Source organism: Eleutherodactylus coqui, chromosome 4 (genome assembly GCF_035609145.1).
Source record: "Eleutherodactylus coqui strain aEleCoq1 chromosome 4, aEleCoq1.hap1, whole genome shotgun sequence".
Classification (NCBI taxonomy): domain Eukaryota; kingdom Metazoa; phylum Chordata; class Amphibia; order Anura; family Eleutherodactylidae; genus Eleutherodactylus; species Eleutherodactylus coqui.
This window is the reverse complement of record NC_089840.1, coordinates 9,249,900-9,394,078: the sequence shown is the minus strand read 5'-3', so window position 1 is coordinate 9,394,078 and position 144,179 is coordinate 9,249,900. Positions and strand designations below refer to the sequence as shown.

Genomic DNA, 144,179 nt, shown 5'->3' with positions numbered 1-144,179 from the left:
GCGCGAAATCTCGCGTGGCAAACAAATTGCGGCATGTTCTGATTTTCTGCGGGGCACGCACTCACCCGGCCGCCGGCTCCGGTCTGCGCATGCGCAATTCTCGCTGCCGGATCCGACCCGCTCGTCTGCAGGCGGCCTATCTCATATCTATCTATCTATCTATCTCATATCTATCTATCTATCTATCTATCTATCTCATATCTATCTATCTCATATCTATCTATCTATCTATCTATCTATCTCATATCTATCTATCTATCTATCTATCCATCTCATATCTATCTATCTATCTATCCATCTCATATCTATCTATCTATCTATCTATCTACCTATCTATGTCATATGTTTCCATCTATCTCATATCTATCTATCTATCTATCTCATATCTATCTATCTATCTATCTATCTATCTATCTATCTATCTATCTATCTATCTATCTATCTATCTATCTATCTATCTATCTATCTATCTCCTATCTATCTCATATCTACCTATCTATCTATCTCCTATCTATTTATCTATTTCCTATCTATCTATCTATCTATCTATCTCATATCTATCTATCTATCTATCTATCTATCTCATATCTATCTATCTATCTCATATCTATCTATCTCATATCTATCCATCTCATATCTATCTATCTATCTATCTATCTATCTATCTATCTATCTATCTATCTATCTATCTATCTCCTATCTATCTATCTATCTATCTATCTATCTCATATCTATCTATCTATCTATCTATCTATCTATCTATCTATCTCTCTCTCTCATATCTATCTATCTTTCTTTCTGTCTATCTATCTATCTATCTATCTATCTATCTATCTATCTATCTATCTCATATCTATCTATCTATCTATCTATCTATCTCATATCTATCTATCTCATATCTATCTATCTATCTATCTATCTATCTCATATCTATCTATCTATCTATCTATCTATCTATCTCATATCTGTCTATCTATCTATCTCATATCTATCTATCTATCTATCTCATATCTATCTATCTATTTATCTATCTATCTCATATCTATCTATCTATCTCATATCTATCTATCTGTCTATCTCATATCTATCTATCTATCTATCTATCTATCTATCTATCTATCTATCTATCTATCTATCATCTATCTATCTATCTATCTATCTATCTATCTATCTATCTAGCTATCTGTCTATCTCATATCTACCTATCTATCTATCTATCTATCTATCTATCTGTCTATCTCATATCTACCTATCTATCTATCTATCTATCTATCTATCTATCTATCTATCTATCTATCTATCTATCTGTCTGTCTGTCTGTCTATCACCTAGTTGATCTTGTACACCATTCAGATCGTCTACAGTCGACAACCCTCACATAACGCCATGGATAATAAGAAATAATAATGGTAGTGCTGATAATTACTATTATCATCGTCTCCGCACATTCCTATAAGCCGGGGCTACATGTTGTGGTGACACCATTCCAAGATGGTTATGTCTTTCCCTCTGTATCACCCGTCTCATAACCCCTGATGAAAGCTTGTTATGGGGAGCGAGACGGCGTCTGACAATGTGTCACATAGGGGATGACAGGGGACGGCACAATGTTACAATGTTGCCGGGTGACATACTGACAAATAAAGAATTTACAGCACTTTATCCCTTTACAATTTGAACAAGTGGAGCAGTTCAGGTAATTGTACAATATTGCTGCGCAGACGTCTCATTAGCCGGGGTGTCTCATCGGAGGAAATGCGGGCAAATATCTGACTTTATAGGGTTATATAAATGAGAAATTAAGATGAGGAATGGTGAGTAACGTCACTGAAGCTGCGTGGTGTCCGAATGCCGAGGCTCCACCGGCTTGATCCAGTTGTCTAGCTGAGGTTTGCATTATATATGGATACAGCACACGCATATGGTTTTCATGGTGTTTGTATTTTCTGATGATGTCACAAGTGTTCCATTATATACAGTACAAATAATGCAAGTTCCATAGACCTCGTTACATGGTAATTAGGGCTGTAGATGGCATTACATATGGAGATATGTGTCATGACCAGGGCTAGATTAAGGCTGCACACAGTACAGAGCAGTCAGTTATAATTGCCCCCCCCCCCCCCCCCATGGCCAAGGCCTGCTCCCCACCGTAACAATGGGCAGTGCAATAATCTTGTCATGTGCCCGCATGCCCCAACAAATGTTTAGGCCATGCCCCTTTTACGTTAGCCCACACCCTTTGTATCCGCTCCCAGCAATACTGCTCACTACTGTGTTTCCCCGAAAATAAGACAGTGTCTTATATTGATTTTTGTTCAAAAAGGTTTAACTTTTTTACATGTATAGCAGCCTGGACACTATTTAAATTGACTTTTTTAAATTAACTGTTAGCAGGGCTTAATTTTGGAGTAGGGCTTATATTTCAAGCATCTCAAAAAGCCTGAAAAATCATTTTGCATCCTCAAAAATTCTGGAAAATCATGCTATGTCTTATTTTCAGGGTATGTCTTATTTTCAGGGAAACAGGGTAGTGACCCCACAATACCACCACGCCATCACAGCGTCAGAACTGTAGCGCGCGTCAACCCTAAGCCTTCTCAACCCTAATGCATATGCAACTATGTAGGAAACATTTCAGTCATTTTGCCTCTAATCCTTGTTTGTACAGTATATCGCATGGTGAAGAGAGTGACATCAACTAATATCTGGGTTGGGGATTAAGCAGCGTGTGATTTTGATTGATTCATGCAAACATTCCAGGTATGAGGCAGACTGCGCCGAGCGCCGCACCCAGCGAGGAAGAAGTCATCCACTAATGACTATTTATACTTGTGCCTCCATCGTGAAAACATTTAGTGCAGCCCATTAATGAGGAATATTCGAGTTCATAAAGAGTATCAGGCAGATATTTGCACTGGTTTGGACTGAATATGGAAAATCTGGAGTATTTTCTGCACTTCTCACCACTTTTGAATGCAGATTCTGATTTACGCTCCATTACTAGCGAAAATGACAAACATTCTGCTAGTTGCTAGCTTCTATACACGGTGTTACAGCATGACTAAATTAATACTGACATTGGCACATTGCTAGTCAATTTAGGGGTACCCCAAGCCTTTATGCTGCCTGAGCGAAGGGTGAAACGGCGCCCCCCTCCGAGACACACAGTGGGTGTTCTTTTGTGTTTTACTGCAAATTTTCTGTTAAATTCCGCACTTTTTACAACCGTTTCCGAGGAAGGATCTGCATCTCCGAAACGCGTTAATATTGACTGTTTTTAATTATTTAATATTCAAGAACCGGTTTAATCATTCATTGTAATATGCTCTATTAATTATAGGAGTTGCGCCAGGTTTTTTAATATTTTTCTTCAGTCCAGTATTAATAGTTACCCTAATAGTGGGTCAGTAGTAATAGTAAGCTCCATAGTGGCCCCAGTAGTAACATTGCCCTCCATTGTGGCCCAAGTAGTCATAGTGACCCACATAGTGGACCAAGTATTAATTATGACCCCCAGTAGTAGTGCCCTCCCCAGAGTGGCCATAGTAGTAGTAGTGACTCCATAGTGGCCCCAGTACTAACATTGTCTCCCATAGTGGCCTTTGTAGTAACAGTAACTCCCAAAGTGGCCCCAGTAGTAATAGTGATCCTCATGATGACCTGAGTAGTATTTGTGCCCCCCACTGTGCCCCTAGAAGTAATAATCACCCCGATAGTGGTTCCAGTATTAATAGTGACCCCATGCTAGCCCAAGTAGTAAGAGTGTCCCCCATAGTGGCCCCAGTAGTAATAATGACTCCCAAAGTGGTCTAAGTGGTAATAGTGACCCCAGTAGTGACAGTGCCCACCATAATCACCCCATTATGGTTATATTGTCTCCCATACTAGCTCTAGCAGTATTAGTGACCCCTATAATAGCCCTACTAGTAATAGTGGCCCCCGTAGTGGCTCCAAAAGTAATCGTGACCCTCCATAGTGGCCCCAGTATTAACCCGTTCCAATCCAATTTGTATTCTGGTTTTCCTAGGGGGCTTACTCTTTTTCTGCCGTTATACAACGGCGCTATATGCTGGCTAAAGCCAGTACTGCATGAGGTGACACATTGGATAGGCTCCGACAGCAGAGAGGCTGGCAATATACAGTAAGAGAACCCCGATGGATGTCTTCCAACATCGGAGCTGTACAGCCTTAAATCCTAATGTCTTCAGAGGTCAGACAGTGGATTGGAAAGGGTTAATAGTGACCTCTATAATGGCTCCAATAGTAACAGTGACCCTACTACTGGACCTTCAGCTGAGCAGCAACCGCACAAGCAGTGCACCCAGACTGTCTGCAGCACCGGTCGGGTAGCTGCCGCAATGTCATCAGAGGATGTGACCCCTGATATTTCTCTGTAGTGTCTGCCCTGCGTACTGTCCGTCATTTGTTTGCAGGTATGTAGACGCTGGGGGGAGGGTTCAGGGGTCATAGCCTCTGATGTCAGCGCGGCAATCACCCAACCGGAGCTGCGGGCAGAGTGAGTGTACAACTTGTGGGGTTCTAACTCCCAGCTGGCAATTATTTTTTACTGGACATCAATATGGTTGGTAAATAATAAATACCGTCCGGGTGTCAACCCGCTGCTTCTCTGAGACTCTGCAGGAAGGGGCGCCGCTTAGTCAATTATACCCCACTTACAATGAAGAATAAGTATCTTCTATATGGAATTTGCATGGTTTTATATTAGAAAGGTAACTTTGTGCTACAAACCTATGATTTATCCCCTGGAAGTATCGTCAGGTCATTATGTTACTCTTGTTTGATGCATCTGACAAACCACATGGAGAAAACGTGAAGCCTTTTATTTTAGGTTTCAAAATAGCATCATAACACACTGAACATCTGACTCTTACTTGTAACTCCAAGTAGGATTTCCTAAATGGGTCACGCCCGAGCTTGACATGTTATGACGCAGACCTACTGCTACACGTGACCTGATTTATAAAACCGGCCTGCAGAGCTTGCTTAGAATCATTTAAAAGTTCGGAATCAACTAGTGCAGAAGTTGAAATCCATCACAAAGCGTCCAAGAAAACTATCATTTTGAAGAACTCAAAGTCTACTTTGACGCTGCAAGCAACACGTTGTGCTTTGAAGGATCTCTGAGGCTTATCCAAGCATCTGAAGAACAATGGCATACTACATCGTCCAGCTGATTGCAATCATTCTAGGTGCCATTGGCATGATACTCACCATAGTTGTCACAGCAATGATCCAGTGGAGAGCATCATACATGATTGAAGGAAACGTTGGCAACTGTGATAAACGTATAGACGGACAGTGGTTAAGCCGATGGGATGGCTTATGGCTAACCTGCCTGACGAAGAATGAAAACAACATGAACTGCCACCCTTACGACTCTCTAGTGATCATCACCACCGACCTTAAAGTTGGCAGAGTCCTTATGTCTTTTGCAGTTGTGCTTGCCATTATTTCTTTCATCACAGCCGTGGTTTCCTTGGTATGCATGGGATGCTGTAAACTGGCACGAGAAGGCAGATATTGCATGCTCTTAATGGCTGGAATCGGTTTCATTATAGCCGGAATCCTTGTCTTAATCCCAATCGTCTGGACCACCGTCAGCATCATCCGAGAGAACAACAACCCAATGTGCAGAAGTATGCAAAAAATTGAAGTCGGTGAGGCTGTATTCTTAGGTTGGCCTACTATGTTCTTCCTCATGATTTCAGGGGCTATCTTCTGCTGGTTTCGACCCTGTGAGGAAGAAGAATGCGAAGAAGACAACTGCAAGACTGTCTATGCTTCACAAACATCCCTGCCAAGGCAAGTCTATGTCCCCTGCCAAACCCAGGAGAAATCACGGCAAACTATGTATTCCAGAAGCCAATACATCTGACAACATGCATCTGAACCACGAGACAGAATGACTGCACTTTAATTGTATCGTCAAGACCATCCATGATCATAAAGACCAAGAGAAGTCAAGAAGAAACCCAACTTTGAGCTCCTTGGGTGGGAAATAGGATCTTAGCAAGAGTTGGCTTCCAATCTGGAAATCCAAGACTCCGTCTATGGTTGTGTGTACGTTCTTGACTATTGACTCTGAGATCAGGTATACATTATTTGTATATATAGGCAAGACCATTCATATAAGACAAATGTGAATTCTTGTGAAATCAGTTTCTATATTGACGTATGTGAAATTGAATTTCAGTGGACAATTAAGAACTTGGTAACCTCCTTGCCTACAGGTTAGCTTGCATCTTAACCGGCTCTTACAGATCAAGAGGTCTAGTGTTTTTTGTTAACTATTTTTGAAATTTTATACTAAAAAGCACTGAAGTTTTAAGTTTTGTTGCAGTTTTTGTACATACAATTCCTTTAACTATTCTCTTTCAGCGAGTCAGAATTTAAGACACTAGGTAAAAGGATCCAAGAGCAAGCACAGCATATTTTGCATTAGGCCAGCAGGCAAGGTCAGGTGCTATATGGAGCATACAATTATCTGTTACCCAATACAAAGCGTGCAGTGGGACTTGTGCCAGGTATGTGCTAATTGCCTGTGATCAAGAGCTAAGCTTCGCTCACTATGCAAATCTTTTCCATATATCTGGATAGAAACCACTGATATATTTTCCCAGTGACCTCGCGGTATGTGTGGACTTGTTCAATTAACCTGAATGACACACTCATTTTACTTACAGTTCCGCATTCCTAAATCTGTAGATATAGTCTGATGAGGAACGGAAAAACACAGCAAGTCGTACTGCACGTAGAAGGCTAGAAGCCTAGGTGGATACATGACCATATGAGCCTACCTTAAAGGGGCTGCCTGCTTTGAGAAGCACCAGTTTGTTGGGAAGATCCTAAGTGTTCAGCAACGATTAGCTGGAATCAACGTGGTAGGAAGGGTTTGGTTTCCTTGCAGCGCCACCTCTGAGGAAATAGAGCATTGCACAAATCCTATTTAAATTAATAGACTGTCTGTGTAATGAATGGATGTATTGGGTCCTCCAAAGTAAGAGACGCTCTTCGTAGCTGCTCCCCACTATGGCTAATATGCCCGAGTGGAGGATACCCCTAAATTAACTTCTAATAGGGTATTTAAAGATGGGTTTTCTAAGCAGATATCCCCTTTAACGTTTTACTCAGTAGCAGGATATGCAATTTAGTGGGTATAGATCTGCTTTCATTGCCTTTAGAAATCATTCATAGACGTCCGCCTGCAACTTTCACTAAACGCACTGCTTTATCTTCTGTGCAACCTTTTTGCATTCTCCCCATGTACACAGTGGTGCTCAGGTTTGCCCTCTTGGTTGCAGACTTACGGGTCTCTTGTAAGTCAACGGGTGCAAAGCAAAATGTGTTGAGTTACTGACATTTTTGAAGACAATGCTAGCTATTATGCGATCGATTGCCATGGAAGCTGCCCGCTCCTCATTTGTGCTACTTTTTATACATGAGACCATGTGACCCTTCCGCCACCACTGTGCACATCAGAACTGTCTTTTATCTATCTACTTTTTCTGATGGGCCTATGACTATGGGCCTAACGCAGTATTGTTGTATGACTGTTGGAAAGCACCAGTTATTTTTGTTTCTTAAGGGTAATGTCACATGGCCTGTATAACCAATGAGGTTAAATATAGAAAAAGGGGTCCATTACATGACCGACATGCATGCAGGAACAGGTTGAGTCTACAAAATGTTGTATTCAATAGGACCATGAACTGCACTTCTTCGAGGACGCACTCAACTATCAAGAAAAAGCAATAGTAAAAATGTAATGTGAGTGCTAAAGTTGTATGAAGGTGGAATGTCAAAGACATGTATCTCTCTTGTATTGGACATGGCACATCCCAAATCAATGTGTAACCAAGGCCTTAGTAATTGCATTTCTCTCACATTATAACTTTAAGGGGTTGTACCAAGATTTCAGGTTGTCCTCTTTCCATAGGACAGTCATAGGACAGGCATCTTCTAAGCTATGGATAGGGGATGACTTCCAATCTTGGTACACCCACTTTAACGGTTGTCTCCAGCTTTATGCGGGCCATTGGTTGAAGGAAGTTCCATTGACCCTATAATCTAACCTTAGCGTTGGTGTAACAGTGTTACCCCATATCACCATGGGTCTCCCAAGCCCCGTGGGCCCTGACATCTGCCCAGTTTTGCCTGGTGCTGACATCGACCTGGAATTTGATATTGTAACCCATGTGACCAGACAGAACAGAATTACCGACTCTAGAGCCAAGGAAACCCTGATTCTACAGGACCGAATAGCATTGAGTGTTATTGTCCAGACGGTTCCTTCTGTTCTTCATCAATGTGCTGCCCCATCGTGCGGGATTGCTCATGAATTAGGAGTGTAGTTATAAGTTGGATTTATTATTGTATTTATTGAATTTGTTTGGATTTCTTGTAATAAAGCGTTTTAAGTAGATCCGGCTTGGAGACTCTTTTTGCAGTTGGTTAAAGGTCTTCTAATAAACATATCATGTGGGACACCAGAGCATCGAATGTAATTTATCAGCCATTACTCAGCTCGTATTTTAATGTAGCAGCAACATAATGTGCGACCTTTCACTGAAGCATCCTTCACACTTTAGAATTAAATTACACAATGTGGCACGAAGGGATCATTTACCCAGTAGATAAGCCGGGTGGAATATCGGAGCTTCCATCTAGCGGGAGCTTCCATTTCAGTTCTATCAAGTACAAAATACAGGACAGATATCAGCAGTTTCCCCCACATCAGGCCTGTCCAGCGTCTTGGCATCTCTGGCCCACATTGGAAGAAGAAGAGTTTTCTTGGGCCGCACATTAAAGATACAAATAGTTTAACAAAAGCCGCAGGGCATCACAAATCCCATATCCGGGGTAGATAATATCTATTTCATACAACCCATATATATAACAAAAAGTCCCTTCTACAATATATATCGAACAGAAGAAAAGCAAACTGGGGAGCAGGACTTATAAAAATATACATATTTATTACATATAGAAAAGTCATTCAAAGAAACAACACAGAAATACAGACAAGCAGAAAAACACATTAGGGCCTCATTCACACAAGCGTGTTCGTCCATAACCGCGCATCTATTAGAACCATCGGTTCCCTATGGTGTGTTCACATGTCCGTGTTTTACAGGCATGCAAAAACACGTATCTGCAAAACATACAACACGCGTGAACCATAGGTCCATGGTGTGCGTCAATATTCCCTGCAGGGAGTCCCCTCATCACTGAACACTGTGACAGCACTATTAGTGTTCAGTGACAAGGGGACTCCCCGCGGGGAGTAAAGAATCCCCTGCCACAGCTGTCACAGCTGCGACAGAGGATCGCAATGTTTTGCCATTGCTCTTCAATGGGGCCGCGGCTGCTGCTGGCGGACCCCATTAAAAGCAATGGGTTGCCAGCAACCCCTGCAGTGATTTAAAAGGAAGGGCTTCAAATATAAGTCCTTCCCTGAAAATCATCCCTGATTTGTGTAAAAAATAAAAAAAAACATATACTCACCTCTCTCCACCGCTGTCGGGGCTCAGGCGCGTCTCGCCGCTTGGGTCCCTGGCAGTGCAGTGAAGTTCTTCCAGCAGGCAGGGATTTAAAATCCCCGCCTGCTGAAAGGGCTGTATCTGATTGGCTGAGCGCTCAGTCAATCACAGGCAGCGCTCAGCCATTCATTCAATGACAGTTAAAAGCTGTCTGTGATTGGTCACAGTGCTCAGCTAATCCCAGGCAGCGCTTGTCCCCCTTGTTGCTGGACGCTGCATCGAGGCGCGAATGGAGAGGCTGCTGAGATTACAAAAACAGCCGAGTTGACTGCGTTATGTGATTTCTGTAACTCATATATAAGTGAATAGAAGTTTAGATGTTACAGAGGGTTACAAATATACAATGACTGACCCCTTTATTAGTGTCCCAAGCCCTTTATTAAAGCTTCCCACGATTGGCACTTCACTATGTTGAAATTCTCCCTGTGACCCCAGAGTCCAGCATAAGATCCCGTGACAAGTTTTCCGTGGATCAGTTTCAGTGTAAATCCAAAGTAGATGGGAAAATCCAGCGATCGGAGAGACCGGTCATCGGTGCTGGACTAGCCGGGGTCTCACCTCCAACTGCGGGGGAATTTCCAATGTAACTATGTGGATAGTATACCGAGAATGGTGCGATTGAGGAAAACATCCAGTGAAAGGGGGTCCTATGGATGGAAACAACTTGTCACCAATAGGGGTCGGAGGAGGATGTCAGGAATCGTTCTGACCGACAGTTCGCACACACTTGATTTGCGTTAATAAAATGCATCCTAGTATCACTCTTGCTCCTCCGGCTCCATCTTCTTCTCACCTGAAAACAGTAACGTCGGAAACCACCACAGAGAAACTTCTGTTTTTCCTTCTTTCTATTAAATTTCTCACCTCCTTTACAGGTCAGCCGTTCCTGTTCTTCCGGTTTCCTAGATCCTTGCATCCCATGTGATTACTTCCTTAAGAATTCCACCTTAAATATACAAACTCTATATTGTTTAACCCCTTAGTGACACTTTTTTTGGCCATAAAAAAGCCAACTTTGGGGGGACTTTCATGTCCACTTTTCAAAATCCATAGTTTTTTTTTATTTTTCCGCCGTCACGGCCGTATGAGGGCTTGTTTTTTTCGTGACGAGCTGTAGTTTTTATTGGGTACTTATAATGTATTCTATAACTTTTATTCAATTTTTCGGAAAGGGAAGGGAGAAAAAACACATCAATCCTGCCATTTTTAAAAGTGTTACTGTGTTTCCCCGAAATTAAGACCTAGCCCTGTTTTGGGGGGGGGGGGGTACTCACATGGCCCGCGGTGTCTGAGTCCCTCGCGATGGTTCCTGGCGCTGCGGCAGGCAGCTGTGTCCTCTGCGCTGAGAAATTGTTTTCTTTCTGGTGACGGGGCTTTGAATACCCCGCCACCAGGAAAGCAAGCACTGTGATTGGATCGAGCGCCAGCCAATCAGAGCCCGGCTGTGATTGGCTGGAGGTATATTTTCACAAGTATCAGCGTATATTACTGTACGTTTTGCGCACATAGGACCAGGTCACACACACGTGACACACCCTTTCGGTGAATTTAATGGCTACTTAAAGCCTAGTGAACTCCAAATGGGATTTTCCCCCGTGTTTGGCGCAGTGTCACATCCTTCGCCTTGCATATTTGTTTACCGCCTATAGACTTCCATGGGACTTTTGCTGCACAAAATGCAGAATGATAGAGTATGTCCTACTTTATACCGCGCTTGAAATGCACACGCAAAACGCGCTCATGTGAACGTACTCATTGGAGTCAGTGGCTTCTATTCTCTGTGTTTAGCATGAAATTATTTTCCGTGTGAAAAAAAAGCGCAGACACGGTCATGTGACGAAGCCCTAACCCGCAGTTTTGCTGCAGATCCGCTGCAGTTCTGCTTCCTGTGAACTTACTCTGAAGAGTTTATGAAAACAAGAGCAATGCAAATGCAAAAATGACGAGAAATGCGGCAAAAAGAAAGTTAGGTTGCGCCAGAAACCACACAGAGTCGCCAAAATGGCTCTAGAGATAGAGGCTGTAGGTGGTCTTTTTGCAGGGCTGGGCCCCGGCAGGAACAGCAGACCACCTCTCTACTTCCTCCATGTCTCCAGTCTCTACTCTTTCTTTCCAGTTCCAACTTCTCCGACTGACTATCACATGACCACACTGTTATACCACAGGCAGGACAAAACTATACATTTTTCAGACATCCTCAGACATGACCAGACATTAACCCATTCATGCCTGCAAACATCCAATACACATAAATCTGACTCATTCTACATACAAGACGTACATATAACATACCCTCTAAAGTGATGGAGGGGCCCCTAACTCTGGGCCACTACATATTCTTATATGATAGGGGGGCCTCTCGGCCCACTAAGGCTCCAGGCCATGGAAAAAAGAAGGAAAACAGTGACCTAAGAGTGTTATGCAGGGCTTCATGGCTCTTCGGGCCCCTTCACACCAGCACATGTGTTTATACGTTCGCCCTTGCGCACCATATTCACGGGGCTCTTCACACGAGGCACTGCTGCGTGAATGTAAAAAAAACTTGTTGAAGTGATGGAAACCATCAAACGCTCTAAAATGCTGGGAATGACAATTAATGCCTAATTACGGCGAGCGGTCTTATTCTCCCAGTGTTGTACGCCGGATAACTCCCTCCCCTCCCTTTATTCCAGCTGCCATAGAAGTCTATGGGAGTTTGTTGCGTAACACGGCGAAAGAAAGGGCAAGAGCGATCTGCTCACGCTCCGTATAGAAATATATACAGCTAAAAAGATCCAGCAGGTCCTGTTTTTTCTTGTGTGAAACTTTTGCGCTCGTCTGAATGAAGCAATTGAAATCCAATGCATAGTGCGGTCGCGTTATAGGTGCGACTTTTTAATGTGGGGAAATGCCTGCGCAAATACGTCACAGTAAGTAGGCCACTTTCACACAGACGGTTTTTTCTGTGTCAATCACTACCATTGATTCCAATGGCGCTTCTCAGACCAGCGTTAAAACGCAGCGTTATTCCAGCATACAAATGGGGTGTTTTCGGTGGAATGTGGTTACCGCATTCTTTACTGTGTTTTCGGCTCCATTTTTTTAGTTCTGGCAGATCAGCTTGCTTGGCTGAGTTTCTAACTGTGCTGAAAACGCAGAAAACGCAGCGTCTTTACAAGCGCATGTGTGAGAGTGGCGCTGTGCACGAGGTTTAGGAGTATTGGGGAAGTTTAGGTTCAGTTTGGACTAAGTTCTACTTTTCTGAACTTTTTGCCAAAATTCATCCAAGCGACTGAGCCAAACTGTTCACAAGTTTACCCGTCACCCATCATTTCCTTTATGTTTGATTGCAGATGCACTGGGACGGTAAACATATCGGTTTTATAGATGGACGATTCCTTTAAGGTCAGATTCACATTGCCATCAATGGTTTCCATTGTTTCGCTCCATCCTCGGAGCCGAACAACAGAATATCCTAATGTGACAGATTTGACGTATGCTGGACCTAAACCACCCCAAACAGACCCCATTGACTATAAAAGGGTCTACTCAGCTTCTGGCATGCCCACCGCCCAAAGTGTTTTCCCAGATGAAATAGCACAGCATGCTTTGCCACTTTGTCCAGGATGTCTTACCAGATCAGTACTGGAGCCTCCAATGTACATGTGATCCTAGGCTAAGAGGACCTCTAACATCGTAAAGTCAGTAGGCTGACGATATTACCGCTTTTTTTCTTATACTCACTTCCATTCGCCCATACCAGCTCTTCTTAGATTTGGTTTCCTGCACTGTGAAACTGTTTGGTGGGCAATTCTCACTGGTAATGGGTAACATTGGACTGACAATTGAGTATGACTGGGAGGTGTTGAGGACCACCTAATGCAGAGAGCCTGGCCACCCTCTACTACTGGACTGCCCATCAGACCTCTATAACCTCATTTACATGTAAGGGGGGTGAGCGGTGCCTCTTACAGAATACAACACCTCAGCTGCTATGAGATGCAGCCAATGGCCTCAACTTGTAGTCCTACTCACTCCGGTCTGAGACTTAGCTGGTAAGGGAAGTGGGTAGATTATAGACCAGCTGAGTGTTGGGTGAAGTTCCCTCCGTTGGCCTTGAATACAGACAGGAATGAGAGCACTAATAAGTGCTAAAGTTGGGTGAATGCAGCTCCGGTTCAAGCCCCCAGCCTTCTGCCAGGCCAGTGGCAGGAATCGACATAGCGGCGCAAGGCGCCATTTTGGTGTGGCCTTAGGTGAGGCTGCAGACAGGGGCTCGGCCCCTATAGTGATGCAGCTAGCATGTTACCGCTCAGAAGACCTGGCTCCCCACTATACCAGCATGTGAGCACCCAGTGGTTGCAGAGGTCTCCCTGGTCAAAAGGGATATACCCAGTGGTGTAACTATACGGGATGCAGGAGATGCGGTTGCACCCGGGCCCCAGAGCCTTAGGGGGCCCATAAGGCCTCTCTTCTCCATATAGGGAGCCCAGTACTATGGATAAAGCATTAGAGTTGGGTCCCTGTTACAGATTTTGCATTGGGGCCCAGGAGCTTCAAGTTACGCCTCTGGATATACCCCAAACTCAACCTCAGTCCACCCCTTCTTACATATGGCTGATTTGGTGGCATCTAATACAGGATGAGCAGCGGAGATGGTTTGTGTTCCCCATGGGAGCATCCTTGCTGCGTTACTGCTGTGGGGATGCTTACAAATCCTCTAAGCCACCAGGACCAGCGATCAGAGATACAAGGGGTGACCTTCCTCATAGAGTGTGCTCAGCATGTTTGATTGCAGCACTGAAGGTGTTAATTGTGTGAGTTCTCTTCTTGTAAACCGCTGATATGTTTAAATGGAAAGCAATTATCTAAACAATCAAAACACAGACATGATTTATTATCCATTGTGTGACAAAGAGCGGCCATAAATGTATGCAGAACAATGTAGAGGTTATATATACAGTAAATACATAAACAGACAACAATGGGATCCGCCCCCGGCATAAACACCAATTGTTAATTCTAATACATTAATTGGTTAACGTCTGCAGCAGTCTGACCCATTTACCTAGTGATCTGTGGAGCTTCAATGCTAGACAGAAATTGGAGTACTGCGCTATATACAACACATAATAGGATAAAGGGCTGCAATGAGATTAGCATGAGCTGTGCCTGGGGAAACCAACACCAATATATATATACAACCAGTATACACAAGGATTCTACTATATACCTCTATACAGCGTTGGGATGGGGTTCCTTGTGCCCAGCGGAGGAAAAGATTCACAGGGTCCACCTCCATACGTCATAGACTCATTGTCAAAAACACTCCAGCCCCCCCAGAAGAAGTTGTCATTTTCCTGAAAAACTCGACATGCAGTTCCATTCCAAGCAGACATGTAAATGACGAGTTATTAGTATCATTTATAGTACCAGTGTTTCTGGTGGCGCAATGCGCCACTTGCTAATGTAATATATAGTGAAAGGATTGGAGTTGGTCAAAATATTTCCCTGCAAATAGTTCAGCAGCTCGCTGAGGAGACATGTTGGCTCGTTGCTTTCGCATATGAGCTGCACGAGATTTACAAACTTCAGCTGCTCGCAGAGGTAACATTGTTGCTTGTCGCTGTGTCATGTAAGCTGCATTATCTTCACGGTGGCGTTGAACCCTCTGTGGTGACATGTTTGCACGACAACTATGGTTTGTTTCAACACCGGACAACGGTTCACGATTAAATGGTGGGGAAGGACTATGCCTCAATGTTGTTGGTCAGTATGCACCGCCAGCTATGTATGTGGACATTTGTGAGGTGTCATTTACTGGAGTCTCCACACAGGTGTCCAGCTGTCTCACAACCAGCTACAAACTGCCAGACTGAGTACTCCTGTTTCCATAGTAATGTAATGTCCCGCAGCAGCCAAAACACAATGCCCACACTGAGGAGCTGCCGGGGTAGAGATGGTACTTGTCACGGTGGCTCCATCAGACTCCTTCCAGGAGGAGCGCATGTAACCTCGGCCCAAGTACCGCTAGGACTCTTCTAGGCAATGCTGGGACAGCGGTTACCAGTATAGGGTTGTGTAGTGGACCTTAGAAGTTGTCACTCATGACGCCACCGTTCCTTTATACTGTTGATTCTCTGGTGGTAGAAATAATTAAGTCCACACACTGTTATGCTTAAATACCTCAATCACTGGGAACGGGTCGTGACTGGAACTTTACTTCTTGTAATACAAGTATTCACACGCCAATGCAGGAATGACAGTTAGGCAAGGTCAGGGAGGAGAACTCAGGATGACACTGGACCTTCAGGCCAAGTTATCTGTAAGGTTCTGCTCCTGTAAAGGGAACACTCGTGAGGAGGACGAGAGAAGGGAACACTCCACTGACACTCACTTGTACTCTGTAGCATGAACACCGCACGGCGGACTCCTTTCTTATCTCTCACTCCTTACAGACGGTTCCTGGAATTGGGGACCTCAGGATAACTCTCCTCAGCTTCCATTTTTTCACACATGAAGGTTGAAGGTACCCCCATGTGGCCGGCACTCTCACTCCTCTCACAACCATTGAAGCAGATAGAAGACCACACCTAACTCTCAATCACTCATATTTATAGCATTCAATCATCACGTGACTAGACAAACATGTTACATTTTCCAGACATATCTCAGCCACTTGCAGACATTAACTTCTCACATGCTGCAGCTGTGCAATACACATAACAGAAAACAAGACACTTTGCACAATGTATCCACACTGAAGACATGACATGTATGACAATTATGGAGGGGCCAAATATATAGACTTCAGGCCACAACAACAACTGAGGCAAGGGGTGTTTCCTGTCCAGCTCTGCAGGTTTTTAATAGCATGAAAGACATGTGATGACGTCAACGTCATGTGATCAGGGGGCGGAGCTCAGGGACCATGTGACTGATCACATGACGGTGACATTATCACAGGTCCTCTCCAAAAATTTGTTTTAGTCAGCAGCACTCACCACACATCCAGTTATGGGAAAGCGATCTCCAATACACGCCCGGTATGGGATCTGACCCAAATCCAAACTATCAGAATAGGAATGAAAGTGGGGCAGCAATGTATGATGCTGTGTTTTATATATATTTTAGGACCTAAAGCACTCACAAACACACTCACGGACAAGTAGTCATTAGCACTTTGATGAGAGTTGTGGTGATTAGATGAACGGTCTTGTCACCGGAGGCCCTAAAAGTGGTTCCCCCCTTGGCCTATAAGAGGCTCTCGGAGGCTCCTTGTGTGTAGTGGCCTCTTCTTCTGCTTGTGTAGAGCTTGTTGGCCACTAGACGCCTCTACGACGCAGAGAAGAGATTTCACCTCATTACCAGAGTCTGAGAGAGGTGCATTATTGGGATGTGAGAAGCTGGGTGGTCGTATCGATGAATTGCCCCCAACTGGGCCGTTCTGACCAGACTTATCATATCTTGTATCTAAGCTAAAGGTTGTCCAACAAAGTCCTAGAGTCTCCATACCCACATGTACCACATCTTGTATCCAAGCTAGAAGTGGTACAACAGGGTACTAGAGCCTCCATGCCTGCCTGTATCAAAAATTGTATCCAGGCTAGAGGTGGTACCATGGGGTACTAGAGCCTCCAATTGCCCCTGTATGCCCCGTCAGTAATAATAGCCCCGTGTGCCTCTCAGTAAAAGTGGTCCCCCCCCCCCCCCCCCCCTTGGCCTATAAGAGGCTCTCGGAGGCCCCTTGTGTGTAGTGACCTCTTCTTCCGATTGTGTACAGCTTGTTGGCCACTAGACGCCTCTACGACGGAAAGAAGAGATTTCAACCTGTTACGAGTCTGAGAGGGGGCGCATTATTGCCCCTCAGTTATAATACCCACCTTAGTAATAATGGCCCTGCATGTCCCCATTCAATAGTGCCCTCTTTTAGGCAGTAAAATAAAAAGACTAACCTCCTTTGTTCCCCCCGCCCCTCTGATCCACGTTGCTCCAGTTCCCCACTCATGTCCAGGTAGTGCAACCACAAGATTGCTGCAGCCAATCCAAGAGCTCAGAGTTGGTACAGCTCAGGCCGCTTGATGCTACCCAGAAATGTGCAGGGAACTAGAGTCCTGTGAACCAAAGCAGCAAGGAAGGGAAAGGGGTGAGTATAGACTGTTTTTAATTTTACTCCATTCCTGGCTACCCCTGCGGTGATGTCTCCAGTGAGGCAGCCCCCAATATTCAGGACAATCCCTCTGAATCTAGGACTGTTGGGAGTCATAAAGTGTCAGTTACGGAAGAGTCATGGAGCTCCAAGATAGTCTTGAAATAAGGTACAAGAGACAAAGAAAGTCCCTTCAACTTTTTACTGGACACAACAAACGGCCAACACTGGAAATAGAGTCAGCTGCCTGATTTGGTCACTTAGGGGCAGTCAGTCCCAACATTGCAGCAATATATAAAGTTACAGAGGATCAGTTTCTCCAGTAGGAGAGGTGCAGTACTTGTGGGACAACAAGATGGTGAAGGCAGAGGTTCTCAGGGTGCTGGCCATGTCTGGTACTGCAGCTCAGCACCATGCACTGGAGTGCTCTGTGATCCGCTTAGCTGCAACTACAGCAGCCCACCGGACTCCTAGAACTGGGGACCAAAGGATTGAGGAACTTGATGGCCAATTAAAACCCTTTACACTTTGGGAAACTTTGCACTTTGGACTACCCGACCTCCAGGGGCGCCTTCAGGTGTCAGTCTGTGGGACCTCACAGTAGAGGTGCTAGGGTTGCCATATTAATGGTCGGTATAAAATAATTGCTAGCTGCACGTCAACCAAGCAGCAACCTCAAGCATTGTACTCACTCTATCCGCAGCTCCGGTAGGGCGACCGCCATGGTGTAATCAGCCTGTAAGCGTTGACCCTGGCACCTGCGATCCTGCATACAGGCACCAGATGGGAAGGGTCTTACTAGACTGATAACAGCGAGCCATGGAAAGAGTGAGTGCAATGCTTGTGGGGATGCTGCCTGGCTGGAGGTCCAATATTGATACTAGGGCCACTATGGAAGTCACTATTAATACTGTGGCCACTATTGGGGACACTATTATTTATGGGACTACTATGGAGGTCACTAATACTACTGCGGTCACTATGAGGGCCACTATTACTACTGGGCCACACTGGGGGTGTTATTACTACTGACGCCACTGTTGACACTATTAATATTGGATCCACTATAGAGGACACTATTAATACTGGGGCCACTATGGGAGCCACTATTCATACCAGGCCTCTATGAAGGACATGATTATTATTGGGACTACTATGTAAGTTGCTTTTACTACTGGAGCCACTATGGGGGTCATTATTACTTCTGGGGCCATTAAGGGGGTCACTGTTACTACTGGGACAACTAAAGGGGTCACTTATTATTTGGGCTACTACTGAGGGCATGATTACTCTGTTATTTCAGACAAGTTTAAATGCTTCAAACACGTGTTGAGTATCTTTTGTCTTGGCGTTTTCCATCCCTGTAAAATGAGTGGGGTTTTTTCGGGGAAGGGGGCTGAGCGCCATTTCCCCCTTCGCCTTAGGCAGAAACAAGGCTTGGGGCACCCCTGCCAACCTCATGACATTAGATGGACACCACCTTCACATGATTAGTTTTGACTTTCGGTATATTCTGGCAAGTTGCATGAAGCCATGTGCCCGGATTAATTACAGTCTCTTCTGGCAGCAGCAGCACATTCTTGCTGGATGATCGGTGTGTGCAGAGACTACAGTAATGGCTGCAGAATGTCTCCTGCAGCACTGGATGCCATCGCTGTGAGTGACTCGACTTATTTGCTTATTTGTGCTAATGTATGTTAAAAAGAACAATGTTTGGTACCCTGTTAGCCAGTAGATTTGGGTCATCCTTAAAGGGGTTGTCTCGAGGAAGCAGTGAAATTTTTTTTTTGCCCAGTCCCCCTTATTAAGCATACATTACTAAGCCCCCCTGTAAATGACTTTTCTAGCTGGTTTGTACTTAGTTCCAGCGTTTCAGCAACTTATAAAAAGTTTCCCGAAGATGGCCGCCGGCTCTTTTCCCGTCGCTTGCTGTAGCCCGACGTGCACGCTCCCGAGACGCTACCAGCTGTGTCTCCCTGACAACCAGACGCCCCGCAGCCGCCGACCGGATCCCGGGATTGAACGCGGCCGACCAGTCACCCACCGCCAGGCAGCAGGTAACCGGCGCTAGGCCCCGGCTCCCCCGCGCTATCCCCCGGCTCCCCCGCGCTAGCCCCGGCTTCCCCGCGCTAGCCCCGGCTCCCCAGCGCTACGCCCCGGTTCCCCAGCGCTACGCCCCGGCTCCCCAGCGGTAGGCCCCGGGGCCCAGCGGTAGGCTCCGGGGCCCAGCGGTAGGCTCCGGGGCCACAGCAGTAGGCTCCGGGGCCACAGCGGCAGTCAGTCACGCGTCACCCCCGTCAGTCCGTCACCCATCACTCACCTGGGCGGCTGGGCTGGGCTGGGCGGCTCTGCTGGGCGGCTCTGCACCTTCCTCTAAGAGAGGATGGTAGCAGAATGGCCGCTCCAGCGCGCTCCCGAGAAGATACAGCTCGTCTGCGCATGCGCAGACGAGCTGTAGCGGCGAGCACACTGAAGCGGCTCGTGTTCAGAGCAGAAGACCGGACTGCGCAAGCGAGTCTAAAAAAGCAAGCCGCCGGCAAATTTAGACGGAACCATGGAGACGGGGACGCTAGCAACGGAGCAGGTAAGTGAATAACTTCTGTATGGCTCATAATTAATGCACAATGTACATTACAAAGTGCATTAATATGGCCATACCGAAGTGTATAACCCCACTTGATTTCGCGAGACAACCCCTTTAAGGAGAGCACCTAGAAGGTGTGAAGAGACTTACAAGGCCATCCATGCTCCTCTGGGAAATATGCAAATAAGGAAGATGGAACAATACCTCTGCAGCGCCACCTGGCGGAAGGCAGCAATCCTGCACATCAATGTCAGACTCTTTACACAAGTCTTACTGTCTGTGCATGGTATTCTGGCTTGGTTTTCAATTGCCAGTCAGTGTTATAAGGCTTGTATAAAGAGTCTGACATTGACCTGCAAGAATGCTGACTTCCAATGGGTGGCGCTGCAGAGGTATTGTTCCATCTTACTTATAGCCAGTAGAGAAAAATGTGATTGCTCTCAGTAACACAGTAATATAGCATGTTAGGCTGAAAAATGACAAAGTTCTATCCAGTTCAGCCTGTTTACACCACCTTGTTGATCCAGAGAAAGGCAAAGAAAAAGCCCTATGAGGCAGAAGTGGGAGGATAATGTTCTCGTCCCTCGCTCCTATGCCTCTTTTAATGCACCCCAAGACTTTATTAGCCTTTGCCGCAGCTGACTGGCATTGGTTACTCCAGTTTAGTCTACAATCCACTAGTACCCCCAGGTCTTTTTCCACATCCCTTTTCCCTAGCAGTACCCCATTCAGTGTATATTGGTGACATCCGTTTCTCCTGCCCATGTGCAGAACCTTACATTTATCAATATTGAACTTTATTTGCCATTCCCCCCCCCCCCCCAAGCCCCCAGCTTATCTTGGTCCGTTTGTAGCCGCACATTGTCCTCCGTTGTATTAATTACAGTAAGAGGAACCAAGTAATCTTGTGCTCTTAAACCTGATCCTGTGTACTAAATTGTTCTGTTGTATGTTGGAGAAATTGGATAAAAGCTAAAAGTGAGGATGAGATCTCACCGCCCGACAATCAAAGAAAGAAAGACCAAATTCCCTGCGGCGGAGCATTGTTCTAGTCACGGACACAACATATGCAAGTTACTATATTAAAAGGCAACATCAGATCTCAACGTCACAGAAGAATTTGGGAGGACAGGTTTATAACCATCTTTGACGCTCTCAAGACTAGAATCAACATCTCAAGAGGCTTCATGCATCGCTGGAGAATATGAGAAATCTACAGCGGAAATAACTCTCTGGCCTGGTGACCCTCTAACAGCAATTTAGGGACCAAAAAACCTGTCACATCCCCGATGAGTGGACTAATTATTTACTCCTCTACTCATCCTGTTCTGCTATTGTTTTAAGTGCACATTAATCCCATCCATGTCCGTGCCTTTTCATATGTATGTGTATATATATATATGTATGCTTCTTCAGATCTATTCCATTAGGGCCGATCTCATACGACCGGATTTCCATTGTTGAATCCGCGTTCAGTGCCTACACAGAGAATCTGCAGCGAATGGCATGCATTGAAGGGTATGTACTTTCACTTTTTCCTTCACTCTCACCGAAAAGCATTGTGATTTCCGAAAGCGCAGGAAAAAATCAAACCAAGCTCTAATTGACATTGCGGACCGGCCAGGGTACCCATGTCATCGCCTAGCAATGGCGCGGGAAATACAAATGTTTGATAAAAAATATCTCCTGCGAGCGCCCCTGGTCATCCTGAGTAAAGAAGGTACAGGTATGCAGGGTCACCAACCACGGTCAGAGACGGATTCAGCTGCAGGCCCGCCGCATGTGTAATCTGGATCAACCATGTGAGACCGGCCTAAGCCTAAAGAAAGACCCTGAGTAGGATGGAAAGCTCGCTGTAACATCATGTATTTCTGTTAGCCATTAAAAGGTCTCATATCTACAAGAGCAATCACACAATGAATATTAAAAACTTTTGCAGGTTTTTTTTCTAAGTTACAACTTCTTGCTGCCGCTCTGCCTGCTTCAGAGAGTTAATATGCAGTAAAAGTATCCTTATTAGTGATGAGCGAGCCCCCAAATACTCGGGTCCGCGTTATTCGAGTCGAGCTTTTCGGAAAATTTGAGAGCTCTACTCCAGTAACGAACCCCATTGACTACAATGGGAGACTCAAGCATTTTTGCATGGGTGCCGAGCTTTTATGGTTCGTGTTTCTCAGGCACGTCACAGCGGGGATGAGCCAAAAGCTGGGGCGGGGTCGAACACGATTTGATGCTCGTTTGAGTAAAAAGCTTAAAAAAAAAAACAACGATTTTTAAAAAAATTTCAAGGTAATTTTAAAATCAGTATATTTGCAATAAAATAAAGTACAGAATCGGGTTCTTCATTTTGATATATATTTTTTTGTGTATTTTTGAATTGCATACGGCGGCGGCTTTGGTTGGGGTCGGCGGGGGGTCATTTTGTTTTGTATATATATTTTTTTTATTTTATTCTGTCATTTTTAAACTTTTTTTGTAACTATTTTCTTACCCTCTCCGCCCCCTGTGACGTCATATAAGACCTCTGGGGGACATTCGCATTATTATTTTAAATTTTTTTTTTAATTAACACTTTTCCGCTGTAGCTGGGGCGTCCATAGGACACACAACGCCCATTGCGCTAATATACCCCGCGAATGCACACATAAATGCGCTGGCGCCCGCGTGATGCTGGGTTTTTATAGCAAAAATCTACGCCAACTCATAAACAGGAGTAAAATTACGTACATTCAGAGACCTGCACCTCCCTGCAAAAGGCGCCATATTACCGCCGGCCGGGTAACCCTTTAACCTTTGCATGTATTGTTCACCATGACTAATCTTCCATTGTTACTGAGACTCTTGAACATCCGTAATTACAGCACAGACAGGCGCAATATGTCCGACGAGCGCGGAAAACAATAGAAAGGAAAGTTCTTGCAAACTCTTTACATGGAGGAACAAGCGCTGCGGGCGCATTCCCCAGCGATGCGCTGTCCGTGCGCGAAGACTGAACGCATTACTGTCCTAGAAGAAGCCCTCATCCCTTAACGCAGAGCGCCGGAGGATGAGATTGGCGCTAGCTGGGCTCTCAGCCGGGTAGGAGCCTCACATTGGACGCCGTGGGGAAGCACCTGCTTGTCGGCTCCACATGGAAGCCTCACGTTTTGAGCTGCTCATCATCTAGTTCTACGTGATTCCTCAGCCATGGCTTCACGCGTCGTCACCGCCGCACCCAACGCTGGAGCAGGCCTGTTCTAACTAATCGCATCTTCTGAGACGCTCCGGAGACGTGCGGCGGATTTAATGAGTTGTTATTCATCTGATGCGTCAAGAAGAGCGAAGGACGTATTTACACAGACGGAGAGAATGACAGGAAGATAAACCTGCTTTGTTGCCCGAAGCAGCCAATCATCGCGCAGCTTTCATATCTTAACCCCTTAGTGGCCTGTTGTAGACCTAAGGAAAAGATGATTTTTGGGGATTTTCATCTCCACTTTTCAAAAGCCCTAACTATTTTATTTCTCCATCGGCACGGCCGGATGAGGACTCGTTTTTTGCGCGGCGAGCTGTAGTTTTTATTGGCACCATTTTTGGGTGCATATAATGTTTTGTAGAACTCTTATTAATTTTATTTGGAGGGCAGAGAGGAAAAACATCAATTCTGCCATTTTTTTTTTACAGTGTTAGCGCTTGTTCACACGGATGTATTTGCGCGTGTAATACGCAGTGACTAGAGCCCATTGGTATTAACCCCTTCACGCTCCAGTTTGTGCATTTATATCATGTTGGTTCAGGGTTTGTATGGAGGGCGATCAGAGGTCAATCCCGCTCCATACAATGTGGGAGCCAACTGTTTCTTACCCTAACGCACCCACCGTCGCTGATCTGAGCTGTTAACCATTTAAATGTCCCTTAACTCTTTTATTTTTCCATCGCTGGAGCGTGGCGAGGTCTCGTTTTTTGCATGCATCCAGAATGTAAACTTATGTCCTATACCGGGAAGGGGTTAAACTGTGCTGGTAAAGTGAAAGCTCTGCTGCCATTGGTTGCTATGGGCAACACTGACAGTTTTTTGTTAAGTCTGCATTTACGTGGGCGATTATCCTGGGCGTGTATTGTGCATCGCATGGCACACAAAACTGCCAAGGAAATAGAACCCTTTGTTTTCAATGGGCCTATTGAGGTGCGCAACTTTTTATTCACTGCAATGCTGCGGGATAGAAAAATTGCAACATGTTCAACTTTTTTGCGATTCAACAGAAAACTCCTTCATTATTTCCTATGTACGAGTTAAAGAGCGCCTCACACTGGCATGTGCATGCAATATTCATGCCAGTGAGATACTTTAAAAAAATTGTATTGAAAAAACATGCAATTTTCACACCTGTTCAGCAATACAATACGATTTTCTCGTAACTCGCATCGCACTTGCGTAGAAAATCGCAATTTTCCAAGAGCAATATCAGTCTGAGTTTCCCGTATTTGCACGCTGTCTGCTTCCGGCAACACCAAGCATCTCCATACATTATAACACCGGCTCTGGCCATCAGCTATTGCTCATGGATCCTGATGATGGGTCATCAGTTGTAGAAGTGGGACAACTCCTTTAATGGACATATACGAGGGGTGCTGCTCTACTGATTTTGCCAATTATTTCTTGATTTTGTGGAGTTTGTCAACCAGACTGATAAGTTAGTGTCTGTTACTGTAAGATGGGGAGGAGCGCAGCAAGCTGATCTCTGAGCAGGGACAGAAAGTGTGTGTGAGCGAGGGGGAAGGAGTGCAGCAACACTGCTGGTCCTAGAGCAGGGGATACTCCCTGCAGCAGTCCTACATGGAAGACATAAAGCTTATGGAGGAGGAGGGAGCACAGCAGCGCTGCAAGTCCTGGAGCAGGGGATACTCCCCGCAGCAGTCCTGTGTGGATGGCTACAGCCCTACGGGCATAGAGCTCCTGGGAAAGAAGCTAAGTCATCAATGATCACTGCAGAAGGCGCAGAGAGGAAAGTACGGTCATGCAGAGACCTGTTTTGCTGCACTTTCCTCCCTCCATCAAGCCTATCAAATACTTTCCTCGGCAGAGGAAACCGCAGTGCTGTCGACCAAAGAAGCGGGGAGCGAGAAAGAGACTTACTAACAAATAACTCCCGGAAACTGAAATATCCATCGACTCACTGTTTGCCCAGTTGGCCTAATTGCATCCCCGTGAATAGGAAGGTCTTTGTTTTACATGCTTTGGGACTCAAGTTGTTTGTTTGATAACCCCCAAGAACAGGGACTGTAGGACATAAACTTTAAGAATCCTGATATACAGAAGACATTACCGAACCAATTCGGCCTTGTTTCTTCACACCATTATCTGATGAATAAAGTTACACAAGCGGCCGATGTCCGGTGATGAGACTCTTCCTAGACGACTGCGGTGGGCTTGAGTGCCTGCAGGGGACGTGGGAATACTCCAGCTTTCACCCCCGTCCGTCCCTTTAGATACACTAAGGACTGTAACAGGAATCCAACCAAGAGAGACCAGTAGTTCTAGGGTGAAGGATGGGGAGATTTGGTTTACCTAGCATGTAACCAATTGTGGTTTAGGATCTGCTTCCTGGTGAGAACCGTAACCTACATAGCCGAAGATCAGACTGCAATGGCGATAACATTTTACTTTTAGTCTTATTGGGTTGTAATTTCAGTCATTCGTTACTTTGTAGGGTCGGAGAAAGAACCGCATGTCAGTCAGTCACCGTGCCGCTGCTCACAATAGCAATTTCTTTGCCGATGTGATGAGTCTTGTATTTTAGCCCAGTCATAGTAGATTTCAATTGGGTGCTTATCTCTGCCAGATGAACGGAATTCAATGTCTGACAGCGGGACAAGAAAAACATAATCAGGCAGATGATTCAATTTATTCTGACATTCTACCAGAGGGACGCCTCATTTCTTCTTACGGCACTTAAGATCTTCCCAGGTAGCGCACTGCGAAGGCATTATTCTTCTTTATTATAATTTACCTTTGTTGATCTTGACAGTTAATAGCATTTCTTCTGTTACTTGAGAGTTCTGTGAATCATGAGAATAAAAGAATGACTTCATGCAACATTATTATAGCCAAAGAACCGAATCATTCATGAGACACTCAAAGATCTAAAATTTAAAGGGGTCTGTCAAAAAAAAATACATTTATGGTTTATCTACAGGAGTGATTGCTAGAGGTCCGACCGGTGGAACCCACGGTGATCCTGAGAACAGCGCTGCCTAATGTAAAGGGAGCGGCAGAGCACATGCTCATGCCGGAGCCGAGTCAGTATAGCCAGATTTGAAGCCTTTATAATGGGGGTATAATTTGTAAATGCTGTATTTCATGTGTCTTTCTCTTTAGGGGATTTGGGGAGGGCTAGAGTCTACTAATGCTTGGACAGATCAGTGGCAAAAGAAGACCTGGCCGCCAAAGAACACCATGACTGAAACTGTCAGAGCGGATACTGGCATGGATATCACACAACTGAAAGAAGTAGTGCAAAATCGAAAAACATGGAGGGAGCTCGACTTTAGGGTCGCCGAGGGCCGTAAACGACTAAACGCTAAGAACAACAGCAGACTCTAACATGTCTCCACTGCTCCAGTATCCAGGCGTAGCAGAGTGTTTGGTATTCTAGAGCAGTAAGCAGCAGGGTGAGAATAGGTGGAAGAAACATCAACAATCTCCGTTATGCGGATGACACAACTCTGCTGGCAGAAACAGAAGCCGGTCTGAAGCAGCTGATATGGAAGATTAAAACTGAAAGTGAATAAATGGGCCTCTACCTGAATGTAAAGAAGACTAAAACTAAGACAACTGTAAAAAATGGCCAAATTCGAATCAAAATCGACAACTAGGCCGTAGAATACATGCGAAGCATCATCTTCCTTGGCTCAACAATTGACCTGGCTGGAGAATCTATACCAGAGATAAAACGTAGGATAGCATTGGGGCGAAGCGCGATGCTAAACATGGACAAAATCTGGAAATGTTGGGATATCGGTATAGCAGCTAAACGCAGGAGAGTTCAAACCATCGTTTTTCCCATAGCCATGTATGGATGTGAGAGCTGGACTGCGAGGGAAGCTGATAGGAGGATTGATGCAATGGAGTTGCTGGCGAAAGCTGCTGCGTATACCCTGGACGGCGAGAATAGCAAACAGTCCTGAATCGTATAAGACCCGATATATCATTGGGAGGGCAGGATGACCCGGGCTCAGACTCATGGAGGACAAGATGACCCAGGCTCAGACTCATGGAGGACAAGATGACCGGACTCCGACTCACGTATTTTGGCCATGTAATGCAAGGAGAGTCGCTAAAAAATCTTTAATGCTTGGACAGATCATTGGCAAGAGACGACCCGGCCACCAAAGGACACGGTGGCTGAAATTGTGAGAGCTGATACTGGCAGGGTGATCACACAACTGAAAGAAGCAAAACCAAAAAACATAGAGGGAGCCTGCTTTCAGGGTTGCCGAGGGTCAACTAAAGGGTCGACTAAACGGCTACAACAACAAGCAGCGACTGATTGTGGTCCTACGGACAGCCAAAGAATGAGCGAGGTAGAAGACATGCTCTGTGCAAACACCAGGTTCTGCTGCCTTCACAAATTCTTCCCGCTGCACCAACCCCTAATCGGTCACCGGTGTGTAACCATAGACTATGGTAGGCCTGATTGTAAAGAACGCAGTTCCTGAGCAAAGCATATCAGTGAATCTTGTTGACTCGGGTTGCCAGACGTGTTAAATATTTTGGACTTGTTTGCTTTCGACCTGGCTTCCGGGAATTCCTGTTTTGCTCTGTGGCCCCATTACGACCTGTTGCCATGAGTTGTATTTATTATTGTGGTTCTGAGCATGACACCGATATTGGATCTGGCTCTGGTGCAAAATGAACAGTCCATGTCACATGCTAAGACACAGCGTCCTGTCTCACCGGCCTGGTGCCCTCCGGTAGACACCCAGCCTTTCCCTGGGTCCATTCCTAAAACCTTACCACTGATCCAAACTTCTGATCATCCAAAAGGGTCATCAAAAGCTGTTGGACCACATTTGTGGTGTTTTTTCTTCTGCTCACTTCAGACACATGGTGACCCTTTAAAATCTTGCATTTTATCCCTGCTGCCTGTTTTTTTTCTCTCATACACCCACCACTTTGGTTGACTGCTCTTCTCTTGATCTCCCGAGCTCCAGGTTCAGCAAGTCCCACCCAGTCCACCTCTGAGGCACGGGATGGAGAAGGCCACTCTCAGTGGGTCCAGTGTGTGGACTCTTTGTCTGGATTGTTTATCACTATGGCACCCAGACAAGAGTATGGCAGTCAGCAACTGACTTGCTGTGCCCTGTGCATGGGTACACCGGAGGAACTGGAGGAGAGGAAGGGGAGATGTGACAGGTTTCCTATAAATAATACCATCACAAAGAGACCAAGTAACAACTCAATGCATAAATGAATGTATTATCACTGCTGGAGACCTTCAAAACCATCTATTCACAAGTAATATTCCCATTGGGGCAGAAGCACCCTGTGCGACCATACAGGTGGAGCACTCCTAAAACTGGTATGGGAGAGTTGTGGTTGTCGTGGGATCACATATGGTCCCACCAGCATGGAATGACATCTTGACTAATTAATTTGGATCTAATTAACCACAGCTAGATCCCATAATTAGGTTTTCCTTCAGATCACTCTAAGGCCTCTTTTACACGGGCATTGTGATATTCGGCCGCCCCCATCGCAGTTGAAAATCACATGAACGAGAGAAAGCCGCATTTTCTCACCCATTCAAACGAATTCCGTCGGCCGGGGAGAGAGAGTTTAGCGGGCAAAACCTACCCTTTCCAGCCGTGCGTAAAAGCAGTCGTCTGGAATCCGCAGCCTGTGTGCTATCCTTTCCGGGCCGGATGATTTTATGCGCCGATCTGAACAAATTGCCCATCTGAACGAATGCTTTGGAATCCAATTCAGAGGGCCGTGATTTTTGACCGACTTTTTATCGCAGCAAAATAGCCGCAATAAAACGTTTGTGTGACTAAGGCCTTAGACCGGAATCACACTGTCATATTTGTGCAGCGTATTATGGTGTGCGCAATACACAGTAAAGGCACATGAAAAGATCGGGAGCTGTGTGCGTGTTATCCAGCTCCCATAGGAGTCTATGGAAACTCCAGTGTAGCTCGCACCAAAGATGGGTCAAGTCCAACCTTCTCACGCAGCACAGACCTTAGATGTGTGTACTGCAGTCACATGTCCTATCTTTGGAAGGTGCGAGTTTTTTGCGTGTCTAAAATACCTTCAGCTGAACGTTTTTACAGGAAACCATTGGTTCTATTACATGCGATCTTTTCACCTATACTGCGCTAAAACCACGCTCGTGTGAACGAGGTCTCAGGTAAATGTACACTTACTAGAGTTCATGTACGGAGCTGATAGACAGTAGAATGCTGATGTTTATTAAGGGGATTGCTATAATCATTGCTGTTTGTTCCATAGCTAATGGGGTTTAGAGTGCAAAGCTAGTGTGTATTGGGCAACTGATTGATGTAACAGACTCTGTTGTGGCCCTTGTGGACATTGTGTGAGTGTTCTCAAAGGTTTGCATAAAGCTAGGACACAAAGCGGCATGAGGCATGCAAGTGGAGTCCGTGGCCACAATGGTGAAGTGCACAAATAAGTATGTGAGGATGGAGCAAGGCTGGGTACATCCTGAGAGGAGAGCTGCAAGAGAAGCTTGGATGCAGCCTTAGTGAGTACTGGTGCATTATGTCTCCACCGGAAGTATGGGTGGAGACATGGGTGTAACCGGGTTGAGATAGAAGGGATGGATAGGTGACGTCCACAGGTGCTGATTGGCTGATGCACACTGTCCCCATCTCCGCTCCGGAACCCAGCCGCTGTCAGTGTCTCATCTCCTCTCCCGACCCTGCAGCTGTCAGTGTCTCATCTGCGGTGGCCTTCCAGCTCCCAACTGTGACTCTCCCCGCCATCAGCAGCAGCCTTCCAGCTCTGCTGTCACTCTCGTCCCTGCTAGGCTCCCATATCGGCTTCCGGCCCCACTGTCACAGTCCCTGGCACCCTGCCATGTATCCACTCACAGCCCCGCGGTCAGTCTCGCCGCCAGCCTCCCTTTCTCTGTGCTCCCGGCTTTGCTGTCACTCTCCTCCCCACCGGCCGATTGATGGATGGCTAGCTCAAACCTCTGTCCCCTGCTGGGTCTCAGCCACTGTCTTCTGCTGTTGCGATAGCCACTGTGTTTAGCCACGCCGGCAAGGTGGAGTCAGCCGCTGTCTTCTGCCACTGGATGCACCATGATACCTCCGTCGCCATGCCGGGTGTCGGCCGGCCGGCAAGTAACAGTGGGGATGGGACAGCGGAAATCAGGAGCCAATTGGCAGCTGCGGTCGTGATTGGGGTGTTACCTCCCACTAAGGCCAGTCAACCCCTAGCTTCCGGTGTCAACATATTGCACCACTACCGCCTGAGTGTGCGCTGCAGGAGAAGCCCTGGAGCTTCTTGATTGGAACTGAGAGTGTCTGATCAATCGAACATTTGGATGTGTGGGAGCTCCAATTGTGGACTTGCTGTACTGCTGAGAGAAAGGAAGTCCATCATAAAGAGACTACGAGGGCTTACCATTGTGAACTGTCCACAGAGCCAGGCCAGAACTGCTCAGTATTGAAAGAAACTATGACTTGATACTGCAAGGCCTAACAAGCTGAGACAATGTTACAAGGTTGGGAAAGTTACCAAGTATCCAAACTATGTTGCAACATTCTGAAAGTGTGTGAAGTTAAAGTGATTGTACTGCTGACTCCGGTGTGCCAAATTAAAGAGACTACACCGCAAATCAAGCTAAAAGTAAAGACCGTTATTGTTTACCACAACGTGTGCTCCATTTGGTCGGTGGGGTTCTTACTACTATTAGCCTCCCACAGACTTTGGGCTTCAACCACATTGAGCACCTAAGCTACCTCTAATGCCCGTCCTCCCTGATGTCTAATTCTCTCAAGCTTAGAAGATGTAGAAAGATGGAGACACACGTGTAACTCTCTCTTTTGAACTCTAGCAGAGTCACTAGCATGGGTTTTCAATATAACCCTGATAGACTTCACTAGACAGGCAGGTGAAGCCACCATTCCTATATGTAGCTATGATAGAGGGTCAAGTGCGATCCGGATCCCAGAGGGATACTCTCGAGCTGCATCAGCTTGCAGTAGGATGATAATACGCTCCCAACTTTGCTCTTGTACAATTTTCAAGTCGGTGGTGAGTCTAACAAAAATGATTGCATCTAAATATCCTGAAGTGCTGTCTCTACTCCTTCGAGGACCAGCAGCAAAAAGCTCCTATGTGGTATGGACCAATAGATCAATCAGGTATGCTGCCATCCAACACCTGGAGTTTTGGGTCCTAGTGGTGGGATGGGCTTCCATCAATCTTAATCTAAGCATTATTAACATGAGCCAGGGATATAGCTGGAGAAGTTGGGGCTAGCGGGGCATGTGCCCTAGTTGGTTAAAGGAGTAGAGCTCCACGCTGGCCAGATGGTCTGCATCAAGGAAGGAAAGCCGACCAGCCATGGGGTGAGATGAGGGTATCTGTACTCCCATCTTTTGCCTCAAGCAGCAGAACAACTAAAATCTGGGGAAAATTGGTCATGGGGACATCAAACGGAGTTGCATTAGTTGTGCCAAATTGCATATCTGCTTCGGGTGAAGGAATGCTGGGCTGGGACATCTTCTGACCAGCAGGGGATGACATCATAAATGTGACTAACATTGATATTTATTACATATTAATAACTTCCACATATATGAGAAGATTACTCGTTAATCGGGGTGTGCTGCCAAGTTTCATCCTGGCATTGCGGTCCTAATGCTGCCAACCACGTGCCACGATACGCTGTATACCTTAAGATTATAGGAGTTATGGAGACACATGATCTGCTACAGTTTGCTTTCCTTAAGTTCTTATGTTAAGAGACATAATTAGAGATAAGCCTGTAATTAGCGCTGAGTGTATCCTAGACAGCATACTCTGCAAGCCCAGTGATATCACAGTACAGAGGCACGCAGTGCAAGAAAAAGTAAGTGCACCCCTTGGAATTCTCTGGATTTCTGCATTAATTGCTAATAAAATATCTGATTGGATCTCCGTCAAAACTAGAAACAAACACGATCGAACTCAACTAATAGCACAAGGATTTGTACAGTTCATGTCTTTTATTGAGTTACATTCACACTGCTGGGAGAAAAAGTAAGTGAACCTCTGTGTAAATGACAAGAGCTAATTAGCAAAAGATGTACAACAATTCATGTTAAGAGAAATAATCTATTATTAGTAATCAATGCAAAACTACAGGTGACTCCAAAGGGGTAAACCAAACCAGTGGTGAGCCTCCTGCCCACGGAAGGATACACGCTGCGGAATCGGCGGCAGGCGCCCACACCGCGGATCTGCAGCAAGTAGCGCCCATAGTATACTAAGGGGAATCTATTTTTATTCCACACTGAGGGCGCCCACCCACTGGCGATTTTTTTTCCTTTGCGTGTTGCGTTTCTTCTCAAGAGCAATTAGTATAGAATGTGTTCCTGTCCACTGGCGTTTTTTTTTCTCGGTCCGTTGCAATTTTTAACATAGGAACTGTCAGTTGCATATGTGTCCTTATTTTTCTCTTAATGCACCCATGAATGTCAATGGAAATGAACGGAAAAGGCGCGAAAAAGCCGCGAAAATGCCGCGAAAAACGCTGCGTTTTTCACGCACGAAAATCGCAAACGCCAGTTGGTGGGCGCCCTTATGGAAACCAATTACGGTTTCTGCAAGCAGAGGGAAAGCTGCAGCATGCTCCATTTTTCCGCAGATTCCACGCAGACGGCTTCCATTGAAGTCAATGGAAGCCGTCTGACCCACGGCCCTTCCGCAATGTAATTGCGGAAAGGTTGCGGACTTCGCGGGAAAAGCAGGAGTTTAAAAAAAAAATCTGTACTGCGCATGTCCGACGGCGCCATAAGGCCTCATTCACACGAGGTTTTAGCGCAGTATAGGTGCAGGAAAAGATCCCCGCTACACTGTACTAAAAATAGGGTGAACGGGCGATTTCCAGCTATTAAGCCTTAATTAGCAGTTACATTGCCCGTTCACACGATGGGGAGCTGCGTGCTGCGTGTTATCCAGCTCCCATAGGAGTCTATGGAAACTATGGTTCTATCTTCTCTGGCAGCACGGACCTTAGATGCCGGCATTGTAGCCACGCTTGTCCTATCTTTGTTCGGGGGGAATTTTTTGCGCCACTTAAATTTCCTGCATCTGAACGTTTCCATAGGAAACCATTGGTTCTATTAGACACGATCTTTTCACCCGCCTATTCTGCGCTAAAATCACGCTTGTGTTAATCAGGCCTAAATCTCAATACTAAGGCCGGGCTCACACGAGCGTCCTTCATTGCGTATTACGGATGCACAATATGTGGCGCATGGAGTCACCAAAAGTACATTGATTTTCATTGATCCGTTTACCCTTGCGTCTATTCATCGCGCATAATACACGTGTCATAAGTAACGCAGCGTCTTCTGTTTTACCACGTATTGGGTCTTATTCAGGTGAGCAAATGTGAATATGCGTTCGTACACGCTCGTCCTGATTGGAATTGGCGTTTGAAAAGCCATTCACACGCTGAAGTGATGACAAGCAACAATCGGAAGAAATGCTCGGCAATAAAATGCCTAATTAGGACCAGATGCCTTCTTGCCCCAACATTGTCCGCAGGGTAACTGCCTCCCCCTCCCTTTTTTTCAGCTTCCATAGAAGTCTATGGCAGCTTTCTGCATAATACGGAGAAAGAAAGGGTAAGGCCGATCTCTTCACGCTCCGTATAAAATATACAGATGAGAAGGATCGGGCAGGTCCTATTTTGTATCGCACAAATCTGTTGCGCGGAAAATCCTGGTGCGTCTGAATGAAGCTATTGAAGTCTAATGCATGGCTTGGTCGCGTTATATTACGTATGTGCGCCATTTTACATGCATGTTGCAAGGAAACAATTCAAGGAGAGTAAAAAACAGAAGAAAGCAGCCAGCCGGTGCAGGACAGCGTGGGTGAGATACGCTCTTATGCGCAGGCGTACGTGATCACAATCGCGGTGGTACGCAGCTCCACATGCCAGTAAATTGCTTATAATTACTAATTACCGCTTGCGGGGGACAATTGCAGCATGCTCTATTCTGGGCGGAAAAACGCACGAACAGCTTCCATTGCAGTCAATGGAAGCCGCCCGTCCTATGATACTTCTGCAGTGTGAACCCGGCCATGGGCATGAGGCCTTACTATGGATTGTTGTACACCCAGGTCTTCAGTAATCTTTATTGTAACCATTCCTAGCTTCCTGCCTCTCTATATGTGTCTTCACCGCGTATTCCGTGCGGGTTGAACGGCCGCGTGATACACAGTGAAGGGACTTTCATTCTTCCATGCACATCTGCGTATCGATACATAGGAGAAATAGATGGCAGCATGCTGTATTTCTGGGCGTACCACGCAGCGTGAGCCCTATACATTTGTATAGGTTACGTATGAAACGCTCACCATTCGCAATATGTTCCTTATGGGTGGAGTTTTAATGCGCATCCTTGCTCTAAAAGAGACCACGGAATTCAAAAAAAGAGTCACACTGAGCGTGTCCGTGTGATATGTGGCCATGCACAGTGGCCTCGCAGCGATGTGCGCTCTCTGCTGGCAGAGCCAATGTTTGCCAATCGGTAAAACGCTGCAGGGAGACCCGAGCATTTTACACAGAAGCCCCTGGGCATGAGTCCCAAGACGTCTTCTAAAAGTTGTTTGCATCAAGCTACGACTCACAGTGACTACTCTTTCTTGAGAAGATCAGATTTGTAAGTAACCAGGCTTTTTGTGCGTTTATTTAATGGGCAAAGCACCTGTAAACTCGCACTTTCCATCTCATCTCTGTACTTGAAATACGTTTTGGAAATTATCTCTTGCAGAAGTCATTACCACAGAGGTTCACTTACTTTTTCTCCCAGCACTGTGGATGTAAGACATGAACTGTACAAATCCTTGTGTTATTAGTTGAGTTAAATTGTGTTTGTCTCTAGTTGTGTCCTAGTAGGAATCCAGAGAATTCCAAAGGGTGCACTTACTTTTTCTTGCACTGTGTGCCTCCATACTGTGATATAACTGTGTTTGCAGAGTATGCTGTCTAGGATACACTCAGCGCTAATTACAGGCTTATCTCTAATTATGACTCTTTACTTAAGGAAAGCAAATTGTATCAGATCATGTGTCTCCATAACCCCTATAATTTAGAGGCACGTGGCCTATCATGGCTCCGGTGGTTGGCAGCATTACGAACGCAATGCCAGGAAGAAACTTGGCAGCACACCACGATTAAGGAGTAATCTTCTCATATATGGGGAAGTCATTAATATGCAATATTTATCGATGTTAGTCACATTTATGATGTCATCCCCTGCTGGTCAGAAGATGTCACAGCCCAGCATTCCTTCATCCAGAGCAAATATGTAATTTGGCACGACTAATGCAACTCTGTTTGATGTCCCCATGAACAATTTCCCCCAGATTTTAGCTGTTCTGCTGCTTGATGCAAAAGATGGGAGTATAGATACCCTCATCTCACCCCATGGCTGGTCGGCTCTCCTTCCATGATGCAGACCATCTGGCCAGCGTGGAGCTCTCCTCCTTCAACCAACTGGGGCACATGCCCCGCTAGCCCCAACTTCTCCAGCTATAGCCCTGACACATGTTAATAATGCCTAGATTCGGTTGATGGAAGCCCCATCCCACCACTAGGACCCAAAACTCCAGGTGTTGGATGGCAGCATACCTGATTGATCTATTGGTCCATACCACATAGGAGCTTTTTGCTGCTGGTCCTCGAAGGAGTAGAGACAGCACTTCAGGATATTTTGATGCAATCATGTTTGTTAGACTCACCACCGACTTATTATCATTCTACTGCAAGTTGATGAGCTTGAGAGTATCCTTCTGGGGCCCAGATCCCACCTGACCCTCTATCATATCCACATATAGGAATGGTGGCTTCACCTGCCTGTCTAGTGAAGTCTGTCGGGGTTATTAATAATAATAATAATAATCTTTATTTGTATAGCGCCAACTTATTCCGCAGCGCTTTCAGGCACGGATAAATGCAAAACAATACAACAATTGCAACAATTACAATGTGAGCTACATTGGGTTAGACACAAATGGGTTGGGGGTGGTACAGGAGGTGCAAGGGGTGGGGAACACAGGCAATAGGAAATTTCATGTACAGATCATTTATCAGAAGGCAAACAGGGTGGGGCACCATAGGGAGGGGCGAGGGACTAGGTCAGGAGATTTGTATGCTTCCCTGAAGAGGTGCGTTTTAAAGGCACGTCTGAAATTTCGTGCATCGGGAATTGTCCGGATGCCTTGGGGTAGAGCGTTCCAGAGGATGGGTGCTGCTCTGGTGAAGTCCTGTAGGCGAGCATGAGAGGTTCGTATTACAGGGGTGTTTAGTCTGAGGGTGTTAGCCGATCGGAGTGAGCGGGCTGGGTGGTATACTGACAGTAGGGAGGCGATGTATGGTGGTGCAGCGCCATGCAGAGCTTTGTGAGTGAGGTAGAGGAGTTTAAATTTAGTTCTGCAGTGGATGGGCAGCCAATGCAGCGACTGGCATAGTGCAGAGGCGTCTGAATAACGACTGGATAGAAAAATGAGTCTAGCTGCTGCATTTAGTATGGATTGGAGTGGAGCGAGTCTAGTGTGGGGGAGGCCAATGAGTAGCGAGTTGCAGTAGTCCAGCCGGGAGTGGATGAGGGCGACCACGAGTGTCTTTAGCGTGTCCGTGGTTAGGAACGGATGTATTTTAGCAATATTTCTGAGGTGCATGTGACATGTTTGGGCCAGAGATTGGATATGGGGGGCAAAGGAGAGGTCAGAGTCCAGTGTGACCCCAAGGCATCGGGCATGCCGTCTGGGGGTTATAATGGTGCCAGACACTGGAACGGAGATGTTGAGGGGAGGTCGGTTAGAAGGTGGAAAGACAAGGAGGTCAGTTTAAGAGAGGTTTAGTTTGAGAAAAAGGGAGGACATAGTGTTAGAGACAGCGGACAGACAGTCGGTGATATTTTGGAGGAATGGTCCAGAGATCTCACGAGAGGAGGTGTATAGTTGGGTGTTGTCAGCGTAGAGATGGTATTGGAGGCCAAATCTGTGGATGGTTTGTCCAATTGGGGCAGTATAGATAGAGAAAAGAAGGGGACCAAGGACCGAGCCCTGGGGGACCCCGACAGCGAGAGGAAGTGGAGCAGAGATAGAGCGGTCAGAGAGGTAGGAAGAAAACCAGGAGAGAGCAGTATCCTTTAGACCAATAGAGTGGAGCATAGTGAGAAGGAGATTATGGTCCACAGTGTCAAATGCAGCAGACAGGTCAAGGAGGATTAGTAGGGAGTAATCACCTCTCGACTTTGCAGTCATCAGGTCATTTGTTACTTTTGTAAGGGCAGTTTCGGTCGAGTGTAGAGAGCGGAAACCAGACTGGAGGGGGTCGAGGAGCGAGGTGTCAGAGAGAAAGCGAGTAAGGCGGGAGTAGACCAGGCGTTCCAGTAATTTGGAGATAAAGGGGAGGTTTGAGACGGGTCGGTAGTTGGCAGCATTAGTCGGGTCCAGGGTTGTTTTTTTAAGCAGAGGGGATATAATGGAGTGTTTGAATGAGGAGGGAAAAGTGCCAGAGGTTAGGGAGAGGTTGCAGATTGTGGTAAGGTGAGTAATGAGAGCTGGGGAAAGGGAGCGGAGGAGGTGAGAGGGGAGAGGGTCGCTAGCGCAGGTGGTGGGGCAGGCAGCGGAAAGGAGCCTGGAGACTTCTTCCTCTGTCGTTGGTTCTAGCATAGATAGTGAGTAGGTGCTGGGTGCAGTGCTGATGAAACTGGGATCAGGGCTAACCATGCAGCTTTCAGAGATTTCTTTTCGAATGTGGTTGATTTTTTCTTTGAAATAGGCAGCTAGTTCTCCAGCAGTCAGGTCCGTCACAGGGGCCTGTTCTTTGGGGCTGAGGAGGGAGTGAAAGGTCTCAAAGAGTTGTTTAGGGTTGTGGGATAGTGAGGAGACAAGGGAGGTGAAATAAACTTGTTTGGCATGGTGAAGGGCTAGGTTATAAGTTTTAAGCATGAATTTGAAGTGGAGGAAGTCTGCTGGCAGCTTTCTCTATTGAAAACCCACACTAGTGACTCTGCTAGAGTTCAAAAGAGAGAATTCCACTTAGGATTAGCCATCATGGAGGTTGGGCAATGCAGGCAGTTTCGATGACCCAAGCCGATGGGGGGATATTAGTAGTAGGAACCCCACTGATCAGATGGAGCAGATGGGCATGGTATTATTTAGATGAAACTGGTCACATCTCTCCTTCCTCTCCTCCAGTCTCTCCGATGTAACCGCACTCGGGGCAAAGCAATTCTTTTGCACAGCCAGTCTGTTGCTGACTGCCATACTCTCATCTGGGTGCCCTGCTGAGAGACGGCCCAGACAAAGAGTGCACAGACGGGACCCACTGAGAGGGGCCTTTTCCAGAATATGATGCAGTTTATCCAAAGACTTCACAAAGGTTTATATTAAAGTTGGTCGAGGGGTAAATCCAGGAGTGTCTCTCTTCCCTCCAGAGGAAGACACTGAGCCACAAGAATAGTTGGGCACGTCTGAGAGCGAGAGGCTTGGCTCAGACATTATCATGGTTCCTCGGTTCTCATATCTAGATGGGGGTATCAACAGAGATTTATGACTGGACTAAGGCCACACTGGTTCAATGCTGGGCCTTGTCTGGAAGTGGTCCTGAGGGGTGGCAGTATATTGGGCTGCTGCTGTTGAACTTTAATAACAACTTGAGAAACAAAGAAACGGATGGCCGTAAATCTGAAAAACTTTCTCCCGGACAGGAAATTAAATAGTAACAGTCCCTTAACACCGTAGAGGTAAACAGTTTTTACAAGAGTCCGGTGAGCCAGTCCAGAAAATAGCCCAGATTCTGGGAATATTCCTAGTCTTTGTAATCTAGGTAATGCCTACAAGTGACCATTGATAACTTCACCTTTAATGATTCCGAAAAAGCACAGGGCAGGAGGACTATTGGTCACAACAGTCTCTGGCTTTGTGCAGAAGCAGGTGGTGATAATCACGCCTGTAGGGCTAAACGGATGCTGTCCTTCTCCCTCTCTTACGCCTGTAGGGCTTTGAAGTTCTTGATCCAAACTTCTCAGAAGCCCATTTCCACACACCACTCATCAGCTTACTCAACCTTCTCTGCCCACCTTTTGGGTGCCCATCGGTGGTAACGCCCCAAAGTGCTTCTCCTCAAGTCCCCTCCCCCTCTTAAAGAATCAGGTGCCTTGTGTGTGTCAGCACATTGTAAATGACACAAAACAGTAGTAACATAAACATGGAGCACCCCCTACATATGCACAAAGTTGGACACCAGCAAAAACAAGCTCTCCGGACACCATAATTTACTATTCACTGAAAAATACCACCATACATATATAGAAGAATGAAGTAAAAGGATGAAATAACACAGAAAGGGAGCTTTACAGCCCGATAGTCAGTATAAAGCAACAGCCAATAAAATGTAGAAAGGAATGTAAATAGTAAATAAAATAAAACATAAAATAAATATAGAATAATGTACAAAAAAGACACAAGGCAAGCAAAAAAAACGCATCGTGCCACAAGGCCCCTGCGGTAAGTATATCTCTGTACGCACTCCAGTTACTATTATCACTCCAAAATGAGTGAGCTAATTCCCACTATACAGATAGATCATCTATAGATCGGTCCTGGAAAACCCCTTTAACCCCTTCATGCTCCAAGGCATACTCTTGCGTCCTGGGTGCCCGAGGTTTGTATGAAGTGGAATCGGGGGGGGGGGTGCTGGCTGTTTTTCCCAGCTGAAATCCACCTGCAACAGCTAGGATTAGTGTTCAAAGCTGATCGCGGTTGTTAACACTTTAAATGTCAATTCTGACAGCAGCATTTAGCTGTCCTGATTCATGTTTGAGGGTCCATATCTGCCCCGTGCAATGAAATCGTGAGCAGTTGTTCAGTTGCCATGGCAGCTGGTTGCCTTCTGATTACCTGTGCCAAAACTGCCTGTCAGAATACAGTACAATGCAATACTACAAACCTCACAGTATTGCATTATACTGTGTGAGCGAACAAATGATCACAAGTTCAAATCCCCTGTGAGGGCTAGAAAAAATAGTAAAAAATTGTTTTATTAAGTATTAGAAAAAATAAAAGATTAAAAAAAACCACTTTTACCATATTTATATGGGGGTCTGGGTAGTCGGGGTTTTCCTCAAGACGTAACTGGGGAAAAGCCCTCGGGAAGCCCATCTGCTGATACACCTCATGATAAGAGGAAAGGACTGCGCTGTACCAAAGCTCACATACTAGCAACATGGAATGTGCGTGGCTTGAGTCTAGGGACCTTGGACATTGTAAAACATGAAACATGACAAGACTTGACATTGATATTCTATAATAAATAATAATCTTTACTTGTATAGCGCCAATTTATTCCGCAGCGCTTTAAAAACATAGGGGAACATAGACAATAGTGATCAATTAATGGGAATAAGGGAGGGATGGGGTCTACAGCTCTATGTGTTGGGGATTGTCCGGATGTTTTGAGATAGAGTGTTCCAGAGGACAGGTGCAGCTCTGGAGAGGTCCTGGAGGTGAGTGTGTGAGGTTTGTATTAGAGGGGCGTTTAGTCTGAGTGTGTAGGCTCGGTAATGTGTGGACGGGAGGGAAGCGATGTTCAGTGATGAGGTACCATGGAGAGCTTTGTGGGTGAGGGTAAGGAGTTGAATTGAGTTCTGTAGTGGTTGGGCAGCCAATGCAATGACTGGCATAGTGCAAGGGCATCTGAGAAGAGGCTGGACAGGAAGATGAGTCTAGCTGCGGCATTTAGTACGGATTAGAGAGGGGAGAGTCTGGGAAGGCCAATGAGCAGCGAGTTACAGTAGTTAAGCCGAGAGCGGATGAGGGCGACAATGAGTGTCTTTAGCGCGTCCGAGGTGAGAAACGGACGGATTTTTGCAATGTTCCTGAGGTGCAGGTGGCATGTTTGGGCCGGAGATTGGATGTGGGGGGTAAAGAAGAGGTCAGAATCTTCTTAGAATTAGCAAATTGCACTGGACAGTAATGGATATTTTCATTCCGATGACTTCACTTGCACTTTGCCGGACACGAGGACATCAAGAGAAATGGAGTAGTCTTCATTACAAACAAGCAGACCTCAAAGGCAGTAAAAAGTTCTATAGCAGTCAGTGATCGTATCATTGCTATCCGGATATGCGGTAAGCCAATGAACATCTCAGTCTTACAGGTCTATGCCCCAACGATGGATGCCGATGAGGAAACCATTGAAGATTTTTATGCCAACGTCCAGAAAACTCTAAACGAAGTTCCAAAGAAGGACATCATTTACATTATGGGTGACTTTGCTTCCAAAGTTGGCAGCCAGGCAGAAGCAACCGACAGGAAGATTTGGGCATGGGGAAAAAAATGAAGCCGGTGATCGCCTGGTACAATTCTGCCTGGAATATTGGCTCAGGATAACAAACACATGGTTTATGCAACCTAAACTGTACATGTGGACGTCACCCAATGGCCTCCATCGAAATCAGATTGATTACATCCTGTGTCACCATCGTTGACAAAGTTCAGTCATTGCAATGAAAACCTTTCCTGGTGCTGACTGTGCTGCTGATCATGAACTCCTTTCTGCTAAGATCAAATTCCGTAGCCAAACAACTAGCCAACAATAAAGCACCGGCATAGATAACATACCGGCAGAGCTAGTGCTGCCAGTACCAGTGAAAACCATCACAGTGCTGTGCCAGGCAGTCTGGGCATCCACACAATGGCCACAGGACTGGGAAAGATGTCTTCATCTCAATACCAAAGAAGGGTGACTCCCAAAATTGCCCCAACTACCAAACAATAGCCATCAGTCTGCATGCAAGCAGGATCCTTCTCAACATTACACAGGAAAGACTGAGATCAGCAGTTGAAGCGGCGCCCCCTGATGCGCAGGCAGGATTCCGGCGAGTACGCGGCACCTGCGACCAAATTGCAAACCTGCGATGGACCATGGAAAAAGCTCGAGAACAACAAAAGAATATCTACATGTGCTTCATCGACTACATTAAGGCCTTTGACTGCATCGCCCATGACTAGCTATGGCGCCCCCTACAAGAGCCTGGCATATCGGCACATCTAATCAAGCTGATAAAAATCACCTTACACCAATGAACCAGCCCCTGTAGGAATGCAGTATGGGGATACAGATTGGTTTTGGATCGGCAAAGGTGTCTAACAGGGCTGCATCCTCTCACCCTTCTTGTTTAACCTATATGTGAAAGTGATCATGCGGAAAATGGACCTAGACGAATTGGAAACCAGGGTGAGAATAGGTGGCAGAAACATCAACAATCTCCGTTATGCAGATGACACAACTCGAAGAAACAGAAACTGGTCTGAAGCTACTGATCTAGAAGATTAAAACTGAATTGGAAACAATGGGCCTCAACCTGAATGTAAAGAAGACCAAAATTATGACAACTGCAAAAATGGCCAAAATCAAATCACAAATAGACAATGAGGTCCTAGAATGTCTGCGAGACTTCATCTTCCTTGGTTTGAAAATTGACCAGTCTGGGGAATCTATGCCAGAGATAAAGCATAAGATAGGATTGGGCGAAGCGGGATGCTAAACATGGACAAATTTTGGAAAAGTAGGGATATTGGTATAGCTACTAAACGCAGGATAGTGCAAATCACTGTTATCCCCATAATCATGTATGGATGTGAGAGCTGGACTGCGAGGGAAGCTGATAGAAGGAGGATTGATGCACTGGAGCTGCTGGCGAAAGCTGCTGCGTACACCCTGGACGGCGAGAGGAACAAACAGAGAAGTCCTGAATCATATAAGACCTGATATATCAATGGAGGGCAAGATAACCAGGCTCTGACTCACGGAGGACAAGATAACCAGGCTCTGACTCACGGAGGACAAGATAACCAGGCTCTGACTCACGGAGGACAAGATAACCGGACTCAGACTCATGGAGGACAAGATGACCGGCTCAGACTAACTAATTTTGGCCATGTAATGCTGGCAGAGCCGCTAGAAAAATCTATAATGCTTGGACAGATCAGTGGCAAAAGAAGACCCGGCCACCAAAGAACACGATGGCGGATACTGTCAAAGTTGATACTGCCATGGATATTACACAACTGAAAGAAGCAAAATCGAAAAACTTGGAGGGAGCTCGCCTGTAGGGTCGCCAAGGGTTGTGAGTGCAAAAAAAAAGAATAAGTAAACTTGGAATCGGTGTAATCATACTGACCCACACAATACAGTTATCATGTCATTTTAGTGTGTAATCTGTGAAAACAAGACTCCCCAAAGATGGCGGAATTGTGTTTTTTTTAAAAAATAGCACTATTGAAAAATACTTGTCCTGCAAAAAACAACAAGCCCTCAATCAGCTTTGTCAATAGAGAAATAAAAGCGTTATGATTAAGGGGTTAATCAGTATACAAGATGACATTGTGGCTGGAAGCATCAAGAATTTATATTCAGGAAAAGTGAATGTCTGAGGTTAGTATCTCTTTAAAAACTGTAGACTGAAAGGGTTAACTCATTGACAATGCACAAAGGAATTATCAGATGGAGCTTTCAACTAATATTCACTTTGCTGTCTATAAAACTGCATATGAGGCAGGTTACTAAGCGCAGTCACTCGCCCTGGGGCGACTATACGGGTTCAGCTGGTTATTTAAGATTCTAGGCTTCAAGAGCCAAATGAAGTCCTGTATAATACTGATCCCGCACCTATTCCACTAATGCCCGGTCCGCCACTGCGCTTCACTTCCTGCTGAAGTAGTGAGAGCATCACTCATACCAGGGACATGTGACCACTGCAACAAACAAAGTGACTTATTGGAGACTGCAACATTATTTCTGATTTCTGCCTGATTCCTGGTACTGACCTGTGTCTGATTCACCCAGCTTTCCTGTCATCTCCTGTCCTGACCTCGGCTTATAATTTGACCATTTGATATGTGTGTTTGCTGTCTGCCCTCACCCTCTCTTTGTCTCACTGTTACACTGGAGCTGCATCTGTCCTGACCCTGGCTGGATATCTACGACAGTTCTGTCCAAAAGTATTAGGCAGTTGTGGAAAACTTGCTGCAAAGTAACGATGCTTTCATTATAAAAATGTTAATAGTTTTTTGGTCAGTTAACAAAATGAACAACAGAGAATGTAAATAATATCAGTATCTGAGGTGACTTCCCTTTGCCTTAAAAACAGCAATGGTTCTTCTCTGCACACAGCTTTTGAAGGATCTCGGCAGGGAGGTTGTTCCAGACATCTTGGAGAACTAAGCTCAGATCTTCCCTGGATGTCGGCTCGCTCAGATCCTTGTGTCTCTTCATGTAATCCCAGACAGACAGGATGATGTGAGATCCGGACTCTGTGGGGACATATCATTACTTCCATGACTCCTTCTTCTGAAGATCGTTCTTAATGACATTGGCTGGATGTTTGGGGTTACTGTCGTTCTGCAGAAAAAAAAATAGAGCCAATCAGATGATGCCTCTCTGATGGTTTTGCATAGTGGATAAGTGTCTGCCTATATTTCTCAGCATTGAGGACACCATTAATCCTCAATTCCATTCGCTGAAGTGCAGCCCTAAACTTGTAAGGTGCCTCCACCATGCTTCACTGCTGCCTGCAGACACTCATTATTGTACCGCTCTCCACCATGCTTCACTGCTGCCCTCAGACACTCATTATTGTACTGCTCTCCACCATGCTTCACTGCTGCCTGCAGACACTCATTATTATACCGCTCTCCACCATGCTTCACTGCTGCCTGCAGACACTCATTATTATACCGCTCTCCACCATGCTTCACTGCTGCCTGCAGACACTCATTATTATACCGCTCTCCACCATGCCCCACTGCTGCCTGCAGACACTCATTATTGTACTGCTCTCCACCATGCCCCACTGCTGCCTGCAGACACTCATTATTGTACTGCTCTCCACCATGCTCCACTGCTGTCTGCAGACACTCATTATTGTACTGCTCTCCTCCATGCTTCACTGCTACCTGCAGACACTCATTATTGTACCGCTCTCCACCATGCTTCACTGCTGCCTGCAGACACTCATTATTGTACCGCTCTCCACCATGCTTCACTGCTGCCTCCATACTCTTATTATTGTACCGCTCTTCTCCATGCTTCACTGCTGCCTGCAGACACTCAGTATTGTACCGCTCTCCTCCATGCTTCACTGCTGCCTCCATACTCTCATTATTGTACCACTCTCCTCCATGCTTCAATGCTGCCTGCAGACACTCATTATTGTACCGCTCTCCACCATGCTTCACTGCTGCCTGCAGACACTCATTATTATACTGCTCTCCACCATGCTCCACTGCTGCCTGCAGACACTCATTATTGTACTGCTCTCCACCATGCTTCACTGCGGCCTGCAGACACTCATTATTGCACTGCTCTCCTCCATGCTTCACTGCTGCCTGCAGACACTCATTATTGTACCACTCTTCAGCCCTTCACCAAACTGCCTTCTGTTACAGCCAGATATCTCACATTGTGACTCATCAACGCAGAGCACCTGCTGTCATTTTTCTGAACCCCCATTTCCTATGTTTTTGTGCACAGTTGAGCCACTTCACCTTCTTCTACGTTCTTCTACGTTGAATGTATGGCCATTTGGCTGCAATTCTTCCATGAAAACAATTTCTGGCCAGACTCCTTTATACAGTAGATGGGTGTACTTGGGTCTCACTGGTTTCTACCAGTTCTGGGCTGATGGCACTGCTGGACCTCTTCCAACGTCAAAGGGAAGTAGGCATGATGTGTCTTTCATTTGCTGTACTATTTCCTTGGTCGACTACCGCATCTACTGTCCTCAGTGTTGTCCTCTTTGTCCTCTTTGTGCTTCTTTAAAAGAGCTTGAACAGCACACCGTAAACCCCAGTACGCTTTGAAATCTTTCCCTGGTAGAGACTTTGCTAATGCAGTATAATTACCTTGCATCTTGTTGTTGTGCATTTGAACCAAGACTACTTTCGGGGTAATAACCTGAAGGTTTCTCTAGCTGGAGACCATATCCCACTTGGGAGTGTTATTCCTCTTTCACACAAGTGACCCACCTTCATGCTGGCCGCATCACGGGTGAAAATTGTGTGAATGAATAATAGCCCCGATCAAGTCCTGAGCGTTTGGTGTGTTTTCTCATTCTTTCACACTGGCGGCTGTGGCATATTAGCAAAAATATACGCTGCAGCGAGGAAATCCCTTGGTCGGCATAAATCCTCGGAATGACTTCTAATAGTTAAATAGAGCTAACTGTAATCTTTTTCCAGCATTGGATGCTGCTAAACTCCCTCCCCCTCCCTTTTTTTCAGCTCTCATAGGAGTCTATGGGAGCTTCTAGCATATATCGGCAAAAAGATAGGGCAAGACCTATCTTTTCCGTCAGCGTATAAAATCGGTTGTCATTTTCGGTTGGCGATGTCCTATTATTTTATCATGGCTAAATTAGCCACGTAGAAAACACTCTTGTGAATAAGACCTTAAAATGTGAAAACCAAGGTGCTGTCCTTAGTAGCCCAGAGCCAAATCGGCCATTGGTAGGTCATTGGTCTTCCATGGACATCAGCTATGTTGGTCAATGGACTAATATGGAACAGCTGGTTATATGCTGTGCTGTGACTTCCTGCTGTGCTGGAAGCAGAGAGAGCTTATTCATTCAGTTTCTAGAGAGAGTTGTAACATGCAGATGCCGCCCATTTAGGATGGACCCCTGAATATTACAGTAGATGATATCTACCCAGCGATCACATGATAGAAACTGGAAGGAACAACGTATGAAAATAACTCTGTGTGATGACAAATGTTTACCTGAGGATGAAATGTCACAAATATTCTGCCTCTGGTGACAGGTACAGTAATGGTAGAGACATGTTCAGCGCGGCTCGCACCAATTAATGATTAGTTTTGTCCTTTCTGACACGTGTTACTTACTGGAAGTGTCAGGATTACGAGCCGCCTTATTTATTTATATATGTGCCGTACAGTATGTGTCGTATTAACTCTATGAGGTCTGTATGTATTTGTGCACAGTATCTAGATACATATTATAGATACAATGGTGTCGGTCAGAGGGGTTAGATGAGGTCACGAGTGATCAGTCAGTTCCTAAATCTGAAGTGCTGGAAGCAGGAAAATTTACATATATAAGGATCTGATCTAAGGATACAAGGGCCAAATTACCATGTGAAGATAACCTTTTTAGCAATCTAGTTCATGGGAAAGTCTTGCAAACAAGCAGGAAAGGTGTGACAAGTCAATGTCTGCATGGCACAGTGGGCAGTCGCTCTAGTCTATTCAACTAGAAGCCCTCGTGGCCCAACCCAGGACCGTTGCAGCTGCCCATTTGGCCAATTCACAAGTGGTAAGATGTCAGACAGGGCTGAGTGAGATCATACCACTTGTGTTTTTGTTTGTACTTGGTGGGCGCCGAGTGGGATTGGGGCATGGATGGCACTCCTCCGACCTCTGCACAAATTGACATTGCACTGCCCAATGTAACCAGTGGCAGGCGACAGCTGTATGGGGGAACAATGGAGCCTGTCAGTGCTGACTGTGAGTTCACGTACCTGCGTGTGCGTCTGTGCGGCGCTGGCCAGGGTGGTGAGGCCCCCCAGGGGATTCCCCAGTGTCCCATTCCGAGCCTGCATCGGATCCAGTATTCTACTCTTGTCCACTGACTGTCGGGTATTATAACTGAGCCCCATTCATTTGAATAAAGACAACGTGCACTACCAGACACATCCTATGGACAGGTGTGGCGCTTTTTCTGAAAGAAGGCAGCCATGTCTTTCTAATCTCCTACAAATACAGCAGTTCCATGTAAAATCACATTGTTATATCACAATCAGTTGTCACATGTTACAAACTCAACTCTGCTACATATATTAAATGACCGATTTATTAAAGACCCCATCTAGGATCACATTGGACCTCCATCCTTCAGAACCGCAGCAATTTATAATGATGTAGATTCCACTGGATGGTTAAATAATTTTTTTGGAATATCGGCCCCTGCGGACAGGAAGCTTCTTGTAGTTGCTGCAGATTAGATGGAGGTCTGACATGTTCTGACAGTCTGACAGGAAGGGGTCAGCGATTCATGCTGCTTGTGCCAAATTCTGACCTCCCGTCAGCGACAGAAATCTGGACCCATCTGACCAGGAGATGTTTCTCCGCTGCTCAGGGACACAAGTTTGCCCACTGGAGTGTCTCCTTTCCATTTCTCTTAGACACAATGGCGCAGGGACTCGTCGTCCGCTGTTATATTCCAGCCGTGTGGAGGAACGGCGAGTTGTGCATTCGGACACGTTAGTTGGAGCTCCAGCATTGTAGTCAGCCGACTGTGCAGCGCCTGTTCCTCAGAACGATTCTGGACATCCTCCTCCAACCCCTTCTGGTGACGAGTTGTTTCCATCCACAGAATCTGCTTTCGCTGGATGTTTTCCTCGCCTTTCTTGGTATATTCTCGACACCATTACAGGAGGGAAAAAACACACAGTTGGCAGTGATCCCCCGGCTAGTCTAGCACCGATGACCTGGCCTCGTTGGAAATCGCTCAGATCGCTGGATTTTCCTATCTAATATGGATTCATGCTTGTAACGTGATTTTATGCTGCACTCCGGGGTCACAGAGATAATTTTTATACGGGTAAGCACCAATTGTGAAATTGCGTGGGCTCTGATAAAGGGTCAGGGGGCTCTGATAAAGGGTCAGGGGGCTCTGATAAAGGGTCAAGGGGCTCTGATAACGGGGTCAGGAGGCTCTGATAAAGGGTCAGGGGGCTCTGATAAAGGGTCAGGGGGCTCTGATAAAGGGTCAGGGGGCTCTGATAAAAGGGCCATTCAATGTATCCTCTTTGCATTATGTGTAATATTTATCTCATACACAAGACAAACACATGTTAACAACTCAGCAGGCTCTAGCAGTGCATCAGGTTGTTGTCATCCTATGGCACAGCACATTAATGTTAATTCTATGTGGTAATTAGCAGGGATTATGTCACAGTTCAGTAATTTATCCCATTGTCTGCTGCACGTGACTGGGTTTATAAATTTGTCGGCTCCAGGCAAGTATTCTACACTGATACACAAGAAGTCAGACCGTCAGCTCCTCATCTGCTCAGAGAGTCCCCGTCTCCTTCAAGGAAGATGTCTTGGTTTTTGGTTCAGATCATTGGGATCATCTGCGGAGGTGTTGGCATGGTGCTAACCTGGATCATTACAATCATGCCTCAGTGGAGACTGTCTGTCTTGGCTGAACACAATGGAATTAACGGTCGGATCGACGGCTACTGGATCAGCCGCTGGGATGGCTTGTGGAACACCTGCGTTAATCAAAATAGACTGTCCATGCAATGCACCAGCTATGAGTCCCAGGTATCCCTGACCATGGACTTAAAGTCTGGAAGGATCTTGATGAGCTTTGCTCTTACGATGACATTTCTTGCCTTCATCTTCTCCGTTGTGAGTGTTCTGATGCACAGGTGCCATGAAGATCGCCATAAAGACGGACGGGTGACAAGGCACTGTATGCGACTGACCGCTGGGATCCTCTATATTTTGAGCACCATCCTCATCCTTATTCCTGTTACTTGGACCACTACTAACATCCTCAGAAAAGCATATGATGCTGCCGTGTGTCGCGGGGCAGTGAGGATAGAGATGGGAGAAGCCCTCTTCTTGGCATGGCCTGCCATCGCCTTAATCCTGGTTGCAGGAATTATTTTATGCTGTCGTTGCACATGTACACCGCCATGTTTGAGCAACCTCAGTGAACGTGACTATAGACCACCACGAGAGGTAGAGATGGTCGGTATGCCAAATTGTTCCGGTGTTCATAGACCACCTCGGGAGACAGAGATGGTCGGTATGACAAGTAATTCATGCGAACGACCGATCTACAATCACAGAAGTGAATACATATAGACAATGATGGACTCTCTGCTATAAAAGAACTTTATAAGGATCCAATCGATCCTGCAGTCTCCGGGACCAGTTTTGAAGGTTACTAGACAGTATTAAATATTGTTGTTATTATAGCGCTTTATATGAAGACTGTGCATGTTGCTCATGACGGGATTCACATCCTTTTTTACCTTTGATGGACAGCACTACTCTTGTTCATGTGCTGGTATTGCAGAATTTCCTTCAACAGAGCTGAGCTGCAGTACCAGACATGACCTATAGACAAGAGTGGCACTGTTTTTAGGAAGAAAAAAATCATTTTCTTTAATCTTGACCAGTTTGCTGTTGGCAAGGTATGGGATGTTAAGTGTAAATGTACTGAGATATGCTTACTGAGCTACATTAATCCATAGTAATTATTGTTGTTAGTGGTCACTATGTATTATAGTACTGTATACTACCATGTTGGTAAAGGGGTTTTGTCAAACATCTCAGTGGCTATGGGCTCTCAAAAGGGGCATAACTATAGTAGATGCAGAGGTGCAGTTGCACCCAGACCCTTGAGTTTCGAGGGTCCATAAGGTCTCTCTTCTCCATAGAATGAGACCAGTACTATAAATGAAGGATTATAGTTGGGGGGCCATGTTACAGATTTAGCATTGGGGCCCAGCAGGTAGAGGTTATGCCTCTGGTCCTCCAGTATAGGTTGCCATATTGCTAATTGATTCCAATGCAGAGAGGGCCCGGCACTGCTATTTTCCAATAGGTATTTTCTGGCCTATAAAGGTTTTTTTGAAGTCCCTTTAAAGATTCCCTAGAAGGGAGGGATCTCCCCTGGTATGGAAGGCTTCAAGTAATCCAGTTTCACAGTGTAGAGTTTAAAGAAAGTTTATTTAGTATAAGTATTACTGATAAAGGAACTTTAAGAAGGAAAAAAGGAGTAAGAAATGAAAATACGGACCAAAATATAGCAAGAACATCTCTTGTAGCCAAAGTTTCAAAGCAAGGAGGAGGAAAGGAGAGACTGGTAAGCAATCCCTGCAGTCTCCTTTTAGGTTACCTGCCATGGAGGATGTGCCCGCATTCTCCACCAAATGGATATTGATTATTTTTTTTGTCATACGCTTTTATTAGCAAGAGCCGCAACACAGTCATCTGTTGAAATCCAGTAATGCTTCATTTTCACTTCAGCATAAAGGTATCATTACACGGGGCGATTATTGCCTGAATAATTGCTGGAAACAGTGAATTCAGGCAATAGTTGTTCTATGTACATACAGCAACTGACAGGGCACCGAGCGAGATCACAGGCACACTGTGTGGGAACTTGACAACAAATGATCAACTTCCCCACAGCTCCCCCGCAGGTGAACTGAAACATTACACGGTACCCATGGAAATCGAGGAACAACTCGTGACTATGCTGGGCCCTCCATAAAGAGAAACAATTATACAACAGGTTCCCTACTCAGAAGCCCCATATATTAGCCTACAGATCTTTCTCTTTCAGGCTTATACATGGAGGTCTCAAATAGAGAACTTTCTATATTCATTTTTGGGAGGTAGTGGGAAACATTGTGGACATGTTTCTTCTGGATATTTATCTGAATTGTATATGATGGCAGAAAATCTTATAAGAAATCCTTTGTAAGTTCGGAAATGTCACTCAATTTGATGATTTCCTTTAAAGATGAAGATTCCTTTGTGCCTTTTGTATGTTGGATACTAATGTAAGATGACACATTCACAGACCATACATATTGTCAATGTGCTTTTTTCCTGACTTTCTAAATGCCGTATAAAAGAGCTTAAAATGGGATTTCATCCTGACGATTATTGCATTAATTTATTTTAAAAAAAGGACCATTTTTGGTTTATATTTTGGACAAATTAAAAAGATTTATAAACTTGGAATGAACTTTGTGATTTCCTTAATGAGAACACCTTGCTTAGATTTGCTTCTGCTCCATATTATGTTCTGATGCGCCAAGCTTTTATTTAATCATAATTATTTAATAGCATTCATGGCAGTTTATAGACATAATGAATAAAAACACAACATTTACCAAAGGTTGGGACAAAAGAAAAGAAAAAAGGCCTAAATACTCTCAGAAAGGTCTGCTGGCTTCAAAAGACTCCATAATAAGACCCTCCATATTATTAATATAATCTTTCTATATATCACGCCAACATATTCTGCAGCAGTTTACAATTAGGAAATGTTGTTCTTCAGGTCTTTTAGGGTCTTTTTTTGGTGAGTGGGAGCACTATGAGAAGAGATAGATAGATAGATAGATAGGAGATAGATAGGAGATAGATAGATAGATAGATAGATAGATAGATAGATAGATAGATATGAGGTAGATAGATAGATAGATAGATATGAGATAGATAGATAGATAGATAGATAGGAGATAGATAGATATGAGATAGATAGATAGATGATAGATAGATATGAGATAGATAGATAGTAGATAGATAGATAGATAGATAGATAGATAGATAGATATGAGATAGATAGATATGAGATAGATAGATAGATATGAGATAGATAGATGGATAGATATGAGATAGATAGATAGATAGATATGAGATAGATAGATAGATAGATAGATAGATAGATAGATAGATAGATATGAGATAGATAGATAGATATGAGATAGATAGATGGATAGATATGAGATAGATAGATAGATAGATAGATAGATATGAGATAGATAGATAGATAGATAGATAGATAGATAGATAGATGGATAGATATGAGATAGATAGATAGATAGATAGATAGATAGATAGATAGATAGATAGATAGATAGATATGAGATAGATAGATAGAATAGCTACTTTATTAGAACCCGCCAGTACTTTTTTTATTATTTCACCAACGGTAATTCTTCCCGTGAACCCGGAGTGCAACATAAAATAACGTGACAAGTTTTCCGTGGATCAGTTTCAGTGTGAATCCACATTAGATGGGAAAATCCAGCGATCTGAGTGACTTCCAATGAGGCCGGTCATCGGTGCTAGACTAGCCGGAGCTGGGATTTCACCGCCAACTGTATGGTTTTTTTTTCATATAACGGTGTGCAGAGTTTACAGAGAATAGTGTGATCGAGGAAAAACATCCCGGTATGAAAGTGGTCATTGATAGGGGTCAGAGGAGGATGTCAAGAATTGTTCTGACCAACAGGTGCTGCAGTCAGACGAATACAATGCTGGTGCTCCAAATAATGTGTCCAAACACACAACTCGCATTTCTTTAGCACAGATGAGATATAACAGAAGATGAACAGTTCCAGGGCCATTGTGTAAGGGTATTTTCCCACCTAGTGGAATCTATGTCGTGACACATTGATGCAGTTCTGAAGACCAAAGGAGATCCAACGTGCTACTAGATGGACTCTAATAAAGTGATCATTCACAGATGGCCACTTGTTATTCATGGGTTAATACAGTTTAGTCCGAAGCTCATGAAAACAGCATGTACTGGACTGAACTAGCTTTCTTAGATGGGCCTTGAGCGTTTTTCTGGAGACCATATTTGATCATCGTATCCACATCCCTTACTCTAATCAATATACAGTAGTTGATGTATGCACACCTGACATTATCTTTTCATTCATCAGTATTATACTTTTGCAATGATTTGCTACTTTTCTACCACAGTAAGATGTAACTTAGGGTGTTGCCCCCTGTGATTGGACCGCTATACTTTTCTTTGTTCTACTTTTTGCAATACAAACTCCTGTAAACGAGCTACTTCTTTTAGAAGGGCTTTGAAAGAACACTTAAATGCTCCACATTGTGCTCTTTTCCGGCGCACCATGCTGACAATTGGACATTCTTGAACTAAATGGAAGGATCACTGCAACACACGCGATACATTATAATGCTAACCCCCCGGTCAGCACATTTCAGCAACCCTCCATACACCCAGAGGAGGACATGAAAAGATCTCTCTTGACTTACAGTACAAAGCTACAGCTGAACACAAAGGTACCAGGGTGCTAAATGATATGCGCCATCTATTTACTTTCAGATGGATGTCATATAGTACTGAGGATCCCGAGTCTCAGAGGGATCTGTGCTTGGAATAGCGGTACACATACACAGTGGTCATCGGCTTTTCATATCACAACATCTCCCGAAAGAGTTGGCTTTAAAGTTGAGTGAGCGGCTGTAGATGAAGCTTGGAGACAAGTCCTGAGTACGTCACATCGCTGCACTATATCCGCCGTGTGCTGCTGACAAACAATGCACTTGTTTTATTTAATTGGCCCTATAAAATAGCAGAAACAATAGTAATAATTATGGTGCATACTTGGAATTGCGGAAATAGTCTTCAGGGATTGTGTTATTGTTCCATCAGGAAGGAAACATGGAATGCTGAAGGAACTGCTGAATGTTTTTTTGTGTTTTGGGGGGCATTATTATTACCAAGTGCCACTACTTAGGGCATTTTTACTATTTGGACCACTCTTACTATGGGAGCCACTAATTAGGGCTTTGTTACTATTGGGTACATGTAATATAAAGAGATGGATAAAGTGTCCCCCCAGCTGTCCAGTATCAATCACCTTCCTTTCAGGACACTAGTTGAGTTGACATCTTTTCCTCTTGTATTTGCCCTTACTAGATGAGATGATAGAAAGATAGATAGATAGATAGATAGATAGATAGATAGATAGATAATGAGATAGATAGATAGATAGATAGATATGAGATAGATAGATTGATAGATATGAGATAGATGGATAGATAGATAGATAGATAGATAGATAGATAGATAGATAGATAGATAGATAGGGGATAGATAGATATGAGATAGATAGATGGATAGATAGATAGATAGATAGATAGATAGATAGATAGATAGATAGATAGATAGATATGAGATAGATAGATAGATAGATAGGAGATAGATGGATAGATAGATAGATAGATAGATATGGGATAGATAGATAGATAGATAGATAGATAGATAGATAGATAGATAGGGGATAGATAGATATGAGATAGATAGATAAATAGATAGATAGATAGATATGAGATAGATAGATAGATAGATAGATATGAGATAGATAGATAGATAGATAGATAGATAGATAGGGGATAGATAAATATGAGATAGATAGATAAATAGATAGATATATATGAGATAGATAGATAGATAGATAGATAGATAGATAGATAGGAGATAGATAGATATGAGATAGATAGATAGATATGAGACAGATAGATGATAGATATGAGATAGATAGATAGATATTAGATAGATAGATATGAGATAGATAGATAGATAGATATGAGATAGATAGGTAGATAGATATTAGATAGATAGATAGATAGATAGACAGATAGATAGATATGAGATAGATAGACAGATAGATAGATATGAGATAGATAGATAGATAGATAGATAGGAGATAGATAGATAGATAGGAGATAGATAGATAGATAGATAGATAGATAGGAGATAGATAGATAGGAGATAGATAGATAGGAGATAGATAGATATGAGATAGATAGATAGATAGATAGATAGATAGATAGATATGAGATAGATAGATAGATAGATAGATAGATAGGAGATAGATAGATAGGAGATAGATAAAGATATGAGATTGTGATGTGGAGGCTGTAGCCTGTCAGACATTCTGTGTGTGTCTCCCATGCAGTATGATGCAGCTACCCTAGTCCCACATGGTTTTGCAACGCTGCTGTGTAGCTTGTAGGTGGAAGGGCTAAATGCTTTTCCGCATCTAGGAAAGCTGAGTATTGAAAAGAGCTTTGAAGAAGACTTCAAAAAGCCTGTCACGTCCCCCAGGGGGGTCTGTGATGTCCTTGCTAAACCAGAGCTAGCAAATGTTTATGTTAGGAGATAAGGACAGAGACAGGTTTCACACCCCAGTACCCCCCCCCCCCCCCATCCCCCCACTGGTCCAACTGGCCACAGCCAGACCTGATAACTTTTTGGAGCCAAAATTTAAACAAAGAGACTTTGCTCTGGACAAAAGAAAAAGTGTAATTTGGAAAGTATGACTATTCTGTACGTTGCAGCCCGCCCACAATATTTTGTGAAATGTCACATCACCACAAATAAGATGCAGGGACTCCCATCTTTGGGGGATACTCAGAAACCTAGAACAGCATATCTGGCAGAGGATATACCCGAGGATACTGGTGTGTAGACTGTAGTGCATAGGTAAAAGCATGACTGAAAACATGCCGGGCCAATATGTTCGATCCGCCAACCTCATGTGGAGAAATGACCGGAAGTAGGGAATTGTGATTTTTCAGAGTGCCCACAAACCCAACCCTCCCTTCTCTGTGTGACCTCAGAGGGGGCGGGGAAAAGGGATCCTTTAAAATGTGGGACCCCACAGGCCCCAAGTTATCAGCCCCTCGGAGGTCCCGATACATGAGGACCGCCCAGTTGTAACTCTGTGAGACTCAGCGCACAAGGATGGTAACACTTACTTTAGTCCATGTTGTTTTTGCTGTCTGTGATACATATGTATTTCTGTTGCTGATTATCTTGTAACATCATTTTTGTATTTTTCTGTCAATAAGCACGGCTACTTTTTCAGAATTAAACTTTCAATTAATTAGTGAACCTCATCCGTGTTAACATGAAATCATATCTCTAAAGACATCATTGTGTGTAATTAGCATTCGGGTCCAACGCCCTTCGACGTTGGTGGTGGCAGCATGTATTGTGTGAGCATTGTACAGCTCTGGAGTGTGCTAGAATGGCCTGGTGGATGGTTTGAGCTTTTGCTTCTCCTGCGTGCAGAAGCCTGGGAAAGCTGGGTACAAATCAGCCAGTATTCTAATGACTTCAAGCTTACAATCTCAGCTGTATTGGGCACAGGGCTAGGCGGATTACTATAGAGTTGTGGCAGAAGGTGATGGTCGCTTGTCTTGTTGATGTGCAGAGTCCCGGAAAGTTGGGTACCAGTCACTCCACAATCTAAGCCTTCCCCTCACTACGAGACAGTTCACTTCTTGTGGCCTTATTAGTAATGGGCCATTAGTGGGCCACTATTACTACTTGGGCTGCTACTGGGGGCGCTGTTACTGTTGGGGCCACTACTGTGTGCATTTCTATTACTGTTGGGCCCCCACTTGCGGCACTATTACTATTATGGCCCCTACTGGGGGGGATTTTACAATTAGTGCAACTACTGGAGACACTTTTACTATTGGAGGCATTTCAGGGGCACTGTTATTATTGGTACCACTACTTGGGGCACTATTATTATTGGGGTCAATACTGTGGGTATTATTACTACCAAGGGCCAATACTGGGGTAAGTATTACTATTTGGGCCACTATTTGGGGCACTATTACTATTGCAGCCACTACTGGGGTCTCTGCTACTATTGGGTTCACTTCTTGGGGCACTATTAGTATTGGGCCCATTACTGGGCCACTTTTACTACTTGGGCCACTACTGGTACATTGTTACTATTAGGGTCTCTTCTGGGGGGCGGATTTTACAATTAGGGCTCGTACTGTCCCAAACCAAGTGTCATTTTTTGCCAACCATCCGAGAAGCAAGGAGTTAACAATATAGATCTGTAGTTCACAGTACCACGAGGTCTGGACACCATATGCTGTATGTGGAAGATACCCTCACCAGTAGGCGACACAATGCAGGAGATATTAGTGGCTGGCACCTTAGCACAAGAGGCCCTAGATCATTGCTCTACAATAGAAAAAGGACAACTAATTTTCAGTTTATTTGTACATTTCCAGGAGAAATAACTGAAGTAAAATCAAATGTCATGTTAAGCCATGCCCTCAAACCGCATCTCTTGTGAGAAAGGCGGCAAACCTTGATGAACCCAAGCCTGACACGGAGTATAGGAAAGTTTAGAAGAGTTAATATATATTTTTTTTCTCTTATGTGGGTTGGGGGAGCGAGGAGAGACTGCGGAGTTGTCTGTAAAATGCAATGTCAGCGTCATCTCTTGTATACAATCTGTTTTCACCAAAATCAGAAGGATAAATGTATTAAAAAAAACAAAAAAATGAGAAGAAAAACAATTTGCATATCAAATAAAATGTAATATTGTAAAATAATAGCCTATAATTTTGCGCATTTGCCTTTGTCGTTACAGGTACAATCACAAAGGATGTCGTCCTTCTTGCGAATGTCACAACGTCGCCTTGTCTACATGTATGAAAAGCCAATAAAAAGATATGTCAACATAAGTGCTACCGAAACGGGAGAGTGTCAAATAATAATAATAATAATAATAATTACGCCCCTGGATGTTTTTGACAATACTGATGTTCACTGGAGAGAACTGCGAGCTTCTGACAATAATGTTACTCAGATTGGGGGCCACCTATAACCCAGAAGAGGAGGTCTGGGTATCTTGATATTAGAAGGTCATCTATTTGTAATATCAGATGTAGTTTCTTCGTAGCTCCCCTCAGCATCTCCAGATGTGGGTTGTAGCCGGCCACGATTGATGAGCAAAGTTAAAAAGTTCGATTTGGTCCAAAGTAAACTTCACAAACATTTCTAAAACTAAGAAGGAAAAGAGGAAGGAGGTAAGGAAGAGAAGGAAGAACAGGAGGAAGAGGAGGAGAAAGAAGAGAAGGAAGAGAAGGAAGAGGAGATAATTTTAGTGGGATTGCACCAAACCAAACTTTTTAGCAAACTTTGACCCGAAACAGGGTTCGACTGCTTCAGTTCATCAATTACCTTCTGGTAATTCTGGTTTTTTTGGATGGCAGCCCTGATTCTAAAATGTCTTTTTGAGGTCACCAAATTGTTATTCTGTATTTGTAGGGTTGGAACATTTGCAGAACAAGTGTGAAACGGAAGGCTTGAGGGTCAAATCTGCCCGCTACATCATCTTATGTGGCCCTCAAGGTCTGGACGCAGAGGTATTGGTTCTCCACGTTCCCCAGAGGACCATCTTGGAGTATACAGATTTATACGGTCTTACAATTACACTCGGCCCTGATAGGCTGATATGGCCCTTGGTGAAATGGTTTGACACCCCTGATCTACCACAAGGAGTTGACTGTAGACAGTGTAGTTTCTTATGTCTTCGGGATGGAGGCCGTCACATCTGAGTTGTTCTAGACAGTCAGTTGGCTTCCAATACAGCGATGTCTCTATTTTATGGTTCTGTATCTCGATGATGGAGTCCAGAAGGTTTTTTTCAGTAAAGGAGTAGTCAGTAGGAGTATTAGGTTGATGGTGGGACGAAAATGAAATGGTCATGACTCCAGAAGTCCAGAAGATTAAGCTATGGTCAGTGTAACGGTAGTGCAGGAGTCTTGGAGGTGGTAAAAAAACTTTTTTTAAAAAGTCACCGAACATTCCTGAAAATGATACTTGTGATTTGATTAATATGTCCTTTTCTGACGACACATCCCCTTTTTAAACACTCTTCATGATGAAAAGATGATTTTTCTTATAGACACATGAAGACAAAAGCAGCTACTTGGATTGGTGGGCTATCTAATAGGTTAGTACTGCATAGTTCATTACTTCATTCCATTCTCTGCCCTTAGGGCGCTTTTCTTTTAAAGTTCTGGAAAACCCCTCTAGGCCATGTCTGATGAACAGACCCAAGTCATCTCGAAAGTTTGCCTTCTGACGTCATCCCGAAAGTTTGCCATTACAGTTTAGAACAACTGATGCCTCTCGCTGTTATCTTTTCCATCTACCGGCTACCACGGCACAAAGGTATTTTTTTCAGTTTCCAGAGAAACAGATGGGAAGATTACTTTCATTGTCGTGTGTCTGATTTAATTACATCGGTTTAATTATCAATACTCATTATTGCCGCTTTCTGTGTGCCGCCACCTTTGTGTCACCACATAACTCCCCCGAATTACATACACTGCAATTATCTTCCACTTGTATATTTTACCGCTCAGTAGCCGGCACGAAGCGCGCCTGTGTTGTAATTTAGATTAGGTCCTGAACCTTTGAAAAGGTGGATTTGTGAAAACAGAAATCTCTCAGAAGCAGACGGAGCCCCGGAACTCATGAAGTCGCGGAAATTAATATCCGATTGTTCAAACCGTACAAATGACTTTGAAATCTGCAATAATGTTCCTGCTCCATTTTTCTCCAGTGCTTACATTTCTTAAAGGGGTATTTCAGTTAAATGCAGTGGCGGACATGCAGCGGCGGGCGTGAACTAGTGGTGACGGGGTGTTTAGGTGTATTTATTTTCTGACCTTGTGTCACTAAAACAGTTCGCTTATTTATTGCTAATTGGAAGGTTCAGTTTGGGTCATTTTGGGATATAAATAAATTAGAACCAAGCTTTACTTACACTCTGAGGAGGCACAGATGCACAGTGATTACAGCTACTGAGAGGCACACACGCTTAGCAGTTCTCTTGAGTGAGGCTTCACTAGACACTGTGGTGTTGGTGGCACTTTTCTCTTTTCCTCAAAGGGCGGCTAGTCACAATTAATAGTCAGACAAGTCTTTTACAAATACAGAAGGTCCAGAAAGTCTTCAGACCGTTCACTTTTTTTTACATTTTTTTGTTGTGCCCTTGTCCGGGTGAAACATAAAATCAAGCTTTCTCCATCATTCTGCTCTTAATACCCCAAAATGACAAAGTGACAACAGGATGTTACGGTAGAAATCTTTGCAATTTCTTTATAGATGAAAAACTAACATTCTGCATTGACATAATTATTCACATCCTTTGGTATGACACGTGCAATTTAGTTCTGGATGCTTCCTATGTCTTTTGATCAACTTTGAGATGTTTCTACACATTTTTTGGAGTCTCCTATAGTTAATTTAGCAGATCGGACATGATTTTAAAAAACACCCCCCAATCTATGTAGGGTCTTATCACTCACAATGTAAATCAGAGCCAAAACCAAGCCATGATGAGGAAAGAACTACCTGTGGAGCTCCGAGACAGGATTGTGTGGAGGCACAGATCAGGAGAAGACTACAAAAATATTTCTGCTGCCCTGAAAGTTCCCGAGAGCCCAGTGGCTTCCATAATTCTTACATGGAAGACGTTTAGAACAACTAAGACTCTTCCTAGAACTGGCCGAACCACCAGACTAAGTTATTTGGGGGGAAGAGCCTTGGCAAGGACCTGAAGGTCAGTCTTGCTGAGCTCCAAAGATCCTGTGTACAGATGGAAGAAACTTCCAGTAGGTCATCCATCACTGCAGCTTCCACCAAACTGGCTTTATGGCAGAGTGGCCAGAAAGAAGCCTCCTAAGTAAGACACATAAAAGCCACCTGGAGTTTTTCAAAAAGAGCCTAAAGGACACTTAGAGTGTGAGAAACAAGATTCTTTGGTCTGATGGAACTTTTTGGCCTCAATTCTAAGCATTCTGTCTGGAGGAAACCAGGCACCGCTCATCATCTCCCAATACCATCCCTTCAGTGAAGCCTGGTGGTAGGAACATCATGCTGAGGTGGGGAGACCGGTCAGAGTGGATGGAAAGCTAAATGGAGCAAAGTACAGAGATAATGAAATCCTGATCCAGAGCGCAAGGACCTCAGACTGGGCAGAAGGGTAACCTTCCAACAAGACAATGACCCTAAGCACACAGTCAAGACATCCCAAGAGGGGCTTAGGGACAACTCTGAATGTCCTTGAGGGACCAGCCAGAGCCCTAAACCCAATACAGACGACCCCCATCCAACCTGACAGAAGGCCGAAAATTCCAGGTATGCAAACCTTGTGGCATCATCCCTAAGAAGACTTGAGGCTGAAATCACTGCCAATGGTGCTTCAACTAACTTTTGAGGTACAGGGTGTGAATACTTATGTCAATGCTAAATGATGGTTTTACAATTTTTGTTTTAAATTACAAATATTTTTAACATTTTGTTGTCGCTTTGTCATTATGGGGTACTGAGTGCAGAACGATGGGGAACACAAGGTCACAACATATGAAAATGTAAAAAAAAAAATGTATAGGTCTAAGGCTTTCCAAATACATTGCCTACTGTATCCATAGACCTCATCTTCCTTGTCTCTTTTGAAGAGGCTCCGTCCCTTATCCATGGACCCTTATTTCATTCAGTTTCACTTTCCACCTGCAGAGAGTTATGATGCAAGGAACCTTCCTCGCTCGTCTCTAGCACCCAAGACAGCACATTCTCGCTCTCTGTTGGGTCCTAACTAGAGATGAGCGAACGCGTTCGTCCGAGCTTGATATTCGTGCGAATATTAGGGTGTTCGGGATGTTCGTTATTCGTAACGAACACCATGCGGTGTTCTGGTAAATTAAACTTTCTTCCCTGAGACGTTAGCGCTTTTTTTTGGCCAATATAAAGACAGGGAAGGCATTACAACTTCCCCCTGCAACGTTTAAGCCCTATACCACCCCCCTGCTGTGAGTGGCTGGGGAGATAAGGTGTCACCCGAGTATTGAAATCTGCCCCTCCCGCTGCTCGCTATGGATGCATTCTATATGCGCTCAATGGGGCCAGCGGCAGCAGCGCTGACCCCATTGAGAACATATAGAAGACAAATCCTTCTTCTCTGGCACAGCTGTAACAGCTGTAGCAGAGAAGAACGATGTTTGCCCATTGAATTCAATGGAGCGGCAATACAGCATGTTCCACTGAATGCAATGGGCTGCCGGCGATCGCAGGATGAATGGTCGGAAAGGGGTTAAATATATAACCCCTTTCCTGCAATTCATCCAGAAATGTGTTACACTAAAAATATATACCGGCGTATAAGGCGACCGGGCGTTTAAGACGACCCCCCAACTGTCACCTTATACGCCGGTAATACAGTGGAGCAAAGAATAAAAAGCATTACTTACGTTTTTAGATGATCTGCGGCGCTCCTGCAGGCTGTCACTCCCTCCTGGTCCACGGCAGACAAGCTTTCTCCACGAAAGACTTTAAATCCCTGCCTCCAGAAGCACATGTGCCTTCAGCCAATCACAGCCAATGACAATGATGTCATTGAATGGCTGTGATTGGCTGTGTTTCTGGAGGCGGGGATTTCAAGGCTTGAAATCCCCGCCTCCAGAAACACAGCCAATCACAGCCATTCAATGACATCATTGTCATTGGCTGTGATTGGCTGAAGGCACGTGTCTTCCTGGAGGCAGGGATTTAAAGCCTTTCATAGAGAAAGCTTGTCTGCCGTGGACCAGGAGGGAGTGACAGCCTGCAGGAGCACCGCAGATCATCTAAAAACGTAAGTAATGCTTTTTATTCTTTGCTCCACTGTATTGCCGGCGTATAAGGTGACAGTTGGGGGGTCGTCTTATACGCCCGGTCGCCTTATACGCCGGTATATATTTTTAGTGTAACACATTTCTGGATGAATTGCAGGAAAGGGGTTATATATTTAACCCCTTCCCGACCATTCATCCTGCGATCGCGGGCAGCCCATTGCATTCAGTGGAACCTGCTGTATTGCTGGCTCCATTGAATTCAATGGGCAAACATCGTTCTTCTCTGCTACAGCTGTTACAGCTGTGCCAGAGGAGGACGATCTTTATGCTGACAGTGGGGGGGGGGCACTCTTGCCGCTATTGTGGCTTAATAGTGGGACCTGTGAACTTGAGATGCAGCCCAACATGTAGCCCCTCGCCTGCCCTATCCGTTTCTGTGTCGTTCCCATCACTTTCCTGAATTGCCCAGATTTTCACACATGAAAACCTTAGCGAGCATCGGCGAAATACAAAAATGTTCTGGTCGCCCATTGACTTCAATGGGGTTCGTTGTTCGAAACGAACCCTCGAGCATCACGGGAAGTTCGTTCCGAATAACGAACACCCGAACATTTTGGTGTTCGCTCATCTCTAGTCCTAACACTTTTCTCGCTCTCTGTTGGGTCCTAACACTTTGCTGGGCCACTAATACAAACTCTGTTATCTTCAGCATCAAGAGGGTCTCTCCTTTGACCATTGATTACCAACTATAACCAGTATGCAAACTGTTGCTGTTTTTATAAACTGCATATTAATGCACCCATTGTCATGCGGTCACACTATATGTTACACCCCTCCAGCAGAGGACTGCGTTATTTGCTACTAGTATTAGGGCCACTTATTCCTGTGCCATGCCCTCAGACTCAAGAGACAAACAGCTCCAATAACAATATATCGTATTTCACATACAGTTGTTGAGGCCACATTTATCAAAATTGATTAAGATAAAAAAAAAAGCTTTCTTGGTTGCCCATGGCAACCAATCACAGCACAGCTTTCAATTTAACAAACAGAGCACATAGAGAAGAAAAATAAAAATGGATGACTCCAAACAGAGGAGACATTACCTGTGATCACTGGAGGCGGCTGCACTGTAATCACTATCACTGGAGGTAACTGCACTGTAAACACTATCACTGGAGGTAACTGCACTGTAAACACTATCACTGGAGGTAACTGTACTGTAATCACTATCACTGGAGGTAACCACTGTAAACACTATCACTGGAGGTAACTGCACTGTAAACACTATCACTGGAGGTAACTGCACTGTAATCACTATCACTGGAGGTAACTGCACTGTAAACACCATCGATCCATCTTGTTTTGAAATGCTTATTTCCCTTTTTCAGAGAACATTCAGTCTGTCTTAGGGCTTATTTCCATGGGACACACTTGCACAGTAATAGAATTCATTGATTTCAGTGGTTTTATTTCCACGAGTGTGATATAGAGACTGGCAGGCCGTCAGCCATGTGGTGTGTTTCAGGCCTTAGGCCTATCTCAGCCCATTCAGGCCTGGCTATAGTGTCATACATTTTGTGTAACTCTGCAGATGCCCTTCCACCCATTTACTCACTCCTGACTGTTGATATTCGCATTTAGAAACGCTATTGTTTCCCCTTTCCCTGGACAATAGCTGTGATGTGAGTAAATGACTCCTCCCTTCCTTCTCTGACCTGTATCTGTTGGTGTAGAATTAGCATGAGTAAGCCCCATTGTGCGTCCTCGTACTTGTTAATGAAGTTTAAGGAAAATCATTTACCCAGGAGCTGGATTCTCACAGACATTGTGGAGCAGAAATTCAGATTAGGTAAAAATCTTTTAATAAGGATTACTGGTTGTGTGAGGGTCCCGGCCTGATAGGAATTATATTATCAGAATCGGGCGGGCCAGGTGAACAAAACGCACCTAAACACATTGGGGTGCCTGGCCCAGAACACCCACAAATAGTGTATCCACGTACCTGGTTATATTTTGTGTGCCATGCTTGATATCACTGAATAGATAAAACCACGACCAGAAATATGCCAGCCATAGATTCCTGATCAGAGGATCTCCTGTGGTAGTATGGACGAAAAATTAAATTGGGTTTCCATGGAAGTAGGCTACACAAATATTCAACACACCCCTCAGTGATGTCGAAAGGAGGCCGGAGGATGTGTGGTCCGAGGAGACCTTAAAGCAGAGGGGTTCCCTCTCCCATGTGTCAGACTTCAGAGATTTGCTTGGCGTAAGGCTGTTCCCGCTTGCTTCAGTGATTCTGCACGAATCAGAACCTCGGGCCGGCTATCCCAAATCTGTTATCTGTGTTTATTTTTCTCCTTGTTTTATTTTAAAATACTGTCTTGTTGTGTATGCCTGTATACCCTTATACTCCCATGTGACAACCTTTTTGTATATCCTGTATATATATATATGCACTGCTAATCTTTTTTAGAATAAATCTGCAATTTATTAGTCGAGCCTTGTCCATTTTAAATTTAACCATAACTCTGAAGTCTTTGTTTACAATTCATAAGTCTGGGTTCCAGCTCACCTGTAATAGTTGGTGCTGGCAGCGCGTGTACGAGCGGCATTGTGGAGTGTTAGACCGGATCAGGGCGTGATTTGGCTTTCGGTCTGCATGTGGCAGAACCCCGTAAAAACTGGTTATAAATCCACCTGTAGTCTGGTGACTCCACACTCACAATCTCGCTAGAGCAATCGGACTCTGCCATGAGAAATCGGACAAAATGGTTAGAGCGATCGCCTCTCCCCTCCCTATCAGTGACAACGACTGACAGATAGTCCAAGTAAAAAAGAAAACCGGCAGCATGTCCTATTATTGTCTGATGGTTGGACAAGAACCAGCTATTCAAGTCAATGTGTCAGTTAACTGGATTGCACTTGTATCATCCGATTGTGATCTGTTTTTAATACATGTAACCATTTGGACCACAAAAAAGCACAGAGCGCCTTCCATTTTTTTCTTATGCACGGAAAAAAACGGATGGTACTCGTGTGTGAAAAAAAGCAAAAATGCTAGAAAATTGCGCTAAAAGAAATCAATGACTTTTTCAGGGATCACAATCAGACTCGCCTGTGAGAATAGGGCTTTACTCACATAATCGTATCCACGTTGCGTATCTTTAAAAAAAATAGACGCAAAACCAGTGTATGGATGCGGTCTGTGTGCGGTTCGCCCTTTACGGATCTGTTGACACGGAATGAGCTAGTTTTGTCCAAGAAATCGGAGCAGAATAGCGCATGCTGCGATGATCTTTGTAAAGAAACACATGTTAAAAGCTTCCTCAGTAACTATGGGTCTGTGCGCTGTATGTGGAACCTCCTATAAACACGCGGGCAAGAAAATACTTGTGTAAACCACAAACTCTTACCTTTAAATTGCATTATTTTTTTTTTTTTAAATCACTTTGACTCCTTTCATTTAAATATGAGGCATGTGGGGCGCGGCCATCTGTCTCTTTCTATTCCCCTCCCATCACGAAGAAAGCCCGCAGCAACGTAGACGCTGTCATCACACGGCTGTGACCTGCTTGTGATCGAGGAGTCAGGGATCTGGAATTTTCTTCCTGGAGTGCAGCACAGAACATGCTGGTAATTAAACGCCGCACATGTGGAAGGAATACATAACACACATAAATAGTGCACCGCAACGCCTCTGGCATGTGAGACGGAGGAGGGAAGAAGTGATGTCATCCGCTGTGTGAGCGCCATGGAATTGGTTAAATTAGGAAATATTTTGATGACTTTCGAGGCTGGTACAGCTGGATTTGTCATTTAGAGGAGGTCACTTCTGTGCAGCGAGGCTCCAAGCTTTTGACTGTGAGTAGCTCCTCCCAAAAAACAGTAATTTGAAAGCGCCAATGCACAAGATACACAATATGTATTTAAACTATTGAGATTTGTCTGAAGTGACAGAGTAATAGTGCCCCTAGTAGTGGCCCCAATCGTGAGTGTCCCCCTTTCTGGCCCTAATTCTAAGTGTTTAGTAGTAAAAATTACTCCATTAGTGGCCCCAATAGGGATAGTGACCCTGTCAAAGGCTGCAGTTGTAATAGTGACCCCTATAGTGGTCCAGGAATAATAGTGTCCACCCACAGTGGAGCCAGTAGTGATAGTGTCCTCCATTTTTCTGACTACCTGGCAGTTTAGAGGCACATATTTATGTTGGAGAACTTGTGCCCCAATTTTTCTAGACTAGAACTCTGCTCTGGTCCATCTCCCCACTGTTTTTAATATATCCTTTAGAATACAGTCTTACAATGTATATAAACAGTCTTATAAACAGCCCTTTGAAGTCAATCATAATGTGGCGAAAATTAGTTTGACACCCATGATCTAAAAGTATATGTTGCTGCAATGGTATGCGCATCCTCACCGACTCACTGACTGACTGACTCGCCACTAATTCTCTAACTTCCCGATGTCGTACAAACATGAAATTTGCCACAAGCACTCTATAGGTGCTAAATAGGAAAAGTAAAGGGGTCAAAACTTGATTATTCAATTCTAAGTGCAAAAGTAAGTGACCCCCCCAAGTATTGTACCTAATCTAATTCTCTAACTTCCTCATGCTGTACAAACTTCAAATTTGGCACCACCATTCTATAGTTCATAAATAGGAAAAGTAAAGGGGTCACAACTTGATTATTTAATGCTAAGTGCAAAAGTACGTGACCCACTAAGTAATGTACCTAATCTAAAGCTTGGTATGCGCTCTGGCCCTTTAAAAGGTGGGCTGAATGTGTACACACACTCTAGGGGTGGCACTGATGGCTGAGATGACACAACATAAATGAAATTCTGCTGACTGCGACCAACAGGAGGAGGAGGCAAACAGAATCGTCAGCCACAGTTAATAGGACAGTACGCTACCTGGATTTAGCCTTCTGATTTGGCTTTTACGTACATTCTATATACCCACTACTGACCCCTGGCTCTCCACGGTTTACAATTTTTCATCTATCTAATAAGTAGGTAATTGCTCTATGGACGTAACCAAGAGGCTACTTGTGGCCAAGCCCAACCCTCCATGAGGAAGGCAAGGGATCTCTCAAAGACTCAACCAAGTTCAGTGGATGCAGTAAACCTATCCATGATACTTTTCTCCTCCTTTTCCAGAACTAGATTTCACTCTTTTTCTCCAACATCTGGATTAATCATCTTCCACTGGCAATAACAGAATGCTAATCATTATTGGAATCTTCCCCAAGTTTCTGACACTTCAGTTGAAGAGCAGAACATTTCCCTCATTCCTTTACCACTAGATAAGATGAAGGACTGAGGCAGGTTTGGCTGGCCGGGTGGATGGGATCACCTATCCATGGCAGCTCCTGGGGACAAGCGTTAGCAGAGTTGGCGAGTAACACTCCCACGAAGAGGGTTTGGCCCGGACAGAGTCCAAAGTAGAGTCCGAATTGGTTACTAGTCACAACATTCTCTCCCCTCCATCTCTTTTCTCAGCGTGCTCTTTCACAACTAGCCATAGGCCATTTCTTGCTTCCGCTGTCCCTAACCACACATCCCCTCCATTTAAAGCTAGTTTATTAATAAAGCCACTGTGCTATTGGCAATAACATGAAAACAAAATGCAAACAACGGCAAAAAAGAAAGCACCTCCTGAATAAAGCATTTTCCATCTAGGAGTGTAGAAGAGATTAGCGGAAACCCATAGGGGGGCTATAATGGTGGGAAAACCGAGTAGACTACAATCCATCCCAGTCCGCGCTCAATGCTAAGGGTACATTTCCCTATGTATCTCATTTTGATCTTGTTAATTAACAAACCTGAGGTTCGGGTCCATATTATAGACCTTGTGTTCTCCTTGTTGCATCTCGCATTAACATTTTAACATGAGCTCTGCCATGACAGCATCTTACCAAACAAGACTTCTGCTAATAATTTACAAGACGAGTCGAAGAATCAAGTCGTGTGCAGACTTCCCGATGAGGCATAGAAAGAGCGCGCCGTAGCTTCTGTTTGATGCTGCTGTATACAGAGTGAATTCTGAATATCTGGGAATGAATAGCGAGTAGGGCCGAAATAAGCTGACACCGGGTTCTACGGCAAGCAGAAAATAAGCTGACACAGGCTGGAGGCCGCAAAAGTTATCAAAGAGAAGATGAGCTGGGAATATGCGTGCGCCATATCAGTCTTAGAAAACATGGATTTAGGCCCTTCAGCAAGAAAACATCTCAGGTTGAAGGCCACAGTCCTACTCTGTAATAATGCAAAAAGTTGAGTTGCTCGTGTCACTGACAGCGCCATCACTTAGGTTCTCTAGACCGGTCTGCCATCAGGGCAATAAAGGTAGTACTGCAGTCACGGCAACACAAGTACCAGGATACAAAGTGGTCAACAAAGTTACAAGAATAGAAACTTTTATTAAACTAAAGACCTGCCCCTAATTGGCTCAGCGCTGAGTCTGACTCACACCCCCTTCACACCCACTGCAGGCCGGCCGCGCTGAACTCCGTCTGCCGGGACAAGGTGAGTATATATATATATTTTATTTTTACACATTTCTGGATGAATTGCAGGGAAGGGCTTATATATTTAAGCCCTTCCCGACAATTCATCCCGCGCTCGCCCGCAGCGCATTGCTTTCAATGGAGCCGGCTGTATTGCCGGCTCCATTGAATTCAATGCGCTGGACAGCTCCGGCCCGTTTCTAATGAAACGCGGCAAGGAGCAGATTTTTCGGGCGATTTTTTGCCCCCGGTCACGTGATTTGCAGATGCGCATCCGTCATGCGATCCGCAAATCGCGCGAAAAAACGCCCGTGTGACTAAGGCCTGAACGTGTTTTCCTCAAAGAACCAGTTCAAAATCCATTTTGCCAGAACTGTTACGTTTATAGAACAATGCTTTCAGTGCATGCACTGCTCTGTGTTTTACGAGGCCTGCCTCACTTACTGCACTGATCCAGGAGTACTCCTGATTTAGTTCTGGCCATCTTGTTGGCGCTCTCCTATGCGTGCAATCCCGTCAGAAGAAGTTTCTGAAGAATCCCAAAGCTTCTTTCCCTGTTGAGACACAGGGAGCAATTTGTTCCATGAATCTTAACTCTCTTAATTGTAGCAGCTGCTCCTTTTTTAAGATGAACCATGGAAGCTGTCTGAGCATTGCACCTCCCCTCAGTTATATCTGCTGAGGTCCTTTTATGCCAGATGAAGCTGAACGACAAATCAGAACTGCACAATTCTCATTTGTCGTTGGATGCATTTAAATGGAATGATTATTGTTCAGTTTTGCTCATTCGAACGACTTTCTGAATGCTAATCATTCAGTCTAAATGCAGCTTTAGCTGTGGTTGACTACCGACCCTCCACCCACCAGTCTGTGCTTGGGAGCTACGAAGTTTCACTGATGAAATTAAAGACTCTACTTAATAGGTAACAATGGGCAAATCGGGTTACCACTACCAGGGATGGAGATATCTCCAATTCTGGCTACTGTAATTGGGTGTCAGCAGTGTTTTATGTATGTAGTGGACTGAGCTTCCTTATACCCAAGAGCTCTTGAGCCTGTTCCATACTACGATACCTGAGAGCGGATATTGGGAAGTGAGGGAAGGAAGGAAAGAGAGAGAAGAAAGGTAAGGGAGTGAAAACAGGCAGGAAAAGGAGGGAAGAAAGGAAGGGAAGGGAAGGAAGAAAGGAGAGAGGGAAGGGACAGGAGAAAGAGAGGGAGGAAGGAAGGAATAAAGGAAGTAAGGAAATGCATTATGTACCAATTCGAAACAATTGGGTGCACTGTATATGGGAAGATTGAATAATGGAGACTTATCAACTGTTATGGGTCATGTGTACAATGAATGATACGTGTCCACTAGAGCAACTTCCTAGACCAGAGTGGTGGGGACCGGAGTAATTGCAATGGACCCGGGGTGACATCCAACTGGTGAGTATGCCTCACTTTATCATTTTGTGCCCTCAGACATGTTTTCCCGAGTGTTGGAAACCCCCCTTAATATTCCTATAGAGCTCAACTCATATAAAATTACCATGAACCTGGGTCGAAATCTCTGTTGGAAATTAAATCATTCAAAGAAAACTATAACGGCGGTGAAAAAAAACACATGCGGCATAAATCATGTCCTAACATCTGAGAAGTAAGCCAAAGACGTCGGGGACCTCGTGCCGTAAATTAAGAAGAATTTTATTTCTAATTGGGATATAAATCACATAGAAGCACAAGGGCAGCTGGTAAAGCCACAGTGTGCCGCACATGCAGCTTCTAGAAAGGTCTTTTAGTGCTCGCTGGGCACTGGAAACCAACTGGTTACTGTGGGCTGTTGTGTGGTTACCAGTTAGTATGATTGGGCTGGGACCAGTGGTATTCATGGTGGTATACATAGAGGTGAGCGGAGGGCCCCATTATGGTGCTGGGTGTTTCTCTTAGGACAGAAGGGACTGATTTTATGTTCCCCCCCCCCCCCCCCCACACACTTCTTCCAATTTAAAGCAAATCTCCTCGTCTGTAGGGGGGAGTAATAATACCTTCTGCTCTCCCTTTGTGGCATTCTTCCCCAAATCCGCCAATTCTGAGCTCTATTGTGAGCCTGTGCATTGGTAGTGTATTAGACTACTGATGCACTACATCCGCCTGGCCAGCGCTGCTCACGTGATCAGCATCGGTTAGTTTGGAAGCAGAATGAAGTCCTTCAGACTACCGATACATATGTGCACTGGGTATTTACATATCAATTCTGACAGCAGCATTTAAATGGGTCAGTCGGCTTCTAGAAGTCTCACATGGCCGCTCCATGATGCCATTCAAATATCATGGAAGCCAGGGGCATTTTGAAGGCCCCCAGAGCTGCCATCAATGACAGCCAATATCAAAATGTGTCTGTGGCACGTCTTAATAGGATCCTTGTCAGCATGCAGTGTAATGCAATACTATATTATTGCAGTATACTGTATAAGCAAGCAAACAATTGCACGTTCAAGTCCACTATGGGGACTAAAAAAAGTAAAAAGAAGTAAAATAAAGATGTTTTATTGCAAAAAATTAAAAAAAAACCTTTTCCCAGTCATCACATCAAAAATAAGTTACAAATTGATATCATCGTTCCTAAATATCACATTATTCACCCCGTACAATGAACACTGTAAAAAAAACTAAATGCAATGCCAGAGTTGTGCTTTTTGGTCACCGCGCCTGCAAAGGAAAATTCAATAAAAGCAATAAAAAAGTTGTATGTGCCTCAAAATGGGAACTGAAGGTCATGTCACAAAAAGCAAGCCTTCACACAGCACTATAGACAGAGAAATAGGAACAATTCTGGGGTTCAACAGATGGGGGCAGAACAAATGTTTTAAAAGTTTTTTTTTTACATAGTACAACTTTAAAAAAACTATAGAAATTCGGTATCACAGTAACCATTTTACCTCACTTGGGGTTTTCAAAAAGTTTTCTAATACACTAGATGGTGCATTAACCCCTTAAGGACTCGGACCTTTTTTTCCCCCATTTTTGTTTTTTTCTTCCCTCCTTTTAAAAAATCATAACTCTTTTATTTCTCCATCGGTGTCGCTGTATGAGGCCTTGGTGTTTTTTGCGGGACGAGTTGTATTTTTCAGTGATACTATTTAATGTACCGTATAATGTACTGAAAAACTTGTAAAAAATTAAAAGTGGGTGAGATAAAAAAACCCTAAATTCCGCCATCTTTCGGTGCGTCTTGTTTCTACGGCGCACAAACTGCAACAAAAATGACCTGATAACTTTATTCGATGGGTCGGTACGATTATTACGATTCTATAGATTTATTTGGGCCCTCTGTTGGCTCTCACCGCCCATGATTATGGGAACGAGAACAAATTAAAAGCCACATACTGCCGGCGGCCGCCATTATATGTTCACCCTTCATTCATGATCATCCAGCACAAACTTCACCGTCTTTCTATTCCTGTTAAATCTCAAAACCAAATCTTGAGGCAATCACATGGCCCATTGTCTCCTTCCAGCCCTGTCAGCCCACATTTCCGCACCTTTTCTTGGCATTTGCTTCATGTAACTATTATGATATTAGTACATAATGACGGTTTTGCCATTGACCTTTATAGTCCCTCTTTCGTAGAGCCCATTGTCAGCACCATCCGTGTCTTCCTCCTTCCTGCGGCTCCATTGTGTTGTACCGCCGCTCTACAGCGCGCCTTGCCGAGGTCTTACAAGCTTTTCTTAATCCATGACCTTGTACTTGACCTACTCGGAAGAACGGCGGGTGGCATTGTTGGAGGAATAGGTATTTGTACAGCCGCTCAGTACAAGCATGCTGACATAAATCCTTCTGGGTACGGGCTGGTGCTTTATGGCCTCATTGCATCTAAAATAAAGATTTTGCTAATTTGCGAATAATCTTGATTTAAAATCTGCTTCGGTGTTATGTAGGCAGCTTCTGTGCAGAGCTATGTGTCTCCATGGATACGGACTACAAACTCCCCCTGTGTAGCAGGGCAGTCAAGGAGGCTGTGGAGGAGTACTGTGTGTGCCTGAGGGCAGGGTGAGTTCAAAAGCATATAGTGGCTGTAAGATGTTTTGGGGGGCACTTTAGTCCATGCCATTCTAGAACCAACCATCCCTGCTGGCCTCCGTCACTCCATGGAACTATCTGGGTAGAGTTATTCATTTTATTACTACATTGGAGCCTCAACGAGGGACGCCAAAATACCAAGAGGGCTACATGAGGGACACCTAATTACCGTGAGGGTCACATGGGGAACACCTAATTAATATATGTCTGTGGCACAGTGAGTGATGCTGTTATCAGGTGACACGGTATGTGTCCTCACCTTTGTTAAGGTCACAATGGGAGTTGTAGTTTCACCTGGTAAATCTTCTATGGCACTGACGGGTGGCCAATAATGCTTTGGGGGACCAAGTGTACAAGTATACAACATGATTGGACGGCACCGTCTGCTATTCTCTCTCATTCTCACTCTCCCTCTTTTATGTTCTCTCAATCTCCCCAGCTGCTCTGTCATTCTCTCCTAGTCTATCTTTCTTATTCTCTCCCAGTCTCATTCATTCTCTCCCCCACTCTCTCTCATTCTTTCTCTCCCCCACTCTCTCTCATTCTCTCCCCCACTCCCTCTCTCATTCTCGCCTAGTCTCATTCATTCTCTCCCCCACTCTCTCTCTCATTCTCTCCCAGTCTCTCTCATTCTCTCCCGCACTCTCTCTCTCATTCTCTCCCAGTCTCATTCATTCTCTCCCCCAGTCTCTCTCTCATTCTCTCCCAGTCTCATTCATTCTCTCCCCCAGTCTCTCTCTCATTCTCTCCCAGTCTCATTCATTCTCTCCCCCACTCTCTCTCTCATTCTCTCCCGCACTCTCTCTCTCATTCTCTCCCAGTCTCTCTCATTCTCTCCCGCACTCTCTCTCTCATTCTCTCCCAGTCTCATTCATTCTCTCCCCCAGTCTCTCTCTCATTCTCTCCCAGTCTCATTAATTCTCTCCCCCACTCTCTCTCTCATTCGCTCCCAGTCTCATTCATTCTCTCCCGCACTCTCTCTCTCATTCTCTCCCAGTCTCATTCATTCTCTCCCCCAGTCTCTCTCTCATTCTCTCCCAGTCTCTCTCATTCTCTCCCCCACTCTATCTCTCATTCTCTCCAAGTCTCTCTCTCTCATTCGCTCCCAGTCTCATTCATTCTCTCCCTCACGCTCTCTCTCATTCTCGCCTAGTCTCATTCATTCTCCCCCCCACTCTCTCTCTCTCATTCTCTCCCAGTCTCTCTCATTCTCTCCCAGTCTCATTCATTCTCTCCCCCAGTCTCTCTCTCATTCTCTCCCCCACTCTCACTCTCATTCTCTCCCCCACTCTCTCTCATTCGCTCCCAGTCTCATTCATTCTCTCCCTCACTCTCTCTCATTCTCTCCCAGTCTCATTCATTCTCTCCCCCACTCTCTCTCTCTCATTCTCTCCCACACTCTCTCTCATTCTCTCCCCCACTCTCTCTCATTCTCTCCCAGTCTCATTCATTCTCTCCCCCACTCTCTCTCTCATTCTCTCCCAGTCTCTCTCATTCTCTCCCGCACTCTCTCTCTCATTCTCTCCCAGTCTCATTCATTCTCTCCCCCATTCTCTCTCTCATTCTCTCCCAGTCTCTCTCACTCTCCCCCACTCTATCTCTCACTGTCTCCCCCACTCTATCTCTCATTCTCTCCCAGTCTCTCTCATTCTCTCCCGCACTCTCTCTCTCATTCTCTCCCAGTCTCATTCATTCTCTCCCCCAGTCTCTCTCTCATTCTCTCCCAGTCTCATTCATTCTCTCCCCCACTCTCTCTCTCATTCGCTCCCAGTCTCATTCATTCTCTCCCGCACTCTCTCTCTCATTCTCTCCCAGTCTCTCTCATTCTCTCCCCCAGTCTCTCTCTCATTCTCTCCCAGTCTCTCTCATTCTCTCCCCCACTCTATCTCTCATTCTCTCCAAGTCTCTCTCTCTCATTCGCTCCCAGTCTCATTCATTCTCTCCCTCACGCTCTCTCTCATTCTCGCCTAGTCTCATTCATTCTCCCCCCCCCACTCTCTCTCTCTCTCATTCTCTCCCAGTCTCTCTCATTCTCTCCCAGTCTCATTCATTCTCTCCCCCAGTCTCTCTCTCATTCTCTCCCCCACTCTCACTCTCATTCTCTCCCCCACTCTCTCTCTCATTCGCTCCCAGTCTCATTCATTCTCTCCCTCACTCTCTCTCATTCTCTCCCAGTCTCATTCATTCTCTCCCCCACTCTCTCTCTCTCATTCTCTCCCACACTCTCTCTCATTCTCTCCCCCACTCTCTCTCATTCTCTCCCAGTCTCATTCATTCTCTCCCCCACTCTCTCTCTCATTCTCTCCCAGTCTCTCTCATTCTCTCCCGCACTCTCTCTCTCATTCTCTCCCAGTCTCATTCATTCTCTCCCCCATTCTCTCTCTCATTCTCTCCCAGTCTCTCTCACTCTCCCCCACTCTATCTCTCACTGTCTCCCCCACTCTATCTCTCATTCTCTCCCAGTCTCTTTCATTCTCTCCCCCACTCTCTCTCTCATTCGCTCCCAGTCTCATTCATTCTCTCCCTCACTCTCTCTCTCATTCTCTCCCAGTCTCATTCATTCTCTCCCCCACTCTCTCTCTCATTCTCTCCCAGTCTCTCTCATTTTCTCCCCCACTCTCTCTCTCATTCGCTCCCAGTCTCATTCATTCTCTCCTTCACTCTCTCTCTCATTCTCTCCCTGTCTATTTCATTCTCTCCCCCACTCTCTCTCTCATTCTCTCCCCACTCTCTCTCTCTCATTCGCTCCCAGTCTCATTCATTCTCTCTCTCACTCTCTCTCTCATTCTCTCCCAGTCTCATTCATTCTCTCCCCCACTCTCTCTCTCATTCTCTCTCCACTCTCTCTCATTCTCTGCTAATCTATCTCTCCCCCACTCTCATTCTCTCCTCCACTCTCTCTCTCTCATTCTCTCCCGGTCTCTCTTAGGGTGTCTTTCCACTTGTGTTTTTTTCACACAATTATCAATGGGACTTTATAATGTTAAAAATGCATCGCACTAAAATCACAGAGCACAAACTTGCGATTTTTGTGTGATGCATTAAAAAACCGCGAGTGTTGAGGCACCCTTATTTTATCCCCATTCTCTCTTCCTCATTCTCTCTCATTCTGTCCCCCTCTTTCTCTCTCTTTGGGGTACATATAATGTATTGTATAACTCTGGTTCATTTTTTTGAAGGGCAGAGAGAAAACACATAGTTAATCATACGGCATAAGTGACACGATAAATTTGATGATTACAACAATATAAAATTCTCTATATATTTTACGTTTTTCCACTTTTGTGCAATAAAATCCTTTTTATTGGAAAATATATTTTTTTGCATTGCTGCATTCAGAGTCCCACAACTTTTCTCTTTTTCCATGGATGGAGCTCTGTGGGGGATGTTTTATTTTTGTCTTTCAAGCTGTAGTTTTTATTGGCACCATGTTGGAGTATATTTGGCTTTTTTGATTACTTTTAGGCTAATTTCACACAGGCAACTGCGATATCGGACAACGGGCGATGCGAAGACACACCCAAAGATGGGACATGAGCGATTTTTTCCCCGTATCACATCGCTGCGTTTATATTCATGCGACATTTGTGCCTGAATCCTGCGTGAGAATCTTGGCCGCGTGAAAACGGCTTATTGCATATTCGGGAGGCAAAATGAATTTTAAAAAAGCGTTTTGTCTCTGTTTTATAGCTTTTTTTTACAGTATTTGGTGTGCAGGATAAAAACTGTCTTCAATTTTTTTGCATGGGTTGTTATGGATGCAACGATACTAACGCTGTTTTTTTTTTTTTTTTTAGGGAAAGCTGAGTAAACAGGAAAGGGTCAAAACTGAGAACTAAAATAATAAATGAACACACAACCACTAGGAACCTAACACTTTGGGGGGGGGGGGGGTGCCTTAAAAAAGCTGGTAAGAGAAGTCTGGGTACATGTGCTAGCCCTTTAAGAGGTGAGCTGAGCACATGCATGTGTACTATGGGCCAATGAGACAGCTGAGGGGGGTAGTGGGATGTCTGCCCCATAGAAGACGCTGAGGATGCCGATGGCCATCACTGGAGGACGGGAGAGGTTGTAGAGGCGCCCCCGGCTGTGGCCAGCAGCCATACCAAGTAGACAGAGGTTGCGGAGTGTCATTTGCTGTTTTGAGCATACATTCATTCATTCTTCCATTACACAAGAATAATTTTGGCTTCATCGCATATTCATAACTCGTGTGAAGAATTTCAGGACATGAATTTGGAGTCACTTCTGAGGAATGATATGGCAGAGTAACAGATATCGCCTGTTTGATGCTCAGATAAATGAGACACAAGTTATGCAAGAAACAGATTAGTAGCAAAATACATAAGAGAACGAGGAAACAAGGAGGTGATCAGTGAGGGCCGGCCCGCGGGACTGCGGCGCCAGCAGTTATACCCAATTATAGGAACTATTACAACATGCAAATCAGCAACAACTCCCTGCAAGGGGCACATCACATTAGTCATGGACTACTTATGATATAGCTATATAATACTACCAGCAGTGCTGCACATAAACTGGCCGCTCCACCCTCACAATGGAGACTAATGTTTGAGGTTGGTCAAATAAGACTGGACATCACACTAACATGTTAGTATACATATTATGGCTACAGCATCCGAGCCGCCGGTGATTCGACTGGGCCAAACAGATTAGATTGCACCAAAACCAGAACAATTCACTGAATAGATGCGGCAATAGAGCCAATCTCAATACATAAATACGGCACCAGAACCAAGTGCATAACAAAAATACAGCACCAAAACCAACCTCAGTACATAAATACAGTCCCAGAACCAAGCTCATAATATAAATACAATAGCAGAGCTAGATGATTGTGTTTTGGGGGCATTGATGTGCTGACAGCAGCACCTTGGAATATCAGAAGGAAGGAAACAGAGCCAAGAGGAGAATAATTCATGTAGCTCTAGAGACACTGCCATACGGAGGAAGAAGATCATACGGCAAGGTAGAACTAAGGGAGGCAATCACCCACAGCCTACATCTGCCTGATGCCTCCACTACAAGCTTTTGACTGGCTCCCTTGTGCGACCACATGGGTCATGCATAACTAAGGCTGGCCACAGAGCCAAAGATAGGTCAACATAAACAAGGCAAGGTCAACACTTACTCTTTTCTCAGGTACTGGGAATTCTACAATTTATTCATATAGAAACACAAACTTTGTCCTTTTCAACTTATGAATTACAAGAAAAAAGGGAGACAGTCAGAAAATACACTCTGTCAGAAAAGAAATCGCCCCCCTAGAAGGAGTTATTGTGTTGCTCCAAAACTCTGCATGCGGTTCCATCTCTGTAAATGATGAGAGTTGTGGTGATTAGATGGACGGTCATGTCACCAGAGGCCATAAAATTGGTTCCCCCTTGTGTGTAGTGACCTCTTCTTTCACTTGTAGAGCTTGTTGGCCACTAGACGCCCCTACGACGCAGAGAAGAGATTTCACCCCGTTACCAGAGTCTGAGAGTGGCGCATTATTGGGATGTGAGAAGCTGGATGGTCGTATCGACGAATTGTTCCGCACCGGGCTGTTCTGTCCAGACTGTTAGGAGGTGTTGGAATCAGTGGATGTGTGAGGACACACAAGGTGACCAGGCTCGGGACGCCCCCTACAGGCCACCAGTAGAGAGGAGCGTCTGACCAGACTGTTAGGAGTTGTTGGGACCAGTGGATGGGGGTACACAAGGTGACCGGGCTCAGGACGCCCCCTACAGACCACCAGTAGAGAGGAGCATCTAACCAGACTGTTAGGAGGTGTTGGGACCAGTGGATGGGGGCACACAAAGTGACAGGGCTCAGGACGCCCCCTACAGATCACCAGTAAAGAGGAGCATCTGACCAGACTGTTAGGGGGTGTTGGGACCAGTGGATGGGGGCACACAAGGTGACCGGGCTCAGAACCCCTACAGACCACCAGTAGAGAGGACCATCTAACCAGACTGTTAGGAGGTGTTGGGACCAGTGGATGGGGGCACACAAGGTGACCGGGCTCAGGACCCCCTACAGACCACCAGTAGAGAGGACCATCTAACCAGACTGTTAGGAGGTGTTGGGACCAGTGGATGGGGGCACACAAGGTGACCGGGCTCAGGACGCCCCCTACAGACCACCAGTAGAGAGGAGCGTCTGACCAGACTGTTAGGAGATGTTGTTATCAGTGGATGGAGGCAAACAAAATGACTGGGCTCAGGACCCTGACAGACCATCAATAGAAAGGGTCATATGATCATCTGACTAACATGAGCAGCTCCAACTGTTTCATTGCCCACCACCTAGCGGCAAGTGGTGCCATAATTACAGGCCTCTATGTCTGTCAGAACCATTATCAGGCACTTGGCTGAAGGACATTTTGTCTCCATTACATGTACAGCCCCTGACACTCACCATCGCCTCCGTTTGCAGTGATGTTGTGAACGATGAAACTGGACGCTACGAAGTGGAACCGGGTTGTCTGCAGCAATGAATCCATGTTCGTGTCTGGAGACCTCAGGGTGAGCGCCTCAATCCTGTCTTTGCTGTGGAGCGGCACACTGCCCCCTGCTGGTGTGATGGTCTTGGGGGGCCATTGCATATGACAGTCGGTCCCCCCTAGTAGTGGCATGAGGGACAATGACAGCTCAGTGATATCTTCAGGACATCCTGCAGCCACATGTGTTCCTCAGGAAGCCCCCACAACATTGTTACACTTCTGTAGCCGGTCACCAGATTTATCACTAATAGATCATGTAAGGGACCATCTGGGACAACAACTTCCACAGCCTACGAGATTACACGATCTGGAGGCTCAGTTACAGCAAATGTGGAGCGATATGTCACAGGATACTAGAGCCTCCATGCCGGCCGTATCACATGTTGTATGCAAGCTAGAGGTGGTACAACAGGGTACTAGAGCCTCCATGCCCCCCCCCCCCCCGTATCACATCTTGTATCCAAGCTAGAGGCGGTACAACAGGATACTAGAGCCTCCATGCTGGCCATATCACATGTTGTATGCAAGCTAGAGGCGGTACAACAGGGTACTAGAGCCTCCATGCCCCCCATATCACATCTTGTATCCAAGCTAGAGGCGGAACAACAGGGTACTAGAGCCTCCATGTCTGCCAGTATCATATCTTGCATCCAAGCTAGAGGCGGTACAATATTGCACTGGAGCCTCCATGCCCGCCCGTATCACATCTTGCATCCAAGCTAGAGGCGGTGCAACAGGGTACTAGAGCCTCCATGCCCACCTGTATCACATCTTGTATCCAAGCTAGAGGTGGTACAGCAGGGTACTAGAGCCTCCATGCCCACCTGTATCACATCTTGTATCCAAGCTAGAGGCGGTACAGCAGGGTACTAGAGCCTCCATGCCCACCTGTATCACATCTTGTATCCAAGCTAGAGGCGGTGCAACAGGGTACTAGAGCCTCCATGCCCACCTGTATCACATCTTGTATCCAAGCTAGAGGCGGTACAGCAGGGTGCTAGAGCCTCCATGCCCACCCGTATCACATCTTGTATCCAAGCTAGAGGCGGTACAACAGGGTACTAGAGCCTCCATGCCTGCCTGTATCACATCTTGTATCCAAGCTATAGGCGGTACAACAGGATACTAGAGCCTCCATGCCCACCCGTATCACATCTTGTATCCAAGCTAGAGGTGGTACAACAGGGTACTAGAGCCTCCATGCCCACCCGTATCACATCTTGTATCCAAGCTAGAGGCGGTACAACAGGGTACTAGAGCCTCCCTACAAATGGTCAGTTTTCCACAATAAATTCATCTTTTTCCATCTGATAACTTCTAGGGGAGGAGCGTTACTGATAATGTATATATATATATATATTCCTACTAGTGGCATAGTGAGACCCCTCGGTCAATGCCTGCTGCTTCATACATACATCTGACAAGTGGTCCATGGCTTTATATAAGGGGCTGTGCTGTCTCCTTCTAGGGGAGGGATGTTACTGATAATAAATAGAACTTTAATAGAGGATTAACCCCTTCAGCGGCAGGTTTATTATTACCATGTCAGCGTAGCAATCACTGGAGATTTTCGAAGTGGCAAACAGTGGAACAATCACTGTGTGTCCTGGGCAGCATTTCAGCACTAGAGCTGTCCATGGAAATCTTCCAGGGTTTAACTGCATGGTCAGTGCAGCAAGCCCCGGAGATTTTACAGGCGTGCAATTAAAGGGGTTAAACTCTGAAGAGCGGTTTGTTAATCCAGTGGAGAGCGGCTGATTGTCCCATTGTAATGTCTTCATGTGTTCTGGAATCTTCCCTCCTTCTGGTGGGGACAGTCCTCGTTCCGCCGCTGACTAATAGCGGCACTGATGTACAGCAGTTAAGCAGATGTCATCGGTGTCACACATATGCAAAGGACAACCAGGATTAATTATTCAAAAATAAAACTGAGCGCTAAATAAAAGGCGGTTGAATATTAATTGGTGGTAATGCAGCCGTCATGAATTATGGAGGACGTCTGTTGTGGGACGAGGCTGTAAACCTCCTTGTGAAATACAAGTGACAGATGGCAACAAGGCAGAATAAGGAGTCTCCGGCGGCGGTCAGGAGTTCAGTGCTGGACCGGCAAGCTGCAGCTTCCACATACAGACTCCTCCAGTCCCTGTCTGTCCTGCCTTGTGTCTTGTACATTATTATTTATATCTTTATTTTGTGCTTTTGTTACCTGACCAGTAATTAAGGCCGGGCTTTATTATCAGCCATATTAATAGCTGGTAAAAACTAATTGGCAGCTGCGAGCCAACCGGGCAGCAACCGGACAAGCCTTTTACTCACCGGGTCGGTAACTCTGGACCAGCAGCCGCTGCTTCTGTATTCAGACTGTGACCCTTAAACACTTCACCCATCATCTGCGTTCCTACATGCAGTCACCATCCTATACGCAGCGCAGATGCTGGGGGGAGAGGTCAAAGGTGTCAGACTGGCTACAGCAGCGGAGGCTGATAGATCAGAGCTGCAGAGGTAAATAATAATCTTTATTTATATAGGGCCAACATATTCCACACAGCTTACAGGACAGGGGGAATAAAAACAAGACCCCGGTTACATAGTAATCAGTTAATGGAGACAGCAGGGGTGAGGGTCCTGCTGCAACGAGCTTACATACTACAAGTAATGGGGGGATACAGAAGGTAAAGGGCTGGAGATGTGCGCGGTATGGCGAGGTGGAGAGTGAGGGATGCTGTACACAGAGACAATGGTCAGGCCGTATAGTGGCTGAATCGGTATGATGGCAGGGGGCAGTTGATGGTGGCTGGCAGGAGCTGCAGTCAGTAGGTCAGGGAACATGTTATCAGGTGGAGTACAGAGAGGTTTGGTTTAGGGGATATGGTATGCCTCCCTGAAGAGGTGTGTTTTTAGAGCACGCCTTTAGTGTGTCAGTGGTTGCCCAGATATCTTTTGGTAGCGCGTTCCAGAGGACTGGTGCTGCTTTTGGAAAGTCTTGGTTCAAATTAAAGGGGCTCTGATTTTGCAGAGCAGAGGATGCAGGCTGGGTGATGGATTGAGATGAGGGATATAATGGAGGGTGGCGCTGCACTGTGGATGAGGGATACAATATAGGGTGGTGCTGCGCTGTGGAGGGCTTTGTGGATGAAGGTAGTGAGTTTAAATTGAATTCTGTATTTAACGGGCAGCCAGCGCAGTGACCGGCACAGGGCAGAGGCGTCCGAGTAGCGGCTGGACAGAAAGATGAGCCTGGCTGCCACATTCAGGATGGATTGGAGAGGGTAGAGTCTGGTGCAGGGGAGGTCGATCAGCAGGGCGTTGCAGTAATCGAGGCGAGAGTGGATGAGGGCAATAGGGAGCGTTTTTTTGCGTGTCCACAGTGAGAAGAAGGCAGATTCTTGCGATATTCTTGAGGTGCAGCTGACATGTTCGGGAGGAGAGATCAGAGTCGAATATGACCCCAAGGCAGCGGGCGTGCTGGGAGTTATGCTGCCACACACTGAGACAGAGACGTCAGGTTGAGGGCGGTTAGAAGAGGGCGGAAACACCAGTAGGTCAGTTTTTAAGAAGTTCAGGTTTAGGTAGAGAGAGGACATAGCGTTAGTAACAGTAGACAGACAGTCAGTGGGTTCTGGAGGACCGGCGCTGTGATGTCACGGGAAGAGGTGTAAAGCTGGGTGTTGTCAGCATAGAGGTGGTATTGGAGGCCAATTCTCCTGATGGTCTGTCTAATAGGGGCTGTATAGGTGGAGAAGAGGACGGGGCTGAGTACCGAGCCCTGGGGGACCCCAACAGCAAGGGAAAGAGGAGGGGAGGTAGAGCCCCTCAAGAGAGAAGAGAGAGGGGGCGGAGCTACAGGGGATCTCTGACATATCTCCCCATATTTGGAGAGATGGGGGCAGGGCTAGTGGGTTTGCCCCGAGAGCAGGGGCGGGGCTTGATAGGGGGCAGGGCTAGAGAGGTTATCATAGTGATTCCTCTCCAGCCAAGTAAGGGGATGGGGCTAGCAAATCTGACCACAAACATTGGGTCAGATTTACTATTGATTTAAATTCTGGTGCAAAACTGTGCCAGAAAGCTGTCTTAGTTAGACACTTTCGGACAACAGGTCCAAGAAAGGGGCATGGCTTAATGAAGAAGGGGGCGTGGCCTAAATGTGACATCATGCAACAATAAATGTGTTAAATTGGCTGTAAAAATCTGGCACAACTTTTGGCAAAAATTAGGCCAACTAATAGATGATATAAGGGGGATCTCAGATGGGACATCCAGATTCACAGTTTATTCCACTGCTGCAAATTCTACACCACATTCCAGTGGGTCTCATTGCAGATTTTGATGTGGAATTGCGGGCTGATTTAACGGTTATGGAAACCTTCGTGTATGAAAAATCAACACACACATATCTTACTAAGTTACTGCAGAAAAAAATGAAGCACATCCATTTTTTTTGCTTTGATTTTTCGTTCTCATGCACTTAGAACACCTCATGCATTGCCTGAAGTTCTCAATAGAGATTTTTGGCTGGGGGCATTCCCAGCACTGATCGGCCCAAGCTCAGCACCCCTCCCCTCTCCTCTGGCAGTGTAGCCACACCCACTCAATACTACATAATGCTCTTTGTGTATCTCTTCTACTATTTACTAGTGGGGAGAGTTTGGTGGTGGTGGAACAGATAAGCAGTAGAGCCTAATTGGACTTGGGGCAGCTGATCTGAATAGAGAGCAGAGATAACAGCAGTAGTACTAGAAGGTGCAGCATGTTCGGGCATGGGGGCTGGTGAGATGATCACAGTTTTTTTTTATCCTCTTTTACTACTTATATCTTGGAGTGACTGTCATAAACAATAATGACATAGAAGGTTTCCATAGGCTGCACATGAACATGTAGAACAGTCACATGAATTTATAAACTACAATGTGCTGCCTTACTCGTGCCATTGCCCCTGAGTGGTTGTGTCTCACAAATTCCTCACTGTGTAATGTCCCTATCTTCTCAAAAAAGCAGACTAGGGGAGTTTACTCTCACTGATTGATTTGCTAATCTGTTAATCCCGCAGTCTGCAGCACCTTGGAACACAATACAAGCAAATGATCAGAAATTTTTAATGAGAATCAATTGCAAAAATTCTCAATTTCCAAAAACACACAAAAAATGAGTGCGAAAGTGTGCATAACCTTTAAGCCATTTCAATTCTACATCAAACTCTGCAGATGGGCTTGTGGTGTGGAATCTAGGTGCGGAATAATTCCACCCATCTAAAAGCATTATTGGCTAGACTAGACAAAGCCTAACGATACGCCAGATGTATCATCCAGCATGAGCTAGTTTGATAAATTGTGATTTTTGTAGCGGCTATTTTTCTCACTTTGGGTGCAGCTTTAGGCTTCATTCACACGAGTGTATATCAGCCGTGCTTTCACGCCCGGCCAATATACGCTGCCCATCTGAATGCATTGGTTTAAAAGCGCCCGGCCAGCCAAGATAGCGCAGAGGAGCGCATTCCGGCAGGGAGCTTTTACATCGGCCAGGAAAAATAGTTCAGTAACTATCTTCCTGGCCGGAATACGTCAGCTGCTTCCATAGACTCCTATACGAGCCTATGGTGGATGCCGGAGAAGGGAGGTGGGAGAGAGTTTAGCAGCGTGTCTGCTAAACTCCCACCCCCTTCCCTCCTCCTCTATGCACCTTACTGGCTGTTTTCAATAGGAGGGGGCAGGGTGGGAGCTTAGCAACTGGCATCCTCTCATTGCTGGCAGTCGACAAGGGGCAGAGAGGGTGCAGGAGCAAGCCCTCAGGTTCATGGAGTTTTTTGAAAATTCCAGTATGCTCCAGGTGTGCCTTTTTTCTGTTGTTTTTTTCACAGCTCTTTCTACAAGAAGGGTGCTCCCTCTGAAACCGCAAAGCGCCAATGAGTTGCCACGATAAATTTGTCTATTCTGTGAAGCGCAATGCAAAAAAAGATTCCAAAAGAGAGCTTTTATTGTGCAAAAGTGGAAAAACCTAAAAAAAAAATATATATATAATTTTGGTATTGACATGATCATACGAAACCGCAGAAAAAAAATGGATCAGGTCATTTAAGCTTAACGCTGTAAAAAAAAAATGGCAGAATTAAAGAGTTTTTGGAGGGCAAGGGCTCTGCAAAAAAAATTAATAAAAATTATACAATACAGTAAATGCACCCTAAAAAATGTTTAATATAAACTACAACTCGCCGCACACTGAACAAGCCCTCATACGACAATGTCATGGAAAAATAACAAGTTATGGCTTTTGAAGAGCGGAGATGAAAATCCCCCCCCCCCCCCCCCCCCAAAAAAAAATCGCTGCATCCTTAGAACCTAAAAAGGCCGGGTCACTGAGGGGTTAAATGCACAGCAGAACCCGAAATGGAAGTCCTGCTTCGCCCCTCAGGTAGAATGCAGCGTTTCATTGTGTTGTCCTTTGTCTGAAGCGTTGCCCTGACGGTGGCGCTCCGGCGCGGGGTTTATAGCGAGCGTGTAACCTCGCAGCCTGGAAATTGCTAAGAAGTGAACATCCTGCATCAAACGGCAAAACAAGAAAAAACATTAACAATTCATCAAATTTAGCAATAAGGCAAAGTAGCGGCAGCCAGACGGAAAGCTATTACGATGCAAATGCGGCAGGTTCCCTTAATTTACTCGCTGCTCGGCGCAGGTGATTTGGGGAGTTGTAAATGAGGGTTTTGTAAATTTATGAGGTCAGGATGAATGTGGGATGAGAATGAGCGACGGCGGCGGATTGTGTTTAACAACCTGAGAATAAAGCCAATCATGTATTTTCCAACAAACAATGTGGGATTCAGATAAATCAGTTTCGCCGGAGCGCAGAGCGTCCCCCCGTGATTGGATTTTACTTCTGTAGATTGCAGCTGTTTACTTTAAAGGCACTAAGTGAAATGATTGCGCATTAGTAACGGAGCCGCAGTACAGCAGAACTCGCGGGTCTCTTCACTCCGATGCGGCTACAAGGGAAGAAGAAGGAAATGTTGCAAATATTATTGATTAAAAACAACCCCTCATTTTGTGTATGCAGATCTTTTGCAGTGTGGTCTGTCTCCATGGTTACAGACTACAATTTCTGTGTGTAGTCTGATCCTGAAGTCAGGGGCAGATTGGGAAGTGGCCCTAGAAAAAATTACAAAGGGCCCCATGTTGTAGGTGAATCCAAGTCAACAGCACGTGGGGCGAACAAGTAGGTAGGGGTCAGCAAACCGCAGCTGCAGTCATGAAGGTGGCAGGAGGGGAGGAGCCTATGTGGCATGCAGAGTTCACCACGACAAATTTCCTATGAAGCACAGAGCATGTTGGGCTGGAGGTCACATTAACCCATTTAGGACCAGGCACAGTAAATATATGGCGCTTGGTCCCGGGCTTAAAGCCCAGCTGTATGTACAATTATGGCAGAGATTTAAGCCTCCTGCTCTGTAATCAATCAGAGCAGGCATGGGTTATCAGCTGTTAGTGACAGATGATAACCCGGAGGAGAAGGCAAGAGGGGTTTTTAATAGAGATGAGCGAGTAGTGCCTTAGCCCAGTATCCTCCTGCTCATCTCTAAAGATTCAGGGGCCGTCAGGGGCGGGAGCGGCGGCGGAGAGCGGGGAAGAACGGAGGGGAGATCTCTCTCTCCCTCTCTTCCCCTGCTCCCCCCTGCTCACCGACGCAACTCACCTGTCACCCGCGCCGGCATCCGAATCTTAAGAGACGAGCGGGAGGATACTCAGCTAAGGCACTACTCGCTTGAGTAGTTAGCCTTAGCGAGTATACTCGCTCATCTCTAGTTTTTAACCCTTTCTGCCTTCTCCTTCCCTGAGTACACAGTGCTCAATGATTGCTGTGTACTAAAAAGTGAAAACGGAAGTGTAACTTCCACTACGGTCATGTGACTGCGGGGATTCCCTGCTACAGCAGAGCTACAGGGTCCCAAAAGACCCTGATCACCTCCACCAGTCACTAATGTCACTACAGGGGATGTTTTCTCTTGTAACTGGGGCTCCTATGGATGCGGCTCCTATGGATGTCCCAGCTACAGTGGGAAAGTGTCAAATAAAAAGAACACAGATAGTAAAAACATAATTACATAAAAAAGTAAAGCAAAATGACAAAATAAAACAACAATATATACAAAATAACCCAAAGCCGACGCCAACCAAAAACGTCGCTATATGCGCCCAGTAATCCAAAATGATACATATTATATATCAAAACATCTAAAACAGAATAAGGAACCTGCCCCCGCGCTTTATTTTAACGTAAATATACTAATTTAAAAAAGAATAACAAGAAATGTTAAAAAAATCATTTACTTTAGCTGTTTACCCCCAATAAAACTAAAAAACTGAAAAAAAATATCAGCGAAAAAGCTATTAAAAAATAGTCCTATATGTCACGGAAAAAAAACGCAGCAAAATTAATTTTGGTAACTAAAAGAAAAAAAATAGGGCAGTTAAACCACCGCATGGGTAAAATCCCTAAAAAGTACCTGATCCTTTAGGGGTTAAGCTGCGAATTATTTCTAAACCTTTAGGCCGCTTCCACACGGGCGATTTTCTCATGCAATGCGACAGTGCGACAAATCTTATGTATGTGGAGCCCATGCTTTCCTACGGGTTCTTCCACATAAGCATGCTCTATACAGCCCTAATTTGCGATTTTTTTTCTATAGCCCATGTTTCCCTTTGGAGCCTTCTGATTGGCTCAGCCGCGGCGCTCGAGAACCAATCAGAGGCAGCGCTTCCTGGAGGTGGGGTTTTTCGAAAGCCTGACCAGGAAGCTATGCCAGAGAGCTTCAATCAACTTCATTCATATCATGTCCTGCGCCCACATAATGCCGGTGCTGACTGACAACTGAGCTCTTGCTGTAATAGCCAGGAATAGAAAAACTCTGATCCCTGCCATTTAACCACCTAGATGCCATGGTCACCAGCAACCACAGCGCCTAGGTGGTTAGACAGACGGAGTCCCTCTGTCCGATTTGCCTCCCCCAAAACCCAATTGCAGGATGTGGATGGGTAACCATGGCAGCTACAGACCCAGGAATGGCTCCCATGTCACAGCTGTATGATTATTGGGCCAGGCTCACTTGAAGGTATGATTACCACGTATTACGTGTGCGCTGTATGCACAAGTGATACAGGGTAATTCACAGCCAATCAAATACATTTCCATACATAGTAGGAATTGTGTAATATACAAGCACAACAAAGAACGCAGCATGTTAAACATTCCCTTTTTGTTCATCTGGCCCATACCGTCATGATGACTTCTACCGGTCGCAAGTGGCCTCTACAGAATTTGAAACACACAGATAGCTTTCACATCTCAATTTTCCAGGGACCTGGCTTCATTTCCCAAACTTCTACATAATCTCCCTATCCGTAGTGCCGCACTCAGTGATAAACCTCCTTATAGAAAGCAACCGCTACCGACCTCTGCAGTTCGGACCGCCCACAGTGTTCACCTGCTGAGTTGTGGGTAAGGCCATTGTGTGACAGTCACATGATCGCATTACCCAGAACTCAGCAGGTGAAAAGTACGGGTGGTCCAGACTGCAGAGGCCGGCAGTGAGAGGAGCGATACAAGTGGGTGTCACTGTTTTTTTTTACATTTTGAACATTTCAGCAAATAGATTTTTAAAAAATCCTCCCTGCACTGGATCCAGAATCTGAGAGGCCCAGCGGGAACTTTCCCGATGGGTTGATTGGCCAATCCTCCCCTGCCTGCAGTCATATGTTAGTGCACTCCCTCTAACTGCTCTTCAACTATCTGTAGCTTAAAGGGATTGTGCCAAGATGGCATTCCCCGTTCATATGCTCCATTCGCCCCATTTGAACATCAGTCCTGCAATATATGGGGTTATAAACAGCAGGGGGCGCTATTCTAACAATCTAGAATATCTGGTGAAATAAACAGCAGGTTAATAAGGAAGGTGGAACAATACCTCTGCAGCGCCACCTATTGGATGGCAGCATTCCTGCAAATCAATACCTGTGTCTCCTCACTCACCTTCTAGGTGTCTCCTTAGGGAGTGATGATACATTTCCCGACCTGCATCATAGGCCTCCCACTACCCAAGCCGACAACCTACTGCACAGCGATGAGGGGAAACACCCCAAAGCAGCTGTCTATGTATGAATTCTGGCTTGATGTTCAGTTTCCAGTCATTGTTATAAAGACTTGTAAAAAGGGTCGGATGTTGATTTGCAGGAATGCCACCTTTCTATAGGTGGCACTGTGGAGGCATTGTTCCATCTTCCTTATTTGCATATTACCCAGAGGAGCATGAATGGCCTTATAGGTCTCCTCACTCACCTTCTAGGTGTCTCCCTAAGGAGTGATGATACTCCTCCTGATAAACAACAGGTGACACTATTCTAACATTAGTCCAGGAATATTTGGGGATACAAACTGCAGGGGGCGCATTTCTATAGTTAGTCTTTGAATATCTGAAGTTATAAACAGCATAGGGTGCAATTTTAACATTAGTATTAGAATATGTAGGGTATAAACACTAGGGGGCGCTAATCTACCATTAGTCCTGGAATACCTGGGGACAGAAATAACGGGGGGCGCTATTCTAACATTAGTCCTGGAATATCGGAAGATATAAACAGCAGTATGCAAGGGGTTAAATGGTCAGGAATGGAAGTTTCTCCACTCTTGACCATTAACGCAGGTCCCGGCTGACCCGTACAGCTGGTTACTAAGGGGTTGTACATTCCGAAAAATGGAGCTCCGACTCCCCCAGCAAGATGTAGGGGGCGTCTCTCGATAGGGGGCTGTAGGTTCCCATAATGCTCCGGACCTTCAGACAACTCCTGTCTAGTCAGTCCTGCCCTTCTTAGAGGGCATATGGGGTTGTACATAACAGTGACCCCTTTAGTCCAGAGGACGGCGGATGTATCTACAAGCTGCGCCAATCATCTCATCCACATAGTCGGAGAACACCACAGTGATACAATGGATTGCAAAACCAATTACAGACTTCACGCCGGCTCTATTTTGGCGCCATAACACAAACCAGATGACGTCATTGTACGGAGAGTAGCGAGTGAGAAGGACGGCGCCCCCTCCTAATTTACGGCTATTTCAGGCGGGTGAGTCAGGACGGCGTGCGATCTTGTATGTAAATCACTTGTTACTACACAGCCATTCTTCATGTAAATCAGGAGCGGCAGCGACAAGACGGCGCAGGTTCATCCATGATTCCTAGACTGGGAGGCGTTATGTAATAATGTGTAATATGTGGAGAATTACACTTCCCAATTACAAAGGGGCGGAGGAATGTGTCGCCCACAAACACTTCATCGCTTCTTCATAAATCAGGTGTGACAGCAAAGATCAGAAGGGGAAAACCGGTCAGGAACTCCCAACTTGCAGAGGATTCATTCAATATTATGTAAGAATCACCTTCAAATTGCCTTAAAGAGCCCCTTGCAGAATGCGTCATAAGTCAGGGCTCACACCAGCGTATCTCACAGCGTGCGGATCAGCGGGATATATGTGCGCAGTACGCAGCCAATATGTAATGCCACCCATCGCCATGTACTATCTTGGAGTGTATGTGTGCGTTACACGTGCCTATGGGATATCTGTACAGCGTATTAAGCGATAGATAGAGAGATATGAGATATGAGAGAGAGAGAGAGAGATGAGAGAGATATGAGATATGAGAGAGAGATATGAGAGTGAGAGATATGAGAGAGGGAGAGAGAGAGAGAGAGATGAGAGAGATATGAGAGAGAGATATGAGAGAGGGAGAGAGAGAGATGAGAGAGAGATGAGAGAGATATGAGAGAGAGAGAGAGATGAGAGAGAGAGATATGAGAGAGAGATATGAGAGAGATGAGAGAGATATGAGAGAGAGATATGAGAGAGATGAGAGAGATATGAGAGAGATATATGAGAGTGAGAGATATGAGAGAGGGAGAGAGAGAGAGATGAGAGATATGAGAGAGAGATATGAGAGAGGGAGAGAGAGAGATGAGAGAGAGATGAGAGAGAGATGAGAGAGATATGAGAGAGATATGAGAGAGAGAGAGAGAGATGAGAGAGATATATATGAGAGAGAGATATATGAGAGAGAGAGAGATGAGAGAGAGATATGAGAGATAGAGAGAGAGATGAGAGAGAGAGAGATGAGAGAGAGATATGAGAGAGATAGATAGATATGAGAGATATAGATAGATATGAGAGAGATAGATAGATATGAGATAGATAGATAGATAGATAGATAGATATGAAAGAGAGATAGATAGATAGATAGATAGATAGATAGATAGATAGATAGATAGATAGATAGATAGATAGATAGATAGATAGATAGATATGAGAGAGATAGAGTGATAGATAGATATGAGAGAGATAGATAGATAGATAGATAGATAGATAGATAGATAGATATGAGATAGATAGATAGAGATGAGATAGATAGATAGATAGATAGATAGATAGATAGATAGATAGATAGATAGATATGAGAGAGATAGAGTGATAGATAGATATGAGAGAGATAGATATGAGAGAGATAGATAGATATATATGAGATAGATAGATAGATAGATAGATAGATAGATAGAGATGAGATAGATAGATAGATAGATAGATAGATAGATAGATAGATAGATGTTAGATAGATAGATAGATAGATAGATAGATAGATATGAGATAAATAGATAGATAGATAGATAGATATGAGATAGATAGATAAATAGATATGAGATAGATAGATAGATAGATAGATAGATAGATAGATAGATAGATAGATAGTACTGTGCAGAAGTGTTAGGCAGTTGCAGAAAAAATACTGCAAAGAAAGAACACTTTGTGTCTGCAGGCAGCAGTGAAGCATGGTGGAGGGCGGTACAATAATGAGTGTCTGCAGGCAGCAGTGAAGCATGTGGAGGGCGGTACAAGAATGAGTGTCTGCAGGCAGCAGTAAAGCATGGTGGAAAACAGTACAATAACGAGTGTCTACAGGCAGCAGTGAAGCATGGTGGAGAGCGGTACAATAATGAGTGTCTGCAGGAAGCAGTAAAGCAGGATGGAGAGCGGTAGAATAATGAGTGTCTGCAGGCTGCAGTGAAGCATGGTGGAGAACAGTACAATAATGAGTGTCTGCAGGAAGCAGTGAAGCATGGGTGAGAGCTGTACAATAAGGAGCATTTGCAGGCAGCAGTGAAGCATGGTGGAGAGCAGAACAACATTGAGTGTCTGCAGGCAGCAGTGAAGCATGGTGGAGAGCGGTACAATAATGAGTGTCTGCAGGCAGCAATGAAGCATGGTGGAGAGCGGTACAATAAGGAGCATCTGCAGGCAGCAGTGAAACATAGTGGAGATCGGTACAATAATGAGTGTCTGCAGGCAGCAGTGAAGCATGGTGGAGAGCGGTACAATAATGAGTGTCTGCAGGCAGCAGTGAAGCATGGTGGAGAGCGGTACAATAATGAGTGTCTGCAGGTAGAAATGAAGTATGGTGGAGAGCAGTACAAAAATGGGTGTCTGCAGGCAGCAGTGAAGCATGGTGGAGAGCAATACAATAATGAGTGTCTGCAGGCAGCAGTGAAGCATGGTGGAGAGCAGTACAATAATAAGTGTCTGCATGCAGCAGTGAAGCATGGTGGAGAGCAATACAATAATGAGTGTCTGCAGGCAGCAGTGAAGCATGGTGGAGAGCCATACAATAGTGAATGTCTGCAGGTAGCAGTGAAGCATGGTGGAGAGCAGTACAAAAATGGGTGCCTGCAGGCAGCAGTGAAGCATGGTGGAGAGTGGTACAATAATGAGAGTTTGCAGGTAGCAGTGAAGCATGGTGGAGAGCGGTACAATAAGGAGTGTCTGCAGGCAGCAATGAAGCATGGTTCGAGAGCATTGCAAGTTGTCTGCACTCAGCAAGTGAAGCATGGTGGTATTCAGTCATATTGGTGGAGACACAGAGCTGCACCAAAGTATTGCGACAGGGGAGGTGATGCCACATTGACCGGAATGTGTCTGTACCCATTGATGTTGAGAGTGGACTTCACTATAACCAATGACACTAGTCAATCCCAGCCACCCCCCTTCCCCCAGACCATAACAGAACTTCCTCCAAACTTCATTTGTGGGGCAGTATTTAGAAACTGCTCTCCAGACAACCTCCAAATCCAAGTCCGACCGTCCGATCGGAAGATGGTGTACCGTGATTCTGTGTACAAAACTTGATTCCACTCTGACACTCCAAGCCCCATTGCAGGCGCCGCTGTGCATTCACTGATGTGATGTTTTGTGCCGCCACACATCCATGGTAACCCTTCACATGCGGTTCCCTATGGATGGTTCTGGTACTAATGGATGTTCCAATGGCCAGTAAGACCTCCTGAATGAGGGCAGACGATGTGTGTGATGTCTTCACAGCTCCAACAAGGCTTCATCGCACACATTCTGTAAGTTTACGGGGTCTCCCCGATTGTGGCGGCACCGCATACACAGGATGTCTTCCATCTTCCAATAACATGGCCAACAGTGGACTCTAGAAGGTCCAGTACTGCGATGTCTGTACGGATTGGTTGGTGACAACCCCACACCAGACCCCATTGTCAGCTTTACACCTTGTGACATTCCCCCACCAGACCCCGTTGTCAGCTCTACACCTGGTCACATCACCCAACCATACCCCATTTTCAGGTCTACACCCGGTGACATCCCACCACCAGACCCTGTTGTCAGCTTTACACCTGGTGACATCCACCCACCAGACCCCATCATCAGCTCTACACCTGGTGACATCCCACCAGCAGCCCCTATTGTCAGCTCTACACCTGGTGACATCCCACCAGCAGACCCCATTGTCAGCTCTACACTTGGTGACAAACCCCCCACTAGAACCCCTGCCAGACCCCGTTGTCAGCTCTACACCTGGTGACATCTCACCAACAGACCCCGTTGTCAGCTCTACACCTTGTGACATCCTACCACCAGACCCCATTGTGAGCTCTACACCTGGTGACATCCCCCTGCCAGACCCTGTTGTCAGTTCTACACCTGGTGACATCCCACCAACAGACCCTGTTGTCAGCTCTACACCTGGAGACATCCCCCTGCCAGACCCCGTTATCAGCTCTACACCTGGTGACATCCCACCAGGAGACCCCATTGTCAGCTCTACACCTGGTGACACCCCACCAGCAGACCCTATTGTCAGCTCTACACCTAGTGACATCTCACCACTAGACCCATTTGTCAACTCTACACCTGGTGACATACTACCACCAGACCCCGTTGACAGAACTACACCTGGTGACATCCCCCTGTTAGCTCTACGCCTGGTGACATCCCACCAACAGACCCGGATTTCAGTTGTACACCTGGTGACATCCTACCACCAAACACCGTTGTTGGCTCTACACCTGGTGACATCCCTCCACCAGATCCCATTGTCAGCTCTACACCTGGGGACATCCTTCCACCAGACCCCGTTGTCAGCTCTACACCAGGTCACATACCACAACCATATCCCATTTTCAGCTCTACACCTGGTGACATCCCACCAGGAGACCGCATTGTCAGCTCTACACCTGGTGACATCCCACCAGCAGACCCTATTGTCAGCTCTACACCTAGTGATATCTCACCACCAGACCCTTTTGTTAACTCTACACCTGGTTACATCCCACCAACAGACCCCGATGTCAGTTGTACACCTGGTGACATCCTACCACCAGACCGCGTTGTTGGCTCTACACCTGGTGACATCCTACCATCAGACCCCGTTGTCGGCTCTACACCTGGTGACATCCTACCACCAGACCCCGTTGTCAGCTTTACACCTGGTGACATCCCCCCATCAGACCCCGTTGTCAGCTCTACACCTGGTGACATCCCACCACTAGACCCCGTTCTCAGCTCTACATCTGGTTACTTCCCCTCGCTAGACCCCGTTGTCAGCTCTACACCTGGTGACATCCCACCACCAGACCCCGTTGTCAGCTCTACACCTGGTGACATCCCTCTACCAGACCCCGTTATCAGCTCTAAACCTGGTGACATCCCACCACCAGACCCCGTTGCCAGCTCTACACCTGGTGACACCCCCCACCAGACCCCGTTGTCAGCTCTACACCTGGTGACATCCCCCACCAGACCCCGTTGTCAGCTCTACACCTGGTGACTTTCCCCCACCAGACCCCATTGTCAGCTCTATACCTGGTGACATCCCCCCTCCAGACCCCATTGTCTGCTCTACACCTGGTGACATCCCACCACCAGACCCTGTTGTCAGCTCTACACCTGGGGGAATCTGATGGTTTCTGTACTGGGATATGATGTGTCATCCTCTACTTTATACCTAATGCTCACACATCACCTGACGGCACAGGACTGCTGGGGGGGCCAATACTTTTATCAGCATAGTGTATTTCAGTAAGTGTGTTATGTGGGTGAAATCTCAGGATTGCAGATCTTGGAGGCGACAGCATCAATCTCATGTAATACAGAAATCATCTTCAGAAAACTGTAATTCCAAGACGTCTTCTGTTATCTTGTTAAAGGAAGATCTTATAAGGAGTCTCCCGCCTCTCACGTGTTCTGTGGATGTAGACGTTTCTTTACATTTCTGCTGCTCTCATCACACTTATGTAAGATACAGTAATGATAACGATGGGGCGCAGCGGATTTTCAGGGCTCAGTAATCTCCGTAATCCTATTGAAAAAACGTTACAATCAGCGTCTTCCCAGTGCGAGATAGCGGATAACAAGAACCGAATAGAATGCAAATGCAGTAATGGAGACTCTCCATTTAGCATCTCTACAAACTCAGTAGACATCTAATGTCCATAAACATCAGACAATCTACATAAACTGTCTTTACAGAGATCTGAGCTTTGTTTGTCTGATGCTGAGCTCTGAATGCCCCCTATAGGCATACTTACTGTTGACTTAAAGAGGTTGTCAAATTATAAACTAGAGATTGGCTATCCTTAGGACAGGACATCATTAGTAGATTGGTAGGGGTCTGCCACCCGGAACCTCTGCCACCCACTGGTGCAATCATGCTCTGAGCTGATTTCTTCAGGAAGTAAACAGCTCTATTCTCACTGCAGTGGTCAGACTTAGTAGTGCACTTAAAGTTCCCATTCCCTTCAATGACAACTTTGCCTGCAAGTCTGGCCATTGCAGTGAGAATGGGGCTGTATACCTTCTGCAAACATCAGCCGCATGCACAAGCTAACCAACCCACCTGATCATCAGAGATCCTGGGCTGCCGACTCTCACTGATCTACTAAGGATTGATCATCACTGGTTTACAACTGGACATCTCCATACTTCTCAACTTTTGAGTAATGAGGGATAACTTTTTAGAACAGGCCACACGCCTTTATGCTAAGCCACACCCTCTGTATCCCACTCATAGTAATAGTGACCGGATCTGGGATGGTCCTGCCAAATCTGAGATGGTTGAGCCACGTTCATAAGTAGTATAGTGCAGTAAAGTGCTACTTCATAAGGTTGAGCACTGTAAAAATATTATGATTTCCATGGCAAAAAGGCAGCTTTACAACCCCTGCTGTTCGGCGCGGGTTTTGAAGCAGCTTCGCCGCCTGTATTCCGCTGCGGCCATCACTCCCCACAGAGAGGAGAGAGTCTGCAGAGGAAACGGTGTTACAATTAACATGCCGCGGCTTTGAATCCCACTCAGCATGTCAGTTTCAGCGCGGCTTGGCCGCAGCGGACTGTCCGCAGCGTGTGGACATAAAGTTAACATTATTTATACTGCGAGGTGCGTGCTGCAGAAAGGAAGAAACAATGCCAGAATTGCTGCTTTTCGGTCATCCGGATGCCAAGAAACTCAATAAAAGTGATAAAAAGTCACAAGTAGCCTCAAATGACACCAATGGAACCACAACTGGTCCCACAGCCATCCACAGCGGCCAGCAATCATGTGGCATTGCTGCTGCAGTGGGTGTGGCTTGGACACATGCAGCCAGTTGGACAGTGCCGCCTTAGCCCAACGCCGGTGACACGCTCTGCTTTGTGTCCATATTACAGAAGTGCAGCCCAGGCTGATCGCGGGTCTCCTCACCTGAACATCATGGCAATGTACAATGCTTGGAGATGGAGGACCTACGTTTTGATAGAACTACAACTCCCAGCATGCCCTGATAGTTGCAGACCGATGGCACGCTCGGAGTTGTAGTAGGTTGAACTCCCCCACCAGTAGCATTAGTCAATGTTGATCGCTGCATGTAAAGGGTTCACAGACAGAGGACCTTCCCTCTGTGATGTCATCAGCCCTCCGCTATGTAATTGTGGAGGCCCAATGGGTTGCACAGGTTCAAGTTCCTTGGAGGGACATAAAAAATGTTAAAAATGGGGGAAGAAATAGTAACAAATAACCTTTTTTGCATTTTCCCTTTTTTGATTGAAAACACATCTGTAACAACACATACAATAAAGTAAACATCCTGCATAGCAAATGCTGTAAAAAAACTGCCAAAATGTGTTTTTTATTCATTTTGCCTACCAAAAAAACACAATAAGATACTTTCGGACGAGCGTCGTTTACACGCTGCTACAGCAACGTGTAAACCACGCTGCTAACATGCAGGAATTCTGCGTTAAACGATATGCTTCGTGCTCCATGGAGCAGCCCATTCATATGTCCATGCTGCGAGCAGAATGCTGCCGCGGATCCCATAGGAGCCTGTGGTCAGCACCATGGACAGCGCTGCAGCACGGAGCTGACAGGTGAGACGGCACTCGCTGTCCTATCTTTTTTACCATTCTGCACTGGTTGAAAACTCTGTGTGAGTGCTTCCATAGCAACCTAGCGTGTAAACCACGCTTGTCGGAATGCACCCTCAGGCTAGTTTCCCAAGGGCGATCGCGATTTTGCTGTGAGAAAATCGCGGCAAAATCACTACCTTGTTCCCATAAATTTTGAGCGTCAGCGATGCTCTTTTCTAAGGAATAATATTGCATCGCTGACGCCCGCTATAAAATCGGACAATTTTTTTATCGCAAAGTCAGTAGGACTTTCTAATGTTAAAATCACATTGATACAAACAAACGTGCGATGTGATAAAAAGAAGACTCCATAGGAAAACAAAGAAGATTAAAAAAAAACAGTCACACATCGCAGAAAGATAATCGACCAGCTGCAATTTTATGTTTTCTCAACATCGCATCAGTGAAAACATCGCTGGTGGGAAGGAAACCCTTGTAAGTCATTGCTTTCATAATCAGCTTTTTTACTATCACATCAGGTGAAAATCGTGCGATTTTGTCGCCCGTGTGAAAGCGCACTACCAGTGATCGAAAAAGCCGCATGTACCCCAAAATGGTACCAATAAAAATTACATCTCATCACACAAAAACAAGCTCCCACCGGGCTCCATAGATGGAAAAAACGTTTTTGGGACTTAGAATGGCGCAAAACAAAAACAGAAATAAAATCCAAAAAAAAGGTTTTTATTATGCAACAGTGAAAAAAAATGATATATAAAATGTTGCTATTGTTGTAATCGTACTGACCTGCAGAAAAAATGCATCATTTAGGGCTCAGTCAGACGAGCACCTATGTGCGCAAAAAACAGTGCTCCATGCATTAGCAAAATGCGCGTTACCATGGCTCCGTGCCCATTGCTTTTAATAGGGCCGGTACAACAGCCAACGGCCTCATTGAAAGCAATGGGAGGCAGGCAATCCCTGCAGTGATTTTCAGGAAATGGCTTGAAATATAAGCCCCTCCCTGAAAATCATCCTTAGTAGAGATGAGCGAGCACTCTCGGATAAGGCAGGTACTCGAGTGAGCATTGCTCTTCTCGAGTAACTGCATTCTCGTCCGAGCAGGCTCAGTGGGCGGCGGGGGGAAGAGTGAGAGAGATCTCCCCCCCCCCCCCCCGAGCCTGCTCGGACGAGAATGCAGTTACTCGAGGAGAGCAATGCTCACTCGAGTAACTGCCTTATCCGAGGCTGCTGTAAAAAAAAAAAAAAAAGGACACACTGGAGCCCCGACAGCGGCGGAGAGGTGAGTATATACATATATTTTTTTATTTTTTACTACAGCTAGGAATGATCTTCAGGGAAGGACTTATATTTAAAGCCTTACCACGAAAATCCCTGTGGGAGGCCTAAGCGTATTAGAGGACTGAACGAGCACCAAACAGTAAGCGGACGAGCCAACGATGATTTTTATGCCTCCATAAAATGAACGACGAACGAAAAGTGAAGGCTCCTCATTCGTCGTTCGGCCGTCGGCTCGCGTTCAGCCCGAACGATTATCAGTTCACTTTTGCTCATTTGAAAGACAATCGTTCCGTCTAAACGCACTTTTAAAGTGCAAATGATTCATTGACGAATGAACAAGCATTGTCTGTCGGCTGATCGCCTCATTCCGTCCGGTTGCCTACAGCAGCCAATCAGAGCTCAGCTTTTATTTCTAAATCCTGGTAAATTGAAAGCTGCGCTATGATTGGCTGCTATGGGCAAAAGGACCAAAGTCACTGCTAAACACTGAACTCCTGAAAAGGAGTACCGCCCTACACAGATTACACTGCGGAATAATGGGTTGTGCTTCTGATAAAACACCCTGCATTATTACCCTGTATCACTGCTCCCCCTAGTGGATGACATTAGAATTACCACAGAGTTCTTCCACTTTCTTCCATCCTCATACACTGTTCTATCTTATTTTTTACTCCCATTTGTAGCACATAACCCCGGCTTTATCCAGCGTCTGGATTTGGGTCACATCTTGACAATTAAGTGATATCCTAATAATGGTATCAGATATTGTGCGCTGGTATTGAAGGTCGCGTAATTACCAGGAGCGGACGGGATGGCGGTGTGTTCTATCGCACCATACAGCTGTTCTGCACCTTATTATGATCTGACCTTTAAAACGGGATCTCAATTAGCGAAATATAATAAGAAGAGGTTAATTTCACAAGCCGGCGGTGAGGGCTTACTCCTAGCGTGCCAGCGATGAGCACAGAGAAGGGGCAGCCGCAGTGCGGTACGGAGGGGGGGAGGATTTTGTTGCAGATTTCACTTTGAAACTGCGTTAATTTACATCAAAGCTGCGCCAAAAAGAGTCCCATTCATTTATAATCAGAATTGGTTTTAACCCTTAATTGGAACTGACGCATAACTTTTCAAAACTATCTAGGAATCCTTATAACAGGTCCCATACGAAAACCACCAAACATCAAGGGGAGGGGGGAGAAGGCGGGGAACGTTAAATAATGTAAAATATATGGCACCATAACGAATCACAATGATAAGCAATAAATATATTGACCAAAGAAGCGCGACCAAATATCTCATGAGTCAGGCCAAGGAGAAAGCACTATTCCATGTATAAGGGCTCGTTCACACGAGCGGATTTCTGCAGGGAAGGGGTTAACAGCAGGAGTCGCTGCCCTGATACACCCCCGCTGTTGCAGGCAGAGGACGGCTATCGGTGACAGCTGGCTCCCACTGCCGGATAGCTCAGGATCTCTCCTGATCTCGTGCTATCACCAGGATGTAAGTGTACGTCCTGTTACGTTAAGTACTCCGCAGCCAGGACGTACATTTACGTCCTGGGGCGGGAAGAGGTTAATATCTCAAATGTACTTTGAAATGAAAGCAGAGAAAAAAATAAACAAGTTAAAATGACTTAAAAAAAGGAGTAACTTTGTTTCCCCAAACTAAATCTAGATTTTTGACTCTTCCCGGTCGCCCCCTCTGGCTGATATAACATCTTTCCACCATCGAGTCATTCTTTCTATTATTGCATTCAGCTATTGTTCAGTAATTTCTTCCCAGCATTGTTGCAGAGGTTCCCACATATTTGCTGCACTTGTACGTTGCTTCGCTTTCACCCTTCTGCCCAGTTCATCCCAAACCAGCTCAATTGGGTTTAAGTCTGGAGACTGTGCAGGCCGTTCCGTTCTTTGAAGCCTACTGGCTTCTTCTGTTTTCTGAAGTAGTTCCGACATTCAGTAACCAAGAAGTATATTTTGGATCACTCTCTTGCTGAACTATGAACCCCTGCCCAACTAGGCGCACACCAGAGGGTATTGCATGACATATCAAAACCCACACGTGCAAATTCCCAACTGTGTATCCTGCAAAAACCCTAGACCTTCATGCTTCCTCTTACATATATGACAGTTGGTGTCACACACTTAGGAACCATCCTTTCACCTACTCGATGGCCTACAAAAACCCTGCATGACCAAAGATGTCACATTGTGATTCATCAGTCCAGAAGACCTTCTTCCACTCTTCAGTAGTCCACTGCCGCTGCAGTTTGGCCCAAGCAAGCCTTGTTTTATCTTGCAGTGTCAGCAGTGGCTTCTTACTGATTCTCTCTACCTGTCGGACCTGCAGAGAGAAGTTTTCTCTCCAGAGGTGAAACAAGAACTTATTTATTTCTTGCTGTATTAAGCTGTGCTTGACATTTTTGTGCTGTGAGGCACTGATTAAATAAACTGTTGACTCTCAAAAACTCATAGCAAATTAGATTTTGTAGCAAACTTTGGTCTGCCAGACTCTTCATGACAGTTTTCAGGTGCCTTTTGATGGTATTGGAAACGGTATTGGCTGCCACCTCGACTTTCTTGCAATTTCCCCCGCAGGACAGACCTACACTTTTATGGGTTAGAATTGTCTTTAGTTAATTGCCTTTTTCTTGCCATTATGATAGCAATGTCTTCTGTCCTGAAAAGCAAAACTGTCCCGATCCTGCCCCGGAGGGGGTAATACAGTCTGTTCAAACACTGGTTATATAGAATAGGAGGGTTTGGAAGTCATCTACAAAAGTTGACACACCGCTAGGAATAGTTTGTGTCCAATTTCAAACCATAAATTAAGTTTTCTGTGCTGCGAGCGGCCGTCCTTCATGTGTGCCCAGAAATAAGTCCTTTTGTTAAAATCCTAAATTCAGATTATTGTTGCATTTCAGGTTAAAATTTCATAATGTTTTAACGTTTTTAACTTATTTTTGAACCATTTCACGTTATTTGCTGGACTTGAACTGTAAGTGTTCTAAAACTTTTAACCAGTAGCGTACATGGGATTTTTAATTTGCCTATAGGAAATAATGTGTCAGTTTTGTATCAAATTGCAGAAAAATAGAACCTGCTGTGAATTTTCTGTCTTGCAGAGAGGATAATTGTAGATGTAAATAGACCCATTGAAAATAATGAGCTCTATTTCCATGCACGGCAAACTCGCCAATGTAAGTACGTCTTTAGTTATAGGACTATTAGGGCTTATTTACACGGTCGTAGGCGTTTTACGTGCGCCCGCTTGTGTTGTAAAAACACCTGAACGGCAAAGGGCCCGGTGCATATACGCCGAGGCTGCAATGCCATGGGGCCTGGGGAGACATTCCCCCTTCTCTCCCCGTCGTCAGCTCACCTCCTCTCTTCTCCCCTCCGGCCGTTTGCGATGGGAGGGGCGGGACAGGGGTGGAGCTAATCTCCCTCCCTTGTCCGCAGCCAGCAAACAGCGGCAAGGGGTGGAGAGGAGAAGAGAAGGGAGTTTAGCAGTCACGCTGCTAAACTCCCTCCCACCTCCCTTCTCTGGCAGCTAGCATAGGCTCCCATAGGAATCTATGCAGCTGCTGCCGTCGGCGTGAAAGCATCTAGTCGGGTTCTTCACGCTGCGGAAATACGCCCCTGTGCAGTGATGCATTGTAAGCCAATGCATCAGAGGGGCAGCGTATATCAGCCGGATTTTCCCGCCCGGCCGATATACGCCCGTGTGAATAAGCCCTTAGAGTGTGCTCACACGACAGATATTTTGATGCAGATGTAACACAGAATCTGCATGGAATTCATGTCAAATCCGCTACATTCGTTTTAATGGAAATCCATGACAAATTTGAAACCTGTGTGCCAAAAAAATATAATGTAATGTCATTTCTTGGCGTCAATTCTGCGTGGAATCAATGGAAACTTTGTATCGCCCTGCATGGTATGAGCGCTGATTGCCGGCTGCACCTGCGGTTGCACATTCTGGCGCTTGTATGAAAGCGCCCCAATGATAATAGTAACAATGGGCAGTGAACCGTGGCCTCTTGGTTGGATAATTCTCCAAGATACAATGTGTGCGAAGTACTTAGAAACAACATGGCAAACATCAACAATGTGTCAAAAACTCCAAAAAAATGGTTGTACATTTTTGACTGTCAGTTTCTCCCTCGGAGCCGCTCCTCCGGAACAAACCCGCTGAGCAGATTCAGAAGCTGCCTGCTTATTAAATGTAGCGATGTGGTGTGAGTAACACCTCCTTTATCTCGTCGCATCCTCTGTCCTAATTTCATCGCTTATATTTAAATCAGGATTGGATTGACCTTGCGTTAACCGCGCCGCTCCCCTCGCCGTCTAGCAGCGGTCGCTGAATACATCACTGAGTGCATCTATTTTCAGAACCTTAAAAAAGACACTTTGCGCATGAATTACCCCTTCACACAGTCTATTATATCTCCTTGATAGCTCCGCTTGTCACCCGCGCCGCCGCCGCACACAGGCGGAAAAAAAGACGTAGAAATATTAGAAATGTGTTATTTTCCTTAATGAAGTCAAAGTGGAAAATAAAATAATGCAAAATATCCCCCAGAAACACCGGCAAAAACAAAAGGACAGAAGAGAGAAGCAGAAAATGTCAGAATATTCAAATCAGGCTTTTAGTGTAAACAGCGAGATTTTTAAAAATTCCGTTTGTATCTTCATAAAATCAGTTAACCCTTTCCAATCCACTGTCTAACGTCTGAAGACATTCTGATTGAAGGCTGTGCAGCTCTGATGTCGGAAGATGTCCGGCAGGGTATTCTTACTGTATATTACTGGCCGCTCTGTTGTCAGGGGGCCTCTCCAGAATGTTCCATACCGCAGTACTGGCTCTAGCCAGCAGATGGAACCATAGTATAATGGCAGTAAGAGAAAGCCCCCTAGGAAACCCAAATCCAAAATTGGATTGCAAAGGGTTAAAGTATTTTGCCCCTCTAGCCGTACGATGGGGCGCCTTCATGTAGACCAGAGTCTCAGCTATAGACCGGCAACAGCGCAAGGATGGATTTACAGGCAAGTGTTTTAGTATACACAAGTCTCAAACTATGACCCCGATCTTAGTCCCTTTTCTAAAAGTGGGCAGGGCTGAGAAAAGAGGGTGTGGCCTCACCCTGCACATCCGCTCTATGTATGCGGAGTTCATTATAGCTGGAACCTGTTGATTATTGCTCAGGGATCCAATTACTTTTGGTAGGATAGGGTCTAACAATGTTGTGGCTTTTGGAATGTGGAGATGAAAACACAAAAAAGGCTCCATGTTCTTAACCCCTTATGGACCAGGCTGTTTTGTACCATAAGGGCTTATTCACAGGAGTGTATATCAGCCAGCGTTTTCACGGCCGCCCGATATACGCTACCATCTGGTGCATTGGATTCTAATGCACCTGATCACACAGGCGTATTCCTGCGACATGAAAGTGACCACCCGGGTGCTTTTACACCGGGCAGGAAGGATAGTCCTGGAACTATCTGCCTGGCCTGACTCCTATGGGAGCCTATGACAGCGGCCGGAGAAGAGAGGTGGGAGGGAGTTTAGCAGCGTTACTGCTAAAATCCATCCCCCTTCTCTTCTCCTCTCCGCCCCTTGCTGGCTGCCGACAAGGGGCGGGAGCTTAGCTCCTCCCTATCTTCTTCCTCCCATTGCAAACAGCCGGAGGGGAGAGGAGGTGAGTCGGCAAGGGGGAGGGAAGGAGGAAGTCAACTTTGCAAAGCTAAGCTGTTTTCCCTCAGCCAACAACATATACGCCGAGCCTGTGCATCAGAAGGTAGTGTATATCAGCCGGTCGTGAAAACGCCGGGCAATATACGCTCGTGTGCATAAACCCCAAGGACCAGACACTTTAGGGATTTTACCCATGTGGGGGTTTTACTGCCCTATTTTTTTTTCCTTCAGCTACCAAAGTTATTTTTGCTGCATTTGTTTTTCTCGTGACATATAGGGCGATTTAAAAAAAAAAAAACTTTTTCACTGACTTTTTTTTCAGTTTTATTTAGTTTTATTGGGGGTAAAAGGCTAAAAAAAAATTCTTAACATTTATAGTTGTAAATTTATGCTAAAATAAAGTATGGCGCCGGGTTCCTCGTTTTGTTTCAGATGTTTTGATATATAATATGGATGGTTTTGGATTACAGGATGCATACGGCGATGGTTTTGGTTGGCGTCAGCTTTGGGTTATTCTCTTTCTTATGTAAATATTTTTATTTTATTCTGTACTTTTGCTTTACTTATTTATGTAATTATTTTTTTTAACCATCTGTGTCCCCCATGATCTTATATAAGACCTCTGAGGGTCATTCTTTTGTTTTTACACTTTTCTACTGTAGCTGGGGCATCCATTGGAGCAGCACCCATAAGAGCCCCAGTTACAGGGGAAAACATCCCCCACGGTGACAGTAGTCACTGGCAGAGCTGATCAGGGTCTGCTAAGACCCTGCGGCTATGTTCTAACAGGGGGCTACTAGCGGGTCGCATAGTGGAAGAATCATTGCCCTGGCTCTCAGTGATGTTGATGCCATCCCCGTGTCATCTTCAAGCAGAGAAGCCGATGTCCCAGAGTGGGACCACCACATGTGCAGAGGGTCTTGATGAACCCGCCCATGACAGGTCATAACGGACTGTACAAAGTTGCGGGACTGACTTCACAAGGTCACCAGCCAATAAAAAGGTTTCCATACGGAGACGTTCTGCAGAAGAAAAGTTTTGTTTGCTTGCTTTATGAAGAACTGCTGGCTGACATTTCCGGTACGGAGCGAGGAGCATTGCTCGATGAGATGCAAAGTAAATAATATGCAGCGGTCCGGTCATTGAGGTTTAATTCCTTTCTGAGATTAAAAAACGCAACAATGAGACAAACCGTCTGATGTAACTTAAAGGTCTCATTTGTAAACATGAATCGACCTTTTCTTCTTCTGTGCATCTCATTTAGAATAACTTTCAGAGATATTACTCCCCGTCTGCGATACTCGTTCTGTAATTTCATATTAATATCCACTTCATTCTCCGTCTAGTAGTGTCTGCTTTTTTAAAAACTTTTTTCTATAAACAGCGCCACATGTGGCAGTGGCTGCATCTGGTATTGCAAATCACTTAGGGAGGGCAAATACTTACCTGTCCCATGCGGTGTCAGAACTTTGACTTCCGCTCGTCTATTTATCATGGGCGTCGCTGTCGGAGGGCTCGTTGTTTTCTGCGGGGCGAGTTGTATTTTTCATTGGTACTATTTAATGTGCTGAAAAACTTTAAAAAAAATCTAAGTTGAGTGAAATGGAACAAATGGAAGAGTCTTGTTTTTATAGCAAAGTGCTGTCAAAAATGACCTAACTTTATTCTGTGGGTCCGTACGATTACAATGATACCAAATTTACATGTTTTCTGCCGCCATCATTTCTTTCCCCGCCCATATACCGTAGCTGTGGGGGCTGTTTTTTTGCGGTACATCCTGCAGTTTCTATTGGTATTTTGGAGATCGCATGCCTTTTTGATCGCTCTTTATAAAACTTTTTCCAGAAATTGTGTAGGATAAATAGTGCGTTTTCATGATAGATTGGCCTTTATGGACGCAGTGATTCCAAATATGTTTTCGAGTTTTTTATTTGTTTTTTTTATTATAAATATTGGATAAAGGTTTTTTTTTAACGTATATTAACTTTTATTTCTTCTAATAACTAACAAAGGCTTTTTTTTTACTCATTGTTACATTTTTTTTTTTTAAGTTCCCATGACGGACTTCAACTTACTATTGTCTGATCGCTCATACAGTATAATGCAGTACCATAGTATTGCATTATACTGCATTTTAACAGGCATTCTATCAAGACATGCCACAGGCAAGACCCCAAGCTGTCATGACAACTGAATGGCACCTCACGATCTCATTGCCATTCGGAACCCTCCAAACACCAACTGTGGCATTTAAATTGCCAGCAGCATTGAAAGGGTTAACGGCTGCAATCATTGTTCCCGGGCGGCCGGCTCCATCACATCAACGAAAATCTTTTTGCTTTTAAAGAGAATGAAATCAGAAGAAAAAGCAACAATAATCGTCTTCCTTCTTCCTTGGCGTCCTACACACCCAATATTACGCTTGCGAATTTGCGTTTTTACGACGAGGCGCGGCATTTTTCAGGCAAAAACGCCTCCGATCACTTCTGGGAAGTTGTGATCCTCCAGTGCGGCTTTCAGCTACATCAAAGAATCGGCAAGTGTCTCCTATTGTTTTCAACGGTAATCCTTGCATCGCACTCGCCTGCTCCTGGTGTTTTACAATCCTATTGAAAGCAATGGACGATGCGTACCGAGGAACGTGAAAACAGAACACATCGTTCATGTATATGACTCCATTCAGAAGAATGGGCTTCAGATCTCACAATGCAGAAATCTCGCACGATTTTCTCAGCTGCGTGATGCCGGCTATGGGGCCCCTTTATTGTTCAAAAAGTCATTGACTCGTGAGGATTTGCAGGACAATTCAGTGTGAACGCGGTGAGCGAGGGAACGGCCAGCGGGGGAACGGAGAGCGAGGGAACGGAGAGCGAGGGAACGGCCAGCGGGGGAACGGAGAGCGAGGGAACGGAGAGCGAGGGAACGGCGAGCGAGGGAACGGAGAGCGAGGGAACGGAGAGCAAGGGAACGGAGAGTGAGGGAACGGCCAGCGAGGGAACGGCCAGCGAGGGAATGGCCAGCGAGGGAACGGAGAGCGAGGGAACGGCCAGCGAGGGAACGGCCAGCGAGGGAACGGAGAGCGAGGGAACGGAGAGTGAGGGAACGGCGAGCAAGGGATTGGAGAGCGAGGGGACGGCGAGCGAGGGAACGGAGAGCGAGGGAACGGCGAGCGAGGGAACGGAGAGCGAGGGAACGGCCAGTGAGGGAACAGAGAGTGAGGGAACGGCCAGCGAGGGAATGGAGAGCGAGGGAACGGAGAGCGAGGGAACGGCCAGCGAGGGAACGGAGAGCGAGGGAACGGCCAGCGAGGGAACGGAGAGCGAGGGAACGGAGAGCGAGGGAACGGCGAGCGAGGGAACGGCCAGTGAGGGAACGGCCAGCGAGGGATTGGAGAGCGAGGGAATGGAGAGCGAGGGAACGGACAGCGAGGGAACGGAGAGCGAGGGAACGGAGAGCGAGGGAACGGCCAGTGAGGGAACGGCCAGCGAGGGATTGGAGAGTGAGGGAACGGAGAGCGAGGGAACGGCCAGTGAGGGAACGGAGAGCGAGGGAACAGAGAGCGAGGGAACAGAGAGCGAGGGAACGGAGAGCGAGGGAACGGCCAGCGAGGGAACGGAGAGCAAGGGAACGGCCAGCGAGGGAACGGAGAGCGAGGGAACGGCGAGCGAGGGAACGGCGAGCGAGGGAACGGAGAGCGAGGGAACGGAGAGCGAGGGAACGGCCAATGAGGGAACGGCCAGCGAGGGAACGGCCAGTGAGGGAGCGGCCAGCGAGGGAACGGCGAGCTAGAATCTGTTTGCAGGCATAAAAATAAGCATTTACTCATTCACATGTTGCGGCGTGGGAACAGCAACGGTTTAGTTGTTCATTTACTGGTACATTGAATGTGAACGACTGAATGAGAACGCAATTGCCAACGATTTACCTGCAGAACGATCTCTGACATCGCCCGCGTGTTCGAACAATTTATTGCTCCGTGTAAAAGGTGCCTCAGGCCCGCGTCACATGGGTGTGAGCACATTTACACAGGCATTTGCGCCGCCCATTGTGCAATGGCTGTTGTGTATTTGCACGTGTGTTTTATTGTACTTTTGCGCGTGCACATATATATTCCTCTGAGTCCAGTCTTAGGGCTCTTTCACACGGGAGTCGCTTTAACGTAGAATAGGCGCATCAAGAGAATCCCGTCTAATAGAAGCGATGGTAGACATGCAAAAAACTCGCACCTTAAAGAGATAGAACATGCGTGGCTACAATGCACCGTGCCGTGTGATAAGATAGGAGCTGAGCCATCTTTGTTGCGTGATGCGCAGGAGTTTCCATTGACTCCAATGGGAGAAGGAGTTCCGCTCTGTCCGACGCTCCGAAAAGAACATTACAAGTCATTCAGAGCAGCGCTAAACCCAGAAGCACATTATAGATGTCCTGCTGTAAACTCCTGTTAGTCCCTGTGTGAATGAGGGGAAGCCCCGAGGGTTGCGTTTATCTCCCCGGGGATTCCCTTAATCCCCTCGAGGACTAACAGGAGTTAGACATTTAAAAAGTGCTTCTGGTCAGCAAGTTTTAAATATCTCACTGTAAACAGTGGGGAATTCCTCTAGCCCCGCTGATGGGCAATTTACCAGCAGCAGGGGTCAGCGGTGGACTCCCTTCACCTCTCTCCCCAGCAGTGGGTTCCCCAAGGGATTTCCCAATAGCGGGGAGAGAGAGGGATCAACCCTCTAGCCCCACTCCCTCTTCTTGCTATGGGGATATCCATAGGAGAAGCCCTCTAGTCACATCCTCTCTCTCTAGCCCTGCCCCCTCTCTCTCTCTCTGCGCTATGGGGATATCCCTCGGGATCCTCGCCCCCTCTCTCTGCGCTATGGGGATGTTCCTCGGGGATCCCCATAGTCTTACTCTCTCTCTCCCTGCTATGGGAATATCCCTCAGGGATTCCCATAGCCCCTCTCTCTCTCCCTGTTATGGGAAATCCCGATGCCACATGGGGCTTCATCTCTATCCTCCCAGGGCAGCTGCACTTTTTTTAAGCAACACGCTGCTCCAGTGAATGCACGGTTTTCAAATGCATGAAGCTAGGGCTTTCTACACATGAAAAATTGCCTGTTCACACGATTTTTAGTCAAGTTTAGCTACTTTTTTTTAACGCACCTATTCTGCGCCAAAACCAAGCCCGTGTGAAAGAGCCCTTAGACGCACTCCCAGGTTTTGGAGTATTGGTGAAGTTCTGGTTCGGTTCAAACTTCTGAAATGTTTGCTCATTACTAAAGGTGAGTAACATATAACTGCAGGATCAGACACACAGGGTTTGCTTGTAGTCTGCAACCATGACGACAAATAGGTATGTGTAGGAGCTGTATACATAAAACGGCAGAATTTTTTTAATACAGAAATTCAAGGCCATTTACAAAGAAATAAACAAAATTGGTTGCAAAGTCCTTGGCGGACACAGTGGGCTGCTGAGCTTACAATTTACAGACTTGACAAGAACGCCTATATTACATCAGAATCAGGGCCGGATTTCCCTATTGGTCCAGTAGACCCGAATCTGCCGGCGTCCAAAGCGGAAGATCTGCTGCTGAAGGGTAAATTGACAGTGTGTGTTTGCATGTAAATCCATGAGCCGCGACTCGGGCTGTGTCCAGGGACGGGTCAAGAAGAAGGTGGAGGAGGCAACCACCGGTGGAAGGGGAGAGCGAGGGAAGGATGGAGGTGAGGGATGGAGCCAGAGGAGGAGCTAGAAGAGTCAACAGACTATTACAGATACATTGCCGGAGATACACTGTTGCATCTGTGTAAAAGATGGAGGGACGTTGGGCCAATTCAAAAACTGGTATGCAAATGGAAGATGGTATAATGCCCCCGCAGTGCCACCAAGCTTCCCAGGGGAACATTGCACGGCCCACAAGTCTCCCTATGCCTACTCGGTTCTCTCCACATTATCCCTCCCAGTCAGCGACTATAAGGCTAAAACTTAGGGCTCCTTCACAAGAGGGGCGTATTTGTGTGCATTTTTGCGTGTCCAATAGGTAGAGAATAAATCCCGTCGTTTCCAGCGGGTTCGTTCGCATCTACTTGTTTTGTGCACGCATTTTGCATGTGGAAAAAAGCGAAGCGTGTTTTACTTTTGTGCACATTTGCGCACCAAAGGTCCCCATAGAAGTCTATGTGGGATGTACAAATACCCTGCACAATTCTGCAAGAAAAAGAGCCCATCTGGAGCTCATTAGGCTAAATAGCCCATTAAATCGGAGTGTGGTTGGGCCTCATCCGCAGAAAAAAAGCATGCCTTGCAAGTGCAAAAAGTACAGTAAAATGCGCCGATGCATGCGCAAAAAAGCCTCGTTCATAGCATAAATATGTTGCGGTGAGTCGTGTGCAATTGTACATACAGCCCGTGCGAAGGAGCACTTAAGGTTCAAGGCAGGAGGGGCACATTTAAAAAACTCCTGCCTTGAATCCGGTTCTCCTTAGAACACACATGTACAAAAAGATCGCAGGGTGTTATGGCTGCCGAACACGGCTGGCAAGGCTCCTCCTCATCCGTCGGTTGTCTCCAATGTACGTCAAATGCGGCCCTCTCACTCCTGCAGTCAGAGCTTCCGGTAGGGTGTGCAAGCACAGCTAGCTTGCCTTTTAAAGGGCCGGTGAGCACAGCCAGCTTTTCCATCCCCAACCAATGGAATAAGCTTCTGGTTATTTAAGGTGCCCTGCCCTACTGGAGGGCCCGAGAAAAACGTTGAGTTTAGTCCTGTAGAGGTGCTACTGATTCCTGCCTTGTTCCTGGTTCAGACCCGTGCCTGTTCACCAAGCTTTTCCATCTTCTCCTGATGTGTCGGGGGTGGTGGATGCGACTCTGGTAACAGGAATACGATGCAGACGACGGAGTTACAAAAAATATATACAATGTTTATTTTAGAACACAGAGGTATGAGTAACAACCATATAGATGTAAATGAGCACTCCAACTTCTCCCATGCAGTAATTCAATATCGCGGTAGAGGCAGCCGACAGCTATCTGGGTACCATGCGGACTCCAGGCTTACAAAAATATCCATTTTTTGATGATGACGTTGCCATAGAAGTTTCTGTTGATGATTATGCAATATATGGTTATTCAGAAACGTTAGACAATCTGACTCTAAGCGCTCATTCCCACAGATGTATGCGTGGATCACACAGCGTTTTACAGCCATGGGAGGCGGAGGTGAGCCAGCTATCGCAAATACGGTAGCGAATGGGCACGGTGCATGACAGCGTATCTTACACACGCTGTGATGAGCATATGCAAAACCACACATACACAATGTATTGCATAAGTATAGCATTGAATAGGCAACCCATAGAGAACAATAGGGCTGTACAGACGTAATACGCGGTTAAATAAAGCATGACCAGTAGAGGTCGCCCTCATACCATCAAAATTACATGACTATAGGAACCATAACAGAGATCATTACAGCACAAACTCCGGCCTGGGCTCCCTCCTTACATCAACACTATCCGGACTAACTAAATCCTAACAGCAATACTTGATGCAGGATCTAAAGTAACAATACTACTTAGAAGACACTATTGGGGAAACTCTATGAAAGTTATATATGAGTTACAATGGCATACGGTTCACATAATGATGTACAGTCCTTCACACTATCAATGTGTTATAACTGAACACAGCGTATGGTTGAAGACAATGTCTCTATTTGAAGAGCTCACGTTTGTGTATCAGTTTTGTCTCGGCTCGTCTCCTGGGAGCAGTGTCCCTTTGCTGAATAACTGCTGCAGTGTTTCTCTATACAACAGACCTGTTGAGTGGTTTGTCTAGTCCCGGTCAGTGTGCACACTAATTACTTGTATTGAGGTTGATCTCACTTACAGTTTGTTGCTTGGGATGGGAAGAGTCACTGTTCAGATGCTTCCCTTAGCCTGCTGCTCAATCCAGTGATGCTAAACCCTCTTGTAACAGCACTTGCAGTCTCTACCCTCTCTGCAGGCCTTTGCTCTTTATTCAGCAGCCTCGGGGTTCCCTGCAGATCATTCTGTTGCTGCTCCAAGGGCTCCTTTTCTGCAGACTATTGCAACACTCAGCCTTGACACAGTATTGTCCCTGTGATTCAGCCAAGAGAGTTTATATGGAGCCTGGAACATTCCACCACTTTCCTGGGGGCGGGGCTTATTCCTGCTACTATCTCCTTGCGGTGTGGGCTGTTCCTGCTGTGACCTCAATGGGAAAGGCAGGGCCCACTGATGCTCAGAATGTCTTTCTCGCTGTCCGGCCACGTCAACAGCCAGTGGGAGGAGCCTAGTGTGGCAGCTTTCCATGGCGGCTGTGAGCCGCTTAGTTGTGGAGAGGAGAGTGAAGCATTGCCCCCCTCTACAGATGTAGTAGGTCACGAATGTTGACCACAAAGCCATTAACCCTTTCCAATCCACTGTCTGACTTCTGAAGACATTATGATTTAAGGCTGTACAGCTCCGATGTTGGAAGACATCCGTCAGGGTTCTCTTACTGTATATTGCCAGCCTCTCTGCTGTCGGAGCCTATCCAACGTGTCACCTCATGCAGTACTGGCTTTAGCCAGCATATAGCGCCATTGTATAACGGCAGAAAAAGAGTAAGTCCCCTAGGAAAACCAGGATACAAATTGGATTGGAAAGGGTTAACAGTCTCCATCTCTTTGCTATTCTGCTATGATATATGCCAAGCAGGAGAAGAGCTAATTCGTTAAATTCTCTATAAAACTGTAAGTTCCTTGTTACCCTTCTAACAATGGAGCGGGGAATGACCGCTGCTGTCCTCCTGCTGCTCCGCTCTTTCATCAATCCTACATTTTCACCTTTGGATTTCAGCAGGTCGTTCTGCCCGCGCTCCTAATTAGATCAGGGCACAAGACACAAATCTGACTACTTTGTGCTTGTTTTGCACGTCAAAGGTGTTCTCGGTCGGTAATGGAAGAGCGAGCCCTTGACATTTCCATCATTGTACGGAGTTCTGTGTTATATTTCCTGGTAAGTGTCCCTGGAGATACAGAACATCAGTGATGCATAATACCTGGCTTGTAGAAACCGGGAGAAGTTGGACATTTATGCGCAATTAAGGTTCTTTTTGGACAGTATGGCCAAAAACTGAGTCTTACAATTGAAGAGATACAAAATGAGCCTGATGATACAACGATCCCGGGGGCCGCGTAGCCGCAGATTGGTCAGAGTGCTCATGCTGATCCCTATTCACCACCGAAAGGGTCTACAATGGGTACATGAGTGAAAGGGCCCAGATGGTAATCTTGGACTGGCCAGGTTTCGAGCATGGACCTGATGACTCGGGGGACTATTCTCCTATGTTTTCAAGACGTTTTAGCCAATCAGGTAAGCGGAGTACGCTCTTGTAAGGGGGAATGGCTGCCATTATTCTTAGTTTGGGTTTGTGATATAACTTGTATTTTGCTTGTCATATCCTGTTATGGTTCTTGTGATTATTATACTGTTGTTAGGTAAAGAGCGACCTCTAGTGGATGCAAAGTATTATTGTGTTTTGTATATTTTGTACTCGGTGTAGTTTGGTGTTTCCCAACTGGTTGTGGAGGGTCAAGTGGGCTGTCAGGACGTCTGCAGCACATACACAGCATACAAGACGTACGGACGCTACAACAGAACTTGCAGTGAATGGAACGGCTGCCAGTTGGGTACTGCAACAGGCCTTCTGGCACAGCCCCAGCAAAGTCAGGCCTGTGGCCTAGAGACTCTTCGGCTGCTGAAGAGAGTGCTTACATTCTGAGGAAGCAACGGAAATGTCAGTCTGACAGTTTTAGCTGCAGATGCTTGGTGGCGGTCCATGGGTTGCTCTGTGACCATCGGGACTACATCTACTTTTGTATCAACTTCGGAGACCCCCTGCTAAAACCTGGTATAATAATTGAAGGCGTTTGCTGTGTATCCGCCGCTCTTGACATAGAGAGACCGTATAACTGACTCAGCATGACTGCGGCCTACTTAGCATAGAGACTGCCCACACATAACGAGGATGAGGGACTGAAACATTAATTGTTTGTTACCTTCAAGATCCAAAGACCTGATTGTTCGTTTTGCAAGTTCAAATCAATGTTTGTTGCAAGGCTGTAGCTAAAGGCCCATGGGCCCCGGTGGCCCCCGCACAACATCTATTCATGACTGCCAGTCCTGTATCTTTCAGTTGCATCACTGGGTCTCTTACACGACCCTCCGAGGCAGCACAAGGAGCCCGAGGCGCTGCTAGGGCCTTACAGGCGCAGGCTGTAAACCATGGGGGGAATCTACTAAGGGCAGCATTTCCATCACTGGTCTTAGTATAATTTCCCCTGGTGCACGAGGCACCTAATTCATGGCCTCTTCATGTATTAGTCGCATCTCGTCACCTCCGAGCATCAGGTCCGATCTGACGGACATTTCTGGCATAATTCCCAAAAGTCTGAAGCTTTGAAATGATCTGATGCTTATTACATAGATACCAGAACCAAACGTACTGAATAGATACAGTACAAGAACAGAGCTTACAACATAGATACAGTAACAAAACCAAGCTTACTACATAGATACGGTACCAGAAGTAAGCTTACACATAGATACAATATCAGAACTAACTTTACTGTTGGCTATATAGATACGAGAACAGAACTGAGCTTATGCCATAGCTACGGTACCAGATACAAGCTTACTACAAAGATACAGTACCAAAACCAAGCTCAATGCATAGATACTTTTGTAGTTAAAAAAAACTGTGTTCCTAGAAAATGGCATGTTGTCCTCAAAGTTGTGCCATCAAATAGCATGCATCATGTTGGCAAACACTGTGAAGATTGCATTATGGGACGGCCACTAGAGGTAGATCCCTTATGGAATTTCCAAGGTGGAAAATCCGCAGGGAATCCACAGAAAATCCACAACATAAACTGTTTTAAGATCTATTTATGCTGTTGATCTTTCCCTATCTTGTGGGTGAGACTTCTTAGAAAGTCATCCCTATTACCTGTAGTGTGAGACGCTGAGGATTTGCTGTAGGTTAATTCTGCAGCGGAATATTGGCAGCAGTTATGTTACCCGTTGATGTACCGGATCCTTGAAGCTATTACGGCAGGAGCCATAAGATTTGTACACACAGATGTGATATATTCCTTGGCTTGAGACTGGTTGAGCACCGCACCAATACAAGCAGGAAACAGAATGTGAGGAAGTGACCTGTTCCCATTTCATCTCCGGCTCCCGTCTACGCCCTCTCCTTTCCTCACCGAACAACTGGTCTTATAGATGTCACTTAGCAAGGGAGCCGTGCATAACTGACAATGTACCAGCAATGCTCGGGGGAGAATATTGGCTCCCATAATAACATGCTGTAGTGTGGTGAGGGGGGTTGTGGGCCCCCTTGACTTAGGGGCCCAGTTGCAACTGTGACCCCTATAGCTATGCCACTAGTTTGTTGCACTATGGCTGACTGCTTCATTGTGACCTACCATTGGCTGCTGTCCTTAAGTCTGAGCCCATCTTATTTTGTGGCTCAGTACAATTAAGATGATATCAAATTTATATATCTTTTCTTGCTGTGCGACTTAAAAAATAAATATATATATATGTCTTTGGGAAGAAATAACATAATTTTCTAGTTTTTCATAGTTGTGTATGTCACATAAAGGGGTTGTTCCGCGAAAGCAAGTGGGTCTATACACTTCTGTATGGCCATATTATTGCACTTTGTAATGTACATCGTGCATTAAATATTGGCCATACAGAAGTTATTCACTTACCTGCTCCGGTGTTGGCGTCCCCGTCTCCATGGCGCCGACCGAAGCCGCCCTCTCCCTGGATTAGACGACTTGCGCTGAAGGGGCCGCTCTGGCGTGCGCAGAAGACCTGTGCGACGCATACAGAATATGGCCATACAGAAGTGCTTAACACCACTTGCTATCGCGGGACAACCCCTTTAAAGTGTACCCGAGTTTTCAACATGTTTTCTACAATACCCTAGGTTCTCCTTACCAGCTGATTTGCTGCTGTTTACACTGTTTTATGTCTGTATGTTCTGATTTTCAGGTTGTCTTCCCCAATTTCTGCTGTTTGAAAACCACTTTCATGCAGGTGACATGTAGCAATGCTTGCATTCTGCCAGTAGTTCTCTGTCCTGACTTCCTTGTCCTTATTTTGCTTGTTGCATTGCACAGTCTGTGGTTCAACCAGCAGAGAGGCAATATCTGAATGCCCACTCCTCCGCTCTCCCAGGATGAGGCAGGCATTCTGGCTAAATGGTGCGTAAACCTAATATAATGATTGTGTACACAGACACATACCCCTAGGGAGGCAGAGATTGTGGAGTTCATTATCAGTGTCTGCGGATCTGTCAGCCTGCAGCCCCTGAGTGCATGGGAGCACACCTGTGAAGATAGCTCTTTCATTGCTAAGAAAATATCTCTGTGTCCTTGTTATTACAGAAGCTCTGCACCTAACAACAGACAGTGGATTGCAAAGAAGCTGGAAGGGAGACCCCTAGTGGCAGCCACTTCAAAAGTGATTCACAGTGGTAAAGCAGCAACATCTTTAATGCAAGTTAGTAGATGAGCAGAAGTTGTCTTAAAAGTTAGTGCCCCTTTAACTGGAGAAGAGATAGCACCAGGATGTACTGTACAAGAAGACTAGCCGGTGCAGGCAGTGTGATGCTCTAGACAATGTTCTGCTGGGTACTTGGGTGCTGGCATCATGCAGATGTGACTCGTACCACCTACCTAACATTGCACAGACTGGTTCCCTCTTTAGGGCAGCGGGATTCTCTAATGGCAGTGCCCTCTGGCAGCAGGATAATGCACCAGCTGCATGCAGAAACTTACAGGAAAGGATGAGGAACTTGCCAAGGAGATGAAGGGGAGGACTTGTCCTCTAAAGTTGTCACTTTTGTGTTAGCCGTTTTGCCGTTTTTGCGCCAGTTCTAATATCTGACAATTATCTACATTTACATATTACAGCTCACTGCTGGTTTATTAGGCTCATAAATCTGTCATCTCAGAAATGTTTTGATGATTTTAATTAACTTTTACTATTAATTACATTTGTTTTACGGCTCTTCTTCTTGAGAGCCGCATAATTGGATTTTTTTTTCATTTAAAGGGATATTACTAGAATTAAAGGGAACCTGTCACCATTTTTTTATCATTATGAATCAATGACAGCGGGAAATTAATGTAGCATCTATCCTTCTATGATGGCAGGACGTAATAACACCTTAAAGGGGTTGTCCAGTTCTAAGCTATTGATTGAATATTCTTAGTATAGGCCATCAATACTAGATCAGTGGGATTTGCCATCTGGGACCCCTGACCCTTAGCTGTTCACCAGGCCAGTACACTTGTGCAATGAATTGATTTCTGCAGGAAGCAGACAGCTCCATTTTCACTGCAGTGGCCAGGCTTGATATGGCATGTATTGAAATGAATGGGAACTTTGCCTGTAATACCAAGCCTGACCACTGCAGTGAAAATGGAGCTGTCTGCTTCCTACGGAATTCAGCTCAGTGCACAAGCGCATCGGTAAACAGCTCATCAGCGGGGTCTCGGGTGGCGGACCTTTGCAAATGTATTACTGATGGCCAATCCTAATAATAGAACATCAATAGTTTACAACTGGACAACCTCTTTAACACCTTATGGCGTGGCCTATTTCGGCCCAAAGGGTGCAACGATTTTTTGGTAGATTTTCTTCTCCACTTTACAAAAGCCATAACTTTTTTATCTTTCCATTGACACTGCCGTATGAGGGATTTGTTTTGTGTGTAGCGAGCTGGTATTATTTTGGGGTGCATGTGATGTATTGTAGGACTCTGAGGCCTCCATTGAGGCTGTATCGGCTCCGACACATGCAGCCCGTACACAATTAACAATATTTTTTAAACGCCTGCACTGCGCATGACCAATGGCGAGAGTCCACGGTAATACAGGAGAAAGAAGGTATACGGGGTCGCCTGCATGCGGAATCCGACTCATTCCTGCGCAGGTGGCCTTTATCATGCAGCACAAAGACACAATAAATTTTTTTTCTGCGGGTCGGTATGATTACGACGATTCAAAAACTATAATTGTTTTAGGTTTTTCCACTTTTGCACAATAAAAGCCCTTTTTTGAAAGTTATTATTTTTTTACATCGCTGCATTCAAAGTCCCATGACCTTTTTAGTTTTCAGTGGGCGGAGCTCCGCGAGGGCTTGTTTTCTGCGTGATTTTATTGGTACCATTATGGGGCACACGCAGCTGTTTAAAATACTTTTATTGCATTTTTTCGGGGGGAGACAAAACGAACAAAATAAGCAGTTTGCTTTTTTTTGTTTTTTTTTAGGTTTACAGTTTTTGCGATATAGGATAACTAGTGTGCTCCATTTATTGTACAGGTCATTACGAGTATGATGAGCCCAAATATGTGGGATTTTTAAAAGTTTAATTTTTTTATACAAATTGGGGAAATTGCGAAAAAAGGTTTTTTGTTACTTTTTCCATGCTGTTTTACACTATTTTTATTTTTTCTTACATTTTTACGTCCCTTTAGGGGATTTGAACCATAACAGCTATGATTGCTATGATGTGCTCAGAGCTGTTTACATCCTGTAGCGTTGCGTTTAGTGACACGGCCTATGTTGGATCTAAAGATGTGACAATTTGGGGGGATTTTCATTTTCGAAAGCCATAACTTTCCCATTTTTTGTCGCCATGGCCGTATGAGGGCGGTTTGCTGCGTGGCGAGCTCCACGTTTTATTAGTACGATTTTGGTTCATACAATATACTAGTAGATAGCCCGTCCCAGGATGGTGGCTGTAATAGAAAAATCATCCACTCGGTCCCGCAAACATCCTCTGCACATCCCTGCGCGGCGCTTTCATGTGGGCGCTGAATGCAGCAGGACCTGATTGGGGGAGCAGAAACAGCTGAGCCAAACGCAAAGGTAAGTAAAGTGGAAGCCATTCTCCACTAACTGCTGAGTGCGGGCCACCGCGTCCTCTACAGTAGAAACGATTAGGTGTAAAGTCCCCTTCTATTGGCCCACATATATAAATGCCTTAAGGTTAAGGCTAGAGATGAGCGAGCACCAAAATGCTCGGGTGCTCGTTACTCAAGACGAACTTTTCGCGATGCTCGAGGGTTCGTTTCGAGTAACGAACCCCATTGAAGTCAATGGGCGACCCGAGCATTTTTGTATATCGCCGATGCTCGCTAAGGTTTCCATGTGTGAAAATCTGGGCAATTCAAGAAAGTGATGGGAACGACACAGCAACGGATAGGGCAGGCGAGGGGCTACATGTTGGGCTGCATCTCAAGTTCCCAGGTCCCACTATTAAGCCACAATACCGGCAAGAGTGGGCCCCCCCCCCCTCCCAACAACTTTTACTTCTGAAAAGCCCTCATTAGCATGGCATACCTTAGCTAAGCACCACACTACCTCCAACAAAGCACAATCACTGCCTGCATGACACTCCGCTGCCACTTCTCCTGGGTTACATGCTGCCCAACCCCCCCCCCCCTGCACGACGCAGTGTCCACAGCGCACACCAAACTGTCCCTGCGCAGCCTTCAGCTGCCCTCATGCCACACCACCCTCATGTCTATTTATAAGTGTGTCTGCCATGAGGAGGAACTGCAGGCACACACTGCAGAGGGTTGGCATGGCTAGGCAGCGACCCTCTTTAAAAGTGGCGGGGCGATAGCCCACAATGCTGTACAGAAGCAATGAGAAATAGAATCCTGTGCCACCGCCATCAGGAGCTGCACACGTGGGCATAGCAATGGGGAACCTATGTGCCACACACTATTCATTCTGTCAAGGTGTCTGCATGCCCCAGTCAGACTGGTAATATGCACCTTAATAGTAACCGCGTTGGTGGTAATGTGGTGGTGACTGCGGACCTAGTAGCGCGGTTGTATTTTGTTGGTTTTCGGAATGTGGCCAGGATTAAGTTGGCCGTGGCGGGGGATGTTTTTGAGGCACTACGTGTCCTCTTCACCTGTCCGTGGTTATATGCACCTTAAGGCCGCCTGCAGACGAGCGGGTCGGATCCGGCAGCGAGAATTCTCGCCGCGCGATCCAACCCGAGCGCCTGCAGGGACGAGCGCGTACTCACCCGCGCCTGGCGGCCCCGGCTCTTTCATGTGCCGCCTGCCGCGCAGCCGGCGCATGCGCAGACCAGAGCCGGCAGCCGGGTGAGTGCGTGCCCCGCAGAAAATTAGGACATGCCGCGGTTTGTTTGCCGTGCGAGATTTCGCGCGGCCAAACCGCGGCCGTCTGCATAGGAGTGCGTATTGTAATGCACTCCTATGCAAACTTTCAGCGGCAGAAATCCCGCGGGAAATCCCGCGGCGGGATTTCCGCTCGTGTGCAGGCGGCCTAACAGTAACCGCGTTGGTGGTAATGTGGTGGTGACTGCGGACCTAGTAGCGCGGTTGTATTTTGTTGGTTTTCGGAATGTGGCCAGGATTAAGTGGGCCGTGGCGGGGGGATGGTGTGGGGGCTCTCTTGTTGTGTCGGTAAAGGTGAAATTCTTGGACTGCCACCAGACGAACCAATGCAAAGGCATTTGCCAAGAATGTTTTCATTGTTGGAGGAGGAGGGGGATGTTTTTGAGGCACTACATGTCCTCTCCACGTGTCCGTGGTTATATGCACCTTAACAGTAACCGCGTTGGTGGGAAATGGCCTCGCCGCCATCATGTCTTTGGGAAGCCTCTGTTTCCACACCCCAGAGACATACCATTAGCAGCGGTATAGGCAGAGCCCATAATTCGTAACATTTCAGCCGTAGCATTAGGACAGGCCCCACTAACATATCACTAGCAGCATTATAGGGGGAGCACAGTATTAGTTCCATTTCAGTAATAGTAGCACTCAAGACAGGCCCCAGTAACAATTCCGAAGCAGCAGTATAGTGGGAGCGCAGTCTTCGTTCCATTTCAGTAATAGTAGCACTCAAGACAGGCCCCAGTAACAATTCCGAAGCAGCAGTATAGTGGGAGCGCAGTCTTCGTTCCATTTCAGTAATAGTAGCAGTCAAGACAGGCCCCAGTAACAATTCCGAAGCAGCAGTATAGTGGGAGCGCAGTCTTAGTTCCATTTCAGTAGCTGCAGTATAGCCAAGGCCCAAGTTACATTTATGTAGCTAAAGTGTAGGCCAACCCCACACACCTTTCTGTACCATGAGTGCAGGCGAAGAACATAGAAATTGCTATGATTACACTGTAGGTGAGGGCCCCAAAAAATTGGTGTACCAACAGTACTAATGTACCTCAGTAAAAATTGGCCATGCCCAACCAAGAGGGCAGGTGAAACCCATTAATCGCTTTGGTTAATGTGGCTTAAGTGGTAACTAGGCCTGGAGGCAGCCCAGTTTAACGAAAAATTGTTTCAAGTTAAAGTTCCAACGCTTTTAAGAGCATTGAAACGTATAAAAAAATTTTAGAAAAATTATTTGAGTGAGCCTTGTGGCCCTAAGAAAAATTGCAGCGTGATTACGTGAGGTTTCAGGAGGAGGAGCAGGAGGAGGAGGAGGAATATTATACACAGATTGATGAAGCAGAAATGTCCCCGTTTTGGATGGTGAGAGAGAACGTAGCTTCCATCCGCGGGTGCAGCCTACGTATTGCTTACGTATCGCTGCTGTCCGCTGGTGGAGAACAGAAGTCTGGGGAAATCCAGGCTTTGTTCATCTTGATGAGTGTTAGCCTGTCGGCACTGTCGGTTGACAGGCGGGTACGCTTATCTGTGATGATTCCCCCAGCCGCACTAAACACCCTCTCCGACAAGACGCTAGCCGCAGGACAAGCAAGCACCTCCAGGGCATACAGCGCTAGTTCAGGCCACGTGTCCAGCTTCGACACCCAGTAGTTGTAGGTGGCAGAGGCGTCACGGAGGACGGTCGTGCGATCGGCTACGTACTCCCTCACCATCCTTTTACAGTGCTCCCGCCGACTCAGCCTTGACTGGGGAGCGGTGACACAGTCTTGCTGGGGAGCCATAAAGCTGTCCAGGCCCTTAAAGACTGTTGCACTGCCTGGGCTGTACATGCTGCTCGATCTCCGCACCTCCCCTGCTACCTGGCCCTCGGAACTGCGCCTTCTGCCACTAGCGCTGTCGGATGGGAATTTTACCATCAGCTTGTCCGCCAGGGTCCTGTGGTATAGCAATACTCTCGAACCCCTTTCCTCTTCGGGAATGAGAGTGGTAAGGTTCTCCTTATAGCGTGGGTCGAGCAGTGTGTACACCCAGTAATCCGTAGTGGCCAGAATGCGTGTAACGCGAGGGTCACGAGAAAGGCATCCTAACATGAAGTCAGCCATGTGTGCCAGGGTACCTGTACGCAACAGGATCCTCCTCCTCCTCCTCAGGCCATACACGCTGAAATGATGACAGGCAAGCAGCATGGGTACCGTCAGCAGTGGGCCAAGCTGTCTCTTCCCCCTCCTCCTCATCCTCCTCATGCTCCTCCTCCTCCTCCTGAACGCGCTGAGATATAAACAGGAGGGTGCTCTGACTATCCAGCGACATACTGTCTTCCCCCGGCTCTGTTTCCGAGCGCAAGGCATCTGCCTTTATGGTTTGCAGGGAACTTCTCAAGATGCATAGCAGAGGAATGGTGACGCTAATGATTGCAGCATTGCCGCTCACCACCTGGGTAGACTGCTCAAAGTTTCGAAGGACCTGGCAGATGTCTGCCAACCAGGCCCACTCTTCTGAAAAGAATTGAGGAGGCTGCGCCGCCCACTGCGCCGCCCACTGCGCCGCCACTGCGCCGCCCATGTTGGAGTTGGTATTCCACTATAGCTCTACGCTGCTCATAGAGCCTGGCCAACATGTGGAGCGTAGAGTTCCACCGTGTGGGCACGTCACACAGCAGTCGGTGCACTGGCAGATTAAAGCGATGTTGCAGGGTGCGAAGGGTGGCAGCGTCCGTGTGGGACTTGCGGAAATGTGCGCAGAGCCGGCGCACCTTTACGAGCAGGTCTGACAAGCGTGGGTAGCTTTTCAGAAAGCGCTGAACCACCAAATTAAAGACGTGGGCCAGGCATGGCACGTGCGTGAGGCTGCCGAGCTGCAGAGCCGCCACCAGGTTACGGCCGTTGTCACACACGACCATGCCCGGTTGGAGGCTCAGCGGCGCTGTGCTGCCACGCCGCGCGACACCGACTGCTGGCGACGCGCTGCTGCTGCTGACACATCTTGATTGCGAGACAGAGGTTGCGGAGGAGGAGGAGGAGGGTGGTTTAGTGGAGGAAGCATACACCGCCGAAGATACCAGCACCGAGCTGGGGCCCGCAATTCTGGGGGTGGGTAGGACTTGAGCGGTCCCAGGCTCTGACTCTGTCCCAGCCTCCACTAAATTCACCCAATGTGCCGTCAGGGAGATGTAGTGGCCCTGCCCGCCTGTGCTTGTCCACGTGTCCGTTGTTAAGTGGACCTTGGCAGTAACCGCGTTGGTGAGGGCGCGTACAATGTTGCGGGAGACGTGGTCGTGCAGGGCTGGGACGGCACATCGGGAAAAGTAGTGGCGACTGGGAACTGAGTAGCGCGGGGCCGCCGCCTCCATCATACTTTTGAAGGACTCCGTTTCCACAACCCTATACGGCAGCATCTCAAGGCTGATAAATTTGGCTATGTGGACGGTTAACGCTTGAGCGTGCGGGTGCGTGGCGGCGTACTTGCGCTTGCGCTCAAACACTTGCGCTAGCGACGGCTAGATGGTGCGGTGCGAGACATTGGTGGATGGGGCCGAGGACAGCGGAGGTGAGGGTGTGGGTGCAGGCCAGGAGACGGTAGTGCCTGTGTCCTGAGAGGGAGGTTGGATCTCAGTGGCAGGTTGGGGCACAGGGGGAGAGGCAGCGGTGCAAACCGGAGGCGGTGAACGGCCTTCGTCCCACCTTGTGGGGTGCTTGGCCATCATATGTCTGCGCATGCTGGTGGTGGTGAGGCTGTTGGTGGTGGCTCCCCGGCAGATCTTGGCGCGACAAAGGTTGCACACCACTGTTCGTCGGTCGTCAGGCGTCTCTGTGAAAAACTGCCAGACCTTAGAGCACCTCGGCCTCTGCAGGGTGGCATGGCGCGAGGGTGTGCTTTGGGAAACAGTTGGTGGATTATTTGGTCTGGCCCTGCCTCTACCCCTGGACACCGCACTGCCTCTTGCAACCTGCCCTGCTGATGCCCGTGCCTCCCCCTCTGAAGACCTGTCCTGTGTAGGCGTTGCACACCAGGTGGGGTCAGTCACCTCATCGTCCTGCTGCTCTTCCTCCGAATCCTCTGTGCGCTCCTCCCTCGGACTTACTGCCCTTACTACTACCTCACTGCAAGACAACTGTGTCTGATCGTCATCGTCCTCCTCACCCACTGAAAGGTCTTGAGACAGTTGCCGGAAGTCCCCAGCCTCATCCCCCGGACCCCGGGAACTTTCCAATGGTTGGGCATCAGTGACGATAAACTCCTCTGGTGGGAGAGGAACCACTGCTGCCCAATCTGAGCAGGGGCCCGAGAACAGTTCCTGGGAGTCTGCCCGCTCCTGAGCATGTGTCATTGTAGTGGAGTGAGGAGGCTGGGAGGAAGGAGGAGCAGCAGCCAGAGGATTTGGATTTGCAGCACTGGACGGCGCAGAACTGTGGGTGGATGATAGGTTGCTCGAAGCACTTTCTGCCATCCACGACAGGACCTGCTCACACTGCTCATTTTCTAATAAAGGTCTCCCGCGTGGACCCATTAATTGGGCGATGAATGTGGGGACGCCAGAAACGTGCCTCTCTCCTAATCGCGCAGCAGTCGGCTGCGATACACCTTGATCAGGAGCTCGCCCTGTGCCCACACCCTGACTTGGCCCCACGCGTCCTCGGCCACATCCACGTCCACGTCCTCTAGGCTTACCCCTACCCCTCAGCATGCTGTATTACCAGTGATTTCCCAGGCAGGAAATAAATTGGCGCAAGCCTGCAGGACAAATAGAATGTTTCCCTTTTTGGGAAACGGAGGGCCCACTGACTATATTCAATCAGATAAGATATGTGTTGCACAGAAATGCAGTTATATGAAGTGCAGCAGAGCGGAGACTTTTCCCAGGCAGAAAATAAATTGGCGCAAGACTGCAGGACAAATACAATTTTTCCCTTTTTGGAAACGGAGGGCCCACTGACTATATTCAATCAATAATATATGTCTTCTGGCCCTGCCTACACAATTCTCTCCCTGTAGTATTACTGCAAGGTGCAATGCTCTGCAGACAGCCGATTTTGAAAAGAAAAAAATATGCAACACTGCTAACAGCAGCCTGCACAGTACTGCACACGGATAGATGTGGCCCTAAGAAGGACCGTTGGGGTTCTTGAAGCCTACACTCACTCCTAACACTCTCCCTACCCAAGCACCACTTCTGTCCCTGTAGTATTACTGCAAGGCGCAATGCTCTGCAGACTGACGATTTTGAAAAAAAAAAAATTTGTGCAACACTGCTAACAGCACCCTCCACAGTACTGCACACGGATAGATGTGGCCCTAAGAAGGACCGTTGGGGTTCTTGAAGCCTACACTAACTCCTAACACTCTCCCTATAGCAGCTCCGGCACCAGCAGCACTGTCCCTCAGCTAACTCACAACAAGACATCTGAGGCGAGCCGCGGGAGGGGCCGACTTTTATACTCGGGTGTCATCTGATCGCCCCAGCCACTCACTGCAGGGGGGTGGTATAGGGCTTGAACGTCACAGGGGGAAGTTGTAATGCCTTCCCTGTCTTTCAATTGGCCAGAAAAGCACGCTAACGTCTCAGAGAGGAAACTGAAAGTAACTGGAACACCGCGTGGTACTCGTTACGAGTAACGAGCATCCCGAACACCCTAATATTCGCACGAATATCAAGCTCGGACGAGTACGTTCGCTCATCTCTAGTTAAGGCCCATTTACTCGCAACAATTATCACTCAAAATTCTTTTAAACGATGGCATATCAGCGATAATCATTGCGTGTAAACGCTGCCATTGTTCACTCTTCGGCTGAACGATGATTTTAAGGTGAGACTAAGACCCATCGTTCAGCCGGAGAAAGAGGGACTACACGCTGCGTTCTGCACGGGAGTTGAAGATTACATTGTATTCTGCTGACAGCCTGTGCGAGAACAACGGAGCTGTGTGCAGAGCTCAGACCACATGCTGTGCTCTGCAAACAGCTCAAATATGCCCTTTTACACGCAAATGAAGCTGATAAAGTGTTAATGGACATTAGTGGACGTTTTATGCCAAACGATCGCTAAAACTGACAATCTTTCAATAGTTTAAAAGACTGTCTTTGCGTGTTAATGGCCCTTTAGTGTGTTGCATGGTCATCCCACCATGCGGTGGCAGTATATCGGCTACAAACTGACACAGGACACACTAAGGCGTATATTAGATTGTACAACTTTTGGGAAATTTTTTTTTGGGGGGGGGGCAGGATAGAAAAAAAAGTAATTAATTCTACTATTAATTCTACAATTGTTTCTTTTTGTTCTCTTATGGCATTCACCATGTGGTATAAGTGATTTTTTTTTTTCTGTGGGTCGGTACTTTTACGACAATACCTGAATACATATATATACTTTTTAGGTTTTTCCACGTTTGCACAATAAAAAGCTTTTTTGGAATTTTTTACTTTTTTTTTTTTTTTTTTTGCATCACTCCATTTAAAGACCCAGAACTTTCTTATTTTTCCTTGGATGCCCTTAAAGCATAAAGTCTATTCTATAGGAGACACAACGGTATTCGGTCCACAAGGGCAGAACGGGTCATGTAACTGGAGGCGCGGTCCTTGTTATTTACATGGACCTCATTTATGAAGTATGTCCACAATGAATGACCACAGGGCCGTTATGCCTGGAGATATAGCAACGCATCGCAGCACCACAGACGTCGGAGGTGGAATACCGCAGGGCTGCTTTTGCTTGAAAAATTCAAAAATGTGCAAAGACACAGAGAACTTTACTCAGTCACTATTGATACATAATTACAGTAATTATGTCACTCCAGAAGAGGTAAATCCGTCCGCTGCCTCACAAGTGGCCCCATCACAGCGGTGCTGACACCATGAAAGAAAATAGTTTTCAGCTGCTATTACCACATGCAGTCCAAGACTCTAAACGAAGAAGGCATAAAACAAGACTCCAAGAGGATCTGCAACGCATTAACCCAAATTTCTCCTGAAGGCCATGAGATGTAAAGGACACGGAGGCGTTCTTAGCTGTAGCAATCAATATTAGTCGACCTTTTTCTCCAATGCCACGTAGAGCATGAAAGAAAATGTCCTCAACTACGGAAAAGTACCGGGCCGGGCACAGTGCAAGGGGTTTAGGTCCAAGACCTACTGCTGCTGTTATTGATGCTTCTGCTAGTCTTATGTGTCTCTTCTTAGTGCGGGGCGTAATACTAGCACTGTCTTGTGGGTTTTATTGGACCACTTGGTGCAGGGGTGGTGTCACCCAACTGAAACGGTCAAGTGATCATGTAAGAAACCTTACCACTCTGCAAGAGCAACAAGCTGTGGAAGGACCCAAGGGGCTTAACTTTACATTCCTTGTAACAAGCCCCCAACCTATATTGGCTAACATGGTCAAGTGATCGTGTATGAAACCTCATGACCATGCAAAGACAGCAAGGCCTGGAAGGACCAAAAGAACTTCAACCTCTTGGGCCCCATGCAAAATGCGTAACAGCCCCCAACCTTCATTTGCTGAAATGGTCACGTGGCCATCTATGAAACCTCCAGGCCTGCAATGGTCAAGTAACCATATATAAAACCTCATTGCCCTGCAATAACAACCAGCTGTGGAAGCTTAATAGGGCTGGCTCCAGGTTTATGTGGGCCTTCGGGCAATATAGTCTCTGTGGGCCCGTCTTGCTTTCTCTGCATCGGCCATAATGGAAGAGTGTTGGCTTAGTTACTATAATGAGCTGGCAGTCCCCTTTTAGGTATAATGCCACCTTTTGCATACTTTCAGATATAACACTTCTGTCCTCTTTAGATATAATATCATCTATTGTCCCCTTTATTTTGGTAATTGGACTAAGTAAAATTAAAATCAGGGGGGCCAACTGTTGTGCTGACCCAGTAGCTCGGGCCCCATTCTCCTCCTGGACTCTTGTGCACTATAGGCCCTGGCACCTGCTTGGGGGCAGTTGTTCCCCTAAGTCCCCTTGGCCAAATGCTGCTATTTTGCTGCTTTTTGCACAAGCAGAATACAGGCGAATGCCTATTAATGTAATTTATATAGTTTTTACCTTATGACCAGGGGGTTGGGGCGGCAAAATAAATTCCTCACAGGGGGATATCATGGCCGTCCATATATCAGCCCTTAGGATATGTTCATACAAGGTCTTAGATTATATTACTCCTTAACGTTTTATGACCATGTGGCCCTGCTTTAGGCCCTCTTAGTCTCCAGGGTCCATCTACAACTATTATCTCTGTATCCCGTATAGCTACGTATGTCTTTGTTTCCTCCATTTAGGATCTACTTTTGACTAACATAAAAAAATGAAAAACTGCAAAATAGTCCATTTGCCACTTCTCCAGCTGTTACTTTAGTCTAAAGCATGCATTCCTGGAGAACACCCTCTCATAGAGGAGCTTTACCAATCTCACTATCAGAAATGACTTTGTCACAATAAGTGCCTCCTGAATAGATAAGTTTAACGTCGTCCTCCTCCACAGAACATCTACAAGCTTATAGTTCCATCAAACTCGATCGCCTGAGAAGAATCTGTATTTCACGCCTAATTTTTACCGTGATTGTAACTATAAATTCTGTAGAAACGGCCTCATAAAACTTTCCTAGTGCAGCAATAGCCTTCAAATGGAATGAACTGGTTCTTCAAGAGGGAAATTAATTCCAAATTTTCTCAGTTCCAGGACACAAGAGGCATGAAAAGCGAATAGAAAACTTCCTGAGAGGTTTTTCTCCAATGAGGTAATTAAGACAAGACAAGATGATAAAGTCAATGGTTGACCTTGAGATGAGACTGCTCATCGATCCGACTATAAGGGGCTGCTGTCCTCCGCTGAGTGCCTGGCCACTTTGTCTAAACTCGGTTTAATGCAACCTTCTTGTCCTGAGACAAGATCTCTCCAAGGACTGGGGGGAGGAGTTATATTTCCTGCTGCTGTGCTTTTTCCTCATTTTGCCCCCAATCCGCTTGTTCTTGGGGTCCCTCCTCATTCTTCCATCATGGCCATGGCCTTTCTTTAACTTCTAGATGCACATTTAGCACTGCTAGTCTGGGAGGTTTGTCAAGATCAGCGGATGTGGACCTGCTGTGCCACACTGGTTTGTCTTCAGGACAAAGACTCCAGAGGCAACACTAAAGGAACTCCAGTCTTCACCCCTTAACTCAACCAGTTGGATCTGGACTTCGCTGTGAGGTCCCCAGGCCATTACACTGGAAGTGGTCCCAGTTATGTGTCAGCTGCCGCTACAATAGACCAGGGCATGGCTCTGAAGCATTTGAACAGATATAGTCAGAGGGTTTCAGGTTGAGGGCAGGCAGTATAACGTCAATAGAAGGGACAAGGTAGAGGTCAGGGTACAGTACATCAGGCCAAAAGTCGTGGCAGGCAGCAGGCAAGGGAATGGTAATAAATCAAGATGAGGTCAGAAGTGAAAATGCAGAGAAGTCAGGGTATAACCAAAGTCAGAAAACGAGAAGTCATCACAAACTAGTAGCATCTACAGCTGGACCAGAAAGACCAAAACTTTAAGCACCTTCCTTTGGGGGAAAGTGCCTGATATCACTAGAGGGGTTCCATGATTGGCAGGGGACAAAATAGGGAGGTCTGTGTTGGCCCTTTAAGAGTATGTACATGTACAAACTTTAAACAGAGAGAGACGAGCATGCAGTAAGCCGGGGCCGAATGCCTGCTGTGGATATGAAAGAAATGCATGCCACGGAGGCCAGTGAGGGAAATTAAAATGGCAGCTGTGGCCGTGAATCGTCACAACATTGATCAACTATACTCATATGAACAGTTCTGGCCAATCTGGACACAGCATTTAGTGTCTGACTACTAGTGTATGAGTAAAGACAGGAGTGCCGTGGCCATGTTGGAATAAGGAGGTGAATGGTGGATTGGAGGCTGAATGGGGAGGGAAGACGGCACCAGCTAATTTAACTCCCTCTCTTCCAGTCCCTAGACAAGGCTAGAAAGATGGGTAATAGGACCTTTTGGCTACCAATATCCTTACACAGACTATCCTCAAGAAGTGAAGACTAATCCTTAGTGATTAGTGGAATAATTGGTTTATGCCAGGATTGGGCTGATTTCAGCAAAATCATCAAGAATCAGGACAGGCAATTATGACTTCCATTAAAGTCATTGGGAGTAAAAATTGGTTTCATTATTTTGCCATCCAGAAGGTCCCCAATGCAGTCAAAGCCCCCCGACTTACATGGAAATACAGTCACACATCTGGAGAACTCTGTACTCCTCCCAAAAATTGGTCAAAATAGTGTACAATGGTGTTAGGGGTCAATCGTAGCACACGGGTGTCACTAGAAACTAAAGAAGGCCCACATAGGATCCCCTAGATCAAAAATTGCAGCAGGTATGCGGTTTGTTTCAAAAGAAATGTCATATATTTTACAAGGACAAACTCCACAAGGTGAACAGAACACTCAAGCACGGACCTGCTCCAAGGAACAGCTATAGAGCTACCAAAAAATTATGTTACGCAAGATAGCAGGTGTGCTGGCTGTTTTAAAAGCAATGTCATACATTGTACAAGCAGAAATTCTACCAGGTAAAGACAACACTTAAGCACGGACCTGCTTCAAAGAACTGCTGTAGAGCTACCAAAGATGTTACCATGCAAGACAGCAGGTGTGCTGCTTGTTTTAAAAGCAATGTCATAAAGTTTGCAAAGGACAAATTCTACCAGGTGAACAGAAGAGCCAAGCATGGACCTCCTCCAAGGAGCAGCTGTTTTTGTTTTGGGGGAAGGAAGAGAAAACATGGCAGAAGCAGGAGAAGAGCAGCAACAGATGCAGCACCACCAGCAGCGCAAGCTGCAACGAACGGCACCTTAAGGGCAGAGTGTGCTCTTTGTAGAAACATGAGAATTGTAGCTACATATTTCCATATTTTTCATTGGGGGGGGGGATATGAGAAAACATCATAGAAGCAGGAGAAGGAGAACAGCAGCAGCAACAGCACCTTGAAAGTGCAGTGTAGTCTTTCATATACAGTTGCTCTGCAGAGTCTTTAGTCCCTTTCACTTTTTTTACATTCTGTTATGCTGTGGCTTTCTGCAAATTAAAAAACATTTCAAGTTTTTCCTCGTTATGGCTTGGTTTTGGCTCTAATATGGATTGTGAGCTGTGAAACCTTATATAAACTAGGAGATGTCTTTTATATACAATCAACTTGAGGTGACTCCAATTAAGGTGTAGAACCAGCTTGGAGATGATCAAGAGAAATGGGAGCCCCCCAGAGCTACATCTCAAGCGTCATACCAATGATTGGGAATATTTAGGTCAATAAAAAATGGCAGTTTTTCATTTAAAAAGGTTACCGAGACCTCGAAAATTCTGTTTGTCAATAAGGGGTGTTGAGTGCAGAATGATGGGGAAACCTGATTTTTTTTTTAAATTTGTACAAGACCACAACATAATGTGAAGGCTAGGGGCCTAAAACATATACATATAGATTTCATCCGGTCTCCTATGAACGTCTCTGATATACGCCTATACATTCATATGTTTGCACAGTAAGATTGGATTGTTACAGGAATAGAAATAGAGAATAGTACTCAGCAAAAGTGTATATAACTTACATTCTTTCCTTATCTTCTGTTACACTCTTCAGAGATCAGTGTGCAACAGTGTCCAGCAAAGACAAGGCCTTAATGTTTAACTGCTATCTATGTAAAAGCACATGACTGGTTGAAATGTACACATATTAACACCAGACCACCCTCCTTTAAAATACTATATAAAGGAAGAGGTTTTGTAATAAAGGTAGATTGCTTTTAGACAGTCCTGATCTGTGTGTCCATTGCTTTCTCACGGCGGCCGCCATAACCACCTCTGATTTGGAGCCTCACAGCATATTGACAGAACAATTGAATTTCCCTAACAATAATAAAATATAAAAATGTAAAAAAGGGAAAGTCTGAAGAATGTGAGTAAAAATTGTGAGTGTGCTAACTAATCAGTGAATCTGCCGGGTTCATTTTTATAAACGCGGATGCGTCTGTCAGTTGTCACACCCCCAGCTGTGCTGTACACCCTTTCTGACAGCACACTGGCAGCGGGGCAGGTAAGTACCTCTGAAGCATGTTGTACAAGCTCTGGCCACTCATCCAGCTCAGACACCCAGAAGTCAAATGGGCCAACGCCATGTCTGAGTACATCCACGCGGGCGCTGACATACTATTGGACCATCACGGATAAGTCATGACTATGACGGTCAGTCCGTCCTACCCTGTGCTTTTGCTGCAGGCTGCAACAGGCTGAAAAACTACGCCCCATCTCTGCTAGACTTCCCCTTTCGTGGGTGTTGATACTGCTGCGACTAATAGAAGCTAATGGTGACCTAATGGCCCTTATGTTTGTCTGCGACACACTACTTACTGTCTTAGCATGGTGCTGCTCCACAACCTCCAGCTCTTGCCTTGTGAGATGCTCTTATGACTCTTCCTGCCTGTCCATCTTGGGTCAAGCACTTTATCATCTTCTACCTCCTCTTCCTCTTCTTCGCTATTCTTCTCCTGAGTGGACTCTATGTCTCAGTGAGTGCTGGGAGTCGATACCTCCATTCTACATCCCCGAGTACACTTTGCCTGTGGAGGGCTGACCGCACACACTGACCCATCCTCATTTTAGTCTTCGGAGGAAGAAAATGGTTGGGCATAAGTGCATTCAATGTCTTGGGCTTCTCTCTCTGGATGTTTGGACTTCCCCAATGACATTTATGACACTAAATGATCAAACAGATCCTCAGACTCATCCATGTGGACTCAGAAGGTGTGGGGGATCTGGCACAGGGTGAAGTAGAAGAGTGGGATGATCTTGGCCTGCAACTGGGTGGAAGTGGAGGTGGTGGTACTTGAGACATGTTCTGTCATCTACTCTACGACCTGTTCTGTGTGCTGCGGATGTAACACACGGGCTGAACCACTTCTATGGAATGACAATCCACCTCCTGCAGAATGTTGAGCTGTTGCTTTAGTGTGATCAGCTTGAAGTGCCAACTTGGCCCGCCCTCTACCACCTCCACCACCGGCACTTCCCCTGCTTTCTTCATGTTTTCTTTTTTTTTTTGTATTCATTTATTTTTTGCTTAGTTTTATGTAACCTATCAACTAACTTTGTAGTTTGCAGAGAACCACAGTTATCTGCGTAAGGCTGGTCTCACACGGATGGATGGGATTCTGCGTGTGGGAGCCTGCAGTGGAATCCGGCCTAGTCTGCAGCCAGCGACCGCATGTACCTTTGATTTTCTGTATTGCGGATGACTGCAGATGCGCGCCGTCAGTAATGCACAGTACAGATTCTTTTTTTAAATCTTTGTTTTTCCTGCGTCGTCACTAAGTGATGGCATGGGTACCCGCCACCTATCAGCAATGTCAATTACAGATGGGCCACGGGTTGGAAGCCGTCTGTACGGAATCCGCACGAAACTAGAACATGCTGCGGTCTTATTTCTGTGAGCGGGAATCACAATCGCTGTCCGCTCATGTGAGCAGATAGGCGAATGTTCTATTTTTTGAATGAATGCAGAATCCTCGCAGGTGACATCTCGGATTCCACAATTCAAACCTGATCGTGTGAGACCCGCCTAAGGCCTGCATATATTTATTACTAGCTGGACTGGCATCTTTCAATGACATCTGAGGCCACAAACAGAGCGCTGCAGTATTCCCCACGACACAATAGAGTTTGTCGGTCTGCTTTGCTGCTATATTTGTTGACAGCAGCAGAGAGATTCCCTCTCCCAATGTACAGGCCACGTTTCGTGTCGGCATATAAACAAGATGCAGCTTCTTTCTCTGCAGCTATACAAGCTTTCACACCAGCAGCAATGTATCCTCTGCAGAATATCTGTCTCTAACAACAGACCATGTGTTATATGGGCTTATTAACGTGATGCAGCTTTTCTGTCATGTGCTCAGCTGTAATATGCCCACTGCTTACCCTGTGCCTATGTTATGTATCGCTAGGTCATGTGATGCATGTGTCCAATTAAACTGCAGCCCATATGCAAGATGGAAGACACATTTTTGTGGCATCATCAAGGCACCCTGATAGCTGATTGGCTGCATGCTGACCTTTATATCAGGCATTATGGGAAATTCAACTTTCATGCAATTTTCGCCAAAAATTGTGTCAGACTTACCCAATTCAATTTGGCAAAAATCAGGTCGATTTTATTGCCCCGACGATCAAAATCAGCAACACTCTTGAAGACAATTGGCTTATAATATGTTCTATGGTCTGTCTTTATAAACCCAAATTTGCCCAGAGAAGCCAACAGAAGAGCACCCTTCTAACATTTCTATAACATCAATGGACATCAAATCATTAAACGGGACATCGAGGATAAGAGAAAAAGTTCAGCTTTTTTCCCCAAAAAAATCAGCACCCCTCTTCTGCTGCGTCTGGTATTGGGGCTCATTCCTACTCAACTGGATTGTTGCTGGGGAAGTCACTCCATTAATAGCACTACAGTATCAGGGAATCATTTTTTGCACAATTCAGTACAGGGTTGGCTATTGGTTGGAAGGTGTCTTGTGCATAAAGACTTTACTCTACGGTCTACACACACATCTCATGCACAAGCATTATACAAAGATGGCCATAAAAAAGTATCCCACCTCTGACAATACTGCGCCAGGAAGAACGAGCAAGTGGATTGTTTTCTTCCAAAGCTTTAGGCCTCATGTCCACGGGGAAAATCAGGCCCGCCGCAGAGTCTCCATGCAGAATCCCGCAGAGGGTTCCTCCTTTACCACGGACATGAGGCCTAAAAAGAAGAATTACTTACCTGTCCAGACGCTGCGGATCTGCCCTTCGTCGCAGCCGGATCTTTCTTCTTCGGCCCGGCGGATGTGCTCGGCACGCCGGCAGCATGCCGCACGCATGCGCCGTGCACTCTAATTTTTTTTTTTAAACTCCTGCTCTCCCGCGCTCCCACGCCGGAGAGCAGAAATTCAGCTGCGGGTGTGCCGCGGCTTCCATAGGCTTCTTCGCGTGGGAGACAATCGTACGGTGGACAAATGGCTCAATGACTTGCCGCTGGTGCAATCTCTATGGGTTTGGTTCCCAAATGATGGGTCTCCATCTCATTCCAGGAGAGGTGTGCGTCAGTGCCTCACAGCTCTGCTTGGAACCTTCTGGGTTTGATAACAAGGCCCCATCCCTTGACCACCCTGTTCCCCAGATTATCTGGATTTCTGCTTGTGGGGTCACCTTAAGTGATAACGGATACCACGCAGTACTTTGTGATGTTGGTGAACTGGTGAGGCAAATACAAGAGACTTAGGAAACGGTGACCCCAGGAATGCTACATGCCATCCGTTCTGCCGCTCTCAACCATGAACATCTTCGTACAACCCTGATGGCGGTTGTTTTGAACATTTTCTGTAAGATAATAAAGCTGGCTTTTCTGCGGCGCTCTTTATTCTTTGCAGGCAGAAATGATTTGTTTGTTATGCTAATTCATCCTGAATTGATTCCTTTAAATTATTTTAGCAGTGAAACAAGCAGCTCCGCACACACCGCCTCCTGTAATACTGGCATTATATGGCAAGATCTATTTTACCCCATGATCAGTATTTCTGTGGACACCCTGTATATCTACCCCCACAGTATAAACTCTCTCCCTGCTGCCAAAAGATAGTAGTTTTACTCTCTGGCTGGCCCCTCTCCTCTGCACATACAGCAGAAGTCATTAGTAGGTCTTCCCCCCTCTCACAGCTGCTGTGCAACATGTGGGAGGAGTCTCTTCTCTATGACTACAGCACAGGAGCTGGGAGAGCCTCAAAGAAGAGCTGCTGATAACTACTGCTGTATGTGAGGAGGAGAGGGCGTCAACCAGGGTGTAAGACTACTGTCCTCTGTAAATGGTTGGGCGTTATAATTATGCCCTCTGAACTTGCGAAGGGTGATGTGCCCTGTGTGGCTGCATGGGTCACACGCTAAGGCCGGCCTTGACTAAGTAATATTTTCTGTGAAGTGAGTCTTCTTTTATAGATGTACAAACAAGAAATGCATCTTTGATGGTAAAGAAGGGGTCTTTTTCTTCGGCATACTTTCTTACATCTTTAGCCAATCTATCCCTGGATGGAGGGCGGCCCCGTCTCTCTTCTCTTTTTAATATGCATCAAGTCATTTGAACTTAACTTTTTTCTTTAATCATCAGAGTCTTGCATCATGTAAATGTCTCGTTTTACCTTCAGAACTGCCATCTTACTTCAGTGCAGAAATATGTTAATTGGTTTATTCTCAGGAACATTTCACATGAAAGGCATATTCTGTGCACATGAATGGTCAGAGCCCAAGGTCGTTTTACTGAGAGGTCGGTAAGATCGGGAAAGTCGGTGAAAACAAGAAAACTCGCGTACAAAGTATTTCACTATGTAATCTCAACTCCAAAAAAGTTGGGGCGCTTTGTAAAATGTGAATAAACGTAAAGAAAAAAGAATTAAATGAGCTGGAAGTTTCATCTAACCGTATTTTATATACTATAGATCATAGAATATATCACAAGGGGGGGAGGGGGACATGTATCCATTGCATTAATAAACAACGCATTTAGAAATTGAAGGCAGCAGATCTCACAAACGTTGCGGCAGAGCCGTGTCCACCATTCTGTAGCATCCTCTCTTCTTTCTACAACAGTCTGTAAACATTTGGAAAGTGAGGAGACCAATTGGTGGAGTTTTGGAAGAGGACTGGTGTTTGGGAGAAGAATGTTGTCCCATTCTCGTCTGATGTAGGATTCTAGATGCTCAGCGCCATATTTGAGGGATTTTTCGTTTCATAATGTGCTAATTTAATGGAAGCAACATATCTCCAAAAAGTAAGGAAAGGGGTAGCAAAAGGCGGGAAAAGTAAGTGGCACTCATAAAAAGCAGCTGGGGGTAAGTTTTCTACTAAGTCACATGACTGTATATAGAAAGAGCATGTTAGAGAGGCAGAGTCTCTCAGAAGCCAAGATGGTCAGGGTCACCAATCTGTGAAAATCTGCGTTTTAAAATTGTGGAACAATTTCAGAAAAATGTTCCTCAATGTAAAACTGTGAAGACTTTGAATATCCCACCAGCTACTGTACATAATATAATCCAAAGATCCGAGAATCTGCAGAAATTCATGTGCACAAGGGACAAGGCCGACGATCAATATTGCATATTCGAGATCTACGAGCCCTCAGGCGGCGCTGCATTATAAACAGTCATGATTCTGTAATGTAAATGTTAGGGAAGTGGATCCACTGTGTCAACATACCGGATATGCGATGACCCGATCCGGCAAGGCCGACAGCGGGTCCTCTAGCGTGCGGAGGTGAGATACTAGATGACTGGGACCCAGTCCGAGAATGCAAACTAGGGAAGGTACCTAGCCCTGAGCTAGTATACAGGTAGGCTAGACCCTGCCTGTAAGCAGGGCTGGCGTCCTGATAAGAATGACCCCATGGTCTTCTTCTAGGGGCTGCCTGACCCTGGCAGGACAGAATACCTATATGACAAAAGACAGGCCAGGACTGGGAGGAATCAAGAGACAGGGGAAGAGACAAGCTTGCAGGGAAACACAGAGGAACAGGTGCAAAGTATATACAGAGGAGTGCAAGAACAGGTAGGATGACAAAGCACAGGACGCAGAATGCAAACTGGATACTTGCACAAACAGAAACAAGCTGGGAGCCAGAGAGTAAGACATCAGACATCAACTCTGCAGCAATTGTGGGACGTCCCAGCACAGCTATATAGGAAGGAGATCGGCAAAGAGCCTACAGCTGAGCAGAGAAGCCCTGGAGAAATCAACCATATCAGTGCTGGAAGCAGGAAAGAAAGCTCAGCTTACAGAGGGAGCCAGATGATGGCCGCATCTGAGGGACACGTTAGTCTGAACAGGGGATCTAACAGTAAATCAGTGCATGGGCTCAGGAATACTTTCAGAAACCACTATCTCTGAACATACTTCACATTGCAATCCACAAATGCAAGTTAAAGCGTATAATGCAAAGCAGGAGCCGTATATCAACACAATTCAAATACACCAGCGTCTTCTCTGGGCCAAAGCTTATTTAGAATGGACTGAGGCAAAATGAAGATGCAATATGGCATCATGGATATACAAGATAGATCAAAAATTTGAAATTCTTTTGGAAACCCATGGACATCCTGTCCTGCAGACTCAAGAGGAAAGGGGCCACCCGGCCAGTTATCAGCGCATAGTTCGATAGCCTGCATCCTTGATGGTTTGGGGTTGTATTAGTGCCATAGTGCCTATGGCATGGGCAGTTTACACATCATGAAAGGCCTTATCAATCCTGAGCAGTAGTGGCTTCACCTGACCTGCATCACCTGACCAGACTGCTGGGAATTGGAAGCCGGTTAGGGGGAATGCTGCATAGTATGAAATCAGCTGTAGATACACAGCTGATTTCTGGTCAAAATCAAAACCAATGGTATGGATTTTGACTGTTTTTTGGATGCGGAAATGCTACTGAATTTACGCAGCATTTTTGCTGAGTGTAAACATATGGTAAGTTAGCCAGAGGTACGCTGCCATGTGCAGAGTGGCCATAGTAGTTATAGTGTTCCCTATATCAGCACTTGTAGTAATAGTGACCCCCCAGGAACCAATATACTCACCCTTCTTCTGGTCGTCAGAGCATGCTGCTCCTCTGCTCGGTGCTGCTGAGGGTGGAAGTGTGTGCGCCAAGACTCCTCCTCCCTGCGATAACATTAGCTGTTTGCATTTCCTTAATCTCTCTGTGATTCTATCCCTGAACATCAGATACCACTGTCCCTAAGCCGCCCTCAGTTGTCTCTTCAACAGTTATCCATGTCTAGTCTGATCGTTCTCAGTGAGAGAAACCAAGTAATCTTGTAGATATGATACCTTTTAATGGCTAACAAAAACACATGATGTTACAGCAGCTTTCGGATCTTCTATCAATCCTTCATCAGGCTAAATGAAACTCGTTTGCTTGGGGCAAATACATAATATACAAATATAGAGAGGACGCCCCCCTTGATTGAAATACAAATGTTCACACACAGCAATTTGAGACTGTTTTGCACTAAAAACGTAAAACAACAGACAAACTGAGCTGAGAGATAAATACTTAATCAGGACAGTTTTATAATGTGCCTTATCTCTCCTTCAACCTGCACATGAAAAGAGATGCAGCGCCACCTATTGGATGACAGCATTCTTACTAGTCAAGTTCTGAATTTTTATGAAGTTAAAAAAAAAACAACAATGATTGAGAAGAGGAGCTCCTTCAGACCTTTCATATTCTTCACTTATGCAAGAATCCCGGGCCGAGGTACATTCCATTCTTGAGGGTATCAAACATGGCCATAAATTTATACTCCCAAATTCTTCTGTGAGGCTGCGACTCGAAATTGTCCTTCACTATGATAACTCCCATCTGCTCTATGCTGTGTCCGTGACCACAAAAATGTTTTGCCCTAAGAATAAAAGGGCACTAGGGTTCAGACAAGAGGCTAAGAAGCAATGCTGAAAAGTTACTCAAGGCAGACATAAGCAAACAAGGAATCGAAATACAAACCACAAACTAGGAAACACAGACTGGACAAGAAAACCAAGGGGCAAGATACAGACTAGACAGGCTGGGTTAGAACTAGATAGTATGAACTGAAACAAGGAATACAGGATAGAATACATGTTGTCACAGCTATCAACCGCACTGCACTGTAGAAACCAAAAGTATTTCTAGAAAAGCGAACCAATCAGATCCTCCTCTCAGTAATGAGGCTGGGCAGTGTCATCCACTGATCCCTTCCAACTGGGCATAGCAACTGCCCCAACAGCAGCTTACAGGAGATAACGATGTATCAGATTTCTCCTGATTGTAACATTTGCACAGTTTGTTTCTTCAGTTTAAAAACCTCACTAAATCTTTCTGTCACATTTAATACAATTTCTGCTTGGGTGCCGCTTCAGGTGTCAGCCCATCAATATGAGGTAGAAGCATTTCTTTTCATACCTCTCAACTTCATAAAATCCTTGAACTTTGTTTTCGGAACATTTTTTTAAACAACGGCTTTATCACAAATGTATAAATTTCCAAAAGTTCAGGCTTTTGAAAGGATATAAAAAAAAGTTCAAGGACTTGATGCTGCAACCGCTTTATTGTTCCTTGTATTACGGGAAACAGTAAACAACATTTTCAACAAAACCTCTCCATTCTCTAAAGATGACATACAAATTAACCCCTTCAGGATCCGCTTGTTTGCGCCTCAATGACCAAGCCAAATTTTGGAAATCTGGCATGTGTCACTTCAACAGAGAATAACCCTGTAACGGTTTTACACATCCAAGTGATCGTGACATTGTGTCTTTGTCTCGTATTGTACTTTATTTAGTTGGTAAAATAGACCAATACAATTTCATAAAAAATGGCAAAATTTAGGAAAAGTTTTAAAATGTATGGTTTTTTTCTTTTTTTCAGCTTTCATATGACAAATATGTATATACATGTTGTACAAATTGTATATCCGCTATATATATTTCCATTCGCTCACTATATTTTTGAAGCACATTTGAAAAATGTCTAAAATTTCTGAGCAATTTAGAACTAATAATTTAACATTATTTTTTTAATTTTCGATGTATGCTGTTTTCAATTTTCATTTATATTTTAATGTATATTCCTGATACTGATAATAAATAGATGTAATTAATTATGTATATAATAAGTTAATGCAAAGGAACATTCACACATAGTGGAATTACCATATATTCCGGCGTATAAAGCGACTGGGCGTATAAAATGACCCCCCAACTGTCGCCTTATAGGCCGGGAATACGGTGTAAAAAAAAAAAGCAGTACTCGCCTTCCCCGGCGTTCTGCGGCGCTGCAGGCTGTCGCTCCTTCCTCGCCCCCGACAGAGCATTGCTTTCTGGATGCGGGGCTTGAAATCCCCACCTCCAGAAAGTTAATGCTGTGATTGGCTAACTCACACGGCGTCAGCCAATCACAGCCATTCAATGTTTAAGTGCGCAGACATGTACGTGCAAAAACGTGTGAATGCAGGTCCATGCATTGCCTTCAATGCCTTCAATGGAGGTCCGTGCATTGAATGGAGGTCCGTGCATTGCCTTCAATGGAGCCGCAGCTGCTGCCGGAGGCTCCATTGAAGACAATGGTCTGCCAGCACCCCTGAATTGTTTTTCAGAGAAGGGATTTACATATAAGCCCTTCCCTGAAAAAACAGAATTTTAGTTTAAAAAAATAAAATAAAATAATGAGGCAGATGTGTTCTTCATCCCTGCGGGGAATAAAGAATTCCCTACCACAGCTGTGTCGGATCAAGCTGCCGACACCCAGTAATTGTTTTTCAGGGAAGGGCTTTAAATATAAGCCCTTCCCTGAAAGACAAGAAAAAATGGTGATAAAAAAAAATCTATACTCACCTTTTTTCAGCTGCCGGAGCTCAGCCGTGTCCAGACGGCTCTTCTCCTGCACTTCTGTGAGCAGTATTCAGCAGGTGGGGATTTAAAATCTCCGCCTGCTGAATGGGCTGCCTCTGATTGGTGCCTGCGCTTAGCCAATCAGAGGCAGCACGCACCCATTAAAACTCTGCG

At 45.7% G+C, this 144,179-nt stretch overlaps 2 protein-coding genes across 2 annotated transcripts; both read left to right on the top strand.

The window, feature by feature from the left end:
* Positions 1 to 5,173: 5,173 nt before the first annotated feature.
* On the top strand, positions 5,174 to 5,899 carry LOC136626438 (claudin-8-like). The gene has a single exon (XM_066601506.1). The coding sequence runs from the start codon at positions 5,174 to 5,176 to the stop codon at positions 5,897 to 5,899; it is 726 nt and encodes a 241-aa protein (XP_066457603.1).
* Positions 5,900 to 41,688: 35,789 nt separating this feature from the next.
* LOC136626437 (ribosome-binding protein 1-like) lies at positions 41,689 to 110,143 on the top strand. The gene is made up of 2 exons (XM_066601505.1): positions 41,689 to 41,782; positions 109,155 to 110,143. The coding sequence occupies exons 1-2, from the start codon at positions 41,689 to 41,691 to the stop codon at positions 110,141 to 110,143; spliced, it is 1,083 nt and encodes a 360-aa protein (XP_066457602.1).
* The last annotated feature ends 34,036 nt before the right edge of the window (positions 110,144 to 144,179 follow it).

Coding starts and splice junctions, on each gene's coding strand:
- LOC136626437 (XM_066601505.1), top strand. CDS start 41,689: ATGGATGCCGATGAGGAAACCATTGAAGATTTTTATGCCAACGTCCAG. Junction 41,783..109,154: donor GGACATCATTTACATTATGG/GTGACTTTGCTT, acceptor GAGGATTTGCAG/GACAATTCAGTGTGAACGCG.
- LOC136626438 (XM_066601506.1), top strand. CDS start 5,174: ATGGCATACTACATCGTCCAGCTGATTGCAATCATTCTAGGTGCCATT.